The sequence below is a fragment of the Punica granatum genome, chromosome 3 (assembly GCF_007655135.1).
Source record: "Punica granatum isolate Tunisia-2019 chromosome 3, ASM765513v2, whole genome shotgun sequence".
Taxonomy (NCBI): domain Eukaryota; kingdom Viridiplantae; phylum Streptophyta; class Magnoliopsida; order Myrtales; family Lythraceae; genus Punica; species Punica granatum.
In genome coordinates, this window is record NC_045129.1 from 11,422,944 (window position 1) to 11,525,309 (window position 102,366).

Genomic DNA, 102,366 nt, shown 5'->3' on the forward strand with positions numbered 1-102,366 from the left:
TTAAAGCAAGTGAAACAAAAAATCCATAAGCAAAGTGCAACAGCAAATAAATAAGAAAAGTGGAACACCAAAGTCTATAGTTTTCAGAGATCCAACTTTATACTAAAATGACCAACATTTACATATCCAATACTAACCCAACAACCTACACAAAGAAACCAATCCACCACTAGTTTTCAGAGATCTGACATAATAACAATAACAAAATGACCAAAGTTACCTATCCATAACTAACCCAACAAGCTACACAAAAAATCATCCTCCACTTCTTCCACATATTTCCTACTAATCACAGCAAAAAACTACACAAAAACCAATCATGTGTCTCCTATTCTTCCATTAACAATCTATTTCTTCCCCGTTTTCATAGCTTGGAACTGTTTGTGTTGGTTCCTTGTCTTGGGTTGCCGGTGTTGTTGCTCTTGAGGTCTTGCTTCGTGCTGCTGTTGTTGTTGTTGTTGCTGCTGCTGCTGCTGCTGCTGCTGTTGCTGCTGTTGTTGTTGCTGCTACTGCTGTTGTTGCTGCTGCTGTACCTGCGTACCTTTATGTTGGTTCCTTGTCCTGGGTTGCCACTGTTGTTGCTCTTGATGTTTTGCTCCCTGCTGCTGCTGTTGCTGTTGCTGCTGTACTTGAGATGATTGGGTTTGGACGGGGCTAACAAACTGCCCTCCATGCCTACCCTTGTAAGACATCCTCATTTCTTCACCAGGCATCTAAAATAAATATACATATAAGTCATACTTTAAGAGTTAAATATGTAAAGACTTGCACAAATATATATAAGTGTTCAAAGAAACTTACACGAATGTATGTCATTCCACTTTCTCCTGTTAGGACCCCAATCCCTTTAAAAGCCAGAGACAATTCTCTGCGTATAAGAGCATCCACACTTGGATCCACTTTTGTGGCAGACCTTTTCTTCTTGGAGCTTGACTCTCCTCTTTCTTTCCTCCTAATCTGCAAGTTCTTAGGAAATATCAAATCTCAACACAATAACATATAAGAAGTGAAGTTGTTAACATTTGTCAGCATTGAAAAATGCACAAACCTGTAATTTTGGTCTGATGTCCTGTGCATGTGTTGAAGTTCCAAATTCTTGCACCTCTCTAGTAACTGATTGGTGGCTTGTAGATGCTGGTGCATGAGGGTGTTGCACTTCCACTTGCCTTTGCATTTGAACTTGCTGGCTGATAGAGACCTCATTCACATGACTTTGCATTTCCACTTGCTGGCTCTCATCCACTTGTCTAACCTGTCAATGACCACATTATTTGGTCATCTACTAGAGATATAGAATATGTCATTATCTAACTTAAAAAATGAAAAGTTACCTCACAACTTTTTCCATCAATGGGTTGGTTGTTCTTTTTCTTGCAGGTCCTCCTGTTATGGCCATATTCATGGCAGATACTGCACCTCATCTCCTGTCCTTTCATTGAAACTTGATCTCCCTCAGGTTCTTGTTCACCGATGTGCTTCTTCCTATTTTTCTTTGGTCTTCCAGGTTGTTTCTTCACCATGGAAGGGAAGATAGGATCACCTTGAGGCACTTCCCACAAGTTCTTACCATTTAATGGTAGCATGAGATGTTTATAGGCCAACAAATGCACATCTCTTTTAAGCCACTCACTCACATAGTCATCGACATCTTTCCTCACATAATGAATACAACTCACAGCATGGGGGCAAGGAATGCCTGTTATGTTCCATTTCCTACAACTACATGTCTTGGCAGGTAAATCAACAACATATGTATTCCCAAATTCCTTAACTTGGAATTTCCAATCTCCAGCATGCGTGGGCAAACAAGACCTAGACCTTTCTTTGTTCTCCTCCACTATCAGCCTTATCCTAGGGCACAATGCGTCAGTAGAACACACAAAGAGATCTCTCTTCTCTGCCATTCTCTGCATAATGGCAGTCATAATGTCTTCCAACATGTCTATTATCGGTTTACCCCTAGCATGCAATATATAGCTATTAAAGCACTCACATATGTTGTTGTCTACAGCATCAGACTTTGGAATCTCACTAATAAAGGCTCTACAGAACTTAGTGGGATCAATTTTCAGAAAATCATCAATACCTTCATCTGATAATGCTCTCATCTCAGCTAATACTCTTTGGAATCCCACCACTGTAGTGCTCTTAATTGCCCTCCAGAAGCATGATTTTAATGAAAGACCTATATGATTCTTTTTCCAATTTGCATATAGATGTCTAGCACAGTTCCTATGTTCCACATGGGGTAGGAGACCTCTCACTGCATTCTCGAGCCCCTACAAAATCATCAAAGATATCCCATGTTATTAAACATAAGAAATCAAATGAAAACCTACTAAATGAGGACAAATCAGTACCTTCTGTTGATCACTGAGTATAGTCCAACCATGTCCTTCAGATAGTCCCAAGTCGTCCTTCAACAGTTGAATAAACCATCTCCATGAGCTTTTATTCTCTCCTTCAGCAACAGCCCATGCTATCGGGAACATTTGATTGTTCCCGTCTTTCCCAACAGCACTTAATAGTTGCCCTTTCAATTCTGTCTTCAAAAAACATCCATCCATCCCAATAACTCGTCTACATCCCTCAAGAAAGCCCATTCTCAATGATTCAAAGCAGACATACATTCTCTTAAATCGAATAACACAATCAGGATTATCTCTGTCATAAACAACTTCAAAAGTGCTGTCCTTGTTCACTCTTTTTAGCTCAGCCACATAGGATGGCAACCAGCTATAGTGCTCCTCCATAGTTCCTTGTATCTTCTGTCGTGCAAGAGCTTTAGCTCTATAACACACAGACATACTAACTTTAATCCCAAACTTCTCATTGATTTCTTGAGCCAAATCTCTCACATTCCAATCAAAATTTGTTCTAAATTTGTCTAGAAAGTGCTCTGCTATCCAATCATATGTAGCCTGCTGATTTTTTTCACCTCGACTACATTTGTGTTCGTCATGAAAAGTCTTACTAACAAAGGCATCTCTCCTCTGCGTGAGGCTTCCATATATTCTCCATGGGCAATTTTGCTTGCATTTAGCCTCCATCCTCCTTTTACCTGACTTCAACCATCTAATTGCATAGCCATTGTATATGGCATAATCCCTGACTGCAGCCTGGAATTGCTTAGCACTCTCAAACCGCATGTCTTTCTTGAACGTGATATTCTTCATATCACACTTGGGATTGAATGCCTTCGATCTCTTCACCATTTTACTACTTTCTCCCTCATCATCAGTGCTATTGGGAGTGATCACTTCATCACTTGAATCACCATAATCACTTCCAACAGGTCTAACTTGCAGAGGTGCTACACTTTGAGGCTTCTTCGATATCCTCTTCCTTCTCTGACCATCCATAAACTCATCATTATCTCTCTCATTGCCATACTCTTCATCATCACTGGAATAGACATTACTATCACTTGCACTATCACCCTCAGCTGCCATATCTCCCTCATGTTCAGCTTCATTCCCTCCCTCATCAGCAGCCTCATTCCCTCCCTCATCAGCAACTTTATTCCCTTCTTCATTCCTATCTGCAGACCGTCTCCATTCACCAATGTCATCATCCTTCAAATCAGCTTCGACATAGACATGCATAATTTCATGTTTGACCCCAAGAGCAGCCATTTCCATAACCTCAAAATCAGTATTCATCTCTATCAAACCCACATCCAAACTATTTTTCGGAACCACATACCACATCCTCTTTGGTGGCTTGTAACCAAAGTCATCTAATATTCCTTTAAGCTCATGCCATGGCATTTTATCTTGATCAACTTGTATGATGGTTTCAGTCCCTCCAACATACCTCACTTGAGGTTGAAATTGCATATAACCTCCATGATGTAAAGCCAAACCAAATTCTGTTCCCATCATGTTAATATATATATATATATATATATAAAGGAATGCAGTAAAAGCATTAAAAAACTAATGGTACATATTCATATTCTTTTAGCAAAGTCAATAAAAAAGAATAACTCAAACAGTCAAAAGGGAAGAAGTGGGACAGTTTACTTTCAACGTCCACTTTGGTATTAGTAAACAAATAGGGCTAGACTCTCCAGTCAACCAAACCTGCAAAAGGACAATTTTTTTACATTTGTGTTCTCCAATGAACCCAACAAACAAGACAAAGCCAAAAAAAAGGAGAATTTCGATAGTGTACTGCACATTAAAGACCCAACAATGCATCATTTGTACCAACTTGTTTGTGTAACAATTAGGACCACAAAAAGCTTCAACTTTTGCAGGCAAATGGCCCCTCCTTCAACGAAGCCTCGTCTTTGTTGCTGCAAAGGAGACCAATCCAGCTCAGCTTAGTCCCTATGCTTTTTCGAACAGAAAAAAGGCATATAAGTCCCTCACATCCACTCAACAAATTGTCAAAATCAGGCTTAAACAGTCTAACTTGACTCAACAAATAGTCATAATCAACTGCAAACAGTCAAAATCGATGAACCCCTACCTTGATCGATAGTACGCAGTGCGATATTTTTCTAATCGAAAACAAAGCAAAACCCTAAACACCAATGTTTGGCTCTCCTTCTAGTAGAGGATTCGAGATTTTGCTGGGGAGAAAGAGGTTGGACTGGATTATGGCTGAGGTTTGGCGGGATTAGGGCAGAGCTTAGGCGGGATTCTGGTATAGAAGGGGCGGAAGGGGCGGGAAAATGTTCATAGGTTTTTTTCATCACTCCAATAATATCCCATGGTTTTTAGTTTTTTCAAATCTATCCCGGGAGCTGTCCGGAGTGGCAAGTGTGGCCCCACTAACGCTCCACATGGGCGCCGTTGATTTCAAACGTGCCATGTCAGCATGTCCGTTAAATGTCGACGGAAAAGATAACGTTGGGATAGATTCGATACAAAAAGTAAACCATGGGATAGATTTGATAAAAAAAAAAGCATAGGATAAATTTGACAAAACGGGTAAACTATGGGCCATTTTAGGTAAAAACCCAAAAAAAAAGAAAAAAAAAAGGGTTTACGGCTCTTTGGTTTTTTTTTTTCTTTTTTGCTTGGAGCTCTTTGATTTGATCGGCTTCGGCTGTACACCAAAACAAAGAATGAACGTGATATTGCCAACGACGAGGAATTGGCAAAGTCTTAGCTCATCGTTCAGAGACTTTTCACTATTCCAGATGCGGTTGCTTCATGATGTTTAGAAGCGGGGAGTGCTTAGGAGATGAGAAGGCTCCTTAAAAGCGCATTTTTATGGAAACTCCGATTTTTTTTTTTTGCTATTTAGTAAGATAATTTGCTATTTGAAATAAAAGTCTTATTATATTTAAAATAATAATTTTTTTATTGTTTAACAAAAAATTTATTATATTAAAAAATAAAAATTTTATTATTAAATAAAAAGTGTCGTGCTATTCAATAAGGTCACGTTTGGTTCGCTAGAATAGAATAGACAGGGAATAGAATAGACAAGGAATAGAATAGATGGGGAATAGAATATAAATTCTGATGAAATTCATTTTGTTTGGTTGGACGGAATAGAAAAATAGTGAAAATCGGGAATAGATCATAAATAAAATAAAAAGACATATATACCCCAACTATAAAAATAATATATTAAATTGAAAATTTTTTAAAAACTGATCACTGTTCATCTTCTTCGTTGTAATAGCTCAAGAAATGGCCATCGGTCTCGATTGTTGCGGGGAGTTGGCTCTGGCTCCTGAGCCATCTAGGGCTCGCGAACCTAGCCCGAGGGTTGCGAGCCCATGATCTCCACGAACCCAAGCTCAGGAGCTTGGAAGCTAGGGTCCCGATCTCAGCAATGGAAGCTAGGGTTTGAAGGGCTAGGGCGCTGCCTCTTCACCTCGGCGACAGGGGATTGCTGGACCGACAGGAGGTGGAGAAGGTGCTGAGCGACATCAAGGCAAATGACGTGGGGGTCGCGAGCCCACGATCTCCACGAACCCAAGCTCGGGAGCTTGGAAACTCGGGTTCCGATCTTAGCAATGGAAGGGTTTGAAGGGCTGGGGCTGCGAGCCATGGGTTCGTGCTTTGATTCGTCGAGACCCCTGGCTTGCGAGCCATGGGTTCGTGTTGTGGCTCGTGCGGAGGTTCGTCGAGGACGGGCGGCGATTCGTCGGGGGTTTCTAAGGAAGAAAAGCTCTATGCATTTCGTTGTAATAGCTCAAGAAAGTTGAGGGCATTTTTGGTTTTTCACGCTAATTTCGGATGCTGAATGCCCAATCCAGACATCCTTGGGAGGCACGCGAATTCCGTATATAAGCCGGATAGATCAACCGATCCAGAATAGTTATTCCGCACTCCCGTGAACCAAACGTTAGATTGTGTATTCCGTGCAGAATAGTTATTCCGTTCCTGATCGATTCCCGCGAACCAAACATGCCCTAAGTTTATTAATATTTCGCCACTAACGATCATTCAACTTGCGACATGATAATCTCTAATTGGCTAGCACCAAACAAAAGTTTATCTCTTAGGAGTTTCTAAGGTTTTGTTTAAAAATGGAGTTGAGTTAACTTCACTCCGTTCCAACTATATATATATATATATAATTGAAGTTGTAATGATTATGTTGTTGAATTATGAAAAAAGTGAGAAAAATAATGGATAGTTGAGAGAAAATAATAATTGTGTTATTGAATTGTGAAAAAAAGTAATGAATAGTTGAGAAAATTTAGTATTAAAAATTGAATTAAATGGTAGTTATGAGCAAAACATGAAAAAATAATAATTGTGTTGTTGCATTGAAGATAAGTCGAGTAAAGTAAAAAAATTACTCCAAAACTAAACAAATTCTAAATATCTATACATAATGCCAAAACGTAAAGAGATTATGAATATAGTTTCACCAACTATGAGGAATCGACGGTCTTAGCTCATTATTGAGACAATTTTCACTATCCAAAAGGGTTGCTTCACGTGTAAAATATTTTAAAATTTTATGAATATATTGGGGCGCTTAGGAATGTGGATCAGAGGCGCGAGCGGGGACGGCCCGTTAAAGGTTGTTCAATCTCTCATGGGACATGAGCAGAGACCTTGGCACCACAATGGTGTTTCGCGTTCCCACTTTCCCAAGTCTGTACTTAGATTGGGCTTGTCTATCATAAGATACGAAATCAGACTAATCATACACTCGACATAATCAAACACATGGAAATAGGAAGGACAAAACCCTAGGTTTTAGGTTTTCAAGCAAAACATACTTTTGTCATAATCTGTTAAACCCTCAGTGTGACAAACAAAACAACTTAAAATAAAGCATGCACTTAGGGCTTGACAATAGACATTATGTTCGTCAACTTCTTTCAGCAAAGCCGAACACTACATGCCCTTACAAGGCGGCCCATGGTCGATTTCCATCACTTGCCTCTTTTATGTTTTTGTCTATTTAGGATAGAAATATGTTTGCCAAGCAACCTCGTATCATAATCTGATAATCACGTAAACAAGGCGATCAACACACAACTTGTCTGTGATCATTTGCTTTTATCTGTTTTCATATATTTTTATTTGTTTTTATCCGTTTTTATCTGTCTCTGACTGTTTTGTGACGGTTCAAGTCCAAACGCATAAGATACGATTCACACAGGGTCCAACAGCCCAACCATAGATCAAGGGATCCAACGCTCCCACATACTGAGTATGTGCGATCCGAGTGCGGCATGGAGTTTAGCCTCGAGTCACCGTTTCGACCCTAGTAGTATCCAAGCGAAGAATGACTCGAGTTGGGACGCGTGAAATGGGGTTAGACAATCACTTGGGAGCTCAACCGGTCTCACGGCTATCTTGAGGACCATTCGGCCCTCTTGGGATTCGTTAGTTCGGTCGAACCCGACCACCGGCTCTCATGAGCCCGTGTCGCATTAACTTTGGTTTCGTTCTTTCCAAAAACTCACGGTGAGTGCGAGCGAAATGTTGGCCAAACGTGAGCCAAGCGGGATCCATTTATTGTAATTTGTATTTATTATTATTTGAGAGTATATTGTGAGGTATTTATTTGTACATTTTTTTATGTAACGATCCCAGTCGGCAAGCGTGGAGTCTGAGAGTCGAAACCGGTCGAGTCGATTTACGGGTCCCTAAGATGAGCGGGACCACACGAGTCACGAAACTAGTCCACACAGTGAACCGGCCATCACAGTTTGGTTAGCCGAGATACAAGGATGGTAGACCGATCCCCTGACTTGAGGATCCACTCCTCTTTCGGTCTCTTAAGTCGAATCAATCAATTCCACAAGTTTACAGTGTCAAAACGAACAAGATGAGAGAAACCTAATTAAGCGGTAAATAAATTTTTTTAAAAAAGGCAAACCTTAAACAAACTAAAGTACCGATAGGGCGTAGGAATATAGGCCCGCACGTAACATAACTCTCGAATTCGAAATCTTTGGTTCCGCAGACTATATGCCTTAGTAAATTAGGCGTACCCATTACCCCTAGACCTAGGTAATTTACCGGCCCTCGACTTCCGGGTCGTAAACAGGTATTGGCGACTCATTCTCACGTGTGTCCGTCGCGCGTCCCTCGGGAAGGTGGGCACTCCCAAGCCGTGCGATCTGCGTGCACGCATGCGGGTCCCAACGATACGAAATTCGAGTCCACACATGGACTACTGGCCTTACCCCCTCTTTAATGATCAGGTAATGAGTAATCAAGCTTGGGTCGATCCTCGGCATGTTAAAGGTCTCCCAAGCGAAGACGTCTAGGTTCTGTTTTAAGAAGTCCACGATTTCCCTAGTGTAAGACATCCGGCCTCTTCGCGCGGATCATAGTCTAATGCCATGGTTTCCTCCGCCTTATGCCTCCATTTCAGATAGTTCACATAGCAATTTCGCGAAGTGGTCTGATCTCTACATATCTCCCCCACACCGTTACTTGTAGGGAACTTAAGTTTCAAATGAAATGTGGAGGGTACGATCCTTATGGCTTTCAGCGTTGGCCTCCCAATAATGGCATTATAGGCAGAGGGCAAGTTCACTACTAAAAAGCTAACCATCATATCCATCCTACGAGGCTCCTCCCTAAATGCTACAGGAAAATCAATCACTCCTATAAGGTCAGCTATGCTTCCAGTAAAGCTAACAAAAGGAGTGTTCACTTGCCTTAACTTTTCTTGAGGGAGTTTCATTTGGACGAAGGCCTCATGGAGCAGGATGTCAATGAAGCTTCTAGTGTCAATCGATATTCTCTTCACATCAAACGAACCAATACAAGTGGTGATAACCAAAGCATCGTCATGTGGGTACTAGACATACTTCGCATCGCGCTTCATAAATGTGAGCGATACTTCCTCATTCTCCCCTGATCAGGCACACTTCCTCGTGATGCCCACGGACATGGCTTGCCTCACATAGGCCTTTCTGGCATTGCTTGAGGGTCTGCCCGAAGCCTCCCCCCCTCCCCCACCCGGCAATCAAGCTAATCACCTCGCCGGGGGTGCCCTTGCGCCTGACGCTTCGCTCTATATCACTCCTATCCCCTCTTCACTCTTCCCGACGATAAGGACAATATTGCCTCCCTCGACCTCTCAGCTCCTCCATCCAAACGTTCGTGCTTTGCAAACGGGGACCTTCCAGGAGACACCCTTCGCGGCGGACTCCTCCCGTGCCCCCCGCGTTGCACAAAGACCTTAAGTTGTTCCTGCTGGATGAGCTTCTCTATCGCTTGACCAAGCTCTCTGCATCTGTCCGTTGTATGGTTTTAAGCCCTGTGGTAGGCGCAAAACTTGGAGCTGGTCGAGAGCGAGTTGAATCGCTCCGCGACAATCCAGTGAACGTGGCTGGGAATAGGAGGCACTTGACATTTTCATTCGTTGTTCTCCCTAGTAGGGACGTAAAATGCCTCCAGACGTGATCGTGAGGATTCGCCTTACCATCATATGCCATGATCTGGGGAAAAAAGAATCTGGGCAGCAGCTGAGTATTTTGGATCTTTACGAATAGAGTGAGAGTGACATTGGAGTTAAACACGTGGACCCCTATCCTCTTCCTCTCCATCTCCGTGAAGTATTCCTTGATCATCTTGTTGACCTCCTCCAGTATTAGTAGGGTTGGAGATGTCATCATGACCAGGTCTAGCTTCGCACGCTGGGAAGCACTCTTCTCCTTGAGCACCTTCTTCTGCTTCTCAGGAGACTCCGAGTACTCCCAACAGACCAAGCCAGCAGGATGATTGGGAGGTCTTCCTCTGATCCTCTTATCTCATCCATGATCATCTTGGCCAAAGCATCCTCCCAACGCTTGATCATGGCGCGAACTTCCGCCCTAAGAGCCTCGAGAAGGCTATTGATCAGCTACTCGTCCTGATAAGGGGCTTGAGGACGTGAGACTTCACCTATTGTGCCAAGAGTAGCCCTTGGGAGTTGCACATCATTTGTGGGGTGATTCGAACGCTAATCGGCCCTAATATCTCCGAGGTTCACTCTCGCATTTGCCTAACTTCTAGTCACAACTATTATTGCAGCTTTGAAGTGTCCCAAGATGAACAAGAACCGGCAAAAGCCTAAACTTTTTGCACGATTCCCATAGACGACGCCAATGTTACAGACCCGTGATTCAAGTTGAATCCATGTGTGATCCTCGTGCTCTCGAACAACCTGCAAAAGAAAAAGGTCGGGGGTGGTGGCCTGATTTCCATCTCCGACGCTTAAGCCAACCAGGGTACTCACAAGAGAAATAGTACGTAAATTGTAGACAGTGGATGTTCCTCGATATTTATAGACAATCATGAAAATACTCATCACTTCATTTAATGTGATTCTCAATATATTGATTGGATTCCGCATATCGACTAACAAGGAAAGATATAAAGGGCTCCATGCAAACAATAAGCATGCTTCGCTAGGCCCTCGCTGAGCCCAGCGGAGCTTCGCCCTTTAGTGGGCTTTATAGGCCCTCATGGCCCATCAAGGGTCGGGCCAAAACCCGATCTCTAACAAGAGTTATATCTCTCAAACTGTATAACGAAAATTACGAACCGTTAATTGCTGTAGTTTCCTTGCGACATGAGGAATTTGACTATGTAAATATTTTTTGACAGAAAATGACTCTAATAGATTCACTGATGGCGAATTCCATTAGTCATTTTCGGTCCGAAAAATTTACATGGTCAGATGTCTCAAGTCACAAGGAAGCTAAATCAATTAATAGCTCGTATTTTCGTTTTACGGTTTGAGAGATATGGCTCTCCAAAGTTTCTACCTTGTATGATAAAGGCCAAATTTCCACAGCAGTTTTCTAGCTTATTTCTTCGCCTTTTGACTCGAAACTTATTTCTAAGATATAATCTTATATATAATTGATTAACGAATGAAAGTTGAAATTAGTCATTGGTCAAGAAGAAAATACTTTCCAAAAATCCAAATAATTATTATAAGAAATGACATATAAATGTGTTAAAATGAATATATACAATACAAAGGACATAAACACTACAAAAAAATATTAATTAATCATATATAGAGTATCTAAAACAATTATGGTCTTATAAAATAAAAATAATTTATAACATGACACTCTCTAAGCTTATAAATAAGAAAAAAATGTCATAAACATTGTTTCAATAAAAGGGCAGAATAAATTTTTATTCTAATCACTAAACTTATTTTATGTGTGACAATCTATATAAATTAATTAACTTAAATAATAGATGCATATTAATTGGAAATTAGTTTTAGAATATTATTATAATAATTAACTCACTCTATTTTTAACAAAAAGTTCAAAACTATTATTTGAAAAATAAAATTAATAATAAAAATTTATTATTTTTAATATGAAAATTAGTGTTTAATGTAATTAGTGCAAAATATTTGCGAAATCAAGTTTGTCCACTTGCACTTGATAAAAGTTATTAACAAAATCATCTTCAAAATGTTTAAAATTAGCATAATATATTATGATTATTATCTGAAATTTTTTATTATCTTTGAAAATTTATATTATTCTTAAAAAATAAATTTCTTTTTAAGTATTGCGAATAAAAATGGTAAATAATTATGTATAATTTTTCTATACACATAATAACTAAATATAAAAATAAAATTGAACAATTGAAAGAGAGAATATTGTAAAATACAATTTTTCACAAAACATAAACAAAATTATGTTTGCATAGGAAAATTTTCAATAAAATAGTTGTAACGAATCTGTATGTGGTATTCATGTTATATGCAATATTTATAAATAGGCTAGCTAGAAAATATTACTGAGCCATTTAAATTTTTTAATGTTATTAAAATTTTATTTAAATTATAAATTAATATTATTGAAATCATAATTTAACTATTTGTGTTTTTATTGTTGTTAGGAAATAATAGTATGAAAAAAATTGTTAATAATTACAAAGGAAATCAACATAGAAATATTTAAAAAAAATTAAAAGTGCAATGCACAGAACATAACATTAGTTAATGAATATTAAAAACTGCATGTCTTTTTCTACAGCAATTTAAACGTTGAAATGGGGGTAGATTTTAATAATTAGCCAAAAATGTGTTAACTTTATTAGGCAATTATTAGGTGGTAACTCGCTTGCGGGGGAAATATTTTTTTAGTTTTTTAAACATATCATAAACTCTTATCCAAAAAAATATATTGTGGATTAAAATTGTTTCACTTAAAAATTAAATGAGTCTAGCGAAAAACTGTTTTTCATCAAGGAGCATAAGTTTAATATTCTGAGTGGAGCTCTTTTTTCCTAGACCGAAATCACACAATCTAAGATAAACATCTTACGGAAGTACAACAATTTGAAATTATACAATTTGAAATTTCAAAATAATTTTTATGTAAAAGAAAGAAGTAATATAACGATTTTTCAAGTGTTAGAAAATGCAAATCTTAATTAATTGTTTTAGGAAAGTAAATTACCGTAAAAGATAGTTAGCTAAGGTATTTATTAAAAAAAGTAATTATTTTATCAAGAACGATGACCATAATTATATTATTATTAATATTATTGGTATTATTATTATTATTATTGTTGTTGTTGTTATTGTTATTATTATTATTTTCTAAATCAATATTATTCATCTCAATTTTTGACAGTTTGTACAATTGAATTGCCATTTTAACAAAAAAATTATATTTTGCACAACAATCACAACTCTTGAATAGAATAGAAATCCTTCAAAACCAATAACACATTAGGAGCAAGGCCAATTATTTAAATGCTAAATGAATGGGCAGTGTCAACTTATAACAATTGAAAAGATCACAATAGCATAGAAAAATAAAAAAATCTTAATGCTATGGAATGCTTTATGAATAAATTTAATGTAAATAAAGGAAAACCTGATGAATATGCAAAAAAAAAAAAGGAATTACAACCTACGAAAGAAAGAGCTATTTTAGCTCCAATTCATGAAATTGTCCAAGAAATAACAAATCTGTTATGAACCTCATAAAAAACGAATGAAAGATCTACTTTAAGGTCTGCATGAGCAAAAAAAAAAAATCTACCTTCTGATCTGATTCTTTGTACAAGATGACCAAATATATATACGTCATTATTCCCTTAATAATTATTTAAAATATTGAACTATAATTATAGTTAGGTAATTTTCTATTATATATCTAAACTGTGAGTTGTATTTTCACTACATGTTTCAAATGCCCCTATCTACTATATTCCACTAATATGCCCCTATCATAAATATATTCCGTTGTATATTCCACTTCCTCTAGTTCCACTAATGTACCCCTATTGAAAATATATTCCATTTTATATTTCAATTTGCCTGATTATATTCTTTAATAAATATATAAAAAATTTCTCAATATAAATGGTGATTTAGCATTGCGAGATATATCCATTTTATATTTTAAACACATGGTCGTATTAAAATTTGTTTGGGACTTTGTCATTATATATATATATATATATATATATATATTAGTTGATACAAGCACGTTGCACGGTAATTTTGTAATTTTCTTTATGAAGAGTTATTAACTATGGGACAATTTGTCTAGCTAGTTTAAGATATCCATATGTATATTGCAAATTGGGGAAAGCAAGTTTTGATCTGTCTAGCAAGTTTTGTCCCGTCATATTTCTTCAAAATTTAATAGCCCGATTCAAGTATAATTTCATCTATCCATATTTTTCTCATCCCACTTTTTTCTCCTACAAGCTACAAGTTTAGTCAATTTATTTTTCAATTTTTTTATATTATTATTTCCTATTCAAAATTAAAATTCATAAGTTTTCGTATAAAATAAATGATGAATTTCACTCGTAATGCGCAGAGTGGGTTGTAATCTACAGTATAAATTAACTAGTAATATAACTCGCGCGTTGCGAGAGCATTTGTTTATATATTGTTGATATTGTAATTTTATAATATAAAATATTAGAAATAAAAAAAATATTGGGAGTAGTTACACTAATTAGTATCTCTAATAAAGTTGCAAAAGTCTTATTGGGAGTATATAATAAAATTCTAAACATATTATGGAAAATTGGAAAAAAAAAAATTGAAAAAATCCCGAGCTTATATTAATGGGGAGACTCAAAGAGACAATTGAAGGGCATAAAAGGAAAGTTTGTGAGTCCAATATGCCTACCTGGTAAACTCTCATTGCACGAATGGAAGAATTTCGTGGAAGTAGGCTAAATTAATATATAGATATATATTACATTAAATAATAGAGTTATATGTTCAAAATACAATTCAAAATCATATTAACTGTTGATACAGTTTTACAAATTGAAATTACGTTTAGTTTCACGTCCAGCACGAGTGACACTTTTATAGTTCAACATCTGACGTAGCGTGAATCACGATTTCTCAAGTTTAAATCAATATGAATTGAGACTCGAAGGGGAACAAATGCGTTTAAATCCTATTAAGACATATCAATAAGGCCGTGATAGAAGAAAAACCTTTCGACTAAAACAAAGAATCTATATATTAAGTAATTCGGACTACTCTCACGAGAGTTTTTCATTCGTGTGAGGAGGAGCTGCCACGTAAGCATTTTCGTACCACAAAGAGTTGTCACGTAAACATTTCATAATTCTCTCTCCCATTAAATTATCTCTGACTCTCTTTTTCCTCGAGCTCCTCTCCCACTAATTCTTTTTGATTCCCGAAAGTACTTATTCACATTCCTCTCCCATTTCTTTCCCCGTCAATAATTTATACAATTTTAAAATTTTTGTTTTTTATTACTCTAGCTATTGTTTATTTAGAAAAATATAAATATATAATTTATGTTATATAGAATGTGAAGTTCATTGATAGATTCTTCCCAAAATTATATAAAATGAGTTGACATAATTCAGTAAAATTAATGTCCGCACCATGTATAGCCTACGCCACTAATTATTATTGCTTTTTACTCTTCATTCTATGGTTATAGGCCTCAAAACTTAAACAGATATCCTAATACCACTAATGATTAGGAAACTAAAATCCTAAGCAGAACAATAAAATCACCTGAAACATCAAACCCAAATATTTTACTATGTAATAAAATACATCAAACGAAATCTTAAACATGCCTTATATTGAAAAAAAAACTTAAATATTACTAATTTTATATATTATATTTATGCAAGTATCTCATCTCTCTTTTCACTTCAGGGGAATCTTTTCTTGATATTTCCAATATATACTTATTTGGGCTGAGGCTTCTCGAAGTCTACTCAGTCCGAAGATCCTTTGCTCAGTATCAAAAGAGATACAAGGAAAAACATTGTTTTAAATTTTAATCTTAAATTTTAAGTTCACATCATTAAAAAGAATATGCAGGATTCAGAAATTGCCCAGCATCCTATATATATATAATGATATATAAAATATATTATTTACTTTATGTTTGTATATAGCATATAGCCTACGCTTAGGGTTTTAGGCACTAAATGGATATGGAAAAAGCAAAAGGTTGCAGAGCTGCCATCGTGAAGAGGGCGACAACGCAAGACCTCAAGGCTATTTGAGCATGTCCAATGCTTGGCACTCAAATGGATGCCAATATGGACCCATTGCTTGTCTCATATTTGCCACATCAAAAGAGATGACACTGAGATCCAATTTTAAAAATTTCCTCCAATGGTTGGCCCTCCATTTGGATATCGATAGGGAATTCAAGCACTATTTAAAATATATACATATATATAAATAATTATGTATTTGTATAATATAATTGTTAATTATTTAAACTAAGTAATTAATTAAAATTTACAAACTAATTATGTTTATTATTCCATTATCTTTAATTAGTTTTTACATAATTATCTATTTTTCTAATTTTAAAAAACAAAACTTATTAAAAAAATAAAAAATAAAAGAGGCAGTCTGCGTGGGCTCAAGCAGCCGCCACACTGGCCCTCGTTGTGTTGGACATGCTCTAAACGACTTGCTAAATTTGAGACTAAAATGAAAAGTCGTGCATTTATGTTTTATTTCGTAAAGATCGTGCCTTTTTTTTACATAATTAGCCATATATTATATTATATTATTCTAAACAACTAAAACTGGTCCTTCTCTCCCACAGGGAGAGTGGACCAGTTTTTTATATTCTCAATAACCTTTTTTAATTTAACTATTAAAATAATATTATTTGTTCATTTAATTTACTAAACAATTAAAACCGGTCCATCTCTCCCACATAGATAGTGGATCGGTCTTTTATTTACTTTTTTAAAAATTTAACTATTAAAATAATATTATTTGTTCATTTAATTTTCTAAATTTTTTTCGATCTGCAATTTGATATTTGAAAGTTTCAATGAGTCCCCATTAATTTAGTTCGAATCAGGTTTGGCCCACTAGATGATAAAACTCACCTAATTGTAAATAAATAAAAGTGATCTATCTCTCTCACAAGGAGATTAGACCAGTTTTTTATACACTCAATTACTTTTTAATTTAACTATTAAAATAATATTATTTATTCATTTAATTTTCTGAAATTTTTCCCGATCTACAATTTGATATTCAAAGGTCTCAATGAGTCTCAATTAATTTAATTCGAGTTAGGTTGAGCCCACTAAAGGATAAAACTCGCCCAATCATAAATTTTTTTCGTTCTCAATACTCAAATTTATTTACTTACAATTTTAAATTCTTCTAAAAAAATTCGTGAAAGGATCTCAAAATAATGTTTTCTTCAAATTTGTCCCTAATTTTCATTTCATATTTTAATATTAGAGGAGTTAAAGTGCATCATCCATATCAGGGTGGCACATAAAAAAAGAACATGCAAATTTTATACTCAAAAGCTTTTTTTTTTATCATAATATATACTATTTATTTATTTACATTTTCTATTTTTTAGTCTCCACCTTGATATTTGAAAGTTCAATGGATTGCGACTAATTAGTTCGAGTCTAGTCAACCGACTAAGGGGAACACCTCTATTAATCATGAATTTTCTCCATTCGCAACACTCGAATTCTAGCCCTTTTTTAAGTGGCGTATGCGTTGAATCACCTGAAAAATCCACATTGTTTACACATTTCTTTTTTTTTTTTCCCTTACAACATTGATAAGGAAAAATACGTGGAAAGACCTTAAATAACTTTTTTCTGGGGAAAAATTGACTCCAATTTTTATTTTGTCAAATATTAATATAGAAGTGAAAGTGCATCGTTTATATTTGATTGCATATAAAAAGTGAATGTGCCTCTTTTTAACAAGATAAATTAAATAAGTTAATAAAAAATTGAAAAAAAGCTGATTTTTGTATTGCTAAATCTTCTATTTATTTATTTATTTATTTTTGCACTGATCTTTTTATTGTTTTAAAAAATCAAAGGCTTTCAAGAAAAATTTCTGTAAAATAGTTTTTTTAATTAGTCCTCAATTTTTATATTACCAAAAATTAATTAGATAAATTAATAAAAAAACAATAAATATCTATTCCACATGATTTTGAGTCAATACTATCTTCCAAAAAATTAGATGAAGCGTCACATACAAATTAAAATATAGGGATTTTTACGCATCCCAAGATTTTACCATTTTCTGAAATCTATCACAAATTTTAAAAATTATCCAAAAGGCCCATAGTTTATATCTTGCTCCAAATCTATCATGACGTCATTTTATCTGTCAATGAAATGTAAGTAAGTCTCAAATCTATCTCATGATTTTAATTTTTTCGAAATCTATCCCATAATTTTAATTTTTTTCTCAAATCTATCTCGGGCAAAGGGCTACAGTGGCAAGGGTGGGCTCACTTACGTTCCATGTCAGCAACACGTTAAAACTTGACGGATAAATTGATGATGGTATAGATATGAAACAACATGTAAACTATGTACATTTTTCGATAATTTCTAAATTATGACATAAATTTGAGAAAAAAAGGGGTCAAACCATGAGATATACGGCTTTAAAACCCCTAAAACATAACAATTTTGAAAGTGTAGCAAATGATGATTTTAATTAAATCATTTGATTTTCACGAAAATTGTCTTTTGCAGTATCGCGCAGGCACCCATATCACTAGTATGTTATAAAGGATTAACATGATTAGAATCATTAGATGACATGGTGTTTATTTCATTATTTTTATTTAACATTCCACATCACATTGTGGTTCGGAATAACTAAAGGCTCTTCACTTGGACCTAACTAAATGGGCGGAATACACATGTGGTGTATTATGAAGTCACGCTAGCTCTGCCAAATCCACAGGTGTTTGTTCTAAAAGATTAGTTTCATTTGATGATAGGCTATTGTTTATTATTTATAACTTATAATTAACCGGAGAATCAAATCAGAGCACCGTGCATCCAGGTCAGAATTCAGGCAATTTTCAAAAATTAAGAGGCTTATTATTTTATAAATAAATTAATAAATAATCAACAAGTGGTGAGCATCCCCGCCTGTCACGCGGGAGACCCGGCAACGGCGATTATTACTCTTTTTTGTTTTTCACTGTTATTGCGTTTTGGATTGATCATGCTTCTGTTAATATTCAAAAGAGAGATAGAGATCGGAAGGGAAAACAAATAAAAAAAGGAAATAAAGTCATTAGATATTATCATTTTTTACATTGATCATTATTCTACTATCAATTAAGATTCAAAGGAAAGATGGAGATCGGGGAAAAAAGAAAAGATCATCGTGTCTCGAATCAAATTTTTTTTTTGTTTCTTCATTTAAACCAATTTCACTCCTTAACTACTCTGTTTCCGCTATAGTCTCTAGTGTGCAAAAGGTAATGCTCAAATGATCCTATTAAATAATACTTGATTGGTTCGGATGGTAATTTCTTATCCAATGCGATATCGAGTTTGGGCTATATATATAATTGGTCGTATTGATTCCCCGTTTTGTTTTCTCCTTAAAGGGAATATAACTACTATGATATATTATGTAATGGATGGTAAAACATTAGTTTGTAACACTATATCATCTATGCTTTTAGTGTTCTATTTCGGTAGATATCATCTATATATGCTTCAGTCACTCATGAAGGAAAAAAGAAAACCGTATTCTTAAAGGAGATTCTCACATCCAAAACATTATGAAAGACAATATTTTTGAGAACGAGTTTTATTCTTCGTATCCCCGAAAGTGATGTGCCTGATTATAACGGGATACTGCCTCACAAGAAGGTGCAGCACGTAGAGAGAATCGAGAAGAATTTCTTCTGTGGAATACAGCACGAGATATCAATTGTATCGGCTGTTTTTCATCACACCGAGAAGATAATGGTTATAATAGAAGGCAAAAAAAAAAAAATCCCAAGCTAGGAATGGGGGCTGCAAACCTCTTGCAGCAAAGTTTCAGGACTGACTATTATTAGAGTCGGCTCTTTAAGATCTGCCACCGCCACAGCATGATCCGAACTTAAACTTAAACTGGTTAGATTCACTACCACATAATGCCCAAAGATTGTCCAATGCCTCCACTCTTCAATCCCCAAGTTCCTTTAAACAAAATATTCTATTCTAAATTGCATTTCAAACGACATATTGTTCAATTGATTCTAATTAAACCCATAATCGTTCCGAATAATTTGATTAATTTACAATTGAATTCAACTGGATCGAACGAAATGAACTGAAATGAATTCAAATCATTTCTGATAAGAATTCATTTGAAACGAAAGCATTAAGATAAACAAGACACGTCATCATAGTCTAAAATTGCCGACGGAGCTTTTTATCAACTAAAACCTAAAGAAATGTGAAACATAACCCGTGAAAGTATCAGTTGACCTCTTCTCGTGGACAGAGATAACATTGTACGGCGCACACTTCTTACACGAAAGGTTACACTTGAGTCTTCATTTTTTTTTATATTTTTTAATTAAGTCATTCATTTTTTATTTTTTGAATGATTAATATATGAGAATGATAGATTTCGCTACAAGAATGCGGTTTAGCGATAAATTGCATTTCCAATTGGTGGATTAATTCCACCTGGAGTTTGAGACTCGCATACATGACCAGGCCAACGAACTGTAATGAGAATTAATTTCATTCGATTGGTTAGGGCACATCTTGATCTCACGAAAAATGAAAGATTTTGCTAGTTAAACTTAAAAGGATATACATATATATATATATATCTATTGCTTAAGTTTTTGATTACTTTTCCGTTTCTCCAATTTGCTCCTAGCAAGGGAATGTATACGCAACCTATATACATATATAATATATATGTGTTGTAAAGTCGAGTGTTCTAATTATACTATCGTTCAATCATGTGCGTTACACAGGTTTCGAATCATAATTTTATAAATTTTAATGAAATTTTTAATTTTTAAGAACAATAAGAATTTTGGAACTATTAATTTAAAATTTCAAACAATAAGTTCTAATAATTACTTTCAAAATCGAATTATTTTCTTTTTCTAGCTGAATTTTTTTCTGCGAACATAAATCCATAGGGCTAGTGTTTGCAAATGATTCTTTTAGAAAGTTGACTTAATTATCTTCAAATAAAATTATGTTAATTAGTGACAATTTCGCAAATATTTTTTTTACTTTGTATGCATTGATCATTTATTTACTGCATATATTTAGTTTAGATAATACTATTTGTTTTGAACATTTTTCTTATAATAGTATTCTTTGAAGTTGATATTTTTCAAGCGTTGATATTTTATTTTTGCATATGGTTATAAATTATAATTAGTGACTTGTAATAATCTGCTCAATTTATTACTTTGAATAGAATGAAAATAATGTTTTAATCAATTCTCATATTTAATTATTGTCTCAATAAATTTTAGAATAGTTGTTGCAATTTTTTGAAAAGCATTTAATGAGCTATTAAGGTGGATTTTTTGATGTCAAGTTAGTTTTACATATTTTATAGATAGATAGATAGATAGATTATAATGTTGGGGAGATTGAGGTTCAAATCCAGCTTTTCAGGCCAATGTCGATCACCGTCTGCCCGAGTACGCATCCTCAGCATTGTGCTCCCACCTACCCTCTCTTCGTCTCCCTCGATAGTTTCTTGTATTTTCTTTTGATTTTATTACTAATACTATTTTAATATGGTAAATTAGACCATGTAATATGCTTTTTGAACCTTTTCACTTCACAACACAAATTGAAATAATTTTAGTATACAATAAGATTTTTTTTACCACACAACACGCCATTGATATTCTATAAAAAAAAAAAGACGAAAAGCCGATGTAGTAACTTTTCTTGAGGTTTTAGTGCACATATAGCAAACTTATGGACTAAATTAAAATAATTTAAAAAGAAAAATGAAAACCTAGGACGTCGAGGCACCCCTACTGGCCACCCATCCCCTATTAAGGTCGCTCACAGGCTCAGACAATGCTAGCAACCTCGATCGGGGTGGGCGGTTGGTGGGGTATAATATTTCGTATTTTGACTGCATCAATCTACAATTTATGTTATTGCAATAAACTCCTCCACCCACCACAACAATTTGAGTGATTCCAATTCGATCGATGTTGCCGGAACACTTAAACGAAAATCCTAATACAATGAATAGGAAGCTAAAATCCTAAGCAGAACAATAAAATCACGAAACATCAGATCAAAACATTTTACTATGTAATAAAATATATAAACTGTCACGATCCGAAATTTTAACAAAATTTCTCATATATTTCCCTCGATATCCATTATCACTTAAACTATCCACATAAAAAAAATGCTTTCCATAAATTCCCAAAATATATAACTAATCCAGCAAACTCTAATATGTATATATGTACTTCTCAAGAGATTACTTTTTCGCACCCATATCAGTAATCCATCTAAATAAAATTTTCAGATCGTAACATTTTCAAATACATTCTATACAAAAAGAATACTATCAAATAACTAAGGTCCATACCTAGTCTTCCGAACTGATCCCTAATATCAAAAGTGATTTTTCTGCGCAGCTAGAAGCTTATCTGGAAAAATATATGCAGAGTGTGAGCTGCATCTCATTGAGTACTATATTTCAAAACAAAATGAATTATTATTAAATAAATATTTTATTGCAAACAACCAAATATTCAATAAATAATACAATCACATCAAATCCAACTATCAGCTCACCTGCACACATATACAGTATAAATATATATATAAACTATATTAATAATTATATCCAACATAGTAACTGAATTTAAGTCCTACTAACGAATACACACAACTCTTCCAACCATTTCTCTAATATCCAAGATTATATAAGCATTAAATATTCATTTATTTAGCATTTCATAGCAAATCACTACACAATCACTTAGCAGATCAAGCACTAGCATTGCACCCGCATTCAAGTATAAGAACATATTTCGACAAGCTCAACAATCATCACATCCATCTAAATCAATCCGAACAAACAATGCACAACACTAGTAAAACAATATAGCCATAGAGTCGTATTTCTCTACGACAAATTAGGACGGTACCATAACCCCGCACATCTCATTCATAACATCCTCAACTCCCAATATCCATATCTAATAATCGGGGGCCATCTATTAATCTCTAGCGGTAAGAGTTGACCTCAATTTATATTCCGCTGAGTCTAACGGGCGATCAGGCCCATTTTTCTATTCCGCCAGATCTAACGGCCGATCTGGCCCATTTTATATTCCGCCGAGTCCAACGGCCAATCTAGCCCATTTTATAATCCACCATGCCCAGCAGTCCCATGGCTATAGTTAAACAACAACACAAGCATAATCTATTGCAACCATGCCATCTCACCTCATATATCATCATTATACACAAACACAATCCCAATCACATTACAATGGCAGCATATTATCATGACATATCTCATACACAATCACACTGCATATCTCAAGTCAAAATGAAACATAAAATGACAATATCTCTCAAATCCTTTCACACATAGCAAGACTGATTCATTAATCTAACTATCACAATATTATTCTTAAATAATTTATATAACCATAATACATCATTTTACAAGAGAATAGAGTACTCACCAAATACCCAAAAATGATTCACCAAACTTGACCTTCAGGGTGCACAATCGATGTCCTCAGCCCCTATCAATCATGAGTATAGCCTGAAAACAAGTTATGCCTAACAATAATTTTCTCCACTAATTCTCATACTAAATCATCCCGCAATGGCCTTGGAGGATTAACAAAGCTAAAATATAAACACAACAATAGCACCAGCCGCCAAACACTCCATGTAAGGTGGCAACAAAATTCTCATTATTAGATTCTTGCTCTAGGTAATTTATCAAGATTACTGATCCATCATAACGTGTATATATATTGAGGTAACAATTCAAACTCTACTAAATCGGCCCAAATATCCTAATTATCCGAAGAAAATAATCTTATCATCTCCAACTTGTACCTTATCCCAACTACCACCAGTAATGAGGTACCTTTCTCCTTTGACAAAACTAACTTATAACATTGGCTGGTTTCAATCTTCCTCGAATCACCACTAAAGCAATTCCCCATCCTATATTTCTTTTCAACATATTCATTAAGAAAATTTGTCAATCCATTATTTTTATAAAATCAAACCAATAAATAAGAAATTTCGACAGTAAACTCTAGAAAGACAACTCCCTGTATTCAATTAATAACTATTCAACATAAGTTCAAACGTAAACGAATCCTTATTCCACACATCAACATAGCAGTAGCTCTACCCCAAAATATCAATTCCTTTAATTATCACACCAACTAAAACTAATTCCAAAAGCCCTTGAACCCCATAAGTCAAGCATTTCAGCACAACCACCATCTAAAATTCCCAAAAGCTATTCTAACATTTCTTCAATTAATAGCCAAATGACCTTACTACTCAAATCATAATCAAATTAGAAAAAGAGTTCAAAAGAAGATAATCTTATAGTACAAAACTTATAAAATCAATCTCACATACCTAGGCATATGGTGAACCTTCAATTGGCTAAAGAATATTGATTGGTCAAGCAAAAACAACTGAATGTTAGAGAACAAGCTCGACTCTTTACTCCATCTCAATAAGACTAAAAATACTTCCATGAAAAAGTCCATTGCTAATCTATATTATGCTTCTATAAGAAAATAAATGATAAGAATGAAACTTCCCCTACCTTCCACTAATCTTTTTACAGTTCTTTATCTCAACAAATCTAAGGAAAATGCTTCTTGCAATAACCAACCCAATCAATATCTAGCTCACAAATTTCAGCACCATCAATGTGGCCTAGCTTAGTTCACTAAACGTTCAAATGTACTAATCTAAATTATTCCATCAATTTCTCTAATTTAGTCATCCAACTAACTTCTTGTTTCTAAATTCATAACAAGGACACAATTAAGTAAATAAAGCTCAATCAAGAAGAACTGGCAACATTCCTAAGCTAGCCCCATAAGCTAATTGTATGCAGCTAAGCCTTTCCCCATCCAATGCCTTTCTACCTCAAGCTCCGATACCTTTGTTTGCTCTGTTCTGTTTGCCCCCTTTCTGTCCTCTTTTTCTTCTTCTTCGGGTCCGCTCAATTCTCTCTCTTCTCTCTATCCATCTCTCTCTCTCTCTCTCTCTCGTGCTCTGTTTCTCGATTCTTCTCCTGCTAACAGAGAACAAAGAAGAAGAAAAAGAAATATTTAAGTAAAGAAAGGAGTCAATGGCGGTGGAGAAAGAAAGGAGAAGAGTGATTGGGTGTGGGCAAGTCCACGAAAGACAAGTTAAACCTTTTTTTTTTCAATAACATAAAAGTCCCATATAATACATACATATATATATATATATATGCACATGTGTATGTACGCATATTTTTTTAAAAAAATACACTGGGTTTCACAATTTCTCCCAATAATAAAAATCTCGTCCCCGAAATTTGTTTATGTAATACCAGAAGAATTACAGCATTAAGAGTTATAGCATCTTCAAGTCCTCATATCTCATCGGAACTGATTTTTTCCAAGTACCTTCATAGGTCACCAAGCTTCCGCTGAGCCACTATAATAAATCAAATTATTTGAGCCCAAGTCTTGTAGAATATCCAAATCTCTACCCCGAAGGAAACCGCGATGAAGATGATTAAGAGTTTCTAGCAAGACAACAACTAACTTTTTAACTCATAGATCAAATAAGCTGACTAGCACTTAATTTCACCTCTCAAGGTAGAACAATTATCAAGGCTTCTAGCAGTCTCTTTGATAGAAATAAATACATTTAAGATTCCCAGGTCTGAATACCGAAAATTCTATCCAAAACATAATCAATAGAATTCTTGCCATATCGCTGGGATATACAAACTGAAACAAACCCCAAATCTACCTTGGTTGATCAAAAGATTGATATATGTTCCTGCTGACGGTAGATTTGGCCAATCTCAATCTGATAGCTTTTCCAGTGGAATAATTGTCCATGTCAAAGTAAGATGTTGATAGCAGTAATTTTAGAATACTAGAAACCCATGCGTGAGTCTGATAATAACAATAATATAGAACAATGAACCCATGTTGAACTCATATGTTGATACCAGACTAAAAATATGAAGCTAAGTAATAATAGAATCCCAAGATCAATGATGAAAACCAAGTAAGATCATGCTTAGTAAGTAGAGCAACAACTCTCTCGATCTTGTCAGATTATTCTCGTAGCAACATAAACCCTGACTCTGAACATGATCTGTAAAGAATCCTTGTGAAATCATATATGCGTAGCTGAGACGCATGTCGACTCTAATACTTAACTGAATTCAATACTCGTTTGGAGCACGAAGAATAACTGATCCTGAAGCTGATTTCATGAGAAACTTGATCAATGGGGAACATGAGGTGCTTCCCTCTACCAAAATCTTAATAGTATTATAATAATTATGTAGATAGATTTCGAAAAGTATACTTAAGCCCCCAAGTTTTTTTTTAACCAAGCACAAAGAAATTAATGAACATCAACCTCTGAAAATTTTACTAATAAGTCAGTAAACTATTAAAAGTTTATCATAATTAAATCGAGCAAATAAGGCCGAAACTAATCGAATAACTAATATAACAACCAAACAAGGAAATCACCATTAAAGCTCAGCCACATATGGTTCCTTTTCAATTCAAGAACAAATCCAAAGCATAAACACTCAAATGTTCAATGAGAATGGAGTTCAAAGAAATCCTATTAAAATCTCCACAATTATAAAAAAAAAAATCCCGGGGATCAAGCATCAACTTAAGTCTACAGGATCTCCTAATCTACGCTCTGATACCAAAATTGTCACTACCCGAAATTTCAACAGAGTTCGGAAGTGGAAGCCCGGCTCGAAGTTAGTTGTGTCCAAAGTCTTGTTGTCATATCACGGGGATTACGACGATGTCCTCCACATAGTCGAGAAGGGGGAGAACTGTTGGGACGGTTTCTCTTTTATGTGGAGAATGGTGAGGGCTGGCGTTGGAGGTAAACTCACATGGAAAAGTTGAGATAAAATTCATAAGTTTACAATAGACAATATTTTAGCAATCTATTGGTTTAAGCTTTTAAGTCGCGGATAGGCCCGAGTTCAAAGTAAAGCCCATGGATTTTTCCTAACTGGAAATTGCGTCTTACCATTTGCACCGCTGCTCTTTTCTACATATATTTATATACCTCAATTATTTTAGTAAAACAAATATATATTTTCTCAGTTCATATTTATTATTCGATACACAATATATTTCTAATACTATTTATCTCATTTGTCTTTCTTCTATCGCGAAACAAGTATAATAACATATGAACTTTCACAGAAAATTAAATTATTTATCTGTATCCCGTATTGTGAATGGAATCTTGGGTTCGAGTCCTGCAAATGGAGAAAATTCACCCTGAGAGAGCTCTACCTCTCCATGGACCGACCCAACTCGAATGGATTATTCGTGGTCCATTGGGCTTCCGAGTACAAGGTTCGCTTCGGAAAAAATTATGATTTCCAAATTACAAACATCTATCTATACCTATACCTATATAAATTAGAAAAGCCAAAGCAACTCACCCGGTAATGCCACGTTGGACGTAGATAGCTTATGCCTGAGTGAATTTTGAACGACCATTCATAGCACAACAAATGACATGTTATAATGGGCACTTCACTGATAGAATTTCAAAAATCTCTTTCAATTATAGAAGTCAAAAATTTATTGTGTTTATCTTGATATATATATATATATATATATATTAAAGAAAAACTTGTTGCTTGTCAATATACGCTTTCATTATCTTCATAATAACATTGTAAAACATATTCTACCTTATGAACCAGGGATCTCCCATTATTAGGTGGTACAAAAATGTCCATCCAATACACTATTCTCTAAACATCCTTGGCCTCACAAGATGAACAAATAAATTTAACCAAAATCGCAAAAAAAGAAAAAAAAAGCTAAATTGCCCAAGCTAAATTTCTCCTGTCCTCTTTCGTTTGCTTCAGTGAGAGAGCATGAATTGCCCAAGAGGGAAAAGAAAGAAGAAGCTGTTGATTAACAGAGAGATAAGTAAGAGCTCCTTTCACCTGTTCATTAATTCTTACTTAGAATCATGATATTCAAGTTAATTTCCTAATTTGCTTTTTAGAGAAGCTGTATAATTATATTAGTGAACTCTGATCAGAAACTGAAGGGGGAGAAGCGAATCATGGCAACCCATCTGCAGATGACAAAAGGGAAGAGGGAAAGAGAACTAAAAGAGATGGAGGGGCTATCTGGAGATGGTTCTGATAGTTGGGAGAAAGATCACAATACCATACCCCCAAAGAAAGCGGCAGACGTAGATGGAAACCCAGGATCGAGACAGAAGAGGAAGCGAAGAAGCAAGACTGCAGAAACAATCCACTGCTAACCATCCATCAGCTACAATTTCAAATCGATGATATGATTTCTTTTTTCCCCCACCTTTCTAGCATTACACTAGTTCCATCAGAAGGCACGAGATGTTTGCTGGGCATGTTCATCCTAATTTTCCTGATTACGAATGACGACCTGGCATCAAGGTTTGCAGCACTTAGATACTGTTGTGTCGTCACTCTTGTTATTCTTGCCTTTTGACATTCAATGTTCCATTTGCATTGCATTGAATTCATCCTGAACAAAGACATTGTTCATGTGGTCATCGTTAGACATCTTCGTTATGCAACATACACGTAGTTTCATTGTAATTGCATCTTATGTTAGACTGCTGTCAGTGTGCCCGCCTGTTCTGATCTTTGTAGCTCTTGAACCAATTTTTTTGGCTCGAACAGGGGTGTCCCTCGCTGCTCCATGGCAATAATAGGAGCCAAGCTGCGATATCGTTCTTGTCCTGCTGTGTCCCATATATCGAACTTCACAGTTGCTTCAGCTAGTGATAGTATTTGGGTGAAGAAGGCTTGTGGGTACTTGCCCAGAAAGACTGAAGCTCTCTGTTCTCTTAATCCAACAGTAGGACGTACTTAAATCTCACCTTTCACAAATCTGAAGACCGTACCCGTTTCCTGTTCCCATGTCCCCAAGAAGCACCTGAAATATAAAATTCAGCAGGGCTTTACTCTTCGATGAATAATCCCAATCAAGTTATCGAGTATTCAGGTTGATTGGATCCAGTGAGCAATCGTATCAAGACCTGCTGTTAAAATTACTTACAACTCATTCGCACTGAAAAAGCCATTTCCATCGGTGGGGGGCTTCTTTCACTGAACGGATTGCTTAGTTAGACAAGAGAGAAGTATTGCAGCATGGAACAGGAAATTCTAATGAGGATAAGTTTATGATTGGTAACTTTTCTTGAGTTTTTAGTGCACATATAGCAAACTTATGGACTAAATTAAAATAATTTGAAAAGAAAAAGCAAAACCTAGGACGTCGAGGCACCCCTACTGGCCACCCATCCCCCATTGAGGCCGCTCACAGGCTCAGATGACGCTAGCGACCTCGATCGGGGGTGGGCGGTTGGTGGGGTATAATATTTTGTATTTTTGCTGCTTCAATCTACAATTTATGTTATTGCAATGAACTCCTCCATCCTCCACAACAATTTGAGTGATTCTAGTTCGATCGATGTTGCCGGAACACTTAAAACATAAATCCTAAGCAGAACAATAAAATCACGAAACATCAAATCGAAACATTTAAATATGTAATAAAATATATCAACCTGACGAAAACTTAAATATCCCTTCTAGTGAAATTTTTAAAAACTTCATTCCATGAGAATCTTTTCCAAATTTTATGTTATATATTTACCCCAAGTATCTCATCTCTCTTCACTCCATGAGAATCTTTTCCTGATATTTCCAATATATACTTATTTGGGCTTAGACTTCTTGAAGTCTACTTGGTCTGGAATCCTCTGCTCAATATGAAAAGAGACACCAGAAAAAGCACTGTTTTACATACTAATCTGCGATAACTTATAATCTTAAATTTTAAGTTCAAATCATTAGAAAGAATCAGCACGATTCGGATATCTCTCGTCCTTTATAGATAATGAAATATATATATATATACATATATATACACTTTATGTTTGTATATAGCACATAGCTTACGCCTAGGGTTTTAGCCACATAATCGATATGAAAAAAGCAAAAGGTTGCGGAGCTGCCAAGAGGTCGAGAACACAAGACCGCGATGCTGTTAAAGCCGAGGGCTACCGTGACTGGCGCTTCCTTCCGGAGCTGGTCCTGGACCGCATATCGGATAAGTTAGAGTACCCATCCGACTACTTGAGCTTCCTCCTCGTCTGTAAGGCTTGGAATGTCTTGGCCAAGGAGGAGTGGCCCCATAAGAAGAGGGCCAAATACCGCGTTCCTGATCGACTCCCCATGATCTTTCGCCATGGTCGGGTCTGCCATCTTCACTGCATCATCAGCGGAGCGTGGGTCAGACACTTCTGGTGCTTCAACGTGTTAGGCAGATGCTCCAGCAAGGTCATCGGCTCCTCCTTTGGCTGGCTGATAGCTTACGATACTCATGAATATGGCCCTGACAGGATGCCACCTATTTACGTACTCAACCTGAAGCTCCGCGACATGGAGATCTTTGCGGAGGTGCCACAAAGTCGGCTGTGCAATAACGTGGAAATATTTGATGACCTTGTCCTTGACAAGGCAATATTATCTGCAGACCCATCCAAGGAGTCAGATTATGCTGTCGCCATCATGTGCAAGAGTAAATCAACATCCACCTCCAAGCTTTGTGTGCTGTATAAACATGGGCCTGCTGGTGGCGGTGGTGTGCGGACCTCCCTATGTCCTTGTGATGAGGACCCAATCCTCGATATAAGCTGCATCGCTGGCAAAATCTGTTGGGTGGACAGGAAGTGCAAGATCCGACGAATTAATCAGCTCTATCCCATCTCAGAGCATGAATTCGAGGAAGCTGAAATGGAGTCCATGGATCCGTTCAGGGGAAGGTCAAAGAAGGCCTTCCGCCAATACAGTAGGACATACCTTGTAGAACGATCGAACGGAGACCTAGATCCGTTTCTGGTCATCCATGAAAAGGCAAAGGATGAGGAGACTGGAAAAGTCACGACTGTGGGATTCCGAGTCTTTATCTTGGAGCCAAAGATGCACCCTCAGCAAGAAGGTGATGGCGTCGGGAGTGAGCTGGTGTGGAAGAAGGTGAGGAGCCTCGAGGACGATGCCATGTTCTTAAGTCCCAAAGCTGCTTTCTGCATTGCCCCGTGTGATTCGGGCTTCCAAGCACGATACATTAAACCCGAGCCGAATTGCATATACTATCTGGACGCCGGAGGCAACTCACATAGTCTCGAAATGGGAATCTTTGATGTTCAACGGGGTCACCTAAGGGCACTCCCTCAGAATTCTGCTCTTACTTCAAAGTTGAATTCTCTCCGCTCAGCCCCAATCTGGTTCTCTTTCAATACGTAGATTTTTTATTTTTTTCCGATTAAACCTTAGTATCTGGAAGTCCAATTGAGCCCCGACTAATCTAGTCGAGCCGAGTCGGTCTAATAAGGGGTAAGGTTCTCCCAATGTGAATTTTCTGCATTAACAAGGACATGAACCCGAGATCTTGCTTAAGCGGAACAAGTACCGAACCGCTTTCCACGTTGATATACGTAGAACTTTTTTGGTATGTCGAAGTTAATATATATATATATATATATATATATATATGTATTGGGTGAATATGTAGAAGTTGATATTAACTAGATGCAACCTCGCATAGTGCGAGAGTTAGATAAAGTTTGCGATGATTTATTTGTAATTATATTAAAGAATAATAGAAGTGAGAAGTAGCTCATGCACGGTTCCTTTGATATATATGTATCCACATCTATTCAAAAAAAATTATGTTCAAAATTATATATTTTATTAAGCAGGCATTATAAATACTAAAAGTTTGCGGAAAAAAACGTAAAATCATGTTAGCAAACAAATATATAAATTAGATATCCCTAGTTATAAAAGAAGAATGTTGCAATATGATTGGTGCAACAAAAAAGAGAGATATGCTTTTATGAGAAAGGTGGGTGTAGGAAAAATTATAATGAGTAAAAAATAAAAATTATAAGGAATAAAAAGATGGTTGAAAAGATGGATTTCCGATTCCTATTTATAAGACATTTAATACATATTGAATTTGAAAATTTTCACCCATCTCGTGAAATTATTTTAAATTATCAAGAAAAATTTAAATTTTAAAATATAATTATATATCATTACATAAAAATAATACAAACTAATATACATCAAATATGGTACAATTAAAGTATACAAAAATTATTAAATTGGAATTGAAATGTGATACAACATAATGTTGAAGTTTTCTAATTCGCCTACCTGGAAAAATGCGGTGTACTTGCAAAGAATTATACATAATAGACATATGCACGAACCTTCTCATATTGAGTAATGTAAAAAAGAATTCATCACAAGTTACATTTTTGAAAAGCACTTTTCAACTTCTATATATTATAACTTGATGAATTAATTAATCTATTATTACTGAAAAATTAATTAATCAATTGATAGTATCCTATAATAGTCGTAATTTATCTCCTATTCCCCAATTTGGTGGTGAAACTCTTTTATTATTACCATCATCATGGTCATCCGAGATACATTTTTTGTTTGTTTGTTTCGGCAGTGATGGAGTCGGAATCCAGATAGTAGGCCTGGCAGTCTTCACGTGCTCCGATCCCACATACAAGCTCAGCTCCGATCCACACAAAGGGACTTCAGGGGCGTGCTTCCCCTTCGATGCTTAAGTCAAATACTGTATGTGGAGAATAATAGTGCATAAAGTGTAAATAACAAACCTGAGATTTGATCATATAAGAGGGGGACGTGGAGAGATATTTTCTGTAATATTAGAAAATATGTCGATTCCTGATATATTCTCGAGATTAGATTATTTATATGCTATTAGGGAGATAGATTCCATTCCATGTTGAATATGGACGTGGGGGCTCATGGGTACTCAACCCACTAGATCTTGCGGCCCAGGTCCACATGCTGGGCTCGGGTTTGGGTTGCATGAAACCCGTACTCCATCAAGCGGCCATCTATATATTTTTTTCATCCGTCCTTTGCTGGGGTTTTCAATGCAGAATTCCCGATCCCATCACAGTGATTCGGATTTTCTTGGGCATTATAATCTAACATCACATTTGGTCCGCTAGAGTAAAATCAATGCAGAATAAAATGGACAAGAATAATAAATAAGAGAATTTTGTTTGTTTGGATTTGGACTAAGCAGAAAAATTGTTTACTAACTCTTTTTTTTTTTCCTTAGCTCCTTTTGGTTCATGTAAAATAAGGTGGATCGGGATAGAGCTTTGATTGTAAGTGTTTGGTTTATGACAATCGGAAATGGATTTCCTTATTCAAGAGAATCAATTCACCAAAATTAATTTAGCTAGTCTTATGGTCCCGTGCATTTACATTTTTTAAATTAAATTTTAGTGAAATATATTTAATGTTACAATGGAAAGATGGCTGCAATACTTATCCGTGTTTTATAAATTATATTTACTAAAGACTTATTGATAGTGACAAAGAATATGGATTATTTAGTGAAACTTAATTGTGAAACTACCTATAAACCTACGTGCACATGTATTAGCAATCTTCCTTGAAAGATATGTGAACTGGGATTATCGGGAAGTTTTATGGTGAATAAATTTAAAATAGTTCTATTATACATTGTTTCTTTCGTAGTAAAACTTCCACAATATCAAATATATTGCATATATATTTTGAATAAATTACATGTAAGGGCCACGAGATCGGCCCATGCGAGGAGGATAGCTCACAATTGAAGCCCACTACAAGCCAATTTGAATTAGCAGCAACACCCGACCCGGACCTCGGTGAAATGGGTTGGTGACTCATGGAGGGAACTTGTGGATTATTTCCAAGCGTAGGCGAAGACGAATTTGGACGGTTTCTTCATCTTAGAGAATTTCCTATGTGTGGCACATCCAAGATATTGCTAAAAAATGGAGGATATTGAATGTGCAACAAGAGTACTCCATATAAGGAAGATTATGTGTTCTTACATGCATTGATATTCTCATGGCCAAATAAGGAAGACATAAAGAAGGAAAGTCCATGTTGGAAATGGAAGAATATATTGCAAACACTATGGACGTTTTGCCATGAGTACTTCCCTTTATTTAGTTTGCTTGTCTTCATGGAGAATTGTTCTCCAAGTATTAGCTAGATGTTTATTTCTTTTTTAGGCTAGTGTTTTAGGAAATAAGTGGAAGATATTTCCCTCATAGTTCTAGGGTAGCTAATTACTTAGTTTGCTAGGTTATTTCCCTGTTTCTAGTCTTGGGTGGCACATATGCCTAACATATATAAGTCGAGTTTTTCTATTGTATTTACTCCCCCAGGCCCCGCCCCCGCGAAATCAATAACAAAACGGCTCTGCCCCACGCACTTTTATTTTTACCTTTACTTTATTGCACAACTTCGATATCTATCTTTTCATGTACCTTTCAGTACCATTCAATAGCCTTCCGAGGCAATCTCGTCGATCTGTCGGCATATCGCTTCTACCCTACTTGGTTCTCGATTAAGGAGGTTTCCATGAGCTAAGGTTCCAACCTCAACTCATCCTTTTCGACTCCTAGTAGCCGAACCCAACACTTCATTCAACTTTCGCCTAATTCAGTTGCGAAACCACACAACTTTTCCATGAGCCAATTAAGGCCGTGAGCTACACTAAAGACCAGCTTCTAGCCGTCTCTCTCGATATCATCCTATTGTTAGCACTCACTCGTATTTATAAAATTTGAATGTGCAATTAATTGGAACCTGAACTTCTCTAACATATCCTGATTCATGTACCTTTCAGTACCTTTCAATAATAAAACGGCTCTGCCCCACGCACTTTTATTTTTACCTTTGCTTTATTGCACAACTTCAATATCTATCTTTTCATGTACCTTTCAGTACCATTCAATAGCCTTCCGAGGCAATCTCGTCGATCTGTCGGCATATTGCTTCTACCTTACTTGGTTCTCGATTAAGGAGGTTTCCATGAGCTAAGGTTCCAACCTCAACTCATCATTTTCAGCTCCTAGTAGCTGAACCCAACGCTTCATTTTACTTCCGCCTAATTCAGCTGCGAAACCACACAACTTTTCCATGAGCCAATTAAGGCCGTGAGCTACACTAAAGACCAGCTTCTAGCCGTCTCTCTCGATATCATCCTATTGTTAGCACTCACTCGTATTTATAAAATTTGAATGTGCAATTAATTGGAACCTGAACTTCTCTAATATCTCCTGATTCCATGTGGGACCCACGCTAATCTTCTTATTTATTTGCAGACTAGCACCATTATTTTTATTATTTGCAATTTAGCACCATTCTTTTTGTTATTTGTAGTCTAGCCCATTCTTATCATCATTTGCAAACTAGCATCATTTCTTTATTATTTGCAATCTAGCATCACTCTTTTATTATTTGCAAACTAGCACATTATTTTTTCTTATTTACAAATTAGCCCCATTCTTTTATTTTTCACAAACTAGTCACATTCTTTATTTTATTTGCAAATTAGTCCCATTCTTTCCTAATCTAGCACATTCTCATCCATATTTCTCTTTTACTCACATCCAAGTCCCTTTTTTCCCATTTTGTTTTACATTTGGTCACTTTTTCCATGGACTTTTCTTCCATTATTGATCACTTTCCTCCATTCTTGAACCCACTTCCAACTCAACTTTTTTACCTTTTCAACTTCGCCATTTTCCTTCTAGTTTCTCTCACTCTATATGGTCGAATTTCACTATTAAATTCTCTCATTCATTTTGGTCTTACATGGCCAAATCTTTCCTACTTTAACTAGTCTCCAAAGCCATTCAATCCTTTGTCATTCTAAGAATCATTCCACACTTATTCCATCAATCAAGCTCCCTCATTCATTTCAGCATCTACTACATTAATTCTATTAGAAATTAAAATAACATCATTTCTTATTAATATATATATATATATAAATACATTTAGGTATTAACTATATTACTCCAACATATATATATATATATATGAGTCTTTCGGTCACAGTAAAATAATATATTACATTTGATTAAATTCAAAACAAATATATCTAAAAAATTTATAAATATTTCATAATTTATCATGTTTTACTTTTTTCAAATAAATTATCACTATGAACATTAGATGCATAATAAAAAAAAAGATGAATTTAAGAAATTCATCATAATCTTAGAACTACTTCTAATTTTAAATAAAAATTCAATCTTGAAAAATAACTATATTCGTTAAAATCTATATATATAACTAAAAATTATTATCCTTTTTTTTCTTTCATTCCCTAGCTAAATAAGTCATTTTTTTCTCCTTGTTTTTATCTTAATTATAGCTTGTAAGATTTAACATACCTATTATTTTGTTTCGTACTAAAAGCACAAAAAAGGAGGGTAAGTTTATTATAGAATAATGGTTACCTTGGTGTAATATTTGTATATGTTATAAAGAAATCTTATAATCTGTGTATAATTTATATTTGAATTATGGATTTTTCTAGGGCATAGAATAAGCCAACTAATACTACTAAATTAAAATAGTTGTCTCATTAATGCAATGATTGTTATTTTTTAGTGCCTAATATAACCTTAGAACTGTCTTACCAAATAAATCACGTACAATATTAAACTCATACCTCTTTCTAAATAAGAATCATTGCATTAATGAAATAGGGTTTTAGGGTATAACGTTTAAGGTTAGGTTTTAGGATTTTAAGGTTTAGGGTTTAGGGTTTCAGGGTTTAGGGTTTCAGGGTTTTCAGGGTTTTTGGATTTTAAGGTTTTAGGATTTAGGGTTTTAGGGTTTAGTGTTTTAGGGTTTAAAGATTTAGGGTTATTAGGTTTTGCAATCGAAATTTGATATTTTACCATCGGATTCATTTGATAGGATATATGGATTTAATGTTATGAGATTTATTTGATAAAATAAGATTAAGGGTATGTTAGGTACTATAAAATTAAAATAATTACTTGATGAGATACTGTTTTAATATGATAGTATTGGTTGGCTTATTCCAGTGTTATCAAAAACGGACCGGACATTGAACTGGCCGAGATATTGGTTCATGGTTTGGAGTTCGATGAGTCAAATCGCATGTTTAATTATAAAATAAATAAATAATTATTATTTAAAAAAAAATAATATAAAGTACAAGAAAACTCCCCCCTCCTTATCTCTCTCATCGACAACTGTGTCCAAACTTCCTCACTACATAGCCTTTTCTCTTATCACAGCTCCTCCTCATACTCTCTCTCTCTCTCTCTCTCACTCACTCTCTCTCATCATCCATGGCTTCTCGGAGCGGCTGCAGCTATTTCTTCTTCTTTTTCTTCTTCATTGTCTCTCTGATCCACCGGTTCCATGCTCAAGCCATCTCCTTGCCGAACACATTCCTCCTCCCGGTCACCAAAGACGCCTCCAGCCTCCAGCCTCCAGCACAGGGTAAACCATCAATGGATTAAGAGATTGGCTTAACTCTAAGAAGGCACAGCGTGAAGGCAGCACTACAAAGCCTTGATAAAAAGCTGATGATTACTTAAGAAGGAGCAAGGCAACGAGGAGCAAAGTCTCCTTCATAACAGTACGGCTGGAGTAAGAAGCCAAAAAAGACAAGGGTTAATTTAAACCCCAGTACCTCGCCAAGATCCGCCCCAGTGGTGATTCTCCGCCTCCCCTTACCCTTGTCCTCGATCTCAGCGGCCCCAGCCTTGGACCTCCTACGATGCCGTGAAGATGAAGACTAGGGTCTAATAATTTCATTTGGCCTTTTGAGTTTTTTTATTTTTCAGATTTACCTTTAGGTCCTCCATGTTTAAAAAATTTTGAACCCATCCAACCAGCCGGTTGACATGTGGATTTGCCTAAAAACCGTCCGATTTTTAAGTTCATCGCTCTATTATGTATTTTTTATTTTTAAGCTAATCAGACCGAATATAGGTCCGATTTCCGGTTCGACCGGTCGAACTGTTCGGTCCAGTCCGATTCTGATAATAATGGCTTATTCTATGCCCTTAGGACATAGAATAAACAAACCCTTGAATTATATATGCATACACATTAAAAAGGAAAAAGAAAATTTGGCTTATTTCCTAATTTAAATTTCGTGTAACCAGAAATTTTAAAGGATCAATTTTATCTTTTTCAATCAATAATCAAGTTTCTCCTTAACATATGTATCTTCTTTGGTGAGTTTCATCTCCTCATCACCCTCTCTCCTCTCTATCTATGTTTGTGGCGGCCTTTGCACGCTCAAAAGACGGGAAAAAAAAGAAGTAAAGGCGATGCATGAAACGGCGCCTCTGGCATGGGAATTATTAGAAAAAATTTCTCAAGCAACACCGTGGAGAAGTAAACATTAAAATATCTTTTTAAATTTTTCACAAATAATTACTTACATAATTTTAAATTGTAAGGAGATTTGGAATAATTAAAAAAACTTTCACATTTTTTATGTTAAAAATAAATTCCATGAGAGGTGCGATTGATTGGCTAGCATACGATTTGGTTGCCATATTGTCTTTTATCCTTGTTTTACACATACAATTTGAATAGAAAAAACTCTAAGGTTTATTTATTGGTGCACTAGATTCTACGAACAACTAAATTTTATGATTTATCTACATTACAAATTGGAAAAAGAAAGCTACTGGTTGACTTTCTAATTCCAAAATTATCCTTAGTCAAATTCTTTAAAAAATTAATAGATACTAAATTTAGGGGTGATTTATAGTTTTACCTTTCCAAGTCCCATTCATTCCACTTTTTTCTCCTATAATTTTTCTCTCCTCTCTTTCCCTCTCTTCATCGTCCATTCCATACCGGCCCAGAAGAAATATGTTTCAATCTTAGTTATACTTATATAATTATTCATATTTAAATTAAATTTCATATAAAACAAAGAAATATTTTACATGTAAAGCGTAATGCGGGTTTATTATTTATTTTGATTAAATAATTATATCTATTTTCGAAATATAATTCAAAATATGCTCAACATCCGTGAAATATTTATGAGTTGAAATATTTTAAGGATTATTATTTACTGGTCGTGGAGCCCGTGCATTGCATGTGATCAAATGTGATGTAAGTTGTTCAAAATTATATTAACAATCAATAGCAATATATTATTAGACATATAAGATTATGATAATTTAATTTCTTGAATAAGATAAAACAAATTACATAAAAGAAGAGAACGCAATATATGTTTTGAAAAATTCAATATTGTCAAAATTACGAATAAAAAATTTAAAAAAAAAATTCAACCATGGCGGGATGAAATTCTATCTTCAATATTATCAGGATTCATATGGTGTTACATTGTGTCTTATATTTACGCTTTACCACATACACAAAATTAGAGAACCCTAAAATTCTACGAAAGTTTATGTGTGAGAAAAGTAAAAAGTTGAAGAACTCACATTCAAAAGTCTAACCAATATACATACTACTATAAACTTGCGTGCTTTTGAAAAATTGAAGAAATATAATGGTACTGGTAGCAATTTTTTTTTTACTAGTCAGATCTCTACTATTTATAGTGTATCGCATAGAGTATAATATATATAGTACATCAAGTCTCTGTCTATAAAAAAAATATGATCTGATTTGCTTTTTGAAAAACAAATATAAAACATAGTCGAATTTATTTTTTGAAAAGTAAATGTGATCTTACGTGATTTGTTTTATCTTGATCTTTTCATGAAATCTTATATCATATCTTATATATCATGCTATTATTTGAGTAAAAGTTCAATTTTGTAACTACCACCTTATTAATAGGATGTGTTTAAAAAGTCGAAAGTACCCCTGGTATTTATAATTCAAAAAATGAGAAAAATAATGACCGGGTCTATAAATCTATATCTATATGTTTTAGAAAATAAATTTCCTTTTTCCAAAAAAAAGCTCAAAACACGAATGACCAATCCTAGAATCTATATTTATATGTTTTAAAAATAAAAATAAAATTTTTTTCCTGAAAAACTTAATAAATCGAGAAAATAACTACCGATCCCACATATCTATATTTATATGTTTTAAACTTTTAAAATTAAAAGATCAAACACATCTTTTAGAAAAAAAACTCAAAAAATAAGAAAATAATGAATACTCCCACAAATTTGTAACTATATATTTTTAAATTTCAAAATTGTGCTTATATTAGAAAAAACTTAAAATATTGAGAAAAATTCATTTAACAACGGAGCTTTCTAATGCCATTTGACCGAGCTCACCTTAATCTTGTTTCATATATATGTATATATAGTTGATTCCGTGGGTTGACATGCAATGTATAACCCATAGGTAGGTGTAACCTTTCGCTCAATATTAGAATACCATGGCCAAACTCTTGTTTATTGAAATAAATACAGTAATTCATGAAATATATATTTATCATATATATATAAATAATTAATAGCATGAAAACTATTCCTAAGCGCTTTCATGCCGGCACATTATTATACTAATACAAGGACAACTAAGGTAGGATAATGTTGCTTTCCCCAAAATGATTTATTATATCCTTATCGTTAATTAGTCAATCAGTTAATAAATGAATTACTTAAAATGCTTTGCATTTGGATGACTTCAGCGTACATTACGATTGCTAGGCGGTTCGGCTTGGCAGGTGAGGCTCTTCTTTTTTCTTTTTTCTTTTTTTTTCTTTCTTTTAGTTTTTTGATAAATTTGAAAGTATTATTACGGCTAAAGTTACCACATTGTAGAAGTTCATGGTTCTTAGGGACTCAAGCCCCATTACAGCTAAAATGAACAGTAAACAAAATAGCTAAGTCATCCGGCAAAACTCCTCCAAAACGCGCCAATGCATCAACACACTTATTTGCCTCCCAATATATATGCTACGGGAAGATAACCTCAAATTGTTGACTCAACGTCCTACAATCACGAATCAAGGGCCTAAGGATGATATTCGAACAATTCTACCCCCAGACCCATTCAACAAGAGTTTTAGCATCGAGTTCAACATAGAGTTTCCGAATATTGTAGTTTGTCGCAGGTGAGGCTCTTCGATACAAATTTTTTGCTTTTGTGGTTATTTCAATTTTTTCCCTGAAGTTTGCCCCATGTCTCAATTCACACTGGCGTTGTATTTCGGTTATCTTTTTAATTTAATATTTCAATTTCAAATATAGATATATTATTAAGTATTTTTATATACTTTCATTATTTCAATATAGAGTTTCTTATTAATATAGTGGTTTTCATTATTAATATTAGGAATATTATTACAAGATGTCTTAAATATAGTCTATTAGGAAATATTTAACTCATAAAATGTCAACATTTAATTGGGTAGCTATCTGATTTAATTGTGGTAATCTACTCTTGTAAACTTTATACAATTATATATAAAACTAGCTTTTTTGACCCGTGCATTGCAGGAGATATTTACTACAAAATAATTAATTCTTTCTTTTATAGTATATAATATCAAATAATTATATCCAAATATCTTAAGGAATTGTGATTAATTCATATATTGCTACTATATTAGAGGAGTAGTGATGTTACTATTTTAAAATGATCATTTCTCCAATTCGGTCAAAAATTAGCATGCCAATTTTTGAGGATAAATTTGTAATTATATTAACTTCTGAGGATATATGAAAATTAAAATATTTCACGTCCAAACATATTCATGCATATATATTAAAATTATTAAGAATTATTTATAAACAGGTAATTTTTATTCATTTATCATTAATTAGTCCTATTCAATCCTAATTATATATTTCATTTATATAAAAATTATTAAGTATTTTTATTTATAAACTCTTAATTTTAATGCATTTATTATTAATTTATTCCTATTTATTCTCAATTATATATATTTACAATTATATCTCTATTTATTACATTGTATTTAACTTTATATATATATATTTATATATATAATATATTTATCTTTTTATCCTATGATATTACAACATTTATCTTTATGACCTTATTAATTATCATGTGATCCAGATTATATATATATATATATTACATTAGTTTATAGAAATAATATGACATCCATTTGGTATTAATTATATTATCACATATATTATTATCACGACAATATATAATATCACTTATAGATCGAGATTTTTTCATATTCAAAGAGTACGCATTATGTATATTTTCATGATTTATGTTATCATTGAATTTTATATGCTGTTTATATGCCTGTAAAAATTGTAACTATTCCAACATTACCTGTTAATTAAAATAATTAAAATTTTATCCATGCACTATGCTCGTAGAGCGCAAGATTCCACATAGTTTCTCACCAAACAGGACCGAGATTTTCATGTATGTTCCGCAACTTTATATGCACTATTGCATCCTCTTTCCCCATATACATTTTGAATTCTTATTAAAGTTTATTTATTTTTATTATTTATATATATACGCATTTCTTTTTAACAAGCAAAAAGTTTATTTAGTTATATATACATTATTCTATCCTCGTTTCTTCATCCTTAATATTTGCTAAAGCAGTGTAGTGTTACTGGTGCAGGTATAATAAACAAGATGACCAGATCAAATATTTCTGACAAAAAAAATAATGAAGACATAAAAATTTGTTGATAAAATACAAAAGTGGCTAAAACCTCAGCCAACAGAACCGAAGAATTTTCACAATATCAAATTACATATAAGGAGACATGACCAGCATCCTTAAGTTCATATAATCCGCCTCGGAGAAGTATTATGCTTACCGCTCACTATGTTACAATGGACAACCTCAAGATTAGAGACAATGGGAATTTACAGAGACTGACCGTCAAGTATGTTCACTTTAATCAATTGCCATGGGAGTAATTCGCCTCTTTGCTGGTTTATTTGGGATGGAAGAGCTTCTCGAATCTGATGACACCTCTTTTGGCTTATCGGTTTGTACTTCGGCTTTTGAACCCAACGCTTCTTTCGGCTTATCAGTTTCTACTTCGGCTTTTACAGTAACATCATCAATCGACATCTCCTCTGCTTTCTGATTTTGTGCCTTTTCTGGATCTGCTGGCACATTCTTTTCTTCTGAAGAATCTGAACAGATATAGGACAGATGAGTATCTAGAGAGACAACATGTATTTTATATATCATGTGCGTATAAGAAGGAACGAACCTGAAAGTGCGACTGGACATCCCAATTCATCATTTTCGAATTCCACTAAGGTGCAGTAACCATCTTGGGAGGAAAGTGCCAGAAAACGGGCATTGTGCGACCTTCCAACATCACATCAGAGCAGTCAACCGAAATAAGATTATTTGATAAGAAATGTAATTGTTATGGAAGGAGTATAAACTTTACCAAGCAATGTCAGTTATGGCTGCATAGTGAAGGCCTGCCAAAATTGCTATAGGGGGGATGCTTTCAGTGTCGTAAATGTACAGAGAATTCAGAGTAGCCACAGCAAAAACAATCCGGTAAGGGTGCTTGAAGAACCGAGCTGCAAAAACCGCCACAGGAAATTAAAGGTCAACGATGCACATGGGAGCAAATTATATTTGTCACATGCAGCAGCATCTGTGAACAAGTACCTGAGTTTGATCCTCGAAGGCTAAAAACAACAGGACAAAAACGAACGACAACAATAGGTTTGTTGGCTCCGGGTAGCTGTAGAGCTGGTCTGCATCAGAAAAAGAAAAGGTAGAATGTTAATGAACATATAAATATATTTATATTGATTAAGTAGGTGAAAGAACATAAAAGAGAATTAACAGCTATGCAGTTAATTTTTTTCATGAATATCATACAAGATGCGCGTTTAACTTTCAGACAGGTTTCTTCAAGTGGGTAAATATTCTTCAATACAAAAAGAATGACCGGCAACTAAATGAGCACCAAGTAGAAATGCCTTGCCTTGAAAGATCTTTCCTGGAGAGTATATAAGCAGTATTTATGGGTTCTGATGAAGGTGACAATTTGCAAGAGCCTGCAGTTTAAAGGTAACAAATCATCCACCAGATATATAGAACAAAGTCGAAGCTCGTCATAATTGCCAATACTTTGCACTATGCTCAGGTCCATACCGGCGGGAACTAGTAAAAATGATCCATCTGGGGCCCAGGCTAATCTTCGAAAGAATGATGGCAATGTTTCATCGTGAAAGAGATGATTTTTCACGCCCTGTCAGAAAGTGCAAATTAGGTTTGGCAATCTAAAAATGCGATAACAAGGATGTCTTGCGCACCTTATACCTTAGAATCATCTGATGACTGCTGTTCAGCCTTGGTAATTACGTGTTGACATGAATAAGTCACCTTCTCAGCAATTTTTCCTTCTGTTTGAGGTTTTTTAGCATAAATTCGACAAGTTCTATCAGAACTGAGAGATGCAACATACTTGGCCAAGGGATCCCATGCCACCCCTTGAACATAATGGAAATGGCCATCCAAAATCTGATGGACAGATCCTGAGAACATAGAAGACTATACAATAATGTGATCTGCAGCTATCAATTGTAATTGAAAGTTGTCGTGATGAGCTCTAATACCTTTATTTACATCCCAAATGATGCAAGAATTATCAACTGATCCAGATATAAGGTATACACCATCCTTAGACCATTGAAGGTCCAACACATCCTTCCGGTGAAATCTACATCAAAAGTTCAGTTCGGTTAAAATCAAGACTCAACATGACTACGATCATTATCACAAATCTTATATCCGAGGTAGTTTTTCTCTTTTTCTTTGTTCATTTTTTCCCCCCTTTATAAGTTTATATCTCCTACATGAGTAGGAAAAAGTGAATTCCACATTCACATTCCTACGCAGCATGTATTGATCTAAAAATTCCCAAACTGCAGCTAGCGAATGAAATCATTCAATTGGGCAGCTAGCCAAAAATTCCTTATATTGGGCAGCTTAATCTAGTTGGATTTAAACCGACATCAACGAGCAAATTCTATTTTATAGTATAGCAGCTTCCATTGGGAACAAAGAACCAAGAAAGATACAATTTCAAAGCTAAATAAGAGGAATCCTTACGATAAAGTCTTAAAAACTTTCCAAGCTTGACCAGATTCTACTTGGTGGAACTTCCAGATTAGCAGCTCTCCTCCTGGGAAAAAGAAGAGGGAGAATTTAGACAATTCTGGCTGTCAAGTTGAGGAAGGATGATCATGAATAAATGAAGATTATTTCTGTTATAGCCAGGATGCTTGAAAGGGGTCGAGAGAGGGATACTGTACCATCAGCACCAGAGGCTAGTTGCTCTCCTGCAGATAAAGGAAAAGGCTTCTATCACCAAAAAGGAAAACAAAAAAGGTAAAATATCTTCCAACTCCCCAGTTAAAAACTCTCACAAAACTAAGGGCAGTGAACCCATTAAGCAGAAGAAAACTGTGAAATATGACTCAGAGTATGCCACCGGAATCCTCATATAGCCTTTGTGAGCGCTCATGACAAAATCCCTTATTTTGAAAAGAATGGGAAATTCTTACCAGATGGAGAAAATCGGAGGGCATTTACGGCTGAGCTATGATAAGATAGGCTGCTCTGGTAGGAAGCTGCAGGGACTTTCTTCTCCGCTTCACAAACCATAAGCCATAGCTGAAAGAACATGGCATTGAATTGTAACTATTAATCTACCGGACAATCAGGGCAAACAAAAAAAAACAGTTTAGAAAAGAAAACAGTTACAGAATAAATTGGACAACATCCTCGAACCAGAATATCATCCAATCTAGTTTGGAGCTGAACAAGACATTGATGAAGGTGAAATGTAGCATAGGGTAGGCTGGTACATTATGCAGTTTTAAGAAAAAATCGAACTTTGTAACTAGTAAGAGTATCAATTTGTTACTCTATGAGACGATCAAGAAGTAAAATTTAAAAGCAGGATCTAAGAATTTGAGCAATTTTCCAGTCAGTATGAATCACTGTCGCCAGAATAGAAGCTGAACAGAGAGATAACTCGAAGACCAAAAGCAATCGACCAAAAGAACTGGCAAGAAGAAAAACCACAAGTAGGAATTAGTACCTTGATGTCGAAGTCCGCACCGCCGGTGGCGAGAAGACCGGTGGTGGGGTGAAAATCTAGGGTTAATACCGGCTTTGTCTCATGCCAATTTATCTGCACAGTGCCTCCCTTCATAATTACACTTAGAAATCTGCACTCAGCAGCCGAAAATAGGAGCAAATGCTGCTCGATTTGAGGTTCAGTGCAGGACTACAATGGCGGAAAGTTTCAAATTTAGGGTTTGCTAATTGGAGGAAGAAGAAGTAGCGGACGAGGAAGAGATGGCTTGTTTGTTTGGCGCGAGGGGCGTTTGATTTGGCGGGAAAGCAAAGTTACTGGGCCCCCGGTCTGATTGAAATTGGGCCTCATGGGCCCAAATTGACTACTTCGTTTGGACTTGGGCCTAACTTGAGAGCCCATGGAGCCCAATTCCCAGGCATGATTGACTCAATACTTGGAACAAATATTCACGACATGCCAAGCACCAGGTGCTATGTGTAACTCCCGATCAGATCGTGCCACAGCATAATTGCCACCTTACCGGAGTAAGGCTCGATACTGGTAAGACCTTTAACCTGGGAAATTGATTAACGCGAGTCCTCGAAGTAGAGGAAAACCAACATTTGGTAACTAGACACACAGTGAGATGGAATGTTGCTTCTTTCTTAGGCCGAGGGTCCAGTTGCTGATGCTTATTGTGTATCCATATCTTAGATGGAAGTAGGAGTTCGTATACACAAACCAGTTCGAAAAGATAGAACGTGCAACATCGCAGGGAATGCATATTTCTTATACAACAGAAACGCTCTAAGTTATTATTCAAGAAACAGAATGGTCTATGCATATCCAAGAGAAATAACACAGTAGTTTTTATGTTCATAATAGAAGAAGAGAAAAACCGACACGCCAAATTACAAAAGAGGATCACTCTCCGGCAGCAACTTTTATTCGTATAACATGATCGCGTTCATCTCCCACTAGTAAGTTCTTCCGACATATACAGAACATAAACTTCCAATGGAATTGGCCTCATCTCTAGTCCATTCTAATAATGCACCGGATACTCTCCCCGTTAAGCATGTAGTCGAATGCCTTGTTGATCTCGGAGAGGGTGACTTCATGAGTGATGAATTTCTCCAGCTCGAGCTCCTGTGCATAATAACATTTCAAGCAGAAAAGGTCAGCCGGGAATTTCTAGTCAGATGATAAATCAGCTGAAAGGAGTCCTTCAGGAACAATACAATACCAAGAAAGTTCTTTGGCGGGCAAAAAGGCTTTCAAAAACTTAATGGGTTTAGGATTAAGAGAGTCCTCGGCGAAGACAAGTTTCTGCTCATTTACCTTCTTCAAGTACATCTCAACAACTGAAGGGAGGTCAGTCCGCGGCTTGTAGTTGCCGAAGAAGGTACCCTTGAGAGTCCTCTCATTCAAGAAATTCATCGGGTGGGATTTGAAGGCATCGTCTTTGTTCGGCACACCAACAAGTACAGCTACACCCCATCCCTGAACAAAATAATAATAGAAAGAACATGTTAAAAGTGAAAAATAATAATAATAATATATGTAAGCCGGATAGAAGAAATCATAAAGGTTGAAAGTTTATCAGGGACTATACATCATGGACACATTCGAATGCAGAAATCATGGCATTAATATTCCCAGTGCACTCAACACTTCGATCGACTCCTCCATCCGTCATTTCAGCAATCACCTGGAGATCAAAATCAAGATTAGACCGAACATGATGGTTTCAGTCTGCAATTCTTGTGTAATGGTTTATCTATTTCTTTCTAACCTCCTGCACAGGCTTGTCGTAGTCTTTTGGGTTCACAAATTCAGTAACACCGAACATCTTGGCTGATGAGAAAGGAAGAATTAAACCATCAGAAAAGCCATATAAGAATAGTTAATATTGATATTAGGAATAGCAGATATAATCGGGTTTATAACCCTCTCACCTTGATGGAACCTTTTTGGGTTGAGATCGACACCGATGATCCTCGAAGCTCCAGCAATTCTAGCTCCTTCAGCGGCCTAGTTAAAAACCAGATAACAAAATTTATAACCGACCTTCCTAGAGTGACGGCAAACAACTTACGAGAGCATTGCCAGCAAAATTTAATAGCCAAGATACTCACAGAGAGGCCAACGGCTCCGAGTCCAAAGATGGCCACTGTAGAACCTTTTGGAGGCTTTGCGACATTCAAGGTCGCCCCAAGACCTGAAATAAGATGTTAGATTCCTGTCAGATGAAGAACATTCTAAAACATTTCATCGTAAGTGCCTACTTTTTTGTTTCATTTTTTTTTTCTTGTCAGAGGGGAAAACAAAAGTATGAGCTTTTTAGAAATGTGATTGCAACCACTGACCTGTAGAAACTCCACAGCTGAGAATGCAAACTTTGTCAAGGGGAGCAGCAGGGTTAATCTTCGCAAGACATCCTACATGGACCACAGTATACTCGCTGAAGGTGGAAGTCCCAACGAAGTGATAAATGGGCTTCCCATTGATGGAGAATCTCGACTTGCCATCGTTCAGCATCACTCCTCTGTCAGTGTTTATCCTGAGAAGGTCGCACATGTTGCTCTCCTCCGATTTGCAATGCCGACACTCCTTGCATTCCCCTGTGAACACGGGCAGGACATGGTCTCCGGGCTTCAGCTCTGTCACGCCCTCACCCACACTCTCCACGATCCTAAAGAATGACAAAGCAACAATTCTTCAGCACATGTTTTTTTTCTTGGCCTTGGCCCATGAAATCAGGTAACTCCATGCCTCTGAAACAACTATGGGTGGCCACTCTGGAAAGCAAAGGAATAATGCACCCAATATCTGCTCCCTCGAGTACTCAACGAATTCGTTGGGTTCAGCTAAGTGCATACTGGCCAAACATATAAGAAAAGAACAAAAACTAACACGCAAAAGGCGATTATATACATACCCCGCTGCTTCGTGACCGAATATCCTGGGGAATACTGGGGTCTGTCCCTGAAATTTGAAAAGCAAATTGGCTGAGAATGAATTTAGCAAAGAATGAACTCAAGAACGCAAATGTAAAAGTTTTTTTTATTGGCCACGGTTAATTGATCTAAAGGCTTAAAGCTTGTAGATGATATTCTTTGATATCATGTTACATTTTTGAATCACTAAAACTGATCCATCAGGCTTTAAGCTTGACCAAGGTAAGTGCATAGCATGGTCCAGACATACACAGCTTCAAGCACGAAAATAGGAGTTACCTTGGCCTCCCAGAAGTAGACATCGGTGTGGCAGAGGGCGGTATAGAGGACCTTGAGACGGACCTCCATTGCTTGCGGAGGAGCCACCTCCACTTCTTCTATGACCAGCGGCTTCCCTGCTTCCCATGCCACGGCGGCTGCATTGCATAGAGAAGAGAACCCCATAAGTTGGGTCGGCAGTGTGGCTTATAACCTCACAGGAGAATTAACGAACCACATGACCAATTTCATTCCTAGTATTTCTCAAGAACACGAAGGAGAAACCAAAACAATATTCGATAAGCTGCCACGATCAAAGTGCCAGTACAAAGGTCAGTTGGGCAACTGATTCTTTCGGAAATGGGGCATCAATCATTGAAGGGCACTCGAAAAGAAGACATAAGCAGCTAAAGAGAGAGCAAGTTGCAAGCTAAAGGAAGAAACTTCCACGAGAAAAACGAAACCCAATTGAGAGACATAAAAGTAGTGGTTTCATTAACATATAAGGAGACAGTACCTCTGCAGCGTATGACTTTCCTGTCAGTGCACGACATGTTTTAGTAGCAAAGATCTTATGATGTTCTTGGCTGTTTATCCGAGCGTTGACAATTGACAAAGAATGTTCTGGTTGTGTTGTAGGGAGAAGGGAGCGAGTGAATTGGGTATTTATAGGACGTGGTGGAATTTGGAGAATCTGAGCTGCCATCGTTATTAGAAGCACCAATCAGTTTGCGAAGTGGGGAAGGAAGGAGAGGGAAAAACCATGGAAGAAGGACACTGTTTTCCATTCCCGGGAGTTGGACGGGGCTGCTGTTCCTCTTACTGCTCTGCTACTACCGGCGCCTCTGTATTTATTCCCAGTTTCTGGTTTTGCCTTTTTTGTCAACCCATTGACTTTCAGCTGCTCCGTCATGTATTATGCATATGCATGTACTATATCAATAAAAAAAGAAAAGGATAATTTAAAAAAAAAATTTCTTAGTAGATTTCCAGACTTGAATCTTATAAATAGAGACAATCCATATCGATAAAGCTTTACTCGTTAACGGGCCGACCTGACTCGAATTGAATTAATCGAGTGAGATCCTTTGAACTTTTGGATGTCATTGTATAATTAAAAAAAAAAGGCGTACTATTTAAAATTTCCTCTTAAATATTATTAAAATTGAAAGAAGTTGTAGATTTAAACATATACTTTTAAAATAATTTTGTTTATAGCCAACTCTAACTCCTTTAACTTTTCCATTCCATAATATTTTTAAAAAAATTACAAATATAAATTAATATTAGAAAAATAAAGAAAACAAAAAATAAAGGAAAAAGTACAAAAACTCTATTTGTAATTAGGGATCGGACAAATTGGACTTTGTGTTTTTCAATGGACAATTAACACCCCGTGATTTACTCCATTAAACATAAAGAACTTCACCTCTATTTTTTCTTCACTTTTGGTCCTCAACCTTTAATATTTTTGTTTACTTTTTGTCCTAAACTTTTTTCTTTATCTTTTTTATCCTCAACTATCAAGAATTTTTCGCTTTAGTTCTAACGAAGGGAGGGAGGGGCTGAGGCCGCAAATCGGCGATCCCAACCCCACTCTCGTGGTCACCAATGTCTTATGCGGGTGCTGGCGAGCATGGGGGTGGGAATCAGCGTCCCCAGCCCCCAAATTGGTCAAGACCTCGAGTTGAGGTCCCAACCATTTTGGGGGCACCCACAAAGGTCGCTGATGACCACGAGGGTAAGGTCGAGGTCATCGATTGGTAGCCTTAGCCCCTCCTTCCCTTCGGTAAGACTAAAGTAAAAAATTCTTGAAAGTTGAAAATCAAAATGATAAAGAAAAAAGTTCAATAAAAATGTTAAAGATTGAGAATTAAAAGTAAAGAAAAAGTAACGGTGAAGTTTTTTATGTTCCATATAGTAAACCTCATTATGTTAATTATCTCTCGAAAAAATACATAATTCAATTTCTCAAAATATCTAATCACAGAGGGTTTTTGTACTAAAAGTAAAAGATCATTAAAAGACGAAAGAAATGAGAAATGGAAAGAACAGACTTAGAAGTCCAGTTGGACCCCACCATTTGTTTCCTTTGTGCCAATCACCAACGGGCTCCATGATTGTCGCGGACCTCATCTGAGGTACTGTTATTGAGGTTCTTTCTATGTCCCCACTCTCTATCTTCATCTTAGAGAGAGCGTGGAAAAGGGAGATGGGGGGTCCAATGCCGGTTACCACCGTGCTAAAATGGTCGACAGTATCATCAATGCCCCGCATCTTCTTTATTTTTATTTTTTTCTTGATGGGACTTTTTGAAATTATTTTTATATTTCTTAAAATTAAAAAGAGAAATAACGAAAAACATAATGGAAAAGGGGGAAATTTAAGAGAAAATCGGAAAACTTAACAAAAAAAATAAAATTGACTATAACAAAATAATTGAGAAAGCACGTTTTTAAAGTGTGCAATAATTATGATAATTTAATTATGGTAAATTAATTTTTTTCAATTAGTACCATTCGGATCCACAGGAATCTGTTACTCTTCATTAGTCTTTAAATTCTTAAACATGAAGTTACATGCTGATCTTTTAATAATAATATTAATATGGTAATTATTCCTTTCTATTGTCCATTACTTTTCTTTTTCGTTTTCAATTAATTGCATTTATTGTGGTCAAATAGCTACAACAAAAACTGGCTATATATATATGTATGATCCTGAACCAATCCTCACCCAAACCTCTCAATTTTTTTAAATGGAAAAGCCATGCAACATATGAGTTTGTCAGAGACACGGGGATGTTATTTATGTTTCAGTATTTTGTTACGTTGCTTATGATATTAAGAATTTATCCCTTCAAAAATTCCTCTTTTTTTTTTCTACAGGTGCAGGTTATGAGTTCGTCAAACAAAGTCATGAGTAATTTATTTATGTTTCTATTCTATAGGTGCGGGTTCTATTATCAAATTTATAGAGAAACAAAATTTTGATGTTGATTTTCACTGAATTATATTATAGACTTCAAATTGCAATTAGATGGTGGCCCAAAAAAAAATGTAATTAGATGGCATTTACTCTCATGCGTCTATCTAACATCATCTTCGGTTGATTTCTTACAGGAGGTGCTTGAATATACATGAATGATCTGACCTTTCTAGGTGACTACAACTTCCATCTTCTATTGATTTAGCTAAGTAGAAAGTACATTGTAGTGTGCCTGTGCAAGTTGCAAGGTAGCAGAATTTAGATATATGCTAAGAAATGTATAAACTGTAAGTGTATGTACATATTTCATTTGTTGTAGATCTATATGAATTCTCTTCATGTATGAAACAATTTGATGAAAACTTTGTTTACAAATGGTAATCCAATTTGAAGACATGGTCTCTGAACTTTTCGTGAATTTCTCTATATATATTGATTGTCTTTTAATGACTCTTTGGTTTTAAAAGAGCAAGATAACATGACCAGTATTAAATTCTTGTCATAACCAAGATTCTAACAAATTTTCATGATCCAAAATGATATATATAACATCGAATAGAGATATATTGGTGGCTTAAAATAAGAAATGAAAATTTTAAGACAAATGGTAATCCAATTTGAAGATTTGGTCTATGAAAGATTCAGTTTTTCTCTCTATATATTGATTGTCTTTTAATGATTTTTTGGTTTAAAAGAGCCAAAATATATTACTAGTATCAAACTCCTGTCATAACCCATATTTTAACAAATTTTCAATATAATATATATATATATATAACGTTGTTTAAAGATATATTTGTAGCTAGAATAAGAAGTGATAATTTTAAATGAGATGATTTTCTGGTGATCCAAATTGATGCAACATATGCACCCAAATTTCTTTCTCAAGATTAGGGTGCACAAATAATTTTCTATTTTTAATGTAAAACTTATAACCTTATGCTGCAACTTAACTAGAAAAACATTCAATAATATTTAATATTTCATTTATGGACCAAGGAGAATAAACTATCGTTTATACTATAATACTTTTCTTTCAGTTACAAAAATATTAAATATATAGTCATTATTTTACTTCAATGCACTCATAAGACATTTATAATTAGTCAAATACGAAAAGATAAATAGGGGTATAATTTTAAATACATATTTACAATTTATTGACATTAACTAAACTAGATAATGTACTCGCGCTATGCACGCAGCAAGGTAATATTAAATTCAATCACTACTTGATGAAAAATATGAGATAAATTTATTTCGTTCATGGATATAGATTTTGCATTTGCATTGCGCCCGGTATAAATTAGTCTTAATTAACATTAGATAAAAAGTGTTTCATTGATGACGAATACGTAATTCAAAATTTACAAAACAGTATTTATAGATTTTAATTTGATATATACTCAACTAAGTAAATATCGAATCCATTTATTTAGCAAAAAACAAAAGCTCAGATGCATTAAAAAATTGTGGGTGAAAATGAATAGGACGAAACAGGAGAGGGGAGAGAGAAGGTAAAACCGACATGAAACACTAACTTCTCTCTTTATATTGTAGTATAGATATATAAATTACCAAATATTTTATAAATCAACAAGGACCTTCATACGAAATAAATTAATATTTAGTTTATAAAATATTAATAGTTTTTAATATAAATTATAAATCAATATCAATAATTATCTTAATATATAATATTTTATAATAAATTTTTTTTTATAAAATTCTTGCAATGCACAGGTTCAATAGTTTAGTTTACTATAAAGTTGTCTTTTTCTCCTCCAATATGAGGCCTCCCTCGGATCTACCAATGGAAAGCCGTTACGGCCCTTCTGGTCCAAAACATTGTTTTGTGTACTGGGCCATTAATCATCGGGCCAGGCCTAATTGCATTGACCTGCCGGCTTTATTTTTACTGGGCCAGGCCATGTAGGAAGTACGTACCGCTTTTCTTCTTGTTGGCCACGAGTCCGTACCACCTTAAACTTAAACTAAGGCCATGTTGAATCCAAGGATACGTTGGACATGAAAGAGATGCATGATTTCCTGCAAAGAATGATCAATTTCCCCATGTCTTGTTGTGTAATGCTTGGACTTGGACAGGTGACGAAGAAATCTATGAGATCGTCGATCTATGGGAACATACAGTTAGAGGCACCCCGAGTATAATTAGTAAAGAGCGTCAGTCTCACTTGATGTTGCCCGGTTTAATGTTCTTTTAGGTAGAATGACCATCCTATGCTGGTGTTCATTTCCAAGAGTATTGAAGTTGAGGTGATGGTTAAACCATACCGAGGCCTGCGATGACTGGTTCCCGATATCATTGTTGGGATTCGCAAGTACTGGCAATATCAATTGGTGGTGGCAGTGGCAGACTACAACAGCATTCGACGTGGTCGGACTGATCCTAGAAACAAATCTGCAACTATCAAAATTAACTCGCTCATATATATCACAACAAATTAATTTACCTTCAAACTTTATTTCCATCAAACAACACGTGAACAAATCCATTTCATGGCATTTTAAGCTTAAGAAATAATAATAATAATAATAAATGTAATAAAATCTGCGTAATGTTAGAGACATATATATATATTAATTATCTTGATGTCGAGCACCCTAATCAAAATCTTCAACCTTATCTTATGCATATGGACTTCTAATAGGAAACCCTGTGATACGCGCGGCAGGAAAAACTAACATTATACGTATTATATGCGCCCCTGGCCCAAAAATGAAAGCACGTCAACCAACGAACAGTGTGCTGCGCCAACTTTGTATACCATAAGTCAAGTAATTAATCAAATAACTAATAAAATAATATGTACAAACGTTATCCTTAGTCATATGGATATTATATGATAAGGGAAGATTCTCTAACATGCTTTCGAATCTGCGACTGAAAGGAAGACGTCGATGTCTAATATAATACAGCGAATATCTTTAGAGAAAGGTTGTGTAGTGGCCCATATCATGGTATTTTTAAGATTCAATTTCTATCGATGAGAGTTTTCGTATTTTTTATTTCATTTTATTTTATCTATTAGATTCATTGACTTTCTTTGATGAAAAACTCTGAAATCAGATACCATGGAAAAGTTTCCAATTAAAATATACTTGCCGCATTTGAAACTACAAGCAACGGAGCATGTATATATATATATATATATATAATGGATTCAAAAGCCATATATGACTTGGCAGTTGGCATCCTCTTTTTAGGGCCCACAGAGACAGATATCTCCCTATTGGCAGCATGACATAATAAGCAATACTTTGGGGCCAATTGTATAACGTTAGTGCAACAAAAAGAGTGGTGCAATACCAGCAGTCCATCTTTTCAAAGTGCTAGATGACTATGTGCATGGTATTCCTGTTTTTACGAAATTTCGTTTCGGCCCCCGCGTACTCAAAAGGCTCCGTAAGGCCAAACCGATATTATGATGTAGAATCGGCCCCGGTATTATGTTATAATAATAAGCGCATTATTTGAACTTGCTAACGAGATTAGTTGCTTCTAAGTTCTCGTGTTCATTCCCATTTATAGAAATAATACGATGCGTTGTCACCATTACTGCGTATCGAATCTCAGTCTTGAATCGGAAAACAACATGTCCAATTAATAATTTCGTGTTAGAAATTAAATGAAAATCACGTGGATAACCAAACAGTGCAAGTTCCAATAGATTTACCATTCTGATGGGTTTAGCACCATTTTTTCGTTAACCCACTGGAAAATTCTCCTTCCTGATGGCGACTTGTTCTGCTTCTCCTCCAAGCAATACCGAACCCACTCGCTTACTACTGCACATAATACATTGTCTCTCCTTCGAATGTCTCATCTCCCACACTCCATCACTTTTCACCATGGAAATAGAGCAGCATCCCAATTTCAGACAGTCCTCCGCCCCGAGTAGCCCGAGTAAAATCAGCTCCAACAATGGAAAGGAAGCCGGTGGACAAACAGGTTTATCGTTCATGGCACCGGAGACGGGGGTTCCACCAGCAACTGTATGTGCTGATGAGAAGCTCTCGTGGCTGCGGTCTCAGATCATTGGTGCCGATGCGGAGTTCATGTCCCCATTTGGTAGGCGGCGGATCACTTACGCTGATCATACTGCCTCGGGGAGGTGCCTTCAATACATTGAGAACTTCATTGCCAATAATGTTCTCCCTTTCTACGGTAAGTGCACCTTTTGTTATTGTTACTCTCTTTCCATCCATATCCGAAGATCGACCGATTAGATAACTGACTGAGTCATGAAGAAGATGAGCTGCTATACTATTTACATTTTCACTTTCCTTGTCTAGAAGAAAATTAGATTGTCCCCTCATGAAACTAGCTTGATCTGATCTGAATATCTCTGTCCAAAGGGCCATCCAAACCAAATCTTTTATTAGAAGCTGTAGAAATACCTTTACGCAACTATATCTACCCGATGAGTGCAACGGATGTACAAGCAAAATCAGAGGACCCTCGGAACTCAAATTCATCTTCCAATAGGACTTTGATGTACAAGCAAAATCAGAGGACCCTCGGAACTCACATCGGCCATAGAATATGCCCTTCTTTTGACAAAAGGAGATTTCGATGTAGTCTTCCACTTCGAATAACATCCTTTCTTATGTGCAGGCAACACTCACACAAGTGATAGTTATGTGGGCCACATGACAACGAAGATGGTGCGTGAAGCAACCGAGTACATCAAGAGGAGCCTGGGAGGAGGACCCGAGAGTGCACTCTTGTTCTGTGGCTCAGGCTCAACAGGATCAATCAAACGGCTCCAAGAAGTCATGGGAATAGCAGTTCCATCAATCTTGAGGGACAGAGTCCTGAGTTGCCTTCCCATTGAGGAAAGGTGGGTAGTCTTCTTGGGGCCCTTTGAGCACCACTCCAACCTCCTGTCGTGGAGGCAGAGCTCAGCAGAAGTCGTCGAGATCGGTTTAGATGATAACGGGCTATTGGACATGGAAGAATTGAAGCAGAAGCTCGAGTACTTTAAGGAAAAGAACAGGCCCCTTCTGGGGTCTTTCTCTGCTTGCAGCAATGTGACAGGAATTTATTCTGACACGAGAGCGATCGCCAAGCTCCTCCACCAGTATGGAGCATTCGCATGTTTCGACTTCGCAGCAAGGTACTTTGTTTTACCTGAACTATCCCTTTAAAACCCAATCAGCTGTCTTATCAGTACTTGCAAAATTCATGACGTCTTGGTTAAATTTGCAGTGGGCCTTATGTCGAGATTGACATAAGACCTGGAGAGGTTGATGGATATGATGCGATCTTCCTGAGCTTGCACAAGTTCTTGGGTGGGCCGGGGTCCCCAGGGATCCTGCTCATGAGCAAGTCCCTGTATCTTCTTAGATCCTCTCCCCCTTCTACGTGCGGAGGTGGGACCGTTGATTATGCCAATGGCCTCGGGGAACAGGTAAATCTAAAACAATCGTGACCTTGAACCTGAACTGAAACCCGATTCAACTATCTACAATATCACCCTTTTTTTGCAGTGCACACTGTATATGGAAGACGTCGAGGAGAGGGAGAGTGCCGGGACACCCCAAATCATCCAAATAATCAGGGCAGCACTGGCCTTCTGGGTGAAGGACTATGTTGGCCACGATTCGATCAAGAAACTTGAACAAGACTACATGACAGAAGCGCTCAGGAGGCTGCTCCGGAACAGGAACATAGAGATTCTCGGCAACAAAACAGCTGATCGACAAGCTATCCTCTCGTTCCTGATATACTCGACGACTAATTGTCGTGATCTGAAGGAGGGGAGGGATGAGGCAGGGGAGCTTTACATGTGGACAGAAACCGGGAGCAAGAGGGACCAGCCGCTCCATGGGCAGTTCGTTGCGACTTTACTGAATGATCTATTTGGGATCCAATCGAGAGGCGGGTGCGCTTGTGCAGGGCCATATGGTCATGCTCTGCTCGGGGTCACAGAGGCTCAATCCTTTGCACTTAAATCGGCCATCGAAAAGGTAAAGTTCTTATAAAATTTTGCGCTGGGTCGGGTGAGAAAGTTAACATAACATGATAAATATTTAGTGCATTCCTGCTTTTTCAGGGCTACTCTGGGGTAAAAACAGGGTGGACTAGACTAAGCTTCCCCTACTACATGTCTCGTGAGGAATTCGATTTCATTCTCGCGGCCTTGGAATTCATAGCCACTTACGGACAACGGTTCCTTCCTCTGTACGACTTTAACCTCAAAACCGGAAGCTGGGCATTCAAGAAGAAGTCGCTCGTTGAGCTCGTAGGGAAGGACAGGAACTGTAGTTTCAGGGTCTTACCCTTTGCCGAAGCAATCCGGGAAACAGATATAGGTGAAGATCATTCCGATGGTTCCTATGGCAGGAACTCCAGAACAAAAAGTACCATCAACGGGTATTCGTCGTACTTGGGATGTGCCAAACATGTTGCAAGTCTATTGCCTAAGTTCCCGGCACCCCGTCGGCTCCGGGAAGACATTGAACCGAACCTCTTAGCCTTTCGAATCTAACTTTGAGAAATTATAGAAAACCATGTTAAGGTATTCGGTGCTAATAATTTATTTGCAAGATCCAAATTCTTATTGGACAATTTCGTCTATTATTAAAAATTCTGGTTGCCTTTCTTGTTCTTGTACTTCAAACATAACCATAAACCCGTCTATTCTAAAAGATTAATTTCATTAGATAAGCTGTGGTTTATTATTTGTTTATTAATAGTTACCTCGAAATTTATTCCTTGAGAAAAAAAATTTGCCAAATTCTCAGATAGTTGTGCAATTGCTCACAGATAAGGTGATGATTTAACACCAAAAATAATGACAGAGTGAAGGCAGCGCCTGGGACCCCCTGAATTGTACGTACGATGAGCTCACAGGAGTGCCAATCAACCAAGAATCTGGGTTTGGAATAAGGTGGGATTCTTGGATGGAGCGGCCTGTCAATCACTGATCGAAAAGCGGATTTAAGAAAGGCTTAGATTATAAAATGTTACATTCGAACAATTAAAGGGTCGTACTTGAACTTTTGGCTCAAATAGCAACTATCGGATCAAAAAATAAATTGGCGAAATGAATCGTAAAAGTTATAGAGAGAATGTGCGAATTTTATTTCACCTATATTTGGAAAGTGAAAAACTTGGAATATGTGAATAATAATTTCGGTGGATGATATGTGAATAATGTTATTTAATATAGACTTGTCAAAATTTGTTCTCCTCCTATTTAAGTCTTTCAGCTAGCTTGTTCTTTTACCTCAAGGAGGATACTGATCTTGAGTAATGAGTCTTTCCACCTCGTCAGTCCCTAGCTATATTCCCTAAAACTTGACATATTTCAATCTAGAGTTTTCTAATTTTATAAATTTATTGCTCTTTAAGAAATTAGAATGCTGATTTTTCTCAAAATTAATTTTTTTTTTCGACTTTTATGTCTGCATATGCTTGGATTTTGATGATTGGGGAGGGGGGGGGGGGGGGGGGGGGGGGGGGGGGGGGGGGGGGGGGGACTGCTACTTTTAATTTGTGTTCTAGCATATTATACACTAAAAAATGCATATTATACATATTACACACTAAAAATTGCGACAAACACGCATTGAAGTAATGATTTACCCTAGCATATATATTCTAAGAATCCTATTATGCATTTGTCGTCCAAGTACTGTTGGAAGGGAAAATCCCCAAACAATTCCTCATAGTTTGAAGCTAGCTATTAAGGGAGCTAGTATTTATAAACTTGACCATGGGAATTTGTCAGTAACTATGATTTTCTTCTGTGAGTTATCCTTTGATTATACTGATATATCGAATTTTAACAAGCCTTTGTCTTCTCCTTTCCTGTCTAGGCTTCTCAGCTGCTAGAAGAAGGACGGAAGCAAACGAAAATTATTGGAGTCCTCCTGCAAGATGAGGTATGACCATAAGACTGGGTAGAATAGTCAAGTCGTGCTATCTCTAGAAGAAAATGATTATGTAATGACAGGTTCCATAGAAGAGCTCGTGTATCGGAATGGTTAAGAAACACTCTTTCCTTTGATGGCGAGCTCGCCATGGAACTAGACCGATTGGGAAATGCAAGAGTATGAGCTGGATGAGAGTGATTTAGCCACTAAATGGTTTCCAAAACTTGTGTGTTGTATGCTATCTTCAAGAAGGTGGCTTACAACATGTAAACATCCTTTTGGGCCTCCTCTAGCATCTACATCACTATCATATAGCTACTACTCATGCATGATCCAATTGGTTTGGTTGTTATAGGGTGCTTTGCCTTAGTAGAGAGGGTTTTGATTATTCTTTTATGCTCGCTATTATACAGAATCTATTTGCTCTTATCTAGGGTCATGCGGAATTCATCTTGAGGAACCTCCTATTAGAGGAGATTTGATCTGACAGAATTGGTAGAGCGTTTAGCCCATGACATTTCTAGAATATAATGAATAAGGATCAATAGGTTTCAAACAATAATTGTGATGGAATGTTTGAGACATACTCTCTTTCCTTTCATGGCAAGTATCTCATGGAACTGAACCGATTGGGAATTGCACGAGTATGAGCTTGATGATCATGATCTTGACGCAAGACGGGTTCCATAGGATATTTTTGTGCTCTATGCCATTTTCCAGAAGATGGTTTACAGCACGTAAATATCCTTGAGGACCCCTCTAGCAGCTAGATCATGATCATCAAGTTGCTACTCGTGCATAATCCAGTCAGTTTGGTTCTCATGGGGTGCTTGCCATTTGTAGAAAATGAGAATTTCAATTTTTCCTTTACGCTCACCATCATTCAAAATGTAATGGTTCTTACTCATAGTCTTGAGAAATCATCTCAGGTCAAATGGGATGCCTCAACTCTTTAGATGGCCCGGAACTTCCATTTTCAACTTATAGAGAATAAGAAACTTACTGGTTTTTATTTTTATTTTTATTTTTTTCATTCTAGAATAGTCTGCTGAATATTAAGTAAAAATCATGTTTAAGAACTATAGTCTTAATTTTACTGGATATCTTTTATGTAACTTTTTATTACTATTTTAGAGTAAATTATAAATGAAGCCAGATGCAATAGGAGATGATAACTTTCAATAATGGTTTTCGGCTTTTGTTTAATGAGTTATAATTTTTATTCTTGTAATTTGAAGGAAATTCTTCTCTTATTCTCCTTCGTGTTCGTTGGATATTCTTGCAAGTTTCGGTTTCCGTCCTACCTTTAAGTTGGTGTTAGAAATGTTTTCACGCGCAGAGGTCGTTCCTAGTTAACCAATCTCATCAGTTGAAAAGAGAGAGCTCAACAAGTTAGATGGTAGAGATTATTAGGTCTTAATTTTTGAAGTTCATTGAAATTTTTTATGCTACTAGTGAATATACAAGTACATTGCACGTGAAATCTTTCTCAATTAAGTGGTAAGACATAATAATTATAAAATACTAGAAAATATATCAAAATTAAATTTCATCCAAGAATATATAATTAATTATATAACATCGTTAATAATCTTATTGGTTGATTTGAAGATATCAAATCAATAAATATGAACTACTTAATATCATTAATGTATATTGATAATTTTTTATTTAGATATAACATAATTTATAATATCAATAATTATAAATAATTAATTAATTTTTTTTGCCATAATTAATTCAATTTTCCTTTTAAAAATTAAGGTTAGTAAAAGAAGTCAAGGTGTCATCTTTTAATATTGCACATTTCCAAACTATTATATATTTGTTGGAATTTTGAAGTAGTTAATTGAAACAAAGAAAGAAAAAATTTCAATTCTAATGTTTAATCGAAAAAAATTGCGATAAATATTCATTTTAAGTACATTAGTAACTTAATATTCTTGTTGTATTACACATATAATAAAATTTAAAATATGCAAGAATAAAATGTGAGTAATAATTAATTAATCTAAAAAGCCTAAGTTGAATGCATGATTAAATTGATGATAATTAAGAAAAAAAAGAGTGAACATTGTTCAAGGAAAATGAGAGAAAAGCAAAAAGTCCAAAAAAGGTAAATAGATAAAAGTAAATCTTCTACGGATTCAGATATTTTTGTTTTCTTCTTGGTGTACTTCTATAGATTCAGCTTTTGATAAATCAGATATATATGCCATAGTTTCTATTCTCCCTATGGATACACTAACGTTTGCTACGATCGATCTAGCTAGCGGGGTTCAAATCCTCTGCTTTTATACTGCCATTTGATGTTCTCTATTGGAGCTTACATTGGGATCTCTAACAAGAAGTGTGTTGTCATTGTACCAGCTATGTTTGGGCCTGGTGCTCTTCGTGCACCGATCTTGATCCGCTCTATCTATCCCTTTCTAGGATCAGAGGTCTCGTTTGTAATCGAAAATGAAACAAAAAGGAAAGTCCAAATATAGATATGGAAAAATAGAAAAAAAAAAAAAAGAAAGAAAGAATGACACAGAGAGCAAGAACCAGCCTTTAGTATAATGATTTGCCATCCGTCAAGAAGAGCAGGTAACATCCACCGGAAATGCAATATACTGATAGCTAGATAGATATCCTCCCAGATTACTTAATCAGTATCGAAAATTATACTTGGTGGTTCGTACAATTGCTGTGTATTAGATTATCAGTGGCATGATATCATTTGACAATCAAATTTGCTGATTCTCAGCAACGAAAAAGGCCATGAGCATTGAAAATTTTCATATCAAATTGAGGATGGGAGAGCTACGACACTTGTGATTGTAGTTTTGACTCTATTCTTTTGAATTCACTCATTAACGTGTAATTTTAGTGGCTCGGTACTAAACTTATCACTGTAAAACCATTTGGAAAAGGTATCTTTGGATATTTGTGTTGCTCATTAAGAATTGAATTTCCAATTTCCATATTGGGCACAGAACCTCCATTAAATATATTGAGCTACACCATGGACCGGAGTTTTTTTATAGGTCTAAAGCATTCAAGTCCACTCCTCGAAGTGTAGCAATCTTTTTTTGTTTTTTAAAATCTTAATATTTACCAACGTGGATTGATTCAAGCAATTCAACACTTGTTCCGCTTAAGCAATGTATCGGGTTCAAGTCCTTATAAATGCAGAAAACTCAAGCTGTGAGAACTTTACTCCTTGGTGGGCCGACCTGGTTCGACTGGATTAGTCAGAACCAATTGGATTTCCAGATACCATAGTTTACACTTGAAAAAAAATCGTAATATTTTATATGATAGAAAATTTCGATGCCACATCAGCTAGAAGACATAAATCATGTCAGCTAAAAATCAAGAAAGATTGATGATATGACCGTCTGAAGCAAGCTTTTATGATTAAAAAAAAGTTCGCAATATATCTGAAACAAAAGTGAAAGTTCATAATTTTATACGTAATTCATCCATATTTTTCAATTGTGTTATTTTATGAGTGTTCAAAACTTTTCAAGAACTTATAAGGACGATGATGCTATGAGAGGACTTGACCCGATAATCATAAGCTGGACAGAAAAGGCATGAGTGCCTAGTAAACTAGAAGACAAGATCTGAGATCATGCACGGCCTCAAATTGAAGGTTGATGTCGGGGCCTTGAAAGGAAAAAAACATCCAAATTAAGAAAGAACGGAAAGAATATTAGAAAACAACCAAAATATCAGTAGTAAATATTGAGTGAGTACTGAGGAAAGAGATTTGGTGTAATGATACAAGTCATCACCGGAATCATGAGCTCTCGGAATCGATCCTTGTCGGTGGGGCTTCCATGCCCTTTTATTTAGCATTGCTATTTCTATTCGATAATTATTATTTGGTCAAGTGGAGGTGTAACGTCTAATAAAAATGGATATAAGCGGTAAACATGGCTCACAGTTGTTCCACATATTTCCATTGACATGTATTTTCATGAGTTATTACTCTGATTCAGAGTGAATAAATAACACTCATTGAATATTTAATCAAACATAAGTAGAAGTTTTCTATGGACATGCATATATATGTCCTTTCCCAGCAGGATATTTTGTTAATGATTCTGAATTTGAATACTGTGTGTATTGTGAAATTGGTCCAGTATATATCCTTACTTCCATTGACCTGACAGGTTTTGGCCTGCGTAATAGCACGATACGGCCATGGCACGATTTTACTGGAAATGGTGGGAAGGGACAAATGAATGTAGAAATAGTCCTGCTTATGATGAGCAAGTCTTAGATATATCTTGGTTCGGTGCAGATGGCAAATTGTCAGTGCGGTGAATCATTTTTTCCAAAAATGAATGCTTACATGAATAAAGAAACTTGCAGTTTCCAATAATTAGAAAGTGAGCAATGCGAATGCTCCTTGGCCTACTTATGGAAGGTAAAACCTGATAGTTTTGCATATATAGCAACTCTCAGATACAAAAATAGAATGTTGAAATGAATCATGACTTCTTCCTGATGGTTTTCACTAGATACTTGTCTGCACTATACCAACTTTACGAACGTGACTTTACAACAAGTAAATATCCCGGAGGATCCATAGCAGCTAGTGTGGGAAAAATAATGGCATTGATGAATGAGAAATTGTTTCTCATTAATGAAATTATGAATTGAAAGGGTGCAAGGAATTGAAAGGACACCATCAATTGTTACGAATTGAAAGGGTGAAAGGAATTGAAAGGACACCATCAATTATATAAATAGCATGTATTCATTGATCGAAAAAGATGAGAATTGAAAACTCCCCTCATTTCTTAGAAAGGAAGAGAATTGCATAGTTAACTGAGACTGTTCAACTTCATTTTCTGGTTCGCTGGGGTGCGGATAGCTCGTGCTGCTAGCTACACTCGAAGTCGTTTTATCCTGGGAAACAGACGCCCACGTGACCCCGAGCACACCCTGAGGGGACAAATCTGTTTCAAGAAATTTGTGTGAAACACAGGACTTGGCTTTCTCATGTCAAATTTTTATACTGGTGAAATTCATTTAATTTTATAGCATTCTATTTATCTATCTTGCTATTCGAATTTTTCGTTCAATTTTATTACTTATTACGGATAATTAATTCTTTTACAGCTAGATCATAATCATCAAGCCGATTTTCGCATCAAATTGAGGATGGAGAGCTGTCACACTTGTGATTGTAGTTTTGACTCTTTTCTCTTGAATTATCTCATTAATTACATGTAAATTTATTGGCTCAGCACTAAAAGCTTATCACTCGTAAAACCATTTGGAAATGGTAGCTTTGGATATTTTGTGAATTACATGGACCGGAAGTTTTATAGCTCTAGAGCATTTAAATCCACTAGAAGTGTACCAATTCTTTTTAAAAAATAATTCTTAATATTTTATATTTTTAAAAAAAATTGATGGCGTGACATAGCCACATCGGACATTCATGTCAGCTAAAAAGCAAGAAAGATTGATGATATGATAGTTTGAAATAATTAAAATTGAAGATCCGTGCTTTTACGACTAAAAAATAGTTCGCAGTATATCTGAAACAAAAGTGAAAATTCATGATTTTTTACATAATTTGTCCATCTTCCAAATGTGTTATTTTGTGAGTGTTCAAACATTTGAAGAACTTATAAGGTTGACGATGCGATGGGAAGGACTTGACCCGGTGATCATAAGTTGGACAGAAAAGGCATAAGGGCCCAGTTAGCCAGAAGACATTATCTGAGATCATGCATGGCCTCAAATTGATGTTAGGGCCTTGAAAGGGAAAACATTCAAATTAATAAACGAAGGGAAAGAAAATCAGAGAACGGCCAAAATGTCGGTGGGAGTTCTCTATGGACATGGACTATATATATGTTTCCTATTTTATTAATGTTTCTCAATTTGAATACTGTGCGTATAATAAAATTGCTCCAGTATATATATCAAAATGGAATGTAGCACGGTAACGCATTCCTCGCATGGTAATTAAGATATTTTAATTCAATATTAAGTGAGACTACTTGTATCACTTTATCAGCTATTAAAATATTTATTCATTGTATTAGACTTACGAGTCTCCTTTATAATCGAAAAATTGATCCCATATATATATCCTTACTTCTATTGACCTGACATTTTTGGCCGGAGTAATAGCACGATATGGGCGTGGCACGGATTTGTTGCGCTTGGTGGCCAAGACATTACCGTGATGCATTTAGACCTTTGACTGGCCGTTCTGGGCAACCCAAAACATTGGGAATTTAAACCTGGTCTATATCTATAATACCCAAAAAGAAGAAGAAAATTTTTTTTCCCTAACTTTTACTTTCTCATTTTACCCGATATATTCAAATTAATAAGAGTCATTCATTTGATGTTAAAATAATAAAATAACTTAAAAAATTACTAACTCACCTCTCAAATCCTTATATTTTTCCTCCTCTCTTTCCACTCTCATTTCTCTCTCTAAGTCACTTTTTTTTCCCCAAAATTTTTATGTTTTCTCTCCAGTCTCCACTCCCACCTCTCTCTCTCTCACTTTTTTTTTTCGAGATTTTTTCTAACAATCCAGCACATACTGCGGGCACACATCTCGCCAACGAGCCGTTTTCAGTTGGCTTGATAACATGACGTGCCATTCTAACCACGTCAAGTTCATCACGTGGCCCTACATAGTCTCAACATTCATTATCATCTCTTATTTCTTCATGATATAACTAATTCGTCAGAGAGAGTGGGTATACGTAGTCAAGTTTATCCACTTAAGACACAATATGGAATGGATTGTGTAATCAAATATTGTACTTCTTTTGCTTGAGTTAATGAGATGCAACATCACTTCATTGAAAAAAGAAAAAGAAAAAGAATATATATATATATACATATATATATATATGTATATGGAATTGGAACATCATGGTTTATCTTTTTCAAAACCAGACGTGACTACAATGGGATAGGCCGCGAACTATACCCGCTTCGGAATGAATCCACACCGTGGTCTCGCATTAGAAAAAAATTACCGAAACTGTGGGGTTCGATCTGAGACAGGCACCAATTAAGAAGGTTCTCAGTGTCTTTTTTTTTTTGCCTCTTTCCTATGTCGTCTCAAACAATGGATAATGTTCGCGTTGTCTTGACTGAAGAGGCGGCCTAATATTTCCTGCTTCATATGCTGCAAGTAGTTTCACAAGGTGTTGCGTCTCTATGAACCCATAGCATGGAATGTTCGGACAATTTTGACCAGCAAGTTGTCGTGTATAATTATGAGTCAAAATGGAAGGAAAAATTGAATTAATGATATATAGTCAAAGGTCAGAAAATTATAAAATATTATGGTTTCATTTACCTGATGAACTGGGTGGGAAGACATGTTTTTGGGATGTGAATTATGTGATTTATGTGCACTAATAAGCAGTTCTTGCATGTAGCAAATCCGGCTTGAATTTCTCGAACATGTTACATATATAGATCAAATGAAGATCGCCATCATATGAAAACAATCTAGCAGCTAGACTGGAAGTTTCTTGAAATGGACATTATAAATATTGCACACAACAAGCGGATCATATAATTCGTATTTGAAAAAAGATCACATGTTGCTGCACAAGAATGTGTCAAAGAATTGAGATGAAGAATCACATATATTATAAAATAAAATAAAATCATTGGGGATATATATATATATATATATAATTGAATTTCACCACCCACCATGTTAAATATTTTTACTGCACATGAGACTAACCACTTGTACATCCTGTAATAATTTGACGAATGATAGGGTACATGAGAGGTTATATCAAGACGTAAAAGACGCACAAAATAGAGAAAACAATCGCTAAACCGCCTCGAAACCTAGATATTCTAAGCCTGATTCTTGCAAGTGGGATTATTTGTGTCCTTTGATTTAGATTTTTATTTTCTTATACTTAAGTCAATAAACCTATTTAGTAACCGAATACACCTAAGTATGTCACCCTAGTGTAATTCCTTCTTGGAAAGATCCAAGCATTTCATCTACTCTGTATTTTAGTCATAATAATGGTATGGTGATGTAAGTCCAATTTTTCTTTGCGGTCACCATAAACAATAGAGGAATAATAGACATTAAATCCCGTTCGATGTGTGATTATGATAAATGTTTGAATAAATTATTAATCGTACGACCTACTACTATTATTTTTTGCATTCACATAATGAATAATATAGTATATAATATTGATGGAGTCGGGATCCGAGCTTCAGAACTTGATGGTCTTCTCAATCCGATCCGCATGAACAACACTCCCAGCTAACCTGCACGAAGGGACGTCGAGGGTGTCCCTCAATTTCCCCTTTCAATGCTTAAGTCAGTCTAGGATTTATTTCAGTATTGCATTAACCATAAATAACGTACCTGACATCAGGTGGAAAAGATGAGACCCCTGGAAGCCCTCGACCAGCTGAAGTCATTGCTCCAAGCAACTCAAGAGGTGCGACTGGAAAAGATGTAGCATCAGGTGGCATTAACGTGGGGAAGCGCCTTGAACTCCCCGCGGACTGGAACGTAACTGACAAGAGCGACTCCAAGGATCTTGAAGTCGCTGCTCAGTTGTTGTGCTTCACCATCATCCCCGATGACATTATCGACAGGATTGGGGACACCGACAGAGAGGAGGTGGTGCACATTCTCACTATTGACTATAAACGTAAGAATCTGCCCTTCCTCTCTCGTTTCCTTTTGAAATTATGTTCACGAATGGCTCAAATAATACAATACTCTGATCTTCATCGCAGCAAAGCTCTGCCGTCTTCCAGATCGTATAGCAGTACGGGGTAGATGGCCAAGTCATCTGGGGTTTGCAAGACGACGTGGACAAACTGAGCGATGGGATCTAGTCACTCGAAAATGAGATAGACGAGAAGGAAGGAGAAAAGAGGGCCATGAAGCAGTCGCTCAACCAAGCGGACAGTCTGTCTATTGAAGCTCAGGATCGTTTGAGCGCAGTCCTATTAGAGAAGAAAGAGCTTGGCAATACCATGTATGTTGAGAAGCAAAAGCTCGAGAAGTGCATTAATGACCAAGCCTTACTCGAAGTGGAATGCGACCAGCTGAAGAAAGAGGTGGAGCAACTGGAGAAGGCCCTGAGCGACAAGGAGAGAGATAGGTTCGCCACTTTGAGGGAGGTTGAAGAGCAGAGGGCACAGGAAGTCAGCGCACTTAAGCACGAACACAGACGTGAATTGCGTCTGGAGGGTGCCTAGTCTTTGTATCAGAGCCTTAGAGCCCTGAGGAAGGAAATGCCCTGTTTGTAGCCATCCCTCGGTTGGAGAAGCTTCTTAAAATCCCATATGAGAAGTTCATCTGGCTTGAGACGCGTATGGTCATCTAGGTTAGCTTTCCCGTCAAACTGAGTAATGGTTATGACGTTGAATTTTCTCAAGATCACCGTTTCCCTTATCTCAGGGGTGAAAGGTGAGTTATTGTTCTCGTCAACTGCAGTTAAGCCCTCTGTTTCCTCTCGACTGCCTAGAGCGATCATGCCACTTGTTCTTTTACCAGCTTTGTAACGTCTTCAGGAGTGAAGAGCGATGCCATTGGCGCAGGAGTCACACCAGGTATCTCAACAGGGCGACTTCCCTGTTGAGCCGTCGGTATCGTCCCAGCTGTCATCTGGCTCGACAGATCCCGTTCATCCTCAGAATCTTCAATGTCTTCAGAACTGGGTTCAAAACTGTCGGGAGGAAGATCTTCAAAGATCATGGGACCTTTGCCTGCGGTGCGGGAGGTTCGGCTTGGCCCTCCTGTTGCGATTGCCTTGGGGCTGGCCACCAGTACTCCAGGGGACCGATCCTGCATCTACCTAGCACGACTAGGTATGCGGGCAACCTGCGATCGGTGGCCGGGACAGACACGGACCTCCACGTGACAACTAATTTTCCGTAGTGGCAGTGCTTCCAACTATTCGATATGTTTCTCTAGTAATGATCCCGAGAATCCTATTATGAACTTCTTCTGGCAGGGAGGCCAAATACGCCTAGTCAAGGTTAGCTTCCTCTACCAAGTCGATTGGGGCAGTAGGACCAGGCCCAAGGGAAAGGTGTCAACGGGTGGTGGATTCTGCTCTTCTCTTCCTCTGCGGTTCCCGGAAGTAATGGGGGCACCAGGTTCTAGAGGAAATGGGGTCTCTAGGCTCCCAGATCACCAAAGATGTACTTCTCCTTGTCTCCACCATGACCTTTTGTCTTGTTTCCCACAGACGGCGCCAAATGATGGAGTCGAGATCCAAGCTTCAAGTCTTGATGGTCTCCACGATCCGATATGCACGAACAGCACTCCCAGCTAACCTGTACGAAGGGACGTCGACGACGTTCCTTGATTTCCCTATCTGATACTTAAGTCGGTCTAGGGTTTATTTCAGTATTGCATTAACCATAAATAACGTTCCTGACATATTTATATAGGACGGAGGATATATGGGGGTATTCCCAAGATATTTGAGTGGAGATATATTCTGTAAATATTCCATAATACTGAGTTACCATGATTAAGGAAACATCACATCACATGATCTGTGTATACTCGACTGGGCCCGACTTAGTCGCAGGCTTAGGCCTGTTGAGCCTTGTCGCTTGCACTTGCACTAGACTCGGGTCGCCAGGTCCGGAGTCCTTCAAATATAATATTTGTTTGGTTGACAATAATATATAATAGTATTCATTACATAATATTATTGCATCCCTATATAAATCTTGCTTTCGTTCTTCTCTCCAACCAACCGTTCGTTCGGTCATTAATTTATTCATTTTCTGCATTCCTCTCCAACTCAAATCTTATTTTGTTCCTCGACATGGAAATAAAGCAACAGGGAGAAGCCCCCTCAACTCCAAAACCGATCAACTCCATCAACAACAACCACGGAAGAAATCTTAAGGTCGAAAACAGATCTTTCACACCGGCGACAACGCTCGAGTCCGGGGTCCCACTTCAGGATGCCTCCTTCGAGAAAAAGCTCTCATGGTTGCGGCCTCAGATCATTGGAGCAGATGCCGATTTTCAGTCTCCGTTCGGGAAGCGACTTATCACCTACGCCGACCACACAGCCTCTGGAAGGTCACTCCGCTACATCGAGGACTTCATCGTCAACAACATTCTTCCTTCTTACGGTAAGATCGATTTAGCTCTGGTTATGAATGATTTTTTAGCTTAGTTTTCCTTCTTCCGTCATTTGAATAGCATCATATGAACCGACCATGAATATGTGCCATTCCATGTACGGAAAATAATTTGGCTTATACTTTTAGTCAAAATTCAAATTCAGGGATCCTGGTCTATCTATACTATAGACACGTACAGAGAAAGGGGAGGGGATAGTGCAGTAAAACAAGCACTTGTCTAAAATCAGAAGATTTCGGATTTGATTCTCGTTGGTGTGACTATTTTGTGCCACTTTATATGGATTTCTCTTCGTTAAAACTAGAAACCAGGAAAAAAGAATGCGCAGACATGTAAATATTGTATATGATCTAGAAAATTCAAAATAGAAATTCGTCATCAACACATAGACAATTAATCAAATTGGTAACTGCTTTTCCATTATACATTCATGCTTAGCTCATAGGCTCGATTAAGCCCACGTCTGGATAAAATTAATTTGCAGCCAATTGGTGAAAATGCCCGTAAGAAAAACTAATTTCATGATTTCATAGGGAACACTCACACGACCGACAGTTACGTGGGACACAGGACCACCAAGATGGTCGAAGAAGCTATACAGTACATGAAGCGGTGTTTGGGCTGTGGACCCGAGGGTGCACTCCTGTTCTGTGGGTCCGGCTCCACCGGATCCATCAAGCGGCTCCAAGAGGTCATGGGAATATCTGTTCCATCGATATTGAGAGATCGAGTCCTCAAAATCCTACCAAATGAGGAGAGGTGGGTTGTCTTTGTGGGGCCATTCGAGCATCACTCGAACCTCCTCTCGTGGCGGCAATGCTTAGCGGAAGTTGTAGACATTGGCTTAGATGATAATGGATTAGTAGACATGGAAGGCCTGAGAGACAAGCTTGAGTACTTCAAGGACGAGAGTAGGCCTCTCTTGGGATCTTTCTCTGCTTGTAGCAACGTGACGGGGGCCTACTCCGACACGAGATCCATCGCCAAGCTCCTCCACCAGTACGGAGCCTTTGCTTGCTTCGATTTTGCCGCGAGGTGAGTCCGGTTATTGTAGTGATGGGATCCGAGTTATGACCGTTCACTTACTTAACCATCCTGATTTGATTTAAAATCTAAAGTTTTTTTGGTGGGTTCGTATTTGCAGTGGCCCTTATGTGGAGATCGACATGAGAATAGGAGAGATCGACGGGTACGATGCGATCTTCCTAAGTCCACATAAGTTCTTGGGCGGGCCGGGGAGTCCCGGAGTACTGCTGATGAGCAAGGCCCTATATCAGCTCACGTCCTCAGCGCCATCCACCTGTGGAGGTGGTACAGTCGAGTATGTCAATGGCTTTAATGAAAAGGTAAACTAAAACATACTTCTCCGTCGGTCAATGAACTCAATTCGGCCATAAATATGAAGTTTGAAAGCTGATCTGATCAAACCTCCTTTCACTGCCAATTTCGCAGGATACGATATACATAGAGAACATAGAGGAAAGGGAGAACGCAGGGACTCCCCAAATCATCCAGACGACAAGAGCAGCAATGACCTTCTGGATAAAAGACTACATGGGGTACCAAGTGATCAAGAAACTCGAGCACGACTACATAACAGAAGCAATAAAGAGGCTGCTTCCGAACACAAACATCGAAATTCTTGGCAACAAAGCCACAGATCGACAAGCTATTTTGTCGTTTCTGATATACTCGACCACTACTGCATCATCATCATCATCTCCAACGATCAAAGGGCGAGATGGTGATGACCGGGGCAAAGGAAGAGCAGAGGGAGGGCTTTACATGTGGGGAGAAGTCGGTAACAGGAGAGACAAGCCTCTTCATGGGGCTTTCGTTGCAACCTTGTTGAATGACCTCTTTGGGATTCAAGCAAGAGGTGGATGCGCTTGTGCGGGACCTTATGGTCATTCCTTGCTCGGTATCACGGAGACTCGGTCACTTGCTATTAGATCCATCATCGAAAAGGTAAGCACAAGCGATTTATGCAAACGTTCCCTCTAAAAACCTGCTCCTCTCTTCAGTCTTCACATCAGGACAACTATATTATACGGCATTGATTCCATTGTCTGAGTTAAAACTACGAAAGGTATGCAAGGAAATAAAGATCCACAGCCTTAGGTTATGTCATTCCATTCCGTTGTCAATTTATTATACTGCACCATGAAGAACCCGATCTCTTGCACAGAATGGTAGAGAGACATGATATACTTCTAACACAGAAAGAGTCTTAATATTGCAGGGTTACCTCGGGGTAAAGCCCGGGTGGACCAGGATCAGCTTTCCCTACTACATGTCTCACGAGGAGTTCGAGTTCATCCTCGCTGCATTGGAATTTCTGGCTATTTATGGACAGCGGTTCCTTCCTCTCTACCGCTTCAACCTGAGAACGGGAAACTGGGCATTCAAGAAGGAAGCCTTTAAGGACCTCGTGCGTAAGGACATGAACTGCAATTATGGGGCAGTATCATTGGCCCGAAATTCCCACAGTGACGGAAGTTCAAAGAATGCTGATATCGCAAAAGAGTACGCTGCGTACCTCAAATGTGCGAGGTATGTTGCAGGACTCCTGCCCAAGTTCCCATCGCCACATCAGCTTTCAGAAGGCATCGATCAAGACCTGCTGTACTTCCGAATGTAGTTCTGATAATTGACTTGAAGCTGAGAGATTCACGACAGAGTATGCAAATCGTCGATCATAGCAAATATAAATCTATAAAATAGGGAGACTTCAAATTCATAAAAAAGAAAATGAAAAAATAAAAACGAATTAGTGTAACTAATGTGGTCATGGCAAGTAACAAAAACCGGGACTGACTACCCTGCACCGGTGTTTGATTGTAACAAGAATGATAATAGTAATCACACTTCAACTATTTATTGAATAATATACAATATATTCTACTTCAAGAAAAAGGTCGTCTCCGCGATGACCACCATCCGATCATTCTCAGCACTTCTCAACTGGCGACTTGAGTCTTGCATGTGGCAGTTTACAAAAAAAACATTCACGTTAACACATGTTACTCCAAAGAATCACGCAATCAGCTCAAACACCTGCTCCAGGGATTTCTGTCATGCAGGCAGCTGCTCGATTTCGCCACAATTATTATTTACTCGCATTTGGCACAAGATCACTATGATTACGATAGTATGCTTTCCCAAATTAAGTCATGCCTGTCTGCAGGAGGATAAGAAACTCTGCAAGTCTTGAAGGTTCCAATGTTACCTTGGCAGATATCCAGCACAAGTTGTCAAGTCCAAACATTTCTTCTCGATTACTCGAGCTGCCAAAAAGAGATAATGAGACTACATTTACATTAGACATCTCCGTCCAAGAGGGAAATAAGTTACAGATCTAAACTAACTGCACAGGTAGCATCGAAAACATAAACCATTGTAGCAGATCAATCAAGTTGAGAAAAATATAACATATACTTACGAGCACAAGCTCTGATTACAGCATTAACATATACTTACGAGCACAAGGTCTTATACTGCGTGTTTGGCTGGCTGCAAATTGAATTGATATCTGTCGGTAGGACACATGAAGGAGACACAGATTGAGAGATGTTTGAGACTTCCAATTGTGTTAATGAAATCTAATCTAAAATTTGTAACTTAAAAAAAATCTAATCTAAAATTAAGAAAATATGAAACTTCTTATTTTCTAAATGAAATCTAATCTAAAATTTGTTCTTGACGTTATTATATGCAGCAAAAAGGCACATTCGAGACAGGACAAGAAGATAGTAATGAAGTTTCTGAGGAGTTGAAGCTGAGGAAGAGCTCACCCCAGCAGAATCCAAGGCGGAGTCCGATTTCGAGGACTTCGCGAAGGAGGTCCGAGAGCTAACAGAGGTACTCGTAGGGAAAGCACAAAACAATATGCGCGAGCTTATTTCTGCATTTGCACAAATCCTCTCATTCAGTCTTCCTCGGGGTGAATGTTGGATTCTAAAACAGAGGGGGTTATTAAGGACGAGAAGGGAAGTTTCCCGGATCGTTATGGGTTCGTGATGTATAGGGTATATGTCTTAGTTATGGTGGTCGCTTCAATCCTCTTTATGGGTGTGTCGTTGCCGATTATACCACGGTGTCACTAGGGTGGTAGATTGCAAATCGAGTGGAATGTGTCTGATCTCTTGTAGCTTTGCTTAATCAATGGATGTTTACTCGACTTTTAATTTAATTAATATCACAGTACAGGAGTGTTTCTCTGCTATGTGCCATGAAAATCGGTTCCTTTACTAGAGGATGTTGTAAGCTGTCATTTGTTGAATGACTGGGCGAGTAACGATCAAAATGGGAAGAAATTGATCAGACGCATGCTGTTGAAGACTCCCACTCCAGTATATATATGCAATGGGAACTTGTCCTCTGCATTAGTTGTGACGGTCTGTTGATCTTCGGGCCGCAGCCGCCGAACACCGTCCTTCCATCAGTTCACTACATCTGCAATCCCATAACACAGGAGCATCGCGTCCAAGGTGAATTAAGATTTCCTATGTGGCTTCTATTTTCACTGATCATCTGCAAAGGAATTGTACAAATATATAATGAGTTAATATATTTCACTGATCACCTGAACACCATCCTATTGTTCATTTTTCAAATTTTATAATGAGTTAATTGTACAAATATTTACGGTTATTCCGCTATTTATTGCAGGGATACAACTTTATATATATATATATATATACATACATATATAGATTCCCTAACTTCTCACTATCTAATGGCTCTCAATTAATTGAATTATTTTTTAAGGGTATTTTGGGGGAAGGAAAGTCACCTTAACTACTTTCCTTCTCCCATTATTAATTCTAGAGCATGATCCGCGCTATGCATCAATTTTTAATTGAAAATTAAATCACGTGAAATATTATAGATAATTTTTTTTATATATGCATTATATATTAAAGATACTAGTTTATTAATAATTGCTACATGTACTAATCTTGTCTAAATTACCGACTTTGAAAAGTAAATAGAAAAAATTGATATATTATTATGCTGAGGAAAGAGAAATAAGAGAGAATGTTGGAGGATACACTAGGAAGAGAAATGAGAAAGGGAAAGAGCATTGCGGGAGGAGTTGAGAGTTGGTAGTTACAAAATAAATTAAATTTACATAATCACCCTTAAACTTCCATTCATCTAATGATTAGCAATTAAACTTCATATTCTTTATGGGTATTTTCATAAAAAGGAAAGTTAGACAAACTAACTTCCTTCTCCAATTTGTAGTTTAGATAGATACATAGGGTTAGAAAGCAACTACTACTCCCTGTCTTAACCGCCTAAAATTTGAAAAGAAAAAAGAAAAATTGGTCCCGCATATTGTCGGGCGACGTTTCTATGCTTAATAGGCACGTGATGTTTTTCCCGCTAGCACATTAGCATTGTCGAGCTCAGACGCTCGACGCTTCGTGGCTTGGGTCTTTTTTCGGGAACTTTGGTATTCGTAAACCATGACTTGGGTCTTTTAAACCTCGAGTTAATCAAGGTCGTCCACTATAGGCATGCTGGCCACATGTCACATAAATAGCCCTCTGATCAGGACGTTGCATAATCTAGTCCGTTCAGTGTCCTTTGTAATCACATATGTATAGGACATTTTCTAAACTGTATAGAGAGAACCACCGAGGCCTGACAACCTGGTGGTTAAGGCTTGATCGACTTGCATTGGCATCGCGACTTCGATTCCCCCCCCCCCATGCAATTGCGGTTCTCCTAAGACATGAATCACGTGCGTCGCTAGAAATGTCAGTTAGGGGGCCCGATGACCTGTCGGAGTCCAAGTAAGCTCTGCCCTGTTGACCACTAATGCTTCAGTGGGGGGGGGGGGGGGGGGGGGGTTATGCCCTGTGAGGTTACGCCTCGGGCAATCACTAGACCCTCTTTATTCTACTGTTCTTATCCTTTCCTCTCTCTCTTTTTTTATTAATTTCAGATCAATTTTATTTCAAAACAAAATTGATTTTATTCATTTTATTATAGAAATCATTTAAGAGTTTTTTATAATTATTTTGGGAACTTTTTAAAAATATTTATATATGGATATAATTGTCATTTAACTTAAATATTTTAATCCCAAACCTTGTTGTGTCCCAAACACTTGATTAGAATATTAGATATTCTTACGATTCCATATCACTTCATCCTACCCAATCTCTATTCCAAACCTGACGCTCAAATGTAAACTTACTTTATTTGTGGAAATGATATATTGAGTCTTAATTATTTCTTCTTTCATATGTGAATAAATGTTTTTTTTTCTCTTGAAACTCTTCAATGAAGAATAGATGATGTGACATATGGACAACTCCGTCTTCGGCAGCTTGCCTGTTTTGGAAGTTTGAAAAGTTTGATACTTAGTGTATTATATAGGGAAATTTACCTAAAATGTCTCATGGTTTATCCGTTTTGTCAAATCGATCTCATGTTTTTTTTGTCAAATCTATCACATGGTTTACTTTTAGCATTAAATCTATCCCGGCGTTATTTTTTCCGTCGATATCTAACGGCCGTGCTGACGTAGTGCCCACGTGGCAATTGTGGCCCACTATCCCTCCACTTGCCACGTCAGCACAACCGTTAGATGTTGACGGAAAAGATAACGTCGGGATAAATTTGATGTAAAAAGTAAACCATAAAATAGATTTGACAAAAAAAACATATGATAGATTTGACAAAACGGATAAAACATAGATCATTTTAGGTAAAAACCCCTATTATATGCACAAACTTATACATAATTATGATTATAATTATATATAATGGAAAAATGGTGAAGGATGTTTGGCCAAAGTATGATCTTGTTATGTTATAGATCATTAGCTCCCTATTTATTGTTGCTTTAGGTTGTGTTTGGTTTTATAGTTTAGTAGAGTTGAGTTTTGCTTTTAATTGGTTTGTAATGATTGTATTGTTGAATTATGAGAAAAAGTGTAAAAAAAATAATAATGAATAGTTGAGAGAAATTAATGATTGTGTTGTTGAATTATGAAAAAAAATAATGAATAGTTGGAATAATTTAATATTAAAAATTAAATTGAATGGTTAAAAAATTGAAGAAAAAGGGAAAAGTAATAATTGTGTTGTTGAATTGATGATAAGTGAAGTTAAGTAGAATAGAGTTTAAAAAATTTTAAAAATCAAACAGGCCCATCCAACATTACAAATTGATTTTATAAGTAATTCAAAATGTAAATGCCTAGCTTTTGAATTGAAAAAAAAAAAAAACTAGGAAGGAGCCCGCGCTACGCTGCAGGCCTCCGACCACAATTAATATTTTCATGTGATCGAAATATGAGTGCAGATTAGTAATATTATAAACTGTATTATCAAATTAGTATATCGTGACTCTTTAAAACCGATTGAACACTCTATTTTAAAATGTATTAATTTTATGATCATACATGAATGTGGGGAAAAATAAATGAGAAACTTAATTAACTGATATTATAAGATAAGAATGAAAACGGAAAAGTTTATATAAAATTTAAAATTAATGATTAAATATTTTTTACATTAAATGGAGAGAAAAAGAGAGGAATATATTTGAATCAAAAGTGCAAGACAATTGAAGGAAAGGTCCATGAAGTCATGTGGCTCCCTATGATTAAGATGGATCGATAATGGTGTATATAGTAAGAAAGGATATATATTTCAAGTATTAGGTGGTTCAAAATCAATCTAGATATATTTTATTTATTAGTCATGCTTTTTTTTTTTGCTAATCCGGGGTGTATGGGTTTTGCCCGACTAATTCTCGAGGTTCCGTGAATTCCCGGCGGCGCACGGAACGGTAATTATGGAAAAGGCTCTCCGGTGGCTCTAAGGGGTTTCAAACCTGAGATCGATGGATACTTAAGTTCTTTCTTACCACTAGGCCAAACTCCTTGGAGTTATTTATTGGTCATACTTTATATGAACATGTTTAGAAAGGTAAAACAAAGGGTTAGAAGAATAAGAATAAAGAAATCAGGCTAAAAAAAAGAAATAAAGAGAATAAAGGAAATTATGTATCTATATTTCTTTTAACCTTATATTATATAAGAGTGCTATTACAATCTTACATTTTTTAGTCACAAAGATACTTATTTATATTAAGTATAATATTTATGTGCTCGTATTGAGTATAATATGTATATATATATATATGTATATTTATCCCGTTGCTTCTTTAATTATAATACTACACTATAGTATTCTTCTAAACACCTACATTGTCATATAAAGTATCAATGTAATCGACCAACAAAATTCAGTGTAACACTATTGGTTACAATATATATGGATACTTAAGCTTATAATATATATAGATTTAATGAAATTGACTCGGTTTAACTTACCAAAAAGGGAATTAACTCATTTACTATATCATATTTATTAAATTTCTAAATTTTATTGGTTGATATCTTATAAATTTAAAGTTATGAGGTATGATGCTATTTCAAATATATATATATATATATAACTAGGCTTTTTATCCGTGCATTGCACGGGACTTTTACTATAAATATAGCTAAATTTATATAATTCAATCTTTACTATTTTCAGTTAAATTTCAAAAATTTCATGAACACTATTTATTTTTCCTATAGTGTATAATATCTAATTATTATATCCAAATGTCTTGAGGAATTATGATTAATTAATACATTACTACTATATTGAAGAAGCAAAGTAGTAATGTAATTTTTTCGAAGTTCGGTCAAAAATCAATATGATAATTTTGTAATTATAATATTTATGCATAAGTTTTGAGGATATATTAAAATATTTCATGTCCAAACATTTATGCATATATAAATTAAAATATTTATAAACTTTTAATTTATATGCATTTACTAATTTGATCATACTTAAGCCAAGTTGTATATATATTTCTCATGCATTTACTAATTTGATCCAACTTAACTCAAGTTGTACATATATTTACTATTATGCCACAATTTATTACACTGTTTTGAGTTTATATATTATATAGATGGTTTAACAATAATAATTTTTTGCTTTAAACAAAAAAAGAAAACTTAGGTGAAAGAATTAAGGAATCGATTAGAATAGAGACATCATAATGGAGAAATATTCAAATACTCCAATAGCACCCGCTTAATTGTTATTTTCTTCACAAGTTTAGAGAGACAAAAATTGCATGTGACATCATTTTGAGGAAAAAAATGCTGGTGAGTATCAAAATGGTACTCTAATCCACTTTTGGTATAGATAATTAATGTACAGATTACTAGGACAAGTTAATTTTGAAATATTTTTGGAGAATGTAAGAAAAACTCAAAAGGAAGGATGGATAAAATTGAAAAAAAATCAAAATTTGTGGGTAAAATTAAACAAGAAGAAAAAGGTTTAGAATGAAAACTAAAAAATGACATGTGTCCTCCTATGGGTTAATACCCCAAACAATAGTTTTAGATTATAACGAAGAGAAGATAGTGGATATATATATTAGTGATATTGCATTGAGCTATCAATAAAAAGGCCTAGTATAATTAATTAAGCTTGACACAATCTTTAAAATTTCCAAGGAATTGATTTTAGCGGAATAGAAAGGAAAAATATAAATGTATTTTCGACAACAAATTCACGCATCCTTAAATTAATTGCAAAGGCAATGTGGAGGGTATCACAATTTGATAAGTTCAACTTTGTCTATATACTTGGATTTGTTTCAACCAAGAAAGAGTGGGATAGAAATGATTTATAGACGACAAAGCACCACTTTATGAACAAATGGACTTTCCATGATCACAGTTTTTTGAATTATTAATGACTAACGGTAATAAGATGTACTAATTTTATTAATGATGGCTTCAAGCAAAAGAAACTAATAATAATAAAAGAAGATCTTCAAGTCACTACTTATGTTCAAAAATTGAAATTTTAATTGTAAGTTCCAAAATAAAAGTAAGATTCTTAATTTGAAGAATGAAAAGAAGTAAATTAATAATATAATATAACTTCATAATGAAGTATATTTTCAAGTTACATATGTGATAAAATAACTTTGTATTTTTGGTTGTGAGAATAAAAGAGAACAAATTATCAAGTATTGGAAAAAAATCCACGTTCAAAATGGACAATAATTCAAGTTTATAGATAAATGTTAAATCAACCAATATCAATAAACAAGATTCGAAGATCGAAATGGGATACAGTCGGATTCTGATTTTTTCAAATAATCACTTAATTAATGCTCAAACATTAAGAAATAACTATTTTTCCAATAAATACACTTTTTAAATTTCTTTACACTTCCATGCAATAGCGGGTGTTCACCTAGTATACGCTAATTCCAATGAATAATAGTTCACCATGCTACTGTGATAAACGTTTGAACAAATTTTATTAATCGTACGACCTAATAAAATTATTTTTCCTATTCGCATAATAAATGATATCGTATATATAATCTAATAACTTTTTTGGTGACTATAATATATAATATCTATTATGTGATATGATTGCAGCCCTCCATAAACAGACCTTACTTTCGGCTTTTCTCTCCAACCGTCCGTTCGTTCATTCATTTATTCATTTTCTGCATATCTCTCCAACTCAAATCAGCTTATTTTGTTCCTCGACATGGAAATAAAGCAACAACAGAAGCCCTCTCAACTCCAAAACCGATCAGCTCCATCAACAACAACAACAACAAAAGCCACGGAAGAAATCCTAAGTTCTGAAACAAATCTTTCATGCCGATGACAACACTCGAGTCCGGGGTCCCATTCCAGAATGCCTCCTCCGAGAAGAAGCTCTTGTGGTTGCGATCGCAGATCCTCAATGCAGAAGCCGATTTTCTAGTCTCCATGGAAGTGGCTTATCACCTACGCTAACCACACCACCTCTGGGAGGTCACTCCGCTGCATCGAGGACTTCATCGTCAACGTCTTCCTTCTTATAGTGAGATCGGTTTTAGTTCTGTTTATAAATGAAATTTAGTTTAGCTTGCTTTTCCTCCTTCCGTCATTTCGATAGCATTATATGAACTGAACATGAATATGTGACATGCCATGTACGGCAAGTAATATTGCCCTTGCTTTTAGTCCAAATTCAAATTCAGGGATCCACCTGATCTATCTAGATAATACGGACATATAAAGAGAAAGGGCCCTAACCAAGGGAATTCGGGTTTGAATCTCAGCAATGGACTACTCTACACGTAAGGCCCATAATTCTTGGGGTGGACAGGGGAGCCCCCAAATACTGCAAACACACACACACCGGGTAGATGGTGCTGAGGACGCACGCTGCTCATGAGCAAGGCCCTATATCAGATCGCGTCCTCAGCACCATCTACCTGTGGAGGAAAATGGTCCTATACCAGCTGCATTGGAATTTCCGGCTAGTTATGGACAGCACTTCCTTCCTCTCTACCGCTTCAACATGAGAATGGGAAACTGGGTATTCAAAAAGGAAGCCTTAAGGACCTCGTGGGTAAGGATATGAACTCCAACTATCGGGTCTTACCATTGCCATGGCCTTCCCACAGTGACGGATGTTCAAAGAAAACTGATATCGCGAAAGAGTACGCCGCGTACCTCAAATGCGCAAGGTATGTTGCTGGACTCCTGCCCAAGTTCCAACCGCCACATCAGCCTTCAGAAGGCATTGACCAAGACCTGCTGTACTTCCGAATATAGTTCTGAAAATTAACTTGAAACTGAGAGATTAAAGATAGAGCATGCAAATCCTCGATCATAGCAGATATAAATCTACAAAATAAGAAGACTAGAACTAGTGTAACTAATGAGTTCCCCATATGTAACAAAAACCGGGACCGACTACCCTACACCGGTGCACGCTTGTAACAAGAATGATACCAGTAATTACACCTCAACATTTTATTGACTAATATACAATTTCTAATGAACTTCAAAAGAAAGTCTTCTCCGTGCTGACCACCATCTGGTCATTCTCTGCATTTCTCAACTGGCAACATGAGCCTTGTCTGTGGCAGTTTACAAACAACATTCACGTTAACACATGTTACTCCAAAGCGTCATGCAATCAGCTCAAACACCTGCTCCAGGGCTTTCTGTCATGCAGGCGGCTTCTTGATTTTCGCCACAATTGATTTACATTACAACAGTGCAGTTCCTGCGTTAGCAATCTCGATTATTGGGCCACCAAGATTGAAGAACAAATAGGAAATAAACGTCGAAAAGGGACACCTATCAAGTATTAATAGTTTTTGTAAAAGTGTTACTCACAATTTAATGATATGCTATTATCAGAGGAAATGGCTGGCCATAAGAAGCTCCGGCTTCTCCTTGTCTTCCTCAATCTCCATTGCAGCTTCATTTTTAATTTCCTCAACTCTTCTATCCCAGATGTCATCAATAAGTTTCCAAGTCTCGTCGCTGATGCTCTGAGTCTGCAGATAAATAGTAAGACACAAAAGGCAGCATGATTTGTCATGAGAGAGAAGTTTCCAAACCAAATAGAAAAATTAATCAGATAACAAATTAGAACTGCCCGGCCAGTAAAAAGTTCCAAATTGCAATATTTACACATACATCCATTGGTCGAGGAGCACCAAAGGTTGCAAACCCAACATTTCCTGGAGCAAATGTAACCCTCCCTGGCAGTGTCACACCATGAATTCCCCATCTTCCGGCACAAATTAGGGCTCCATATTCATCAATAGGAGTCACAGGGGGCTGAAGCAAGGAGAAATTGAGTCAGTGGAATACTCCAAGGATTGCCGCACGCAATGATACAACCATTTAAGAAATAACTTCTACATCCCCACAGTTCGGTATTCTGTCAATTTTCAAGCAGCAAATTACTAGTTTGAGCGCTTTCTCGATGTGATATAAAGTAGAGAACTACCTGTGGTACTCGCGGAGCAGAATTATATGCATCCCAAATTTCCTCAGCATCGATCCCTCCCTTCTCAAGTAAAATATCTATAAAAATTAAGACGAACCACCCCAAAATAGACAAGTCAGTGCCTCCAGAGAGCGTGTTCTAAGGAAATCAATGGAATACCTATTACCTGTGATAGTCTCCACAGCTGACTGGTACTCTCTCAGCACAGACGCACATTTTTCCACAGCAAAGCGCATATATTCATCTCGAAGAGCTTCAAGTTTCACTGCAAGCTGTCGGAAGAAAATAGAAGATCGGTACACTTACAGCAGCTCAATCATTGGGAAGATCAGAAAGTTAGCAAGTATTTGCAGATCTAATTTTTTATTTACACACATTTGGCACAAGATCACTATGATCCCGATAGTATGCTTTCCCAAATGCAGTCATTCCTGTCTGGAGGATCAAGAACTCTGCAAGTCTAGAAGCTTCCAATGTTGCCTTCGCGGATATCCAACACAAGTTGTCAATTCCAAACATTTCTTCCTCGACTACCCGAGCTGCCAAAAGGATATAATTAGACTACATTAGACGTCTTCAACCACGAGGGGAATAAAAAACTGATCTAATCTAACCGCATGGTAGCATAACATAAAAACGATTGTAGCAGATCAATCAAGTTGAGAAAGTATCTAATATACTTACGAGCACAAGCTCTGATTACAGCATTAACATAGTCAGATTTCCGAGCATAGACCCTGCCTGAGATTTCCTTATACTGCATGTTTGGCTGGCTGCGAATTGAATTGATATCTGTCTGTAGGACACATGAAGGAGACACAAATTGAGAGATGCCAGAAAAGAAGAGGAAGGAATTACAAAATTCTCTGCTCACCTGAGTGAATGGACGGTGGGGATCAGGAAAATAGCATGAAAGAACAGCCACAGCAGCTTCTCTATAAGCTAATCTCAGCTTCAACTCCTCAGGAACTTCGGTACTATCTTCTTGTCCTGTCTCAAATGTGCCTTTTTGCTGCATAATAACGTTAAGAACAAACCATTTATTCAAGGAAAGGAGGTAATAGTGCTTGGTTTAGTGATGGAATAATTCCACCATTTACCCTCTTCAAAGCCTCTAGGAGCTCATCCCGCCCTATGTAATCTAAATCCTTCCGGGCAGTCAAAATTCCTGCTTCATTCCTGTCACAAAGTATTTGAGAACATTAGGACTATCTTTACTCTACATAAAAATAGTAAAACTAGGCAACATTTACTTACAGAACATTTTGCAGCTCTGCCCCAGTGAAATCTTCTGTGAGTTCTGCTATTTCCTGAAGCAGCACTTCCTTCTCCTCTTCCGAACGGAAAAATTTGTTCCTTGCATGCACCTGTACTGGACCAACAGAGAGCCTTTATATCAAGCAATATTGATTATTAATCTAGAGCCCTACAAAATCTGTCCAAAATAAAGTACCTTCAGTATCGCCAACCGACCATCTTTTGATGGCAAGCCCACTCTTATAATCTTGTCAAAGCGACCCTTCCTCAATAAAGCAGGGTCGAGAATATCCAATCTATTAGTAGCACCGATGACCAAAACCTAACAAGCACAAGCCTCTAGTGATTAGTGAAGGCAATGTCAACATTTGACTTGTGATTGATCAAGATGCTAATATGTCGACGCGTACCTGTGAAGTAGAAACTTTAAAGCCGTCCATTTCAGTCAGAATCTGAAGCAGTCCCTGCTCCCTTTCTGCACCACCCTATCCAAACGTGGAATTCAATTAAGCTCACATGACGCAAATTAAATGGTGAAAATTACAAGTCAGAAAAGGGAAAGTGCATAACTTAGAGGTGTCAATTACATAAAGGGCAGAAGATTTTTTTAAGGTAAAAACCCTATATATATTTTGTGTATATGCTATCTTACCCCGCCGATATCAGGTCCACCGCGCTTGCTGCCAATAGCATCTATCTCATCAATAAAAATAATTGATGGTGCAAAGGATCTAGCACTAGCAAAAAGGTCCTTAACACGAGATGCTGCCACGCCAACAAACATCTGAAAAGTTTAAAACATCTTATTAAGCAAGTTATAATGTAAACACCTGCACAATTTTCTCAAGAATAATACATGTCCTTAAAAGAAAGATAAAGTGTCTGTATTAAGAAAAGTAGTGGTCTTGCAACTTGCGGAAACTCATAAACTGACAAAAAGAACAAAGAAGTTTCCATAGACTCGTTATTAAATGTCCACATAAATGTTCCAAAATCAAAAGTTTAATATGAATACCATACTTCACAAGCAATTGCTGTATCAGTAAATATGCACCAACAGTATTCAATAAGTTCTATGATTCGATGTAGTTTCTTTGATGAAATTCCCACAATTGGAACTTCTTTTTAGTTGAATATTAGAGAAAATCTATCCTCAATATTTCTAGTCCCAATACCATATCGTCTAAAATATTTTTTTTAAAAAAACGTAGGATATCCCAATCTCAACCCACATCAGAAAAAACTGTACAACAAGAACTAGTAGGAAGTTCGAAGGGATATATTATGAGGAAAAGTCACCCAGTGAATATTTAATTGCATCAGATCTCAAGATAAGAAAGCATTAATGAAGGTCTTACCTCAACAAAGTCTGTACCGTTGGCAGCAAAGAAAGGTAGGCCTGCTTCACCAGCAATAGCTTTAGCCAGTAGCGTCTTACCGGTTCCAGGAGGTCCATGAAGAAGCACACCTTTCGGACAATAGATACCTTTGTTCTGAAACTCTTCCTCATTCTTAAGTATCCTAACTATCTCCTGTAATTCCCCCTTTATATACTCCTGACCAGCAAAATCATCAAAAGTAACTCCAGTTTTTTCTTCGGCAGATATAAACTTTGCCCTGCACATAAAGCAACATGAATTAGATAAAGAAGTTGATGCAGCATCCGATATCTATCTTTCAGAAAACCTATCCAAGTATGTTTTCTTTTCCTGGCTGCCACATCTAACCAACAGTCACACTTTTTATATCAACTCATTGATAACCCAAAATGTGATAACATAGTAGCCATTGTTCAACTGAGATAGATCAACCAAACAACTCAGGAATGATGACATAACCCGTCTTTATAAGTAAATGGACACAGGTTCTAGGAATGACCCAGTAAACCATCAAGCACTTGGGATTATTTAAACGCACTGAACCCCAATGCTTTTTCCCATACACTAATTTGACAAATGTTCCAGAAATGTATCAAATTCAATCCTCACTGATTCCTCAGAATTATCTGACAGCCCGCACCAACCATATACATCAAAACGCCAGAACTAGAATAATCAGACACCTGCACCGACCATAAGTATCGAAACTCCTGTACTTGAGAAACTATAAAAAAGAGACCACTGAAATGGCCAAGGCCTTCTAGACCCTATCAAGTTCAATCCTCATGAGTTCCTTAGGATAATCTAACAACCAACGGCAAACATATGCATCAAGACCCCAGAACTAGAAATAAACTGACACTTGCACTAACCATATGCAGCAAAAGTAAAACTTGAGAAACTCTAAAAGATAGACCACCGAAATGGCCAAGGACTTCTAGAACCTCCAACTTGTCTTTTCTTTCTAGTCTAGATGCAGTAAGCAAAAATCACTACCATTGCCATTGCTTCATAAATAAAACAATCTTCAACCTCAGTCTATTGCTAAGCTGAAAAGAACAAATAGATGAAAATGGACCAAAAGATGCATCAAAACCAGAATGGCAACTAACAAACTAATAACCCCAGCATTTAACCGAGATGCCCTGAACAACCAATAATGATTGAAAACCTGTATCTGACATAATAAGCAGTAAAAAGAGAAAATTGACCTGTGTTAAATATGCAAAACTTGAGACAAAATTTAGAGCCGATTCGATATGCAAAAAAATCTTCAATGCAAATCAACATGAAGCAAAATCAAGGAAAACAATCCATAAACAGGGCAGATAGTTTACTCAAATCTCTGCCTTTTTAGGAAGGCAGTTCTGACTTACCGGCTCTTGCCCAATGATCCCAGTGCTCGACGCTTGAGTGGCCGTGGTATCTTCTTATTAGGAACTCCCAAATCGAATGGTATCAACTTTGCATATATTGGTCTCATCACACTATCAATCCAGAGATACAAACCAACGGACAAAGCGAGCCGCATAGACCATATAACTGCAGTTGCTATGGTGGAGTAAACCTCAGCAGGAACTGTGTCTACATTGATAACATCAACATTCACTACTTGTTGATGCAACTTCTTCCAAACGTCATTCCAACAGTCAATTGGCATGCGGTCAACCACATGTCGCCGGAAAATTACTTCTGTCTGTGAATCTGGCTGCATATCCCCTTGCTTTCCATTTTTGTAGTATGGTAAGATGACTGCAAGGTGATGCGGTTTTTATTTTTCATCAGATAACTAGTTGAAGCATAAATAAATACCGAGAGATGCCTTTGCTGAAACTCAGTAACTCAAGTGAAGCAAGAGAGAGAGTTTTTAGCACATCAACTAAAGACAAACTGACACCACTGATCTCCATCCCTCCATTAGCAAAAGGGTCCTTAAAGCAATTCACTGCTTTACCAGTTGGCTCTGCTAACAGAGAACAAAGAATAATTTTGGTTTCCAAGAGTCAAGGCATGCTCGAACAGGGAATACAAGAATAGGCTTAAAAGACATTGAAAATTAATGACCAATCGTTCTTAAACGTGCAGCCTCAAGAAGTTACCCAAAGATTTATGACTGCTTCTTCATTGTCTAACAGTTTAATCAATAAAAAAAACCACTTTCACTTCAGTACATTTATGATTAGTAAAACCAAAGCATCAGTATTAAGCTGATAGTACCGGCAACATAAGTATCAAAGCACCTGATATTGTTTGTCCATAGTTCGAGTACTCCATAAACTGAACATTATTCGTGTTTAGAAGCCCCAGAAAATCGCTGAAGTCAATCCTATGCGAATTCACAGGATCCCATTCTGTTCCCTTCAACTTCCCGCGCATAGATAACAAGGCTCGACTCCAGTCTGAGGCCATGACCAGCTGTCTTTCCAGCTGGAGATTTGCCTTGCGCTCAAGCTCTTCCAGCTTATTGATACGCTCTCTTTCAGCATCCTTCAGTTTCTGCAATGTTTTAAAAATCGAAAATTCAGACAAATTAACAATCAAGAACGCATTGTTTTCAGAGCTCGGAACCTCTATCCTTCTCAAAAGAAAAAGGGGCATCTTTAAACTGGGCATGGCTGCATCCCATCCAAACATGAGTTAGAAACAGAAACAGAATCATTAAAAACCTCGAATAGCTGAGTGGACTCAGGGTCTTCCCCCGGCACTGAGTTAACCAGGGCCGACTTGGAGCTCGAGCTCGCATTGGATGCACTACAGGCACAAATGTAGGGTCGCCTCCTCTGTCCCAGAAATACGAGGTTTCGACTGCTTCCGTGCCGTGAATTACGTTTTGGCAGACGATGACAGAGAGAAGGCAGAGATGGAGACGACGGAAATGTGTACCGAAAGGGAGATCTTGAGGAAGGGTTTAAGGGTCTCTGAATCACAGGGCAATTGAGGGGCTTTAGGGCGTGGGAATTCATCGTCTTACTACCCAGACCACCATTAAAGGAGGCTCCTTTGCCGCCTCCACCTCTGCTAACAGTCCGATGCCGGGAGAGCTGCGAGAGGCTTATCGGCCGGGAGTTTCTATGTTGGTTTTAGGGGTGGAAGCGACGACGCCGTTTCCACTGGGAAGGTTTCCCTCGCAAAATAGTAGAGAGAAAAAAAAATGAGGGTATTTTCCACCGTCGTCTCATTTTTTTTGTAGGGTTAAATTCTTTTTTGCTACTGCTCTACCGTGCGTAACTGGGGATTTTTACATTAGTTATTAATCAAAATTAGTATAACTAATTATACTTTTAATATCAATTTATAATTGCTATGCTTGGTTACATTATCTCATAATTTTATTTATACATTTTTTAGCATCATTTTTTTATATATTAACAATGAAGGGACGCTCATGATTATACAAACATTTTTTGAGAGATCAAAATACATCATATTTGTATATTGATAATGCATTTAATATAATCAAATGCGACGCCTTTATTATATGCATCGTTGCTTTTTTAAAACTTAAGTGAATGTTTTGCATAAGGTTTTAAATTTAATAGTATTTAGAATTATAATCCCACATAAAAAAGACGAAAAAATAATAATGAGTTTATATGAGGTTTTGATACTAACATTTATCAGCTTAAACTTTTAAGTAGATATAGGTCCAGGTCCGTATAAGCCCAATGAAAATTTAATATGGTATCAAAACCCTCAACATGGTAACACCAAATTGACTCTTGCTTCTGCTTATCCTTCTCACACATTTATCTTCTTTCTTTTCTTCGGCATCAATGACTGACATTTTTTCCTCCTCAACCGTCACGATTCTTCCCTCTTCTTCTTCAAACTCCACTACTCTTCCTTCATCATTTCAAACCATACCCGTCAAGTTTAATGGCAGGAATTATCTCTATTGGAAGGGAGTAATGACTCATAAGCTTACTGCATATGGACTGCTCGATTATGTTGAGGGCAAAGTCACAATATCGAGCAAAACCACAACAGGAGTAGATAGAACAATCATGTTAAATTTCGATTATCTCAATGGGCAGTCATGGGATAATTTTGCCCTTACTTGCATAATGCTAGTTGTCATCGAAGAAATCAGTGTCACCATTCTCTCTACTAAAACGTCCCATGAAGCGTGGATAACTCTTGCCAATGCCTTCCTTACCCAGACTGCTGCATAGGAAGATCTCCTTGATCAACAATGGTGTGACCTGAAAAAGAGAGATCAATCAATGGGAAAATTCATCAGCACGGCAAAGGAGCATGCCCTACGATATGCACAAATTGAAAAGCCGAAGACATATGCAGAGATTGACATATGTATCTACACAGGACTTGGTCCCGATTGGGCATCGATTGTGCTTGCTCAGTCGGAGAGGATGCTCACCATGACTACTAAGGAACTCCAATCCCTTATGGTCAGCCATGAGGAACGTCAACTCTATGCCGCAGTCCAAACGACACCCTCACCCGCGCCTTCTCCAGCCCCTCTCTCAGGTCTTCTTGATCCAATTCCGACGGAGATCAATTATGCAAATAGTCAAGGAAATCAAGGAGGTCGTGGCAACTGGAATGGAAAAGAAAATGGCAAAGGAGGGAAGGGGAAAGGCAAGTGGAGCTCGGTGAGGAAATCGTTGGCGAAGGGTCAAACAGAGACACTGGTTTCAGCTCCTCTCCGGGACTCCATGACCTAGACTGGTATATGGACTCAGGTACTACACATCATGTGACATTCGATTCATCCAACCTTAATCTTTGTGATGATATTTCGGAAAAATGTCTTCGTAAGTGATGGTAAAGCACTTCTGCACATCATGTGACATCCGATTTATCCAACCTTAATCTCCGTGATGATATTTCGAAAAAATGTCTTCGTAAGTGATGGTAAAGCACTTCTGGTTCTAGCCTCTGGTTCATCTACCATTAAAATTTCTCCACGCCCTTTACACTTAAATCATATTCTATTTGCACCACATATTTTTAATTTCCAAAAATCTTATCTCTATATCTAAATATGCTAAGGATAATAGATGTTCTTTTAAACTTCACCTGGACTGTTTTTTTGTGAAGGATCTTCATACTCACCTAGAGCTTATGCATGGTCTAGTTAACTTTTTAATTAATCAAATCTATAAAGAATATATTGTTAGGATCATAAATTCCATTTTTTTTTCATGATATTTGGAGTTCATATACTTATGATACTTAACTAAATATGTATGTTATACAAGTTTTATATTTTTACTGTTATATAACTTAATAATAAAATACGAGCTAATTGATGCACGACTTTACTATATATATTGATTGATTGATTAATATTAATGATAGATAGATAATTTTTGAACATCTAGTGTGACCATACTTCATAAAAAAAGATCAAGTACACTAGAACCCATTCTTAACGAGAAAATATTAAATCAAACTAACACTTTTAAGATAGTACATGTAATTTTCAATCAAATGTCAAATGGAAATTAAAAATAAAAATAATATTCTTTATTGATTTTCACGAGACAATGTCTCAAACTCATATTGGAAATATTATTTAATATTTCCTCATCTTAAATTATAGTAAATAATAAAAACTGGTCCATAGCAATGAGAGGGAGAAGTAGTGATCTTATCCAAACTTTCAAAAATATTCTTTTTTCTAATTTTTTATTATTAAAATATTATTATTGTTATTTATTTATTTATATTTTCTATATTTCTTTCGAGTTTTTATCCAATATCTTATATGTGAAAGTCCAATCAGTTATGACGAATCCAATTCGACTCGATTCGGGTCGGCCCATTAAGTGGTAAAACTCCCTCAATCGTGAATTTTTTCCACACACAATACTCAAATTCGACTCAATAAATAAAATTACTTGTTTATTTGCATTTTCTATCATTTTTTTCGAGTTTGTATGATGATATTCGAAAATCTTGTGAGTTTCGATTAATCTAGCTCGAGTTGAGTCGGCCTACTAAATGTTAAAATATTCGCATTTTCATCAATTTTCTCCCCACACAAGGCTCGAGTTCGTGTTGCTTACAATAAACAAGTGTCGCAAATCACCTAAACCAAGCTACATTGGTTACACATTTCTAATTTATTCCCTTGTGATTCTAAATCCTTTCGAGAAAAAGTTCGTGAAAGGACTTTAAAATAATATATATCTTTTTAAATTAGCGACCAATTTTTATTTTGTCAAATCATTATTCTAAAAGAGTAAAAGTGCATCATTCTTATTGGGTGCACATTGAACAAAAATAATGTATGCCTTTCATAAAAAAATAAATTAAATTAGTTAATAAAATTGCAAAACACTTTTTTTGCCTTTTTTTTCTCTCATTGACGTTTAGGTTTTTTTATAATATATTATATTTCACGTAGCTTCTATGACACTTTTTTGTCAATATAGTAAGTCATAACCTATCATAATGATTTTCTTTTTGTAAGATATAAGGTAAATTATTTTTTATATTTCAATATTCTAATGAATATCATTACTCAAAGCAATTAAATGACATAAAAATTTAAGAATAGACTACAATTGTCGCCATCAACTTATTCATTAGCAACCGTTTTTGCCCATGACATATTTTTGCCATCAATTAGTCTCAAACGTTGGCATTCATTCTACCATTTTATACCCTTCTGTAATAGAAAAGTGATGGAAAAGGTAACGCCGTCCATGAATTTTTCGTCACGGAGGTTAACGAAATGGTATAAATGGTAGGCGGAATGCCAACGTTTGGGGCTAATTGGTGGAAAAAATATGTCAGTGGCAAAAACGGTTGTTAATGAATAAGTAGATGGCGATAGTGGTATTCTACTCAAAAATTAATTTGTAACTATTATAAATGTAAAATTTAGAGTAAGCATAAAAATATGTTAACTTTTACTTCAGGTTAACTATATAAGTTAATATTCCTTGTAAGAAGTCTAAAAATTAATAGCTCATTCTATAACTATATAGTAATGTTATTGTTTATATAGAGTATTGCATAAATTACGATTATGGTCTTATTGATAAAAAAGGTTCCAATCCCGCAACATCGCGCGGGCATTTGCCCTAGTCTTTTTCATAAAGTTGATTGCATCAAAAGCCTAATGCCTAAACTCAATTTCATATATATCACAATATTTCAAATGTAGCAAAATAAGACCCATCATTTCAAATGTTTGTTAGAAATGGACTGCCTAGTCAAATATGCCTATTTGCTTAGGTGCATTTTTTGCCCAAAATGAGAAGCAAAAATATTCTGATAAAGACGTTTCGACTATAAAAAAGTCGCCTTTTGATATTAGTAATAAGAATTCAAAAATAATTTTTGACTTATCCTCCTTGTCACAAGCATATGTATTTTACAAATTACACCAGGGAGTGAGTGCACCGCAAGACCAGACAAGTGACTCCCTCGCCTCGCAGCATTTGAATAGGAAAAAGAGTGGATCTGCAGGGTCCCAAATGAATTGGCTTATATAGTGATAATTTGATTCTTCGTCAGTGACAGCATTCCCACTTTTATTATCACTTCCGGTATTGGCAGGGGCAATTACCATGTTATTAACCGATCGATTTTCTATTAATATTTTCTTTTGTTCAAATATGCCTATTTGCTTAGGTGCATTTTTTTTATCAGATTGAAATAGGATTTTCGGGATAAGGAATAAACAAACCATGGATAAATCCAAGCGATTCTTAGAACTCAACCTCTCTGTGCCCGTCAAAAGAAATTCTATGGAATTCATGATTACTTTAGGCTTTGTTGATTTACCTTCTTCTTGTTGCTGGATATCTCGTTCGTACACATCTTCTCTTTGTTTCCTGAGCCATAAGGGAGGAGCCGTATGAGGTGAAAATCTCTCTCGAACCATATTAATATGATTTGATCAGATCATTGAATCATTTATTTCTCAGTCGCTGAGTTCCCCAATGAATTTTTCAAAAGTTGGAGTCAACTTCCCCTTAGGGAGTGTGACAACGTACACGCTTCCCTTTACTCCATAGGGCCTTCTCATCAGTTAGACAGTTCTATTTCTTGATGGGAGCAGGGAAGGGATATAACTCAGCGGTAGAGTGTCACCTTAGGAAGAAGGAGAGGAAGGAACCGAGAAGAAGGTATCAGCAAAAATGCACCTAAGCAAATAGGCATATTTGACTAGTCAAATATGCCTATTTGCTTAGGTGCATTTTACGGTGGAGGTTCCGTAGCGCGTCATGAGCATTGGGCTAAGGGGAAATGCACCTAATGCCTATTTGCTTAGGTGCATTTTACTCTTAACGGTCAAAGCGAACCCTTTCATTCTGAATTCTTGCTATAGATTTTGCCATACTTTATCATCGAAATCAGAGATATATGGATATATCCATTTCATCTTAAAAGAAGCGGGATAAATGGCCAATACTACTGGAAGGATTCCTCGACAATTCTTTTTTTCTTCCTCTGCTTTTTTTCGCTCCTTATCTTTCAAATTCAAGTATTTGAAGAGCTACAGTGGTCCATATAGCTAGCCTGCTTAGCCTCTTTCGAGGTTACATTTGAGGTCAAAAGTTTATAAGGATCTTGTTATAGATCCACAGTGATTAATCTCACAGCTCTCTTCATTAGATATAGTGATGAATTATATTATTTTATTTTACGAATATTACTAGTTATAACATTTGCCTTTTATATGTTTATTTTATGGTGTTGTAAGTCATTAGAATGTCCAGAAAAAAAGGGTAAAAGTTTATAACCAACAAAGTCCTATATTTACAAAAATTACAAACCCTAAAGTCATGTTTGGTAGGATGGAATGAAATGTGATGAATCAATATATGTTCTTCCATTTCATTTCATTATGTGGTGGCACTTATAAAAGTTGAAATAATCATTCCATTGATAGTATGATCATTTTTCTTCAACTTGATGGGATGGAATGAGCAATACTTCAAAAAAGTAAAATAAAATAAAATAATATATATATATATATTAATTCAACAAATTTAAGGAAAAAAGAAGAAGAAGATGAATATGCATGTTTGAGATATAGTAATGATTGTGTTGTTGAATTGTGAAAAAAGTAATGAATAGTTGAGAGAATTTAATATTAAAAATTGAATTAAATGGTTGTTAAGATAAAAAAATCGAAGAAAAAAAGAAAAATAATAATTATATTGTTTAATTGAAGATAAATATAATTAAAATGGAGTAATAAATATTACTCCAAAACCAAACAAACCCATACTTAGAACAATAAATAGACGTAAGGCTATAATTATATTTCACCAGTTGTCCTGTATCAACTAAAAAATCACTATGTTTCTTTCCAAATATATTATATTTCATTCATCCAATAAAACTCATCCATCTATATATAATGTTATCGGTCGGAAGGACGCGTAGGAAAATACTATATAGGACAAATTTATGCTCAGATTAAGTGGCTTTTCAAGGCACTACAAATTAAAACAGTACAAATGACGTGATACTATGATGTCATCTCCCTTATGAAAGTCCAAAATTACAAAATTTTCTAATTGAATCAAACTCACGGAAGTCTAGAAGCTTCTAAAGTCACTAAGACCCAGAGGTATCAACTGACGAAAGGTAAAAGTACTATATATAGGGACAAGTGTCTTTTAATTGCTTCTAGATGAGTATCTATTTTTCCCACTTGATTTTATTAATGATGGACTTCATTGCTGTTGGATCACTCGAGCATTTGGCACGAAAAAGGATGAGGTAATGGTGGGTTTCTGAACAAAGTTAATTTGATAAGGTTTGGATTTGCGCTCTTGATTTTACGAATTGTGGACTTCACCTTTGCTAATATACCACGAAAATATTGTGGGAAACATGAGTTGGTGGCTACGAACTTTGTTGTATTTGTTGTAATGATTATTTATCTTTTGAATTTGTGCTATTCTACTCTAACTTCTTTTTTATGAATATTTTTTGGGCAACTTTGTATGGTTACTGATGACTTCATTGAGTCCAAACGCTGTCGAGGCATACTTGTACTATCAGCATGTCTACATGTGTGGACTTTATTTGTAATTGGTTAATCACTAAATATTATTATTTATCAATGAAAGATGCAAATTTTACAGGTTTGCATATTGAGCGGAGCAACTGCAGCGATCATATTTCAATAGTTATCATGGTTTTCTACTAGTTTTAGTTAGCATGCGCAGGCCTTTAATCTAGTTCCATTCAATTCCAATCCCACCAAACCAAAAGCGCCCGAGTTTTTTTTTTTTGCAACAATTAAAAAGTTATGATAAATTTGAAATCAATGGTAAATTTGGGGGATTAGTAATTAACCCAAGCTCTTTTTAATGTAATTTTCTTGCATAACTCTGGATAATTCCGATGATAAAAATATATCTCAAATCCATTCAAATTATATTAAATTTCGAGCATGATCTCCACCAATATTCCATCGCATAATCCAAATAATTGAATATCCGAACTATATTATGGTAATAAGGATTAAATAAGGTTGAATGAATTAAAAACATTTGTAAAGAATATATAAAAATTTAAAGGAGAATATGCAAATTAGAACATATAAGTTAATAGGGAGTTTTCGTGGATAAATTATAATTACTTATGGAGCAAAATATTATGTAGATTATTTTGTCATCTTGATAGAGTTATGGAAAACTGTGTAACCGTGCGTTTGGTTTCAGAGTTAAAATAATTTTGATTTTGATTGTGAAAAATGATAAATATTGTGTAGCGTGTTGAGTTAAAGTTAAAGTTAAAATTTTTAACTTGGAAAATGTGTATTTTTATTGCGTAGTGGATTGAGTTAAAGGTAAAGTTAAAATTTTTGTAATTTTAATCCTGAAAACAAACGGATAGTTAATATCATAGATATCTGTGAGGGAAAAAAAAAGATTTATATTAAGAAAAAGAAGAAGTAAGAAGAAAGTGAAAAAAACTTTTGAAAAGCAAGAAATAACTAATGAAAATTTTGTCAAACGTCAAATAAAAAGTGAGGTCTCGATGAAACTTTTCTTTAACCTTATGATATAGATATATATAGATATCTCGGCCCACACATCTGCATCCAAATAGATGAATCTCATACCTTAATTCGGTAAATAATAATAGTAGTTAGGTGTGTAGGTCTAACCTCAAGAGGTTTTTCTTACTAAATATGGGTACAACATCCACAGTCCGTTAAAATGATGCTACAAAAATAATCTCGTGAATCCCTTTAGACTCAACATGAATGACCTGCTTTTTCTAAATCGTTCTTTGCATAGAGTCAAGAAGTTTTGACCTGCTATTTATGGCAATCTTACGAAGGAAGCCTCTCGTAATTTTGATAGAGCTTCTACCAACCAGTTTACCATCCTTTGGACCCATCACATCAAATTCTACTAATTGGCCGGTCCGACAGCCCCAAATAAAGGTTAGATTTTTACCATGTAACCATAGGATTTCCTCAGGTAATATATGTAAGGTCACAAGGTCAACATAGGAAATTTTCCCTATATAGAATTTTCCGAAAATCCCCTCACTCCCCCCCCCCCCCCCCCCCCCACAAGAGCAGAACAGAACAGAACCGAAGACAAGCAAAAGCACTGCCCTCCGCCAGCTTCCCCCCTTCTCCCTCCCTCCCTCCATCCATCCGTCCCACTCCCACCATTTCCGCGGTATCTTCCTGAGGAAGAAACTCCCCTCCCCCCCAAGTCTTCTCCGGAGTCAACCCAAGAAACCCCGGCCCACCCCCACAAACTCTTCCTCATCAGTCGAGCTTGAACTCGAGCTGCTCCTCTTCGGACAGCGCTGCACCGGCGCAATTATTCTTCTCCATCTCCGGATCGGTCCCGATTGGGGGTTCTCTTCTCTGCTCACCTCAGCGCAACCTGTGACTAAGTGCACCGTGTCGGGTGAGGTTTCTTGTCCCCTCCAACTGGGATCGGTCCCACTCGGTGGCTCACTTCGGCTCCGCCCCCCACAGACCCTGAGTACCATCCTTCCGGTACGACAGTCGACCCCCTCCGTTTCTTTTTTCTACTGTTCTAATTCGCATCGATGAGTGATTGAGGGTTTCACTTAACTTCATTAGAAGATTCGTATCGGGTTAATGTTGGTTGTCTGGTAATTTCAGAAGCACAAAGTTTGTTCACTAATTGCCCTGTTTCCTGTCGTGGCTATCGTGAACTTGTTCGTCAGCATGCGTATTGGATTTCTGGTTGTTTCGAATGTCCTCTTTTGGTATTTGGATGGTAACGTGACGCCTTATGAGAGGTGAAATTGTAGTCAAGTCAAGGGCAGTCGATGTGTTCGATTATATGGCCCAAAAGGATTGCTGGGTCGTTACCGAGGGATTCGTGCGGCTTTGTATTGTGAAAATTCTTGATTTTTTTTTGGTTAATTCAATGGATTGCTTGTTAGAAGTTCATTCATCAATCTGGAGCCATGCATTCATTCTTTACTTCTCAATGCGCAGGTGTTCATTCTTTAAATGGAAAACTAGATGCATCGTGTCATTTAGGCATAACTACCGGCACAACAATATATCCTAGGACTTTACTTCATCATCAATATACCCGTTAAGGTAGATTAGACTGGACAAACATTTAGTCCTAAGTAGTTCACCTATTCATCCATAGATTTCAGATTATCTCGTTAATCTTGATTGCACATAGTTGCATGTTTTACCACCCCATTGTCCTGGTCGACCTTAGTCGTTAGGTTATACATGCTAAAGCCCATACTTTGGAGACTCGCGTTGGGGATTTGGAGTCCGTGGTATAAGCCTGTGCCGTAAACATTGTATTTTCTTCTGTCAATTTTATCAACTGCGTTTATTCTTTCCAACTCCACCTTGTATTTGTTGGCTGACCTGGATCTTGCCTCAATAAGAACTTTCAATGCTGCCTCTGAGCTAACAACTGGTGCATTTCTGTTGCAGCTCTTTTTTCATCAAATGTCTTTGAGCCCAAACAAGATTGATGGCACATCAATTCTTTATTGGACTTACCTTTTGATGATCCGTGGTGGGCAGCGGTGTACCTGGAAGATATTTCGGCACTGGACTTGACGGCAGTCACTATTTCATTCTTTCCTTCATTACTGTCCTATTAGTCTGATTGAACAACTATTTCTATAGAATTAGTTCATCACTAGACTAGACGTTTTTTTCAACCTTTACGATGGCAATGAAAATCCTTCCCCCGGGCTTCCGTTTTCATCCTACCAATGTGGAGTTACTCAAGTACTACTTAAAGAGGAAAATCTTGAACCGCCCCTTGCACTTCGATGCAATCCGGGAAGTGGATATTTACGAACTTGATCCATGGGAGCTTCCTAGTAAGTAAAATACAATCCCTGAATTGTTATTTTCACTTATACTTGATGGAGATTATTTGCTGAACCTTTTTTTTCTTCTCTCATGCCAGGTCTTTCTTGTTTAAAGACGGATGACCAGAAATGGTATTTCTTCTGTCCAAGGGAGAGAAGGTATGCTCATGGAGGCCGAGTAAAGCGTTCCACCCGAGGGGGTTTCTGGAAGACCACTGGTAGGGATCGGCCAGTTAAGTATAATGATGAGACTATTGGAATGATTAAGACCCTTATTTTTCACGAAGGGCGAGCACCCAATGGGAGTCGGACTGATTGGGTAATGCATGAATACCGGCTTGAGGATCCTGATTTAGCTGCCAAAGGGATCCAACAGGTCCTGATCACATTTTGTTCAAGTAAGAAATCATTTTAGTATTTTGTCATCTTGAGACTAACCAAAGATTGATCAATTTGGGTTCTTAGGATACTGTGCTTTGTGCCATCTTCAAGAAGAAAGGTCTTGGGCCGAGAAATGGGGCCCAGTACGGCGCTCCATTCAAGGAGGAAGATTGGGAAGATGATGAGGTCAGTGTTGTCCTACCTCAGGATCTGCTCATTTCTGCAAGGGGATTGGTCCAAGCTCATCTGCCCTCTCAAGAGGAGCAACAAGACCATTCTGCAAGGAGGAACCTTGAGACCGATAATAATATGTCTGAAAGTATTGCTGTGGTCGGGTCGCCACCTCCCGTGCTCCCAGCATCTGAGACTGTGCTGCCTGAACCCTCTGGGGCTGCACTTTCGGTCCAAGCTCATCAGCCCTCTCAAGAGGAGCAACAAGACCATTCTGCGAGGAGGAACCTTGAGACCGATAATAATATGTCTGAAAGTATTGCTGTGGTGGGGTCGCCACCTCCTGTGCTCCCAGCATCTGAGACTGTGCTGCCTGAACCCTCTGGGGTTGCACTTTCCTCTGATACCGCTCTTATTAATCATGCTAATGAAACTGTGGTGGAAGCTGCTGTTAACGACACCAGTGCTGACGGGATGGACATTGATGAATTCTTGGCAATTATCAATACGTCTCCTGTGGATAACAACAATCAGGTAAGCAACCTCATACATGGACAGAAAGTCTCATCAATTTTTAATTTAGGTGGAATACCCTACCTGACCATTTGCAAATTGCATTGGCATTTCTTCAGGAAATTCAGACTGCTGCTGCAGTTGGCCCCGATGTTGGTGCTACCATTGCGGCCGCAGCTGCAGAGGGGAATGGTGGTATCTTTGCTGGCTTGCCTGACCTCGATGTGCAACTGGAGGGAATTGGGGGCTTTACACGTGGGTCTGGTTTTGGTTACCCTTACTACTTTCAGTCCGATGATTTTATGGAGCTGCACGACCTAGGACCACATTTATCCAGAGACCCCACTCCTCTCGGGAACCTTCCGGTGAGATCTCGATCTTTATTTTTGCTGCAAATGTTGTAAGCTATATGTGTTACTGATCTCCATGCGGAAATGTCTCAGGGAGCTGAGATCGACATGGGTAATGCTGATATAACCAATGCCGAGACGAATGGCACAGGGCAGATTGATTCTCGTGGGCACGAGTTGAGGGAGAACTTCAATCACCTCTAGTGATCATCCTGAGGAGTCCTGGGAAAGCCTTCGGAGTTTCTATCGATCTTTTTGTTATTTAATTTGTTGTTACGTTCTCTAGACATGAACAAAATGAATTAGGTATTGATCTGGATTGAGTTGAAAATTCTTCAGATGATTTTTTAGAACCATTATTATTGTTATCAGTATTATGTATGTTTTCTAGCATATTATATTTATTTAATTGAACTTATTGCAGGGATTATATGAGAAATGCAGTTGAAGAGTTTCTTCGACTATTCTTCGAAAATTTGATCATATGATGATACTGACATCGAATTAAAAATTATTTTAATAAATGATTTATTGCGTAGTTCGATTCAAATTTCCTCTATATAATTATTTTTTACTTTTTGAAAAAACTAATTTTGCTGATCCATTTAATAAAATTCAGAAATATTTGCTTATGTTTTGAAGTCATTTTATAACAGAATCTATGACATGGTTCAAATACAAGGCATCAACAGTAATACGTAGGATGCTGGTGATTATTTTTTGGGTAAATAGCACTCGAGGTTCAAAAAGTTTTATAAATGTAATGGTACAAAAAGTTTTTTTGTTACTTGATGGTACAAAATATTTTAAAGTTGTTTCAATATAGTACAAATCGTCATCTCGTCATTGACGTCGTCAAATCGACGCTGATGGTGCAAAATCGATTTTTGTGGGACGTTACATGATGGTGCAAAATATTTTGAAGTTGTAACTTAATAGAACAAAATGTTTTACGTAAGTTACATGATGGTGTAAATTTTACAAATCTAGTAAATGACGGCTTGACGGCGTCAA

At 36.4% G+C, this 102,366-nt stretch overlaps 6 protein-coding genes and 1 long non-coding RNA gene across 7 annotated transcripts; 3 read left to right on the forward strand and 4 right to left on the reverse strand.

Annotated features, from left to right (window-relative positions):
• Positions 1 to 36,963: 36,963 nt before the first annotated feature.
• LOC116199092 lies at positions 36,964 to 37,671 on the reverse strand. The gene is made up of 2 exons (XR_004155461.1): positions 37,547 to 37,671; positions 36,964 to 37,424 (listed from the first exon to the last, which is right to left on the reverse strand). It is a non-coding gene; the product is annotated as an uncharacterized LOC116199092 (long non-coding RNA).
• Positions 37,672 to 42,485: 4,814 nt separating this feature from the next.
• LOC116198775 (chromatin assembly factor 1 subunit FAS2) lies at positions 42,486 to 46,172 on the reverse strand. Its single transcript, XM_031529006.1, has 12 exons — positions 45,909 to 46,172; positions 45,370 to 45,478; positions 45,118 to 45,144; positions 44,915 to 44,987; positions 44,419 to 44,522; positions 44,123 to 44,337; positions 43,955 to 44,051; positions 43,785 to 43,857; positions 43,463 to 43,551; positions 43,233 to 43,371; positions 43,047 to 43,147; positions 42,486 to 42,966 (listed from the first exon to the last, which is right to left on the reverse strand). Exons 1-12 carry the CDS (start codon positions 46,020 to 46,022, stop codon positions 42,722 to 42,724), a joined length of 1,386 nt encoding a protein of 461 aa, XP_031384866.1. The 5' UTR covers positions 46,023 to 46,172; the 3' UTR covers positions 42,486 to 42,721.
• Positions 46,173 to 46,672: 500 nt separating this feature from the next.
• On the reverse strand, positions 46,673 to 49,889 carry LOC116202058 (alcohol dehydrogenase 2-like). The gene is made up of 10 exons (XM_031533570.1): positions 49,623 to 49,889; positions 49,127 to 49,263; positions 48,829 to 48,875; positions 48,257 to 48,582; positions 48,026 to 48,108; positions 47,846 to 47,921; positions 47,683 to 47,744; positions 47,503 to 47,598; positions 47,229 to 47,390; positions 46,673 to 47,036 (listed from the first exon to the last, which is right to left on the reverse strand). The coding sequence occupies exons 1-10, from the start codon at positions 49,657 to 49,659 to the stop codon at positions 46,923 to 46,925; spliced, it is 1,140 nt and encodes a 379-aa protein (XP_031389430.1). The 5' UTR covers positions 49,660 to 49,889; the 3' UTR covers positions 46,673 to 46,922.
• A 5,979-nt stretch (positions 49,890 to 55,868) lies between these two features.
• On the forward strand, positions 55,869 to 58,752 carry LOC116199096 (probable cysteine desulfurase). Its single transcript, XM_031529393.1, has 5 exons — positions 55,869 to 56,282; positions 56,733 to 57,234; positions 57,327 to 57,528; positions 57,608 to 58,087; positions 58,174 to 58,752. Exons 1-5 carry the CDS (start codon positions 55,967 to 55,969, stop codon positions 58,606 to 58,608), a joined length of 1,935 nt encoding a protein of 644 aa, XP_031385253.1. The 5' UTR covers positions 55,869 to 55,966; the 3' UTR covers positions 58,609 to 58,752.
• Positions 58,753 to 70,787: 12,035 nt separating this feature from the next.
• Positions 70,788 to 74,004, forward strand: LOC116199268. The gene is made up of 5 exons (XM_031529565.1): positions 70,788 to 71,137; positions 71,681 to 72,182; positions 72,292 to 72,493; positions 72,600 to 73,115; positions 73,390 to 74,004. Exons 1-5 carry the CDS (start codon positions 70,822 to 70,824, stop codon positions 73,786 to 73,788), a joined length of 1,935 nt encoding a protein of 644 aa, XP_031385425.1. The 5' UTR covers positions 70,788 to 70,821; the 3' UTR covers positions 73,789 to 74,004.
• An 8,812-nt stretch (positions 74,005 to 82,816) lies between these two features.
• On the reverse strand, positions 82,817 to 89,743 carry LOC116201045 (probable inactive ATP-dependent zinc metalloprotease FTSHI 4, chloroplastic). The gene is made up of 17 exons (XM_031532116.1): positions 89,314 to 89,743; positions 88,888 to 89,143; positions 88,024 to 88,399; positions 86,627 to 86,885; positions 85,921 to 86,052; positions 85,679 to 85,753; positions 85,465 to 85,590; positions 85,269 to 85,378; positions 85,112 to 85,190; positions 84,886 to 85,023; positions 84,696 to 84,807; positions 84,387 to 84,550; positions 84,178 to 84,283; positions 84,012 to 84,088; positions 83,696 to 83,839; positions 83,390 to 83,553; positions 82,817 to 83,276 (listed from the first exon to the last, which is right to left on the reverse strand). The coding sequence occupies exons 1-16, from the start codon at positions 89,608 to 89,610 to the stop codon at positions 83,410 to 83,412; spliced, it is 2,595 nt and encodes an 864-aa protein (XP_031387976.1). The 5' UTR covers positions 89,611 to 89,743; the 3' UTR covers positions 82,817 to 83,276; positions 83,390 to 83,409.
• An 8,426-nt stretch (positions 89,744 to 98,169) lies between these two features.
• On the forward strand, positions 98,170 to 101,782 carry LOC116201514 (NAC domain-containing protein 82-like). The gene is made up of 6 exons (XM_031532775.1): positions 98,170 to 98,612; positions 99,549 to 99,946; positions 100,036 to 100,313; positions 100,403 to 101,023; positions 101,122 to 101,367; positions 101,446 to 101,782. Exons 2-6 carry the CDS (start codon positions 99,790 to 99,792, stop codon positions 101,554 to 101,556), a joined length of 1,413 nt encoding a protein of 470 aa, XP_031388635.1. The 5' UTR covers positions 98,170 to 98,612; positions 99,549 to 99,789; the 3' UTR covers positions 101,557 to 101,782.
• The last annotated feature ends 584 nt before the right edge of the window (positions 101,783 to 102,366 follow it).

Coding starts and splice junctions, on each gene's coding strand:
- LOC116198775 (XM_031529006.1), bottom strand. CDS start 46,022: ATGAAGGGAGGCACTGTGCAGATAAATTGGCATGAGACAAAGCCGGTA. Junction 45,145..45,369: donor CCTCCGATTTTCTCCATCTG/GTAAGAATTTCC, acceptor CTTTATCTGCAG/GAGAGCAACTAGCCTCTGGT. Junction 44,988..45,117: donor ACTAGCCTCTGGTGCTGATG/GTACAGTATCCC, acceptor TCTTTTTCCCAG/GAGGAGAGCTGCTAATCTGG.
- LOC116202058 (XM_031533570.1), bottom strand. CDS start 49,659: ATGTCGTGCACTGACAGGAAAGTCATACGCTGCAGAG. Junction 49,264..49,622: donor GAAAGTCATACGCTGCAGAG/GTACTGTCTCCT, acceptor TATGCAATGCAG/CCGCCGTGGCATGGGAAGCA. Junction 47,599..47,682: donor ACGACAAGCCTGTGCAGGAG/GTTAGAAAGAAA, acceptor TTTGATCTCCAG/GTGATTGCTGAAATGACGGA.
- LOC116199096 (XM_031529393.1), top strand. CDS start 55,967: ATGGAAATAGAGCAGCATCCCAATTTCAGACAGTCCTCCGCCCCGAGT. Junction 57,235..57,326: donor TGTTTCGACTTCGCAGCAAG/GTACTTTGTTTT, acceptor TTAAATTTGCAG/TGGGCCTTATGTCGAGATTG. Junction 58,088..58,173: donor TTAAATCGGCCATCGAAAAG/GTAAAGTTCTTA, acceptor CTGCTTTTTCAG/GGCTACTCTGGGGTAAAAAC.
- LOC116199268 (XM_031529565.1), top strand. CDS start 70,822: ATGGAAATAAAGCAACAGGGAGAAGCCCCCTCAACTCCAAAACCGATC. Junction 71,138..71,680: donor CAACATTCTTCCTTCTTACG/GTAAGATCGATT, acceptor ATGATTTCATAG/GGAACACTCACACGACCGAC. Junction 72,183..72,291: donor TGCTTCGATTTTGCCGCGAG/GTGAGTCCGGTT, acceptor TCGTATTTGCAG/TGGCCCTTATGTGGAGATCG.
- LOC116201045 (XM_031532116.1), bottom strand. CDS start 89,610: ATGAATTCCCACGCCCTAAAGCCCCTCAATTGCCCTGTGATTCAGAGA. Junction 88,400..88,887: donor CTATGGACAAACAATATCAG/GTGCTTTGATAC, acceptor ATCACCTTGCAG/TCATCTTACCATACTACAAA. Junction 83,554..83,695: donor GTGCTCCTCGACCAATGGAT/GTATGTGTAAAT, acceptor ATTTATCTGCAG/ACTCAGAGCATCAGCGACGA.
- LOC116201514 (XM_031532775.1), top strand. CDS start 99,790: ATGGCAATGAAAATCCTTCCCCCGGGCTTCCGTTTTCATCCTACCAAT. Junction 99,947..100,035: donor TGATCCATGGGAGCTTCCTA/GTAAGTAAAATA, acceptor CTCTCATGCCAG/GTCTTTCTTGTTTAAAGACG. Junction 101,024..101,121: donor CTGTGGATAACAACAATCAG/GTAAGCAACCTC, acceptor GCATTTCTTCAG/GAAATTCAGACTGCTGCTGC.